The 136,659-nt window shown below is 41.4% G+C and overlaps 6 protein-coding genes and 1 non-coding gene across 16 annotated transcripts; 3 read left to right on the top strand and 4 right to left on the bottom strand.

Annotated features, from left to right (window-relative positions):
- Nucleotides 1–2,034: 2,034 nt before the first annotated feature.
- On the top strand, nt 2,035–37,402 carry fndc1 (fibronectin type III domain containing 1). 6 transcript variants are annotated; one of them, XM_035995403.1, is made up of 23 exons: nt 2,035–2,187; nt 9,634–9,828; nt 11,573–11,641; nt 15,277–15,522; nt 15,704–15,802; nt 16,045–16,162; nt 16,280–16,467; nt 17,067–17,174; nt 17,560–17,742; nt 17,835–19,199; nt 19,326–20,375; nt 20,463–20,578; nt 21,245–21,356; nt 21,527–21,850; nt 23,566–23,640; nt 24,667–24,813; nt 27,763–27,999; nt 30,015–30,123; nt 33,025–33,104; nt 33,417–33,446; nt 35,075–35,236; nt 35,342–35,464; nt 36,609–37,402. In XM_035995403.1, exons 1-23 carry the CDS (start codon nt 2,115–2,117, stop codon nt 36,722–36,724), a joined length of 5,325 nt encoding a protein of 1,774 aa, XP_035851296.1. In that variant the 5' UTR covers nt 2,035–2,114; the 3' UTR covers nt 36,725–37,402. The 6 variants fall into 6 exon arrangements, with proteins under 6 accessions (XP_035851296.1, XP_031178067.1, XP_031178066.1 ...); XM_031322207.2 differs by having other exon boundaries at nt 17,835–20,231; nt 20,283–20,375; XM_031322206.2 differs by having other exon boundaries at nt 17,835–20,375.
- Nucleotides 37,403–65,500: 28,098 nt separating this feature from the next.
- Nucleotides 65,501–68,605, bottom strand: sod2 (superoxide dismutase 2, mitochondrial). Its single transcript, XM_031322279.1, has 5 exons — nt 68,456–68,605; nt 67,616–67,821; nt 67,113–67,229; nt 66,201–66,380; nt 65,501–66,114 (listed from the first exon to the last, which is right to left on the bottom strand). Exons 1-5 carry the CDS (start codon nt 68,482–68,484, stop codon nt 65,969–65,971), a joined length of 678 nt encoding a protein of 225 aa, XP_031178139.1. The 5' UTR covers nt 68,485–68,605; the 3' UTR covers nt 65,501–65,968.
- A 1,106-nt stretch (nt 68,606–69,711) lies between these two features.
- On the top strand, nt 69,712–76,065 carry LOC116066126 (WT1 associated protein). 4 transcript variants are annotated; one of them, XM_031321970.2, is made up of 8 exons: nt 69,713–69,942; nt 70,515–70,552; nt 70,655–70,710; nt 70,809–70,867; nt 71,010–71,137; nt 71,993–72,171; nt 74,554–74,708; nt 74,860–76,065. In XM_031321970.2, exons 2-8 carry the CDS (start codon nt 70,523–70,525, stop codon nt 75,516–75,518), a joined length of 1,266 nt encoding a protein of 421 aa, XP_031177830.1. In that variant the 5' UTR covers nt 69,713–69,942; nt 70,515–70,522; the 3' UTR covers nt 75,519–76,065. The 4 variants fall into 4 exon arrangements, with proteins under 4 accessions (XP_035851436.1, XP_031177830.1, XP_031177831.1 ...); XM_031321971.2 differs by lacking the exon at nt 69,713–69,942 and adding an exon at nt 70,092–70,113; XM_035995542.1 differs by lacking the exon at nt 69,713–69,942 and adding an exon at nt 70,156–70,256.
- A 286-nt stretch (nt 76,066–76,351) lies between these two features.
- On the top strand, nt 76,352–80,989 carry acat2 (acetyl-CoA acetyltransferase 2). The gene is made up of 9 exons (XM_031321925.2): nt 76,352–76,573; nt 77,420–77,554; nt 77,747–77,928; nt 78,918–79,035; nt 79,123–79,266; nt 79,353–79,475; nt 79,625–79,779; nt 79,875–79,985; nt 80,142–80,989. The coding sequence occupies exons 1-9, from the start codon at nt 76,525–76,527 to the stop codon at nt 80,310–80,312; spliced, it is 1,188 nt and encodes a 395-aa protein (XP_031177785.1). The 5' UTR covers nt 76,352–76,524; the 3' UTR covers nt 80,313–80,989.
- Nucleotides 80,990–81,031: 42 nt separating this feature from the next.
- tcp1 (t-complex 1) lies at nt 81,032–86,756 on the bottom strand. The gene is made up of 12 exons (XM_031321924.2): nt 86,498–86,756; nt 85,632–85,717; nt 85,395–85,523; nt 84,876–84,973; nt 84,635–84,745; nt 84,328–84,509; nt 83,831–83,957; nt 83,402–83,577; nt 83,109–83,232; nt 82,266–82,458; nt 81,932–82,095; nt 81,032–81,452 (listed from the first exon to the last, which is right to left on the bottom strand). Exons 1-12 carry the CDS (start codon nt 86,568–86,570, stop codon nt 81,239–81,241), a joined length of 1,677 nt encoding a protein of 558 aa, XP_031177784.2. The 5' UTR covers nt 86,571–86,756; the 3' UTR covers nt 81,032–81,238.
- On the bottom strand, nt 86,117–86,254 carry LOC116066509. The gene has a single exon (XR_004108972.1). It is a non-coding gene; the product is annotated as a small nucleolar RNA SNORA29 (small nucleolar RNA).
- Nucleotides 86,757–87,584: 828 nt separating the features above from the next.
- Nucleotides 87,585–135,164, bottom strand: LOC116066100 (pleckstrin homology domain-containing family G member 1). 2 transcript variants are annotated; one of them, XM_031321923.2, is made up of 17 exons: nt 134,829–135,164; nt 109,989–110,560; nt 104,678–104,778; nt 103,455–103,524; nt 98,324–98,370; nt 96,424–96,574; nt 95,894–96,025; nt 94,914–95,096; nt 94,694–94,789; nt 94,228–94,314; nt 93,806–93,839; nt 93,568–93,660; nt 93,403–93,464; nt 93,101–93,286; nt 92,869–92,988; nt 90,922–92,770; nt 87,585–90,581 (listed from the first exon to the last, which is right to left on the bottom strand). In XM_031321923.2, exons 2-17 carry the CDS (start codon nt 110,409–110,411, stop codon nt 89,596–89,598), a joined length of 4,620 nt encoding a protein of 1,539 aa, XP_031177783.1. In that variant the 5' UTR covers nt 110,412–110,560; nt 134,829–135,164; the 3' UTR covers nt 87,585–89,595. The 2 variants fall into 2 exon arrangements, with proteins under 2 accessions (XP_031177783.1, XP_031177781.1); XM_031321921.2 differs by lacking the exon at nt 134,829–135,164 and adding an exon at nt 126,894–127,392.
- Between the last annotated feature and the right edge of the window lie 1,495 nt (nt 135,165–136,659).

Genomic DNA, 136,659 nt, shown 5'->3' with positions numbered 1-136,659 from the left:
TGTGCACATTTGCAGGGTGCGAGTAAGAAAGACAACTATCTGCTTCCATAAGATTTTTTTCAGTTTAAAAATATATTGTTTTGTGCTGACTCATGCATTATTGGAAGATACTGCAGTATATACATATATATATATATATATATATATATATATGTGTGTGTGTGTGTGTGTGTGTGAGAGAGAGAGAGAGAGAGAGAGAGAGACTCAATCAGCACCAGTAATTAGTTTATGATGTTAAGGTTTTGAGGGCAGAGACAACATAAAAAAGACAAACTACTAATCCTGTCTCCTGGGGGCCGTGAAGATGACCACTGACACATGTTGAATTGAGGCAATTCTGGCCCTTTTTTTCAGTAACAGATACAGAAAAACAGCCTGAGGAGATGTCACACAGTTACTGCGTGGTCAAAACCTGGTTACTCTTTACTGTAAGCCCTAATTTTTTGTCTGACCTCATCAGACTATGGCTTTAGAGCCAATCATCAATTAATTCATGAATACTGTAAGTGATGGTTGAAATTTTCTTTCCCCAGCGTGGATAAATAATAATAATAATAATTAGAATTTGTATAGCGCTTTTCAAGGACTCAAAGTCGCTTTACAGGGCAAGGTAGAAAACAATACCTTAACAATAAAGGCTCTGGCCAACAGAGGGAGATCTTGATCTACAGTAAAACCACCTTCAAACAAGTGAATAAAGCCATCTTTTGTCGATTGATCGATTAGATAGATAGATAGATCATTCATTATGAAAATCTAATTGACAGATCTGAGTTAAAGTTCCAATTATTTCAGTGTGAATGAGAAAACAATAGATTAACCTCTGGGCTGAAGACACTGTGAAAGGAGAATGGATTCAGTAATTGCCATTAGTTTTGTGGGACGTTTGCTGTTATATAAAAAATGTTAGGAAGTTTTACAGCAAATCCAGATAATCTGTATCTGGGAAACATGAAGAGCTCTAACATGCAAAAAGTGCTGCAAAGGTTTTCAGTGAGGCAGCACTCTTGCCGACTTTAGTGTGATAGTAACCAATTAAATGCTGTTGAATTTTTTATTAAAACATCTAGATGTTTTAATAAAATGTTCTACAGCATTTTTATGACCATGTACAATGACAAATGTTTATCCTTAACAGAAGCAGAACCTCATATTTATTATCTATGCAATGTGTGAATTGTTCTTAGCCTCAATCAACCAAAAACAAATCAGTAATAGACAAATTGACTATAGTAGGCACATACTAATATTCAGTCATTTTAACTTTAACATTTAACTACACACTGAGAGTATTTTAGATAAAACGCCAACTCTACTGCTGCAACTGGAAAACAGTTCTAAACAAAACCTTACCTGTATTGCATACAGGTTAAACTATATTTAATGACACGGCTTGCTGCTCCATCTAGTGGTTAAATTATTTCATTGGAAAATGGATGTAACTGTGCACACACAAATGATCATTTATTGAAATATTGGCCCATAGTCACACAGAAGTGACGGTGTCATGGAAATGATCCTTAGGTGGTTCAGGTCTGCTGTCATGTTCTAAACCTCTAATTATTCTGCCACTAATCAGTCGCTTACACCCTGCAGTCTTTTTTCTCTCCCTCCACCTGCTACCAGACCTTCAGTTTTGGAAGAAATCAGTGGTGTTTCCTGAAGAGGGAGACATTTTATCAATTTTATTATATTATGTTTAATATCCAAAATTAAAAGACACCCTGCAGAAGCCTGCAGGCACGTTTAAATATCTGATACATAGGATATATTGTTGAGGAATAAAAAATTGCATTTGAATAAATTAAAAGAGATGAGAACCTATGAGTCTTTATATATAGAGACAGCACTCCGTTTATAAATGCGTTTTTTTTTTTTTAAGTCAACTCCACAGTGTTTAATTACTTCTTTCAAATCAGAATCGACTGCAGAGGTTTATGGATGTGAGATTCATTATTGGTTTTTGAAAGTTTTTTGCTGACATAAAGAAGCCGAGAATTCATGGTGAAACGTAGCAGTCCCATCGGAAGAGGGGAGGGAGTGGTGCTGGTGTGTCCCAGCCCTCTGCATCCAGCTGGTGCGTCGCTCCGCAGCAGTAGCGCGCCACACTCACCATGGCTGTAGCCGCAAGTAGGACGCTCTTGGCGCTATTTGTTACGTTTTGCGCACCAGGATGCGGATGGACAGGTAACATATTTGTTTGCTTTATTCCTGAGCAGGTGCACGTTTTGCACTAATGTGTTATTCAGTTTGATCATTGCTGCTGCACTGTTGCTTTCTTCTCTTGTGGTCTATTGGATCCAATTTGATTGATGAGGCAGTGGTTGTTTGAGTTTGACCAGCTTATTGCGGCAATCTGTGCGCTTTAGTGCATTAAATGCAATGTCTTTGACTCAGAATATAGATGCTGTTATATAGAATGTCTAAGTATGTTATATAGAATGTCTAAGTGCGCGCGTGCATATCCATATCATGTTCGCATGAGCCCCAAACATTTTTGCTGCAGATGTCATTTTTCATGAAACCGAAAGAGATTAGTTGTAGCCATTTAGAATGCATTAGAATATTTAATTTAGAGTGTATGGCTTGATTTATCATTTGCAGATGTGACAGGTAGCCTAGTTTAAGTGAGCAATTATAGCAAAAACAGACTTTGACAGTATTTGTACTGTTGTTACTTTATGAGGGGAAAATATGATGCTGGCCTCTTAGCATCAGTCATGGAACAAGTCCTTACATCATATAGTAGGCACATGCTGCAGGAGCTGTGATCAACAATTAGAAGATGATGATAAATACCAGGCTGCATCATTGTGCTTTCTTCTGAGGGGTATTATGCCAAATGGGTGACTGATCTGGCTGATGGTGGTGATAAATGGCCTTCCTGTAAAACTCAGGAGAATAAAAGTGGTGGGTTTTCTTTCTGTCACACCTTCTCTGGGCAGAGCTGCATTGCTGCTTTGAATATCAATATCAGCTATTAAACAGAAATGGGGGAAATACTTCTTGTAGAAAAAATATTAAAAGTGTACTTTAATGTATTTTTTATTTGAACATTTATTAGATTGTTTTAATTCATGTCAGAATATTGATATATCAAATGGATGTAACATTTTTGACAGGCACAGGGACCGCAGCAGTTACGTTTCTTAAATACTGTTTGTAAAATAAATCTTGAGGGAAAGAAGCCTACATCTTCCAGATGGTCAAAATATCCCAAATATCAAAACTGCTATAGAGCCTGAGGAGTTTTGGAGGGCAGTAACCTAAACCTTTTGGCTGAGTTTAAAGGCCACGTTACAGTCAGCCTTTTTTTTCTCCCCTTTTCTCCAACACACTCAGTCCACTTATATTGTCAGTTGATCTGTAAGTTTCTATATGCCTCCTTCTTCACTGTTAGCACTTAGTGCATGAGGTCATTGCTTTCTCTGAATATAGGCAGCTGCTATTTGTTGTGGGCTTTTCCTCTGAGTCGTTCTTTTCCATCTTTTAGGAAGTATTTTCAGAGCACTTTTTCTGCAACACCCTGCTACACATTCATCCACTTATATACATTCACGCCTGGGAGCTACTTACTGTAATACAACCACAGTTCACTGCTCTGCTGGAGCAGCTTGGAGTTAAATGTCTTCCTCTCGGGCATTTTGACAGTAGTTGTTAAGGGAGAGGAGAGTGTTACTTATTAACTTTCTCCATCCACATGTCAACAGCTTGTCAATCTAAAATTCTACACAACAGTAGATAAAATTGGGCAATTGGGAATATCTGGGCACCTAGGCAGGAGCTGTGCAAATAGAGAGAACAGAAACAGTGTATTTGGATCATAAATAATGTCAACTTCTTCTATGCAGCCACAGTCCATCAACGTCTGGAAAGTGTTGAGTGTAGAGAGTAATTGGGACAGAGAGTGAGGGGAAAGAGGGAATCATGTCTTTGCAGGCCAGTGGAATTTAATTTCTCTGCTCCACTTACAGTAATATGCTGGGATTCTGCAAGAGCACCCCGTGAAAGATCTCACGGAAAACTTAACTTAAGAATTTTTTTTTTCAAAACTTTGCATTGGGAAAATATGACAGCCAAAGAGGCAGCGCAGATCAGAATATTTCTAATATTTTCCACAATACTAGGTATGTTTGATCACCTGTTTCACCCAGCCCCCCCCCCACCTGAAACTTGGCTGCCTGTCAAACCTGCCAGCGATGGCATGTCTGGTGTCATGTCATCTCGAGGCGCCGTTCCAGTTGTTTAAACAAGTACCACCTGGGTTGTGAGCACACCTGTCACAGCAGTATATGTCAGCATAGTAAGTGTGTTGCAGGAAGATATAGCATAAACTAACAGTGCAAGATGTCAGTCTTCATCAGTGGTGGTATATTGGAATAATTTTGGAAGTCTATTGGTTCAAGCTTGTGACCATCAATATTGAAATGCAAAGCACGTTTTTAAGACTGTAATTGTACTGGCAGCTACTGTTGGTAAATGTCACGTCATATGTATGCATGTAACCCTCCCAAGTTAAACACTTACTCACTTCAGGCTGTTGCTTTAAATAAAATATGTTCTCAAGTCACATTTCCCTTTTAAATAAGGCTTAATTTCCAATAATAAAATGACAGAATCTAATCTGACAGTCAGGTGATTGATTGTGACTATGGTCATGGTCTCAGTCTGGTGTGTTGGCTTTATGAAAAAGTTAATTACTGGGAAGAGTTTAATGAAGGACAGAGGTCAGAGGGGATAAAAGGGTGAGAGAGGTGAAACCAAGAATTCTGTAGCCCCTGGCAAGATTTCACACCAACCTCCCTATATGAATTAATGTTCTTTTTTTTTTTTCAAAGTTAGATGAGAAAATCAGAGACTGTCCTCTCTAGAAAAACGCCCCATCAGTCGTTTGTTCAAGCAGCAATTACGACCATATTTATGTTTATATTGGCAGTGCCCTCTAGTGGCTGTACTAATCATGTCGGGAGCAAAGCAGGAAGTAAGTGACTGAGTGCCAAAACTCTGCATAAGGAGGTAGGTTGGGATGGTGAATGGGTCGAACAAACAGGACTTTTACCCAGGAGACCGGGGTTCGTGTCCTGTTTAAAAAAATAAAAGTAAACAGCGTGTTTTGTTTTACTTTACAGAATAAACGGAACTACGTCAAGCTCTGTGTCACATGCATAACCGGAAGCTAAGTAACATAACAAATTTACTGGTCTTAACCCTAACCACAATTTTTTTCTAAAATTAACCAAACTGCTTAAAAACGCAACCGTTACGTTCTCTAGTTTAGATATGACGACGGAAACATTCCTGTGGGTTGTATTTCCTGCCACTGCTAGGGACGCTAATTTATGAGACACACCTATGGGTCGTATTAGAGCGTAGAAAAAAATGACCTAGATGGTCGTGTGGTTTGGAAGACTCGATAGCCCTCTCATAACTGTACACCAAACAGCTACAACCAGAAGATCCTTAGCTTAGCATAAACACTGAACACTGTGGAAATCCACTCTCCAGTTTTTTAGATATCTGTCTATGAAAAATTTGACTCCACCACAATACAATGAAGGTGAATGGGATTTTTTTTGTGGAGCTAAAACACAGACACAAAATACATTTAAAAAAAAGCAACAGCAACATCAATGTCCAGAATCAGTTACTCATGATAATCTACAGAGCATGCTGTCAACATGGCAGTTTCTTTAGTAGAAAGTATTTCCACTGAAAACCGTTGACAGTGAGGTCTGTGAATTGTCCAGAGTAACATTTAGTTACAGTAACAGTTTTTGGTAAAGATACATTGCTGTGGAATGTTTTCAATGCTGTGAGCACCACAAGAATGAATTCAATTTGACTTTGTCTGTGCGGCATCAGAAATCTCATAAACAGATATTTCAAAAACCAAAACTATTAATTATCTATTTCGTAAACCAGCCCTTTAAACCAATGTCATGGGTGGTTGATGGCTTTTATGGCTCAATCTAACCGATCAGACTTAAGTTCAAGTTAGTTTTTTACTCAGTCTAACAGCAAATTACAATATAATATTAGACATAAGACAAATAGTGTTACGGAACGGCACTGGAGGTTGGACCCAAAAGCAGACGTGACACAGGAAATACGTTTAAGTGATTTAACAAAGATAAATATATACAGTGAGTAGTGCGCTCTCCAGAGTGTGCCCAGTGAATCAGCATCTCTTGTTTGTGGCTTCGACCATGTGGCAATGGTGTCCTCCAGAGTCCAACAAACAATTCCAACATGTAAAGACATCAGGGTGGAGCAGACAATCACAAAAGGCGGGAAAACACAAGGCAGGAAGTAAAACAAGACCAGACAAGACAGAAAAACAGACTACCAAAATAAAACAGGAAACAGAACAAATACACAATCATAACAAATAGACTAATAAAATAAGACTTTGTTGATACCAGGGGGTAAATTCACATGGTGTGCGTATTTATCCCTAATACTAACAACAAAAATCAACAAGGCCCTGCCAAGAAACACTGTAAGACATCGTTGAGGTTTCATTCATGTCTGTCAAATGCTTGTTGTGCTGCAATGATATAAAAAAAATCTCAAAAATAGGAAAGTGTAAACTTTTACATCAATTGTCTCTAGTACCTACAGTAATTGAAGAGAAAAGACACCTCAGTCAGTTCAAAAGTCTTTGTTGTTGCCATAACAGCAAATTATTATTAGAATCTAAACATGTACTGTTGTATATGACTTCAGTCTAAAGAACTTACAGAACAGACAATCTTAGCTCGACACTGCAACACTAACTTGTTAACCCCTCCACACATACCTCCTTCCCCACACACACACCTTCACTGGGGATCCTGGTTATTGATGGGAGTTTGTGGAAGAGGACAGTTATTAGGGGTTAATGGCAAATTTATTAGGGGTGAGCGGGGGGTCAGCGTCTGTGATTTTGTGTGCGAGGTGAGAAGGTGCTCTTGTAAAAGTGGAGCACATTGCAGGTGCATGAGCGCAAGTATTTTCTAGAACAGTTTTACAAGAGTCCTTGACCTCAGGGCTTACCTGCATATGCTTCTTGTACCACATGCGTACCACACTACACATGCACATACACGTGTATGTTTTGTCTGTCTCACTCTCTCTTTCACACTATCACACACACACACACACACACACTTTTATTCTGAAGACAGTGACATAATGACCCTCAGGCCCAGCCCTCATTCTTAACATACTTAATACTTTCCACTGTCTAACTCAATCTCACTCTAACTGTCTGCCTGTCTTTAAATGTTATATTATTGCCCTGGTGTCCCATGGCAACGCCCTTACAGCCTCCGTCTGTAAGATTATGATGTTACAACCACTCAGTTGCTTAACTGCTTCTCAAACTGTTTATTCTTGAATGGCAATCATGCATCTACTCTGCTCGAAGGAGTCTTGATTTAATCAGAAATATCTGGTTTGCCCTTGGATCATACATTTCAAAAGAGGCCAAATCTCAGAATGATGTCTGGACAGAGGAGCAGATCCCTTCCTACGTAATACATGGCCTTATTAGAAACAGGGTTGGAGTGATTGAAATGATATGTCAATGGAGTCTGCCACGAACAGCTGATAAAATTGACTCCATTGTAACCCTACGTTAATGAGGATATAAAGAGGATATACTGTATTGTGTTTTGTTTTTTGGAAAACACTCACACTTTTTCATCCAACCAGGCACATAAAGTCTGTATCTGAGGGTCTGTGTTGTCTAGAGTCCCTAGAAACAACAAGGAGACGTTCTTTCAGCGCGTTATTAATAATTAAACACTGAGTTAAGCAGAGACAACGTTGTAGACCTCCAAAGAGTTGCGACCAGGAGGACTGAGCGGCAATTATTTCTAAATGTGAAAAATTATAGTGCAGATCCAGCTGGGCGCACACCTGCAGACAACAAGAATTCATGGTGATGGAGTTATTTTGTGACGATGCTAAACTGAAACGGCTGCTGTAAACCTTTGGCCAGTACAGACAGACATAAGGGCCAGCTGTTTATGATGTGAACAGACAATACTGACAATTATATGTGACAGCGATGAATGACCAGGTGCCAATAAAACATACAAATCCCCTCCATTTACAGCGTAGCCAATGCTTGAATACTTACTATTTGGATCTTGAGATTTAAAGTAAAGCTGCTATAATCAATACATTTGTAATAACAACAGAATAAATGGCACAGAAATGTATCACCAGACTCTGCTGTTCCCCTCAGCTCTTTGGAGCGTTTTAACATCTTTCAGTTCGGTTCACCCTCACCGCTCTGATCAGATAACCTTTTTTTTAGCAGCAGGCAGCTGTTTTTCAGCAATAACAAAAGCTCTTATAAATCAAATACATGTCCAGCACAAAAAAGCACACTGGCACACAAATGTAGTGTAACAGCATAGTTATGAGCGGAACAGAGCAATAAAATCAGGCTTGTATTGGCTGATTGGCATCATATATGCTTCAGTATCATTGTACAGTATCATATGTCACTTAATCAATTCAATTTTATTTATAGTATCAAATCATAACAAGAGTTATCTCGAGACACTTTACAGATAGAGTAGGTCTAGACCACACTCTGTAGTTTACGAAGCCCCAACTATTACAGTGGTTGCCTCAAGAGCAAGCATTAGCAGTAGCTATTGCGACAGTGGCAAGGAAAAACTCCCTTTTTTGTTAGGAAGAAACCTCGGACAGACCCAGACTCTTGGTAGGCGGTGTCTGACGGCACCAGTTGAGGGTGTGGTGAATGGTGGCAATAATAGTCATAATAAAGATAGTGCACCCAGGACCCCGGTGTAGGTGCCACCCAATTCCAAGGCGATGTTCTGGGTGAAGAAGAAGCATAGGGACTCCGGGGAGAAAACTCCCCAGAGCTAGATTAGTAACAAGCATTTCTGGGACTAAGATGCACACAAAAGGAGACAAGTGAAAAGAGAGAAGAGGGAGCAGCTCATTGTGTCCTTGGAAGGAGCTTCCGACAGCAGTCTAGAGTTATAATAGCATAACTAAGAGAGGCAGGCTAATATCACTGTTACTGTTATACCAACATTGTTTGCTGCCGCAGCTCCCTACACCACCCTAACCTCCTTGTGGTATTTTTTGGGTGTTGATGATTTAGCTAAGCTTTAATGTTCATTTGTGTTATTAATTAGTTATTAATTAGTTTTCCCAGCAGAATAATATTCACTGCTCAGATTCTTTGAGAGCTACGTCTCCAGCTGTATAAATATTTGCTAATAATTGTTTGACTTTGAAGAGAGAAAAACAATTCAATTCACGTATATGGATCAGGGGTATTGGGTCACGGTTGTAAACAAGTATTAAAGCACTTTTCTTACTTATGTTGAGTCAGCTGAGGTTTCAGCATCCATGCAAGCGCTCAGGCACGAGACCAGTATTTTGCGCATGATGAATAAGGTCAGTTATTTTACTACTGAAGATTGCTTATTTTCCTGAGCAAGAAGAGGTTTATTAACAGTTTACAGAGCTTGAACCGTAGACCCACATACTGCTACATTTTGTAGGGTCAACAAGCCTTCAACATAAGGGATAAATACAAAGAAGATTGTTAAAATAAGCTTTATATAGACCAAATTTATACTGACGTCATTTGTTTTGCAGCAGAAAAGCCCCTGCGGTCAGACAATGGGAAACAGACATCTGTGGATAAGGGCCTGAGGGAGAGCTGGGAGCCTTCTATTCATCTGGACGGAAGACCTGTGGACCGTTTCGTCATCAGCTCCAACAAACCCACGAGGTCTCACCGCTTCACAAAAGTGGGGAAGAACAGTCGCTCTCCTGTACTGGAGGATGTAGGTAAGGCAGAAACATAGAAAGAGTTAAAAAAGAGAGTGAGAGCAAGAAGAAGATGTGAGATAAGTCACTGACTGCTTGAGATAGAGTGACATGAATGAATCAAGTGGGAGCCAATGAATATGTTTCTGATGGACCTGAGGTCGCATTGCTAGACAAAAAGGTCATTGAGAGGAAAATAGATGGACGAAGAGCAAAAATAAGAGGTTTAGCTTAAACTATGGAGTAAGCTTTCAGATCCCAGAGTTCTGCACTTTCTCAAGACAAGTGCCAAGAATGAGGAGGGATGAGCAGTTTACAAGGCAGAGACGCCAGGAGGTGAGGTGTACGCACACTTGTGCGAGTGCATGTACGATGGATCTTTATCAGAGGATTAGTTTATCATTGGATGTGCTGTCGTCCATGTCTGCAAGACAGAAAGAGCACTGGGGGTGGTGTGCATGACTGACGATCATCATCTTGGCTCTGCAGACAGTGGCTATTTTAGGTTTTAGTAGGACATTATCTTTAGGTCTTAACGGCTTCTTAATTCCTAATCCTGCCTTGTTAAACATAAGACAGGTCTTTATGCTTCTATACACATACAGTTTGCCGTGTTGACATAGTCTAGCCTGCTTTTGTCATTATTCCATTTTGTCCTTGGCCTCTTAGAGCCATACTTCATCAGCGGCTCAGAGTCTGCAGCCAACCCTTCATTTCCACATCCAAACCCAGCTCAGCTCCTTTAACCCAACCCCCTTTGTTGTGGCCACTTTGTGTGTGTGTCTGCACATATACTGTATATGTGTGTTTAGTGGGGATAGTGGTGGAGGAAAGGGTGGGGCCAAGTGTTGAATCATGCATTGTCTTGTATAGGGTGTCAGTATGTTAAAGTGTGTGTGTGTGTGTGTGTGTGTGTGTGTGTGTGTGTGTGTGTGTGTGTGTGTGTGTGTGTGTGTGTGTATGTGTCCCATTGTGTGCTGTGGCGGCCTTGTGGTCTCTCCAGCTCCGGTGCAATTTGCCATAAGTCTCTGGCAACCGAGCAGCATCTCAGTGTTGCCTTTCCAGAAATTCCTTGCAGATTGTGTCTTGTTCCCTAAGCAGCATGAGAGCAGCATCAGTCATCATAAATAACACCATGCTGTTTGCCTCAACATCATTTTGTCTGGCCAGATGCTGTTAAAACAACAAAAATGGAGAGATGACTTATCAGGAACAGGGGGCGAGATGGAGAGTAAATAATAAGGGCATAAGGGGAAATAGCAAATCATGCACATTTAAAGGTGCCCTGCCACACGTATTTCATTACTTTGTGGTAATGTCTGAAGTTCTACCATGGATTCTGTAACATTTTTTTGTGGAAAAAACGCCTTGGTTACCTTGTTTCAAGACATTCTAGTGTGGAATAGAAAGTCTGCAGGAAGACTCAGCTCGATTTCTGCCAGTTCTCATTAATATTCAACGAGCTAAGCTGCTTGACTCTGATTGGTTAACAGCTAGACAATGAGAGCCTGGCTATCAGCATCCTTTACCCAGCGCAACTGGGTGAGCTCATGAATAGTAATGAGCTCAAGTAAAAACGGTACTGTGTGGCAGGGCACCTTTAAAAGTTGACTACAAATTTTCATTTCCACTTGAACATGTCTTCATCAGGTAGAAATTATTCGGTAAATTCGGTTTCTTTTTAAATCTATATAATTTAGGGCTTCCTTACCAATTTTCTATTGCCAACATCATTTAACCAATATTTTGTTTGTTTTAATTTTAGACCCTGAATGGGTTAACCTGGATGGCTTTGCTGTGTTGGGCGGTGTACCTGTCAGCAACACATCAGCAGGTAAACCTGATCTCAAGGCATCTTTACCAACACCACATAGGAGTGGTATGTCTCAGTGAACAGTGAAAAGCAGTTTGCTGAAATTACCTGCTGTCATCATGGATATAAAAGGAACCACCAAATCTAATGTCACAATGCAATGTCTTGGGGCTCACTTGTTCGGTCCCTATAGGATCAGTTGGGAAAAACACTTCCTGGTCTCTGACTCAGATTCCTGTTTATTCAGCTAGGTGTTTTTCTTGCAGGTGATCCAAATTTAACATTTAATTGAGTTGTGTTGCATTTAATGGTGAACAACACTTTAATTATCACATTTTCCAGTCACTGCTTTCAACAGACTGTAAAAATAACCTATAAACAAACTTGTGGAGAGGCAGACTACACTGAGGAGTGTTCAGGGGTGCCACCGCTACTCACCTTAGGTGCAACACAGCAAGTCACACAGCATTTCTCACAGAAAAATGATGCAGTCTATACCGTGTCCCCAGCAATAACTCACACACAAAACAGTGAAGGAACCTCACCACGGGTGCCTAGCCTCCAAACAAGATGGCACCCTGCTCTGAAAGAAATAAACTAAATACAAAAATAATCAGAAACAAATATACAGTAACCCAGTTAGTTAAACAAATAAGCAAAGAAAACTCACAAAAAGCCAACAATAAAGGGGCAGTACAATTAATGCAAATCAAACCTAAACTAGATGAACACAAGCTAAAGACAAACATAAGATCACCAAAGGGGCGAAACTAGACAAAAACAAATAGACACAATTAGGGCAAAACACTAAGAAAATGGCAAAAGGCAAAACAGCAATAGGAAGTCAGGAGGAACCTGGAAAGGAAGGAGCCATCCCGGTAGTGGAATGGGAAGGATATAGACTAATGTTGATTAGTCTATATCCTTCGAGTTCCACCTAACTAACTAACTGTTTAACTTGGAAATGTATACAAAATGTGACATAGAAATGTGCCTTTCACATACCTGCAGGCAACAAACACTAGCCACAGCCACAGCAGGGACAGACACAGGACAAGGGAGCACAGGTGCCTTATGTAGCCCAGCCCTGATTAGGGGGTTGGCCATGGAAGGGGTCAGGCCAAGGCTGCATTCACAGGGCAAACAAAAATGAACACTTCTGTTCATACTGTTCCACATGGACAATTGAATTGCTCTACTTCACTTGCCATGTCTTTGTGCCACAGTAGGAAACATGGAGAAAACCCATTCAAATTCCAGACTTAAAGAACAAGGACTAGCAATTGAAACCAGGACCTTCTTGCTGTGAGGCGACGGTGCTAACCACTAAACCACCATGCTGCACTGGAGTTTCAGTTGTATTTATTTGAGGCAAAGCCACTCTGGAGACACAGCTAATCATATTTGTTGAGTTTATAACCTCAGTGAATGGAGCCAAAGACCCATGTGTTTCTGGCAAAGTAATGCTTCAATAACTCCCAGTGAAAGGCAAGGGGCAAAAGAAGACATAGCATGTCATGAAGCCTTGCTAGCACACTTAGCGTTACATTAGCTAAAGTTATCTAGCTAGCTACCGGGCCGGGCGTTCCAAGTCATTATACTAAAAATGCCAAACATTAGCAACTGTTATAAAGCTAGCAACTTTACTGACAACAACTGACAAACATTGATAGGTTATCTTTTAGGTCAGCTAATTAGCCCAGTTAACAAATCAAGTTGTTTACTGAAGTAGGTGATAGCCTGTTAAGCTAATGAATGAATGAATGAATGAAGGCAAATGATGAACAAAGCCATTGAGCATAAGTGTTGTATATTGATATTTTGACTATTTTGAGTTTTTTTGTATTTGTATTTGTGTTATGTCTAAACTGATTATATCTGCTTCCAGGAAAGCTCTGCCACAGCAAGTTGTTTGTATAAATAAATAAACGATGGCTAAACTGAGCAATGTAACCAATTCTACCAAAGCAAAGTTGCAAAGTTTAGATTTACTTTTGAAGGTGGTGAAATGTCAGAGACAGCCTTGCTTTCTTCAGCTAATTTTTGAGGAAGGAGTAAACAGTGACATTCTTCAGCATCAGCCTGAACACTGAGGTGGGTCTCCGCTGTAGCAGTGGTCTGTCTGTCTGTCTGGTCTGGAGGCCAGGCTCACAGCATCTCGGACTATCGAGCTTCCAGGAGAGACAGAAAGGATTTGGCAAGTGAGAGCACTTGTGGAGTCAATGGTTTAGTGGTCCGCGGCGTGGTGACCCGCGCCAAACTATGCACTGTGACAGCTTTCCAGAGAGAGAAAAAGAGGAAGAAGGAAATAAGGAAAAGAAGATTTAGGCTGATTAAAACCAAATGTCTTTTTTTTCAAGTCGGTCAGTACGAAGAGAGCCACTCAAACAGGTACAGTGGGTATAAGACAGAGGATCGGCCGATATTATTGTTATTCCTGAAAGTGTTACCTCAGTAGCAGTCAAAAATGTGAATGAGAGATAACCACACTGGTGTGATCCTGTTAAGTTCAAGTTCACGTTTAATTGGCTCCTGTTCATTTTCCATTATGATGGTCAATTTGATTAATTAATAATAATTTTAATGTCTACTACACCTTTAATAGACATGCAACAGTTTGGTGTCATGTTTGCAGACAAACAAGAGGAACATACAGAACAGATTATCCATGAAACTTGTACAGGTGCAGGAGAATCTTGGAGAGAAGAGAAAGAGAGAGTTGTTGCATTACCGAACAACCAATTGTCTAGATCCAAAGGGGAGAAATCCATTCAGCTGTGCTGGCAGAACAGAGGAAAGGAGAGAGACAGAGAGACTTATGGAGAGCTCCAAACCTACAAACCTCCTCTTTTTTCCTGGGAACTTTTCTAGTGTGTTTTTATACTCCCCTTCACATCCTCTTTGTCTCATTTATGTTCCCCCCACATATAAAGTGTCATGGTGGAAGTCCACCAGCACTAAAACTCTCCCTCTCTCCGTTTTTAAGCCAAAGTAAAAAGCAAACTACTCTTAGCTGACCCACCCTACATCACAGCATTTTTTTCTCCTTATAACCACTTTTTTTTTTTTAAATCAAATCTAACCTGTCAGTATGTCCAGCTGTGCATGCAGCTATCCTGATGGGAAACAGGGCAGATCATTTTCATCTGACAGTGATTATGAGAAACGGATGAAGGAGGGATAAAGGGAGGAAAGAAAAAAGAAGAAGATTTTTTGGTTATATTGCCAATGCTATCGCTCAGCACTGCAGCCAAATGAGGGGGATTGTCTGGCTGTCTAAGTCAATGTCTGAGTTGTTGTCCAAGATGGAGTCACTCTAGGGTGGGATTGAAGCAGGAAGCAGGACACCAGAAGTTGGAGCAGATGACAGGGGACATGGTGTCTTTCAATGGCATGTCCCTTTTGTGACAACTGTGCATGTTAACTGACACGGTTGGATGAAAGTGACATGTAATTATGTGTTTATCACTGAGCTGATGTATCTTCAGTGGAGCAATTACTGTATGTTCAATGATTTCCCATGGCAGTTAGTTTCCCTAAGGCAAATCCAGCACAGAGCATAGATTATGAATGAACTATGGGGTCAAAAAGGTAACATGAACTCTGGTGCACTCTGACTTTTCCCCTCCATTATCTCCATTATCATCCACCAACAGGTCCAGCTAGGTCTCCACAAACTGCTGCCAGAAACCAGCCCTCTTTACAGCGGGCCACCAGGGTGGACAGAACAGCTCACCCATTAGGCGTGTCTAAGGCACGGACACACAGGAGGGCCCCTCAGTCCTCCTCAGGTCCCAGGCAGCCTGAGAGAGCTTTGGCAGGAGCTCCCCTGCTGGAAAGGAGACGCCAACACCACATCAAGCCTCAATCTGACCAGAGAAACCGAAACACACAAAAACTAAGTAAGAGGACTCACATTTTACACTCGTAACCAGATTAAAGGGGTAAAGCTACATTTTGCAGTTCTTATTTTGTGATTTTGTTTTAAATCAAAATGAGCTAAATGTATACATTTAGTTTGTACTATCTTTAGTGTTCATAGTGTAAACCCTGGCCGTGCCTGGTATCCCTTTCTGTTCATAGCATCTGAGTCCGTTCATGTGGTGTCACTGCAGGCACAGAAAGCCCAGGGCCAGAGCGCAGCCGCCAGCAGAGCAGTCGCAACCAAAACAACCACACCAGGTACCTTCAGGTTTATTGAGAATCACTGCATTCCTACAAACATTGATTGTCTTTTTTGCATTGTAAATATCTCAAAATAGCTCGTCAATATCTATGTAAGTTTGAATTTTGAATATATTTGGTTGTCATGCCAAAATGTGAGAAACCATTTATCCAAATTCAATAATCTCAGAGGTTATTTTAATATTGGTTTGGAGCTAGAAATGTTTGTCTCTATGTCTTGTGTGTGTCTGTGTGTCCAGTGCCACCGGAGTACGAGGCCCGGGACATCAGTGTCAGGGTCATGTCTCCTCAGTCAGTCCTCATCTCCTGGGTTGACCCTGCTGTTGAGTTGGGGAAGGTCGGCCCCGGGGTAATCAGGTGGGAACTGTTAAATTGTGTGTGAAAGAAAGTGACTTAAAGGCAAAGATTGACTGAGTAAGAGATAATTCTAACCCTTTCCACTGGAATAAAACATCCCTATTTTTCTTCATCCAGATCCTACACAGTAAGGTACAGGGAGAAGGGTGAGTCAGCACGCTGGGAGTACAAGGACAGCACCCAGAGGAGGATAATGATAGACTCCCTGTCTGCTGATGGCATGTATGAGTTCTCTGTCAGAATCTCTCAGGGAGAAAATCAGGGAAAGTGGAGCGTCTCCGTCTTTCAGAGGACCCCTGAGTCAGGTATGCACATGCAGCCACTGCCTGCTGCTTATAGCTTATCATTTAGTAGGTCACAATGCACCTTAGGAAAAATTATGAGAAGTGAGTCAATAGGAATAGCTATAGAGAGCCAAAGCCCTGCATTTTCCCAAGAATATGAAAAGAGAATTCATTTGTGTAGAAAATAATTCCGTCTTGCATAACTCTGTCAGTTAGCTCTTTTCTACTTATTTCCTCATACCACACTTCATCACATTCACTGCCTATTGCTCCCATGTGATATTTGATTCCAGCTTTGGCTGCAGCTCTGTCACAATTGCAGCTTTTGTACTATCATAGCAGCTCCTGAGCTGCGGTTCATTGGAACGTCAGCATTTACTGTCTGGCTCACAGCTCAGATATCCATCTGCAGTTCCATACATGATCTCAAGGGGAGGTTCCTGACAATGTATGGCAGCAAAACTTCCCCCAGTAAAAGCCTCCTGGCACAAACTCGTTTTTACATTCCTTAAGCAGCAATTTCCTCACCCTGTTACCGCTACGCTGCTTCTGGTTTCTGTCCTGCTGCTCCCTCTCTCACTGCTGTCTTTCCATTCACTTGTATTTTCCTCACTTGTTAGCACCATCTGGGCCACCAGAGAACTTTGAGGTCAAGCCATTACGAAGCAAAGGAACTGCCGTCGTAGCAACATGGGATCCACCTGAAGAACCCAATGGGAGGATAAGAGGTGAGGCCAGGAGGAATAAATAAATTAACTTTGCTAAGAAATCAGTATATATATCATTTGTGTTTTATTTATATGTCTGCAATGATAGTGCCCTCCATATTAGTGCTGTCCAGTGATCCTGAAATTTTTGTTCTGACTTACTGTGTCAGATAATTTGATTGGTTCATACAATAATGAAAATACTAAACACGGAAAATACGTCTGGGTAATGTGAGTGTTAAGGTCACATTAACTTGATGCATACCCATTGTCACATAGGTTTGTTAGAAAAAGGGAAAACATTTCCTGTATGGACTTTTTAATTCAGATTTTCAAAGGCCAGTTTCTCCTGAATGGTCACACAATCTCTTTTCACAACAGTTGTTCACGCTCTACCTCCACACAGAGTACATCCTGTCTTATGCTCCTGCTATGAAGCCATTTGGAATGAAAAGTGTGACGTACCGTGGCACCACAGCCACCATAGATGGCCTCACACCAGGAGACCGGTACATCTTCAAGATTAGAGCCACCAACAGGAGGGGTCAGGGACCACAGAGCAAGGTCCTCAGTGTTGTCATGCCAGGATGTAAGCACATTTGACTGTATACAGTATGTGTGTGCATGTATGATTCAAAATTGATTAATCCTAAATTCACAACAATTTTTGTCTACTGCCAGCCAGCAGCGCTGCCTCTTCGTTCTCAAAAACCAAGGACAGCAGCAGGACTAGATACACTCTTTCCAAACAGGATACTGACCATGATGAACCTGACCTGCAGTCAACAGATGCGACAGAAGAACCAACCACAACCCCTCAGCCACGCCCTGCTGCACCTGTCAACGGCCGTGTACGCCCACTTTCCCAGTCACGCTCCTATCACAGCATCTTCTCCTCTGTAAGGGGCTCAGTCAGAAACACAGTGAACAGAGGGTCATCCAGAGGAAAAGCTCAAGTTAGAGAAGATAAGGAAGTAGAAGAAGAGAAAAACCCCACTACGCCATCTCCGGTAGAAGAGACGACAACCATGGAGGTTGTACCGGAGAGAAAAGAACCAGACAACGATGTTTCCCCTGAATTTGAAGATGAAGTGGGATATGATGAAAAGGCTCTGACTACTGAGACCCCCAGCCTCAAAGTTTTGACGCCCTCCCCAACTAAACCTCGTCCCAATCCACCACCCAGAAGGCCCATTAAGATCAGGGTCCATCAAAAACCAGGATCCAAGGCTGCTTCTTCCTTTTCATCTTCTTCTACTTCATCCTCCTCATCCACTTCCTCCTCTTCTTCTGATTCCTCCTCATCTTCTACTTCACCTTCTACAACCTCATTATCCTCCTCCTCACGTATTCAAGAGTCCGCAGCCAGTAGACAGGACTATGTGGCTTCCACATACCCAGAGAGCAAAGACATCTACGATAAGTCCAGGTTAACAAATCCCTCCTCTACAGTTGTAAAAGAAACCAATTTACAGCAGACAGAAGCTACATCTGTTGGTAGAGGTTCGGCTTCAGCGGGGCGCACCAATGGGTCTGGATTGGGCTCTAGATATGGCTACATTCGAAGACGTCCTGGAATTTTGTTTAGAGGGAATTCAACTCGAATGCTGAATGGTTACAGACCTGCAGTCACCTCACAGTCGAATTTACCGAACAGGACTTCGAACACAGCAACTTCAAATACACGTAGTTCAGCAACATCACAGTCCACTTTACCAGACAGGACCCCAAACCATGTAACATCACATACTTTCAATTCAGCAACATCTAGGTCTCCTTCAGGAAATGGAACCCACAGCCAGGCAAAATTAGATGCATATAATGTTGACAAATCGCAGTCCATATCAGGGTCTAGGTCTAAAGGCTCTACAACTTTGCAGAGCTCAGGCACCAATCCATCCACTTCACAGAGCAGCTCAAACCACCCATCCAACACAGACACAGCAGGCTCTTCTCAGTCAACTTCACACAGAGGATCTCATAGCTCTGCAACTTCACACAACACACAGAGTTCGCACACATCACTTGAACGAGACACTAATTACAAAAGCACAGACGCAGAAGTAACCAAAGAGCCTACTTCAAGCTCTATACCACAACCCACAGAGGAGAGAGGGAGGGAAGAGAAAGACGACGAAGAGGGAAAGGAGATGAGAAGTAATGAAAAACCTGTGGTTCCTCGTACTGGAATTAGCCCCTTATTTGCTGAAAAGTTCCCTTGGCTAGTTAGCCGTAAGTTTGGTTCAGGGACAAGAGCTTCATCTTCCAGGCAGGATGGTAGGACCCCCTTGACCAGGACATCATCCTCCATGGGGACTGGCAGACCCGTCTTGAGGAGGACAGCCACAAGGGTTTCAGGGGCCACAGGTGCTGCAGGAGTATCCATGATACAGCAGACTAGTGAAGATCTGGGAACTGAAAACTTACTAAAGAATGGGGTGGGAGTGGGTTCAGTTAAGCCTTCTTTGACCAATCAAAATACAGCATCTAGTGACACTAGAAACCTTGCTACCTCATCATCTTCCTCTTCAGCAGCCACTTCTTCAAACTCTGATTCCCATCATTCCTCAGGTGGACACAGAGGCTTAAGTGAGCATGTCCATAGAGGAACCTCTAATGACAATGATAACAGTCATAATGAAGATTATCTCAATGAGAGGAGTAGAGACATCAGTGGGAAAAATGATAAAGTTGCAGACCCCACAGGGGCCCAAAAGAATCCTACTATAACTCCAGCTGACCCTAACAGAAACATAAAGGACAATGATAGTGTGGATACAAGGGAATCTTTTTCCAGGACAAGACCTGGCTCACCGTCTGAAGGCACTCAATCTTATCGTCGTCTTGGTATGGGGGTGAACGGTAAGGTGCGCTCTCCTCTGATTGCTAACAGGAATGGTGAATCTAGGCTTCCCATCAGACCACAGCCAGCACAGAACTCAAGGCTGGGTTCTTCAAAGTCTGATTCCTCCTCATCATCATCTGACTCCTCTTCTTCCTTAAATGTGCCCCAGCCAGTTTTGACCTCAGATCGTGACATTGGCAGTGGCACTACTGTGACAAAGACAGGCGGATTAATTGGAGGCAACTCCCAGTCTACATCATTGTCCTCAGCATCTTTATCTGGAGACAACTTTAGGGGCCAGGGGGGAAGGTCTCGCTATCCCATCGTTAGAGGGAAACCAACCAATGGAGGACAATCCAAGCCTGCCAATGGAAACGGTAAAGTCGATGTAATTAAAAGTTGCTGCCACAAAAAGCTAAATGATAGATAACGAAATGACTCTGCTTAAATCGTATAATTGTTAGGTAAAAATGGACGACCCAACCTGACAGCAACAAGTGATAAAGAGACCTCATCCTCTCATGGCACCAGCAAGGCCGTTCCTCAAAGGTTTATCACTGGACCTGATGGAACCAAATGGGTAACTATGTTTAATTAACTGATTGTAACCATAGTTGTAATAGTTGTCTTATTTTGTAAAGCAATTAAGTACTTTCTTGTGTTACTGGCTTGTTGTAGCATGTAATACTGTAGAAGGTACTGTACTGTATCACTTTTAAGATATAATTAAACATTTTGGGAAATACACTTATTCACTTTCTTGCCAAATTAGATGAAAAGATTGATGCCACTCTCATATCGGTGTGGTAAATATGAAGTTACAGCCATGAGGTGGTTAGCTTAGCTTAGCATAGAGACCGGAAACTGGGAAACAGCTAGCCTGGCTCTAGTCTCTGCAGGTAGACTGGCAACCTCACGGTGACGACAAGAATCCAAGAATTTGCTATGCCTGTCCAAGATATAGTCCGAAACATATTTACTGTACAGATACAGATTATTTATTTACTGTACAAACATGAGAGTGGTATCAATCTTCTTATCTAACCCTCAGCGAAACTAAAATGTTGAACTGATGTCTTTAATATGGCACAGATCGATTTTTTCTATTCTAATGTTGAATTAATCTGTTCATAAGAAATAAGAAAAGTATAACATTACCAGATCTCACAGTCAGGATGAGGCAATTGTTCACATTTTATCTATAAAGATTGCTGTATAGATTTAGCAAATCTTGTTGTCTCTCTAGGTGGTAGACTTGGAGAAGGGGGTTCTTATGAACCAGGATGGACAAATTCTCCAGGACTCCCAGGGCAAACCTAAGAGAGTGGTGGTTGGAGAGGATGGACGCACGATTTTTGGTGATATGCTTCAATCAATCTTACATGATATTTAAACATACAGTATACAGCTTCAACACATATATTAAAAAATAAATTCAATCATTCTTATTATTAGCTTACTGTTTAAGACAAAGCCATGAATATTCTGTTTCCACTCTTCCTTGCTCCTCCACTCCACCGACCATCAGACCACATGGGCAGTCCCCTGGTAAACCAGGACGGTATAGCTCTGTTTGGTCACGGCCGAGACAGCCGGCCTGTAGTCAACCCCAAAGACAAGATCCTCATGATTGGAGGGAAACCTGTACTTGGCTTGGACCTTCCTCACCTCAAGTCCACCACCACCACGGCTCCTACCACCACACCTGAACCCACCACCACTGAGTGGATCATAGAAGAGTCCACCACTGCACAACCATACCCAACCTGTCCACCTGGAACCTTCTCCAAAACAGATGAATATGGGTATCCAGTGCTGGACCCAGAAGGAATATTGGACTGTTATCCAGAAGGTGAGACTTTAAAAAAGACATAAGTACTCAAAATCCATCATAAATAACTGCAGATAGCATTTTAAAGATTGATCTAAAACAAAATACTGCATTGCCCCAACTTGCAATATTGCTAACTAAATAGCTTTTCCACAAAACTGAAGTCAAGTTCAGTGAAGCATTTTAGAGCCAGAATAGTGAACATATATACAAAGTAGATATGACTTCACTAAATCTCTCTGTTGTATTGTTTGTCATATCCATCTAGACCAAGGCCATAAGTGCTTCCTGTCTGTACCCACAAAGTTCTATAACTCTATGACTGTGTGTGTCTTAACTGTGTGATCTGCTTAGTGTGTGTGTGTGTGTGTGTGTGTGTGTGTGTGTGTGTGTGTGTGTGTGTGTGTGTGTGTGTAAGACCACATGAACCACATGTAAGTCTCCACATCTGGGGCCTGGCTGTGGTATCAGAGTACTGTGGCTTAAACACACTATGGGCTGTCAGTTGCATATTGCCATTAGAGCTTAGATCAGGCCCAAAAAATCAAGCCCAACCCTACCCGAGCCCATGCACGTGTCGTAGTGTGTTTAAGCCACAGTACTCTGATACCACAGCCAGGCCCCAGATGTGGAGACTTACATGTGGTTCATGCTCATAATTAACTGTAATTATGAGCCCGAGCCCGATTTAAACCCGACAATTTTTGAATACGTGGGCCGTTATAACTGATGTTCTCAACTACAATTCTGAGTTGTTTGAACTACAGAAATCTGTTTAGAATTATCTTAATGAACAATGCAACAAGGACGAAGCAGGCTAAACTGCGCTGTTTGTTTATTCAGAATGGAATGGATCGCAAATGGATCCGAATGAAAAAACGGAAGAAAAAAAAAACTCGACCCTAGCTCCCTCAGCCGAATAGTGTGGGTAACAGATCAAGCAACATAATCAAAGCCCTGGAACCATATAGGAGACTTTCTTGTCTCAATCACCTAATTAATACTGTCCTTCGCCACGGTCTGCATGCTGACGCACTGGCCGACAACAGTGATGCAGATGGGGGAGACACGATGTAGCACAGTTTACCTCACACTCAAGTCAGTGCAGGACATATACCCAGAGCTACGGGAGAAGCTGGAGAGACATAGCTTTCTCCTCACCGAATTAGGCTAATTAATTAATGATTATAAAAAAACACAAATGCTTGATCAAGGGCCCGGCCTGGACCGATACAATGCAATCTTAACAAGCAATAAATAGATTCTTAGTGTGTGGATCCTACGAATTTTTTTTTTTTTTTTCAGAAATAACCATACTGATGCTGATTTATATCTTTAGTGTAGTTTCTGGGATATCGTTTCCATTTTAATAATGGATAAAGTCCCATAAAAAGGTCATTATACCGCAAAAACTCATTATAATGTTATGATGACATTCGGTATAATAAATTTTCCCACTGTAACAAAATACTATGATAATTATTATTTTTCCCACTGTGGAAGCTCTGTCCCTTAGAGTGCCCATTATTAATGCTGCAGTAACACGCATAAACAGCAAACTGAGACAGCCAGGGTTACGTTGGTGTCAAAATATGTGCTTGTACCTACAGTATGTATTTAAGTAGATTTTTCTATATGGTTGCCTGGGTGTACATGTCTATGTGTGTATGCCAGCTCAGAAATGTGTACATGCTCATGTGAGATTGATGCTACAGCTTGTTCTACTTCTCTGACAGAGGAATCCTCAGGAATGGAAATGGACCACATGGTTTCAGTGACCATGGTGCCTGATGCTTTAGCTCTTAAGAAAGGTATTGGCTGAGTTTGGCTTCGGACCGGCCTGCCGCCACTGGGCTAGGATGGACTGAACTGCACTATATGTTCATTGTTTGTTGACTGTTTACTGCACTGTTTGTTTATTTCCTGTTAATCTGTCAGTGGATGTGTTTGCTAGCTCTTCCTGTCTCTTCCTCTTTGCCTTGCCTGTGGTCTTCACTTTGTTTCTCTTCTTGTACATTTGTTTGGCTTGGTCTTCGTTCATGGCTGGGGGTTTTGGATATTTTCCATTATGGGCTGTTTTTAATCACTTTTATTCCCAAAACTGGACCTTGTGGACTACATTACTAAGCTGAAGAGAATTCCCTGGCTTATGATTTAATGCAATGTATTTGCTGTTCTTAACGTTGCTTTGTAATGTAATAGATGAACCCCGGCTTCAGCCAAACACTAACTGAATGGAAAAGTGCAGCGTTTGGTTGATGTGAGCCTTTGTACTAATTTCACTATAGGTGTTTGGATCTCTCAAGGAATCGGTTGCATGTGAGCAGCATTTTATATTTTTCTTTCTTTTTGGGGATTTTGCTAGAAAAGACAAATTGGGCATTACAATATTTTCTTAGCATTTCCCTGCCATGGCTCAAAGCTGGTTGCATCTGTGTGGACCATGATGTAATGCCAAGGCCCACTGATGCGGCCCAGGAAAAAACTGTGATGAAAGCAGAAGCAACAAATTGGATATCACCCACTGAATCCCTTCCCATTTTTTTTAGCCTTGGAGACTTGTGAAATGGTCGTTGTCTTCAGGTCCCCCTCACATGGAGAATATGGGTAGCAAAACATTACATAAGAATACAGCTTTGGGTGTTTAGGGGAAAAGGGGTTATTTCAAAGTGAGATCACATCTGCCCACAATTAATTGAACCAATTTGACACTCTTATTCCATAGATCATGGTGCCAATTACAGGATAAATGAAACACAGCAACTTGTTATTGAGTTAGGATGTAAATAATATAAATCTATTTAAATCAAAAGCTCACTGACACGTGTTGTTGCTAGATGAGCTTTTTGTCCAGACCACCCTGCCACCCACAACCACCAGCACAACCACCACCACAGAAATCCCGACTCTGGAGCCAGACACCAAACCCTCCAACCACGGCCCGTCATCTGAGTTTGACCTCAGTGGGAAGAAGCGATTCACAGGTACTCTTGCATAAATGTCCTCTCCTCTTTCTCTGTTTGGTTCAAATTTTAACAGTATATTTAATATCACATTTCCGTTATGCATGATGGATCGATTTTCAAACTTTAATCTGCCAAGGAGCAAGATAGTACACTTTTCTGTTGGTATACTATACTATAGTATACATATATACTATATAGTACTATACTATATAATGATATAATTATATATAATAATTATATATATTATTTTTATTTGTTCCTGTAAGTGTAGTTGAGTGTAAAAACCAGGAGAAAACACATATTATCTTTACCTGACAGAAAAATAAATAGTATACGTCTCTTGCAAAGAAAGTCAAAGAGCATGATTAACCATGCATGCTTGGCGTCGGAAGATTACATGTTTTCTTTTGTGTTACCGTTCATGAGTGGGTGTGATGAATGTTTCGCTATGCTGTAAATAATGATACACTGATGGGAGTTCTGTTTTGTTTTGTGGGAGAGTAATAAATTTGAACCTCTATATTGGCTTTCTCAGCAATACCTCATAAATATATGACCCTCACAGATTTTACAGTAACCATCAGCCAAAAAACAAAACTTTATTGTAGTATAAGTTATTTTTTCCTTATCCATATCATAATTGCAGCACTCAACCAACGATTTGTGGGAATAAGTGTACCTCTAATAATCTAAAAATTGATTCCATGCATCCAAAATTGGAAAATAATAACAAAGTTCACTGAGGACGAATTGTTCAGGGTCTCCAGACTTGATCCCAGTTAACTTCAGCCCCCTGCTTTGTTTTTACTCTTCCTATGTGCTTACTTTGGCCTCGCATACCATATCACCTCATCTGGTTGCACAAACAGACCACAATATTCTCCTGACAGAAATAAAAACAGCATCTACTTGACTCCAACCTTCTAAAAAATACATAATTTCAGAGATCCTTTCAATAGTGCTTTGTTTAAGGACTGTAGTTTTTGTTATATTTTAGCCGTTGAAATAACAATTGTGAAAATATTGTAACCACAGACTTTAATAGTACAAACATTTACAGATGAATACTAGTAAGCAGAAGGCGATTTGTTAATTTTTAACAGTGGGGATGGACCCGGTTTGTTTCGTGTACACGCGACTGGCGAAGCGCCTCCAAGACAAAACTGACAAAAGGGCGGGACTCGCAATTGCAAATCCTTCTGCTACTTTAGCACCACGGACAGTGCCAGGCATTTATCAATACACAGTTAGGCTTCTGATATATCAGAGCCATGGTCGGGGCCATAGATTCTAACTTGCACAAACCTCAGTCAGATAAATGATCTATGAGTCAGGCAGACTAGACTAACATATTCAACACATGTTGCTAACAAGAGGGATAGCATCCCGCCTCATCCTCCCTCAAATTGCCATGCCAGTAAGTACTCACTGTATAGCTTTGGAAGTTTTAGTTCATAACTGTACAAGTCACAGTGGATTATTCCACTTATATCATTGCTAGTTACTTAAAAACCAAGATATAAAAACCTTACTTTATGACTATTTCATTAAGTTAGAGAAGCTGTAGCCTTGTAATAACTGGAATTGGAAGAGTTCTATCAACATGTAAGAATACTGCAGTGACTTGACTAAGAGCCACAGAAGCAAGTTGTGTAGCAATGTGAATAAAACCTTGAGTAATTGTTTCTTTACTTTTATTTAATGATTAAATGCAATGTGTCACTGTCACTGTTAAATTGATCTTTGTGGGGAAAAGCAACAGTGGGACAACTACATGGCTTACTCTGGGCACCATTTATCTTGGTAAACAATGACTGAATTGTGATCACCTCACATAGACCCATCTGAAAGCTATTACTCTCCCTGAGATAAAACCAGGCAAGAGAGAGATCAGTGGAAAACATAAAAGTTAAGGAGCTGCCATCAGCATAGAGAGAAAGCTGTGTTGGCTCAATGTGAAGACATCCTATTTCCTATTTATTAGTTTAATATATTTCAGGTTCACTTCAGCAGCCTGCCAGTCTACTGACATACTTAGCATGAACTGTCTGACAGAGACTGCCCCCCTTTATCTGGTTTGAATAATTTTTGCTCAAGACAAGACGTGGGACAGAAAGTACTAACTAATAATTATTAGCAGTTGCGTGAATCTGCTTTACAGTCAAATCCAGATGGATGGAGTTTGCCGCATTGGACTAGAAAATGAGTACGAGGATGTTTGGACTATTAGAATGCTTATTTATGCCTTACTAGACTGATAACAGAGTTGACATTATGTGAACTGTCCTGATGCTGTTTCCCAGTGATATTTGATCCACGCCTGGCTCACACACGGCAGTTTTCGTCAGTGTTTTTGGATTTGGTTTTCAACAAGCAGAAGAAGACAGACAGACAGACAGACAGAAGAACACAGGAACAAAGCAAAACATCTGGATCTTCTGTGAGCATGAGCCTGCATTTATCCTGGACATGTGGACACTGTACAGATCATGTATTTCAGTGTATGAATGCATAATGAGCCACATGTTTGCGTATACATATACAGTAGGAGCTTGTAACCTAAACCCATACAGCCTCACAGACGTGTAGATACTGACATGTGTTAGACTCTTGGCCTTCGCAGAGGGTCAATCATCTGGGGAAGTGGGAGAGACTCCAGGCTCCAGTGGTTCCCTCCAAATCAGCCAGACTAGGAATTGTGCGAAATCTGAAGCTTTCACAGCTGTAGGTCCAGCTGGCATTTCCAGAGTCTGAAAACAAACAAAAGAGACAAAAAGGGGAGGAAAGGAAAGATAGGGAGGTGACTTCTGACACCCCTGTTTATAAATGACTATGAACAAACCGCAAATTATTTCAAAATGACTGACAAAATTAAAAAAAGTATGACCATTAAGATCAATGATTGTTTTGTAAATAATGCAAAATAAATATTCTCAACTCTTTTCCATCACTTTTTCCTGGCTTCAGCTCCCTATGTGAACTACATCCGGAAAGACCCTGCTTCTCCTTGCTCCTTGACGGAGGCTCTGGAGTATCTTCAGGTCGACGTCCTAGAAGACCTGATAGAGAAGGACAGCATTTCAGCCAATCAGAAACAGCCTCCCAAGGACAAGCCTCATAACTTCACCGTGGTCGCCATGGAGGGCTGCCACTCATTTATCATCCTGGACTGGGGCCGCCCGCTGAAAGATGATATGGTGTCAGGTAAGATGTGTTTTTCCAGAAAGAAAATTCAACTAAAAAAAAAAAAAAAAAATCCTTGGTGTTTGTTTTGACTTGTGTATTTATTTAGTCAAAACTGTAATAAATAATTAAGTTTTATTTCTATGCTGTGATAGTTCCATCCATCCATCCGGCAAAAGAAAATGCAAATTAGTGCAGTATGTGAGACAAATTCTCCAGTCGGGTGTCATTAAACCTTGTTTCATGTATTACTTAGACTAACGTTACAGTCCACACATACTTGTCTGCCGTTATTTAACCTTTCACGTGTTGTGGTTTAGGATATACCTTTAACATGTTACCAGCATCCCTTCAGACTTCGATTTTAAGAACCCACTCCAGCAGTTCATTGTGAATAAATCATAAAAAAACAGATGGAATAATACTCTTTAGCTCCTGCAGAGCAAAATTCCTATGACCTAGAAAGTGACACATGGGGAAAAAAGGGACACATAAGAGAGTGAAGATAACAGCATACTGTATGAGACGTGGTGGATTATCAGAGGTAGCAGTCTGGCCAACTAGAGAGCCAGTACGTTTTCTTTGGCAGGAAAACACAAGCTCCTGGTCATGCTGTGGGCTAGTCTGTCCACTGATGTGTAAAACAGATAGTTGGTCCGTAGGCTACCGGTGTTTTTTTCCTCTTTTTCTTTCCATCTGTTCTCCTTGGTGTTTCCTCTCTGCTTACAGACTATCTTGACACTTCATATTACTTTAATGCATTTTTGCACTTCATTTGTCTGGACATTTTAGCACCTAATCACTATTTGATTCCATTTCAAATACTTTCTCTGTGAATTTGTTTTATCTTACATACCATGCTGCATTCCATACAGTCATTTCTCTAAAGTGTCGGGACACTGATGTACTGATGTTTCTCTGATGTTATGTGTGATATCAAAGATAAGTTGACCCAAACTCTGAGAACCTTTACCTTTTATATTTTATAAAAAAAACTTTTAATGTGAATTTCGTTAAAATGTAGTATTGTATTGCAAGACATATTATTGGGCATATTTGCACAGCTGTGTCTTACAAGTTACGAGTCACAGCTTTCAAAACAACTGGATGGAAACAGCTGTTAGTAAGTGGTCTGGAATAGATGAGGGACATTGGCATGAGTTTTTACCTGAACCCAACGTCTGGACCATTTACATTGCATTGATGACCTTTTGTTTAATGGTTTCGGGCAAAACATGCACATCAGTCACTGAGTATTATAAGTATTATAAGTGTTGCATTTGGCTCAAAGGACCAACTCCTTCTAGAACATTTAATACATTTATACCTAAAGCAGAAAAAGATCGAGTCTACACACTACTCTATCTATCCTCAGTTTAACATAGAATGCTAGGAATAAAAAACCAAAAGAAGAAAAACAAAGTAGCTAGTATTTCCCTTCACTCCTGTCAGCAGCCAGCTGTGTTGGTGAGGCTCCAATAAAAATAGAAACTCAGACTCAAAAGTCCAATAGAAACAGTTGGTAGTTTAATGTGCGGCAGAGCCAAAGTGAGTGATCTAGAGCTGCGTGACCTGAGGTTGCTTACCGGATTCTAAGGAATGGTCTGCGTGACTGAGAAGAAGAAGAAAACAGACGACCAGGTTGGAGGAGAGTCAGCATGAGCTACAGAAAATGCCAGGGCGGCAGTTTTTCTTCAGAGTTAAATGTATATGGGGGACCACCTACTCTCAGGAAATAATTGAAAGCATAAAATAAATGTTGATACTTTATAAATAATCATAGGTCATGCGAGTTCAAGGTTGATGAAACAAAAAGCTGCTGGTGTTAGCTTCATGTTTATCTTATTGACATGAGAGTGGTATCGACTGTCTCATCTAACTCTAAGTCTCAAAATGTCAAAGTATTCCTATAATGTTGACCCTTAGCATATTGTTGTGTTTCACTTACAACTTTATATGAACATGAGAGTGAATCCAATTTTATCTTTTTCGAACAACTTGAGCTTTGCCCTTTAATTCTATATTGTTTCCTGCAGGCTACATGGTCCACAGTGCTTCATATGATGATGTCCTCAACAATAGATGGTCCTCTCGACCCGCCAACGGGACACACCTACCTGTGGAGAATCTCAAACCCAACTCTAGGTAACACATTACCACCTGGTGCATGTTTATAACATTGTATATCATCAATACCCACACTTATACAGAAGTTGGTGTGAGCACATGTACACCGCTTTCAGGTTCAGTGATTCACACAGTATCGTCTCACACATAATGGGTGTGATAGAAAAAGAGAACCTGAACTTACAAACAAGGATTTGCTTGGTTAAAAGATCCCTTACTCTGACCTGCATGTAATGTTTATGATGAGGTTGCTGCTGAGTTCATGTATGCATGTATCTGTTGGCAGCCTATTTAGCATATGTATATGTTTCTAATTTTGATATCAAACCATGCAGACACTGATCAGAGCAGAGTGTGAGTTGGATACTGATACTGTAATGCTTGTATAACAGATCAGTCAACCCTCAGAGTGAAGTAAATCACCTTGGCTAAATGGAGGCAGGTCAAAAACCACATTTGAATCTGCACCAACATGTGACATGCTGTAAAACTCTAAAATGTAGTGGAACGTAAATTCAGCACACATTATCTGAGATACAGTCACCTGGGTCTGTTACAGTTATTAGAGCGTGTTTCCAAAACACTGTCTTACAAGACACGGGTTACGGTTTTCAAAATAAATGCATGGAAACAGCTCTTAGCACGTAGACCCAAGAGAGGAAGGGAGAGTACTGCCTAAAAACCTATTTCTTGCTCGATTGAACACTGTGCATGAAACTTGAAAGTCGGAAGTGTAAATGACGCAGGTAAAAGTTTTTTCTTTAGTTTCTCAGCGAATGTAGTTTTTGATCAATTTTATGTGGGACCATTGTGTATGTACCATAAAAACATCTTGATGAAGCACTGGGCATGCATCAGAAGACAGCTGAATGAATGGCAGACAGGTGAAACTGCTATCAAGCTGTATGTCAAATAACAATCCGGTGGAAAAACTGTTTCAGATGTGTGAGTTCATCCTCTTGCCCGGTGGAGGCACGAATCTGCTTGAGGTGTTATGATAGGTGTCTCACCTTAGGAAACACCTGCTGCTCAACACAAACAGAGCTGCGTGCATCGGGTAAAGTTTTCCATGAGATTTCCATGGGATTCCCTCCCTGGCGACCAGTTTGTATTCACGATAGTGCGTCTCCCGTGGTTACGGTTGATCCTGAAATGGTTTATGCGAGAGTGATGGTATTTCCCATGCTGCAGGCTCCTTATGGCTACTATAGTCCTTAACACACACATATGTATTCAAACTCATATGTGGACAAGACTTTGCTGCTTTTCTTTGTCTTGAATTATTATAAATTAATTATCTTTGTTGGTCGGACAAAACAAGACATATGATGACGTCACTTTGAGCTCCAGGAAATAGCGATGGCCGTTTTCACTGTTCTTTGATGTTTTATAGACCATAAAAAAATAACCGAATGAATCGATAAAAATAATCCTTAGTTGCAGCCGTAGTCTTCCTGTCTCTTCTGCTGTATCCAGGTCTCTTGCAAACGGAATCTTGATCTCTAAATAAATTAAGATTGTATATAAGATATATGCTACGATACGTTGTTAATTTAAAACCTTCATGCTTGTTTTTCCACTTCTTTTCAAACAATATGAATGTCATTAAATGCCTTTAGAATAGATATCAATTTGAGTGCCCAGATAGCTCAGTTGGTAGAGCGGGCACCCATACATAGAGGTTTACTTCTCGACACAGCGGGCCCGGGTTCAATTCCAACCTGCGGCCCTTTGCTGCATGTCATTCCCCCGTCTTTCATTTCTTCAGCTGTCCTGTCAATAAAGGCCTAAAAATGCCCAAAAAATTATATTGATATCAATTTATAATCCACTTACGATTTACAATAGTACAAGTTTGCAGGTTTTTGTGGCTGAACTATCATATATACTGAGGAGCATGTAATGTGGCCAGGCTGAATTTAGCTCATGGTGTGTGTGCAGTTGCCACATGAGCGATTCTCTAAATGAAGCTGAGAGCTCTCTGTGTTGAAAGTTTCAAATGGCTAGCTCGGCTCAATGTAGCATTTTGTGGTCTATTTTCTGTTTTTAAATTGACTCACATTTTCTTTTTTTTCTACCTTCTCCAATTTCTTCTTTCATTACATCATCTCTCTGCAGCTGCCTTGCCGTATTCTCCCTCTCTCTCTCTCTCTGGTGATATATATTTTGGTCACTGTTGTCACGTGGTTGGAATGATTGGATCCAGGCCTCGTGGCTGTACATGGTGAAAGTTTTTGGCTTGGATTTGACCGACCATGAACTTACTGTATGTGACCTTGCAGAGTGAAAGGGAGCACATATGCACACAATACTGCATTAATGAATACACATGCTGTAACACATCAGCCAGCTTCAGTGGAAAAAGTTAGCAAACTCTCAAAGTTGTCACTGGTGTTTTTAATCTGATAGGATTTAATAATTCCTCCACCACCCGGAGACAAAGTGAGCTCACTGCCATATTAAAGCTCTCTGTGAGAAATTTCTCTTTTGAAGACTCCTTCTGTCTTTCAACCTCTTCCCATGCATCCATTCCCTTTCAGCATACACCTACCCCTGTGTTTACTTTTTTCACACCCCTTATTTTTCTGTCTTTCATTCTTATCCTCTATCCTCTATCTGTTAATCTCCACTTGTCTAAATGTCTCTTTTTCCCCTCACCGCCGTTCCCTCCCATCTCCTTCCCTTCTTCTCCCTTCAACATGAGCCAAATACCAATTTTATTGTGCTGCGCTCACTTTGGATTCATATGAATATAAAACAGACTACTCTTAAATCAGCCTGAGTGAAGCATGCCCAGTCATCTGCTATGGTCATTAACATTTTCCTCACCTTCATCCAGTCACAACAACGCTGGCAGAATGACACTTTCACTACTAAATCTCTCATTAAATCCTTACATTGTGGTTTATTTTTGTTCAGGTACTACTTCAAAGTGCAGGCCAAGAATGTGTTTGGTTTGGGACCCTTCAGCGATACACTCACCTATGTCACCGAATCAGGTGTGTATCCTGTCAACGCCTGCAAAGATAAACTTAGAGACGCCCTATTGACTACATGTCAACCCTCAGTCAAACTGGCTTTAATTTTCTGTACTGCAGCATGCAAGAAAAATGTCATGGTGACGTTCGTTGTATTGCAATGCAAGACATTCAAATATAAAACCATCCTTGCAGTAAAAGCAGACTACCAGATGTACTCTGCACTACGTGCATTATGGGTCTTTCATTCTCAAAATCAGGTGAATGCATTAACCTGCAGTGCTGCCTGTGTGCTTTTCCTCCCTTGTGAAATGATTGCATTCTTTCTTTCAGACGATCCTCTTCTCATCGAAAGACCGCCTGGTAAGTCCATACACTGACTGCACGTCTTTAATTTAAGGTCAACAAGCCATATCTTACCGAAGCTGCTGGTTTTAAAGAGGGAGCCATAATTCTAAAAAGCCCTGATTGCTAGGCAAGCGTCACTCTGAATAAGCCAGGATGATACATCAGCCAATAACAGCTTATTGCAGAAACATCACACTTTGTATATGGAGCGACTTTTCAGGACTAACATAGGAGAGACTCTTGTGGTGTTCATTGGGGGGAAGATGTTGCCCCTAGTTCAGCTGATTGGTCAGGTTCAGAAAAGGGGAGGGATGAGAAGGGAAGTGAGAGTGGAAAGGAAAAAGGGGTCAGACAGAGATAAGTCTGAGAAAAGACCACCTGAGTGTTAACGTTACCAACATTTAAGCTTACTAGCTAGTTACGGCCACCAGCCTTTTTGTTGTTTGGGGCACTCTTCCAACCCTGTTATTAGCCTGTATTCTAGGGTAATAAAACTCGGTCCTCCGGGTAAAAACTTCGGCCACCGTGTCCTCGTCATTCAGCTAGCTAGCGCTACAATATGTTGGCCAATAAGTATTATGTAAGACACTGCAGTACATATATCCCAAATATATGTTTTAAGTATTTTAGAAACAGTGTACCCATTACATAGTTTGTTCACAAGAGAGCAGTCATAACTTTATTTCTACAACATGTCCCATTTAGCATGATTCTTTCATCACCAAATTTAGAGCGTCCTTGTCAAAGATGTTTGTGCGTTTGCATAATATGCATAAAGATACTATGCATCAGATAAAGTTATGCATGATAAAGTTCCCTTGGCCTTTGGAATTAAAATAGCCCCACATCATCACATGCCCTTCACCATACCTAGAGATTGGCATGGGGTACTTTCCATAAAATCATCTCTCAATGCAAATCAAACCAGCTATTAGGCTAACTGACATAAAACCATGCCAATCTCTAGGTATGGTGAAGGGTATGTGATGATGTGGGGCTATTTTAATTCCAAAGGCCAAGGGAACTTTATCAGGATGCATAGTATCCTGGATCCATGAAATAACTGGCCTTTAAAAATAAAAATCTGCCTACCTCTATGGGAATTTAACATAGGGGTGTACTCACTTTTGTTGCCAGCGGTTTAGACATTAATGGCTGTGTGTTGAGGGGGACAGCACATTTACACTGTTATACAAGCTGTACACTTAATACTTTACATTGTAGCAAAGTGTAATTTCTTCAGTGTTTCTCCCATTAAAAGATATAATGAAATATTTACTAAAATGGGAGGGGTGTACTCACTTTTGTGAGATACTGTAAGTCAGTGGGCAGCCTTTTGACAGACAGTCTGAGAGGTCTGGATGGTTCATAAAGGATCAGAAGATTAAACATGTATTTTGGCATTGATGTATAAATCATCATCTAGGTTCAAGATAAAAACTGGATTTGGCTGCCTTCTGGCTACCTTAGGAACTGACTGTTTCATATTTAACCGTAAGAATAACAGTTTTATTTTTTACTGTTCAGCTTTACATAGAAAATGGATTTTAGTCTCTCTATGCTCTCACCCTTCTCTGCATGATGTGGCTTTTCATAAGATGCATATTTTACCACCATGATGCATCTCCTCCTCTGCTCCTCAGGTGGAGAACCAATCTGGATCCCCTTTACCTTCAAGTATAACTCAGCCCACAGCAGCTGTAAGGGCAGCCAGTACGTCAAGCGGACATGGTACAGGAAGTTTGTGGGTGTGGTTTTGTGTAACTCTCTGCGATACAAGATCTTCATGGGAGATGGTCTTAGAGGTGATGACTTCACTTCTATGTAAAACCAGTTCAGTATTTTTCCCAGTGCTATCATAAAAAATAAAATCCTAATTATGATACCCACTTCCTCTTTTCCCTCCACAGAGCCCTTTTACAGTATAGGAGATACATTTGGCCAGGGAGACGACCATTGCCAGTTTGTGGACTCCTACAGGGACGGAAGGACAGGTCCGGCCTACCTCTCAAATAATCTGCCCTCAGCACAAGGTAAACAAATTGCACATTTGTTGATATTTAGCCCTAACCTATTCATTTGTTCCACACAGTCTCCTTAGGCTCCTAAGTGGTCCAGCTGCATTGATCTAATCAGAGTAATGTTTAAATAAATACTTTTTAAAGCACCTAGCAGGGTTTTGCATGTTTTAGCCCAAATCCCAAATGCTTTTCATTACTGGAGACCACTTAACTTCCTAGACTAATGCCATAACTTCCTAGCAAATATTGCTTTCAGATCATATCAGTACATCATGAGAATACTTTAATCTTGCTTGGGATAAATCCAACACAATTCACCACAACGCAAGAAAACAATAATCTTTCACAATTTACAATATTTGCTTACTCTTTGCCCTCTGGATTTGATTTTCCAGAAACCTTGTGAAAGCCTTGCTTTTTTGGAAACTGATTTACAATGTTGTAGATACTGTGTGCTGGCTTATATTTACTGTAAAAGTGAATGCTGTCCCAGTTCTATAATGTTCTTATTGTCAACAAAGCCAATGCAAAAACTACAACTAATGATGCATCAGCTCGTCTGTCAATACTTTGACTTTCCTACCTTGGGTACTGCAGTATTTAGCAAACATTACTCAACCAGTAGTGATAGTGCATGTGTACTATTTTCTGCTGCGGATTAATACAAATTTGGGACACGATGGGACAGGATAGGACAGGACAGGACAGTACGTTGTATGTGGGATTGATTCAAAATAAACTACAATGCCCATGTTCATCATAAGGAACAGGTTACCCAGTGCAACAGTGTGGCTCATTGATGTGTGTTTTTTTTTATTTATTTTTTTTTTTATAGTTTTTGATACAAAATGAAGCTCTACGGCAAAGAGGAATAAGAGCAGACTTTGGATTCACAGACCATACTTATTAGTAGGACCAAGTCAGTTTTTCATAGGATTTACTGAATAAGAGAATAATAGAGCTTCACAAATGTCATGATTTCAGATGTAAGAGTCTCTTGAAGAATTGTCATGAAGTCAAGCAGAGAAATAACTAAGTAATTGCTATCAAGTGCTAAATGATGATTATATCCAGACATGCTCACTCTTTATTGCAAGTCTCCTGATACTTTTCTGTAAATGGCTATGGACAACATTATCATTTCTTTCCTTTGCAGGATTTTATCGCGCCTACAGACAGGAGCCAGTTTCATTTGGAGTTATTGGCCGACGCACAGCCCATCCATTCGTGGGCTGGTATGAATGCGGGGTGCCCATCCCCGGGAAGTGGTAACACAGGAGGATTAGGAGACATTGTTACCAAAGGCAACCCTTCTGCATCCTGCTGCAGGCTCTTATCTTCACTGGTCTTGCCCTTAAAACAGACTTTTGCCTGCCACAGTGAAATGACACCACTACAAATTTATTACAGCTTCACAGAAAGAGAATATAGTACTTTTTAAACAACTTAATGTTTATCATTACAATGCACTTTTTTATATTAAGCAGTCTGTATATGAGGGGAAAAAAGAAGCATGTGTGCTCTTGCTTAGTGTAACTCTTGTCTTAAAGTGTTCTTGTACTATTCCCAGCTATCCCAGAGACAGGTCCTCACCCAGTGTTATTTATCTCATCAATAATGCACACACGGTCAAACCAGTGACATTGGACCAAAGCACAAGCTGCAAAGCAAACTGTAAGAATGGGTACTCAAGGTGTGTATAGGTCTGTTAATTTTCAATCATGAGATTTGTATTTCATAATGTAACAGCTTCTGACAGCTGCTTTTTGTTTGTTTATTTGTGTTCCTAAACCATCAAACTGTTTATTTGTGTTTAACACCTTTTTGGTATTCACCAGAATTCATTAAAAGTTACTGTGTAAGTTTTGTAAGTATACGGACAAAGAATAAAAGATCAAATATTTGCTCAGGAATTGTGAGAGATTGAATAAACGTGTTAAGGAAACCACAGCAATCCAAAAAATGAATCACATCATATTCTCCTGCTGCCACATTCTTTTCTAGCAAAAGCTTCCACACGTGATCCAGATCAACCTAATGGAAGATTTGACTAACAGAACAATATTGGTGGAGCCAGCTGGCACAGCAACTGTTAAAATCAGATGAAATGTTAAAAACAACATATTGTGGACAGAAGCAGGTGAGGTGGAAAGAGAGGAAATATCAATTCATTGGCAAGGGAGCAAACGTGGAGGAAACCATCAGCCATGTGTAGAGTATTAACACACTGCCCCATAAATATCAAGGGGGTAAGCCTCTCCTCACAACACATACCTCCTATGGCGCCATTTTGATGCTAACAAGCACTCACCCATCGTTAGTATTCCATTGTCTGCCATTCATTTTGACGTCACTTTGACAGCGAATAACTTTACATCTGAAGCATTTAAAGACTTTATTTGTCCATTGTTTATTTCTAAAGAAACACGACAATGTATAAAAGGCTCCATTACCTTGTATCTCATGTTATGGCTCCGTAGCAGGCATTTTTGTAAAAATAGGCTAACGGTTGTGTCATAACCACGCGACTTACTGTCGCATAGTAGAGGAATTACCGTATAGTACAGGAGAAGCTCGCAGGCAGTTTCAACTTACATTAGCTGTTTAAGTTTAATTACTAATGTTAACTAGCATTTTAGTTAGCAATAATTAGCCTGTGCCCATATTATCTCCTTACATATACCTACGCTCTCCGTCTCTGCAAGATTGGGAATGATTGAGATTTCTCTTGGCACAGCTACCAGAAGACTTACAACTTTCAGACAGGTTGCTCAAGTCAAATTTACATCGTCTCTCTCAGTTGGAGGCTGCGCAGTAACGCTCAGCGCTCACCAGAAAAGTGCTTCTAATAGCCTCCACTGGTCTCTGTCCAGAGCAATGGGATCTGTTGGTCCATTCTATATACTGTCTATGATAAATATCCAAATTGGATTTCTAATGCTTTTGTATTGTAATTAGATTTTGTTTGAAATCAGTGGTGGAAAGTAACAAAGTACATTTACTCAAGTAATTTTCTTAAGTAAAGAAGTTAATTTGTTTCAATACTTGAGTATTTCCATTCTATGATACTTTATACCTGTACTTTAATATTGTACTTTATACTCCATTACATTTACTTGGCAAATTAAGCTTAGCATTAGTTCATGCAGGACACAGAAGACATACGCCCGCTGATTGAATTATCACTCCTATCAGACACACACCAATCACAGCCACATCAAGGCCTTTTTAAAATGTGACTCCCTCCTCACTGATCCCTGCTACACTGATGCTGCTTCACTCACTGCTGCTGCTCCACCACCCCAGCAGTAGTAATACAACACTGTAGAAATACTCCATTACTGTAGAAGTCCTGTTATATTAGTTATTTAACCCAAGTAATGGTTCTAAATACTTCCTCCACCACTGCTGGAAATAGTACCCACGTCTGCTGTGTTAGGTTTGGAAAGGCCCACAGTACACATTTGTTGAACAAATCATCATTGGTATATCCCGGATCATTTGAAACTGAGTGTTGATTAATTACCTGACGGATGAGTTAGAATTTGCTTCTAATGCTGCTAACTTCAGATAATAAAAAAAAATCTATCTATCTATCTATCTATCTATCTATCTATAAAATCTTTCACAAGGCATAGACTTTCATTTTCATGCTCAAAGCCAATTATGGCACTCAGATTTTAATGTCTTGTTTGAACACAAATTATAGTCCATCTGTGTAAAATAACTGTGATAAAAAAGGAAAAGATATGATCATAAGTGGCTCCAAAATAAACCAGGTGGAAAATATTTCACAGATGAGGCTTAATGAATGGAGAGGTCTATTTTGTATGTTTTGCCAATTAATCACTACTCCAGTTATGAGATTTTAACATTGACAAGATTGATCGCTCTTTCCGTAAAGTCCAACAGCAGAACCAGTGCTACTCTTTTCAGTGCTTGCCTACAACTGCTTAAAACTGTTGGTTTTGACTCAGTGAGAAAAATTGATAATATTGAGTAACAGCCAGGCTACTTGTTTTCAACACGCACAACTCTGCCTCAAAGCAAAACCGTGAAAACTTATCACTCCTATTAATACCCATCATTCCTCCTGGAATGGAATAAGATATAACCCACAAAAGGCGAGAGACTTTATCATTATTCTATACATGACACCTACTGTAATACTATACTTACTCTGTTGGTATTTAAGCCAAGAATGGGGTTCAACATTCACTCAGGTTAGTGCAAGAAATATTGCAGTAGAAATGCATAATTTCTCCAAAACAATACTTTTAGTCCATTACATTAAGCAGAGTTGATGCAGCTCAGCTTACCTTTCTTACTTAAACTCTGCACAGTATCAAAGGTCCCTTATCTGAAGAGCACAGGCGGCAGTTTGTTGAGGTTGGCTCTGATGTGTTATGGCAGTCAGATTTGAAAGACATTAAATGCAGATAGAGTTCTGAGAGGCCATAAAATATTTCCCCTGGTCACTGATGAAGAGATAATGGTTGTTTTTGGAGTGAATACTGACCGATTTGTCAATGCTTTGGTGGATGATTGTCAGTTTTTAAGCATATTTTCCAGGTATGCTGAGTGTTGATGAACGCCTCTAGTACATGTGTTTTGAATGAGTGATGATTCTCCCTTTGCCCCAAAATATTTTCATTGGCTGCAGGTTGCAGTGCCATTTGACTTGAGCAGAGAATAATGATATTTAATACAACGCACTATGGGAAACCCCACCCTGAAAAGTAGTCTTCATCTATGCAAGTGTTTTTTGCTTGAGAAAAAGACTAAGAGGAAATGAAGAAAAAAGAAAGAGAAAAGGGGAAAAAACAGCAGGACAAACATGCTTCATAAACACGTGAACTTGAAGACTACCACATCTGCTACAGATGTTAGAGAGGATAAAGTCATACTTTGTGTGTGTGTGTGTGTGTGTGTGTGTGTGTGTGTTTGTGTGTGTGTCCCAGTCAGAAATGATGACTGCTGTCAGGGGGAAGAAGAAAAATAGATAAACCATAACCAATACAACGAACGACGCAGAGCTATAAGACAAGCAGGAAAACAGGAGTGTGGTCCAAGATTTAAATTCTGCACCACTGCTCCCCCGAGGCATTGATTCTTGGAAAGACCTGAAACACACCATTTAGATCATGTGATGTTGAAACTCCTAATTCAGGAGTTTTTTTCTGGGAAACATGATAGCAACACTCCAGGAATCATGTGGGGCATAAGTATATCTTCCTCATTTACTGTCAAATGTAAGCTTTTAATGTCCTCTTATCTCTAGTTTGGTGCATAGTTACTCCAAAGAAAACATGTCTCTTTGGCTAGCTATAGTTCTCCACAGCTAGGTACTTCTGTAAATATGCCTGTCAGTAATTTTCAACTTGCTGTGAAGAGTCTATGGATGCTACCAGTCAAAGTGGGGGAAACAATTAGGAGAGATATAAAAAAAAAAAAAAAAGAAGAGACCGAGACAAAAAGCTGAAACTAGAGTTTTGGGAGCATTTCAATTTGAAAGTAAGCGTGCTAGCTATGCTACTTACTGTGCTAGCCTTTACCCCTCAGTCACATTAGCTACAAGAGACAGCGAAAAAGCGGCCATTTATTTTCAACGACTGCCAATCGGAGTGAAGGCAGCGTGAGGGCAGCGTGAGCGTGATGTATGTATGTTGGTTGCTCAAGTCGAAGAAAATCATTCAAGATGGCGGAATTGCTTCAGGACATTGTATTTCTGTTATGTTTGGCATTTTGTCTCATATTTTGTTACCCCTATCGAGAAATAAATATTTTTAAATCCAAAAACATCGTTCTTGTGACTTGACAATTATACTCTGAAGTGACTTGTAAGACGTGCTTGAAGGCAAGCCCCCAGCAAGAGCGCCATGTCTTAAAGCCACCATGGACTTAGCGGATAAGGGTGGAACTGCACCCCATGGCCTAGAAAGACTTTTCACATAGACTTTGCATGGCGAAAGAAACTACTATATTTCAGCGGATATTTTTTTTTTGGGGTCAGCCCGAACACTTCAAAGGTCCTTGTTTAAAACGTCACGTTTTTAACATTTTTAACATTTACTAGTAGCCGAATCCAGAGTTATTAATGAGACTGCACTGCGAATGCTCATATGACTGTTCTCTCGAGGTCCTGTAGCTGTGATAATGGATAATGCTAACGCTAATGGTTGTAATTCACCATGTGTTCTATTAATACATCCATGGTATGTATGCTGTAAAGCCTGTAACGTGGATGAGAAATGAAGCCATAGATGTTATTAAGAGAAGCTCTGTTCACGAAATTCCAGGCAAACCGTAGTAGTTAGCACTAGCTAGTGGCTAGCTAGCTAGCTAGTAGCACAACATAATAATTACATCTCCTTGGTTGTCTAAATACATCCATCGTTTATTTAGCTAAGCATGTAAATGATCGGGAACAATGAAAACACATTTAACATTAGTGAATATTTTATACAATGAAACGGCGAGTTCATGAGTTCGCCACTTGTATGAGACACGAGAGAGAAACTCATGAACGAGCATGTTGCTACGACAACACAAACAAACTGTTGCTAGTGCGCATGTCCATCGTGACGTCATGGGCCAGTCAATGCGGAAGATCCGAGCTCCATGTTTGCTTTATGCAATTTTGAGCACTCTCATTGGAATGTACGGGGCTTCCCAACGAACGCTGTATCCAGTTCTCTTAATACATCTGTCGGTACACGATCCGTTCTGCCTGCACGATCCGATCTGCACATGCGCAAAATGTTCGCGCATGCGCGGTTGTACGAGGATTTACGACACTGCACGATCTGTTCCACGCTTCCGGTCGACAGCCAAGCTAACGTTAGTTTAGCTAACAGCTAATTTGGCTAACCGCTAGCTGATTGTAGCGGTCTGCCGTTAGCCTCCACAGGCAAGCTAACGTTAGTTTAGCTAACGGCTCATTCGGCTAACTGCTAGCTGATTGTAGTGGTCTGCCGTTAGCCTCCACAGGCAAGCTAACGTTAGTTTAGCTAACAGCTAATTCGGCTAACTGCTAGCTGAGACAGCATGTAATAACTTTAAAAGACCCTCAAAATAAAACTTGAAAATAAACGTTGACATATATAACAAACACCTAACATATATAACAGCTGTTACGTCAGTTCTACTTTACTTTATTGTTATTACTGTGAAGTCTTAATTTAGCTGTAGCCTGCTTTTCCCATTACGTTTGAGTTAACGTTATTTTAGACTGAATCTAGCTGTCAGCTAGCGGTTAGCCGAATTAGCCGTTAGCTAAACTAACGTTAGCTTCCCGGTGGAGGCTAGCCATAGGCTAGCGTGGAACAGATCGTGCAGGTCGTATCCTCAGTAAAACAGAATTATCTTGCGCATGTGCAGAACGGATCGTGCAGGCAGAACGGATCGTGTACCGACAACATCCATGCTTGAAGGTAGCACCAGATAATTTCTGTTTACTGTTGCCATGCAACCAGTAGTAAGCTAGGCACGCCCAGGAACCAAGCCCCCAGGAAGAGCGCCGAGTCTAAAAGCCACCATGGGCTTAGCGGATAACGGTGGTACTGCACCCCATGGCCCAGAAAGACTTTTCACATAGACTTTGCATGGCGAAAGAAACGTCTATATTTCAGCGGATAATTTGTTTCTGGGTATATCAACTTACCACCCGAACACTGAAAGGGTCCTTGTTTAAAACGTTACGTTTTTAACATTTTTAACATTCACTAGAAGCGAATCCAGAATTATTAAATTTGGCATGATGAACGCGCATAGTGGACGCGAGCAGAGCCGCGGGACTGCGCCCGCCCGCTCACATGACTGTTCTCCCGAGCTCATGTAGCTAGCTGTAATAATGGATATAGCTAATGGTTGTAGTTCACCATGTGTTCTATTAATATGTCCATGGTGTTATCTTACGAAGTCATGATACATCCCAGGGATGTATGTAGCTGCTGTAAAGCCTGTTAGCTACGTGGATGTAACGTCATTAGCGTTTCCCAAACTGGCGGGCTATCGGCTAGCTAGCTAGTTGCTAACATCAGGGGTAGCTAGCATGGCTGTATTAAGATCTATAGCTACATAGCTAACTATATGCCTACATAACGTTACTACAGACATAGTGATTACATCGCCTTGGTTCTCTCTTATGATACATCCGAGGGCTGTATGCTGTAAAGCTTGTAACGTGGATGAGAGCTGAAGCCATGGATGAGCTTTGTTCACGAAACTGCAGGCTAACTGCTAGCTAGTAGCACAACATAATTATTAAATCTCCTTGGTTGTCTAGCTAAATACATCTATCGTTTATTTAGCTAAGCATGTAAACGATAGGGAACAACGAAAACAGTGTTTAACGTTAGTGAATATTTTAGACAATGAAACGGCGAGTTCATAAGTTCGCCACTTGTAAGAGACACGACAGAGAAGCACGAATGCGCATGTTGCTACCGGTTGCTACGACAACGCAAACAAATTGTTGCTAGTGCGCATGCACATCGTGAGCCAACCAGCGTTATGGGCCAACAATGCGGAAGAGCCGAGCTCCATGTTTGCTTTATGCGCTTTTGAGCACTCTCATTAGAACGTACGGGGCTTCCCGCCGAACACTGTATCCAGTTCTCTTAATACATCCATGCCAGGAACGCACATCAAGCGACTGCGTGTCGCTATCTTTTGTAGCTAATGTGACTGTAGGGTTATAGGGCAAGTATTTAGCTAACAGCTACGGCTAGCTGCTCTAGCTTTGCCCCCTTTTTCACAGCAGACATTTTGACATGTCAAGGGAAAAGCACAGGTGTGATTAATAAGATTAGGGATGTCCCGATCAGGTTTTTTTGCCCTCAAGTCCGAGTCTGAGTCATTTGATTTTGAGTATCTACCGATACCGAGTCCCGATCCGATACTTCTATAATAATTCAACTTTATAATACCTCCAGACCGCAGACATACTCACGCTTTCCGCTTCAAGCTGCTTCCGTGTTCTACTTTGCCGGCATTTAACCAATAGCGTCTCTGCAACAAAGTAATGTCATGCCGCACGCGTTGCTGTTTCTGTGTGGAGTCAAAAGGGTCTAACTCTGTGCCACCGCATAACTATAGATGTGTTAAAAAATAATGAGAATATATATACATATATAGTCCTGATCGGGAGGTAATGTCCGATTCCGATCGAGTCTGAAACCACGTGATCGGGCCCGATTTCCGATCACGTGATCGGATCTGGATATCCCTAAATAAGATTAATGATGTTAATATTTAGGTGAGTTACTTGCCATTAAAAGTTGTTCAAAACTTGCTTGAGCTTATATTGTAGCTGGAGGAAATAATTCAACGTAGCATGCTAATAAAACCCTCATATAATTAAAAACATTGCTAGCCAAATACACCAAACCCCACACAAAAAAGAAGTGCTCCATTTCATTGCTAGCCTGACGTCGTCATACTCAGATTCTAGTCAGAATATGAGTCTGATACTGCTCCATTGGGCTGTGATTATGGGTGTGTTTCAACTGAACCAGGAAAGAAAATGCCTCTGCACTCAATTGGATAGACCTACAACCAATCAGAGCAACGGAACTCAACACCAATGAGACAAGACGGTGTATCGTCTCCATAGCAACCTCTTTGCACTTCCGTCCTAACTTCCGACTTTTAGACTTTTTTGTAGCTGGATATATCATTTGTTTCGTGTAAATATGAATGTGGATAACGTTAGTGATAGTGAGATGCTTGCTACAGTTGCATTTCTAGTGATGAATCGGGCAAAAACACATTTTATTTCTCTGATTCTGGGCTGGCCGCTCTTTCTCTTCAGTCACGTTACCGTGCTTTCGAGCAGACTTGAACAGCTGAGTCGCAGCGACACCATCATCTGGTTTGAGTCGAGCTGAGACAGGCAGGTTGAGGATTTTAAAATGAATGCGCTGTCGATATCTTCTATAACAGACGCAATGGCGAAATCTACACATCTCAATTCTCAGAATTCAACCCAAACGCTCTTTGGTGACGTGGTTGATTACGTTACTGTTGATCATCTGTCCGTCATCGTATAAAGCCCGCCCTGACAATTTGATTGGTCCGAACAGCTCTGGTTGGAGCATAGTTGCTCCACAATGGATCAAGTCCAGACCGAACTTCCCGACCTCAAATGTTGTGGGCGGGGCTAAGTTCGGCTGGCATCCAGGCTATTTCATTGCATCTGCACAAGATAAGCAATGCCAGTGAGAAAGCATGCAGAAAAGCCCTAAAACTTGAGCACCTAAATTAAATGCAGTCCTCATCCGTTAATGTTATTAATTACACCTGTGCTTTTCCTGCGACACCAAAAGATGTCTGTGAACCTTTGCCTACAAGAAGCTCTGAGAAATATGTAAGGCTTGAGCTACATTCTTGTAGGTTATTTTTTCTTTTTTTTACTTTTTGCTGCAAATAATAATAATATTAACTGAATTGTTCTCATATTAACAAAACTCTCTTGAAATAGTGTATCAAGACTTGATTATAAATGGTTGCAGCAGCTCTCCCCAGTGAAGCTAATACTGATAAAAGCCTATTTAAGACTTACATCACATTTGCAATCTTTTAGGTGGAGTCTGTGTTCATCTAAGCAGGGTGGTCCTCAGGAAAACAAAATGTGCTCCACAAACACCAATGTTATAGACAGAGTTTGGCTAATCAAATGTAGGATCACTGGTGTTGTTGTATTTTCTCCTCTTATGAAAAATTTACTTTGGATTAAGAATTGGATTGTGATTTGTTGCATCTGCTTTGATCAAGAAGCCAAAAGCTGACATCAGAAGACAAAAGGATGAAATGGTGAGCGCCATCAGCATCCACAAACACACACACACACACACACATACACACACACACACCCTTTTACATTTGTCCAAAGACATTGAAAGTTTGCATCTTTTCAGCCAAGCTAACACCATGACATCCATCCATAATGAAACACCACTAAAGCATCATATGTCGGCTATTTTCCAATGTGTGTCAAATCCTTTGAGTTTTCAGTTAAGGGCTGTGCACAAAGCAAAACTGCAGATCCTTTATAAAAAAAAGGGCAAAAGGCCACGCCAACTTGATTGAGTCCAGGCCCAGTTGACTTTCCACACATGGATCTTACATTATAAATTCAGCTACTTTTCAAACCGGCTGCTCAATGCCAGTAAGCTACTCCTGGCATTATTGTATTGATAAAGATAAAGCTCATTTCCATACATTTGAATATGCCACAGAATTGCTTAATTCTGTGTGGTTTTGAAAGAATGCAGGTCTTCTAACTGTTTTCCACATGTTGCTTTTTTTGGTTTCTTTTTGATAGAAGTGGGTCACACGCTGTTTGGGCTGGAAAAAGTTAGACTTCATTCTAGAGAGCTGAAATCATTGCAAGAAGAATCAGTTGAAGGTTGAAAAGAGAAAAGCAAAAAAAGAGAGGAAAAAGAGTGAGAAACAGATACAAGCAATGTCATGTTTTGTTTCTGTTATTTGTGTGCAGAATTTAAATAAGCAATACTTAATAGATTGTGAAAGTGTTTTTTGTTGTATCCATTTCAAATATAGGCCTACTGTAAGTAAAACCATGAGACATATATGCAACAGGCTTCATTTTTCCTGTATGCTTTATTTTTTGTGGAATTTTGAAAAGCATAGCAATATTTCTTTTGTTAAAAGAGTTCAATTTCTAGACTAAACTTGAGCTGTTTTGTTTATTAGTATATGAACCTTAATCTGTCACTTTCTGTTGCTGTTTTGGTTTAAGCAAATACTACTCATGATGAACAGGAAGGTTGTAAGGCCCTTAGAATTTACAGTTCTAGGTTTCAGCTCTGTAAGGATAAATACAAAAAAGTGTTACATGTATTGGAAGAGAAAGCATACTGGCAGGAGAGAGGCATGCAGAGAATCCGGGGGAATATTGAATATCCTCTGCAGTATCAGTTGGAATGGAGGGAGCCATAAACAACAGAGACGGAGAAAATGACCTGTCACTCTGAACAAGTTTTTTATGACAAAAAAGGTCTAATGAAAATTAAAGATCTGGGAATTCTCAATTGCTCAGAGACATAATATTTACCAAACTCCAAGATGACATAACAGGCAGGCTGCAGTGACACAGACCCGGTTGTTTTGTTCTCAGCTCACTGTTCTGTTATTGGGGTTTGGATGAAAGTTGGGGCTCTTTTTTTGTTAACTATTCTGAGCTCATTGTAAAAGTCTGTTATGAACTCAGCCTGCTGAGCCTTGCAATTATATAATTTTTTGGCATGCGGATAGGTCACGTCACGCAATAACCTAAGAAACTCTGTGGGGGGAATTGAGAGGAGAGTGTAGAGGAGTCAAAAAACATAATTATCTTTTCAGATTATCAGTGGTTAGACTTTTGTTATCCCTTAAAGGATAGCCCTTTCCAACTAGGAACTGAAGATGTTATGCTCTCTTCAAAGCCACCAGACTCTTTTGACAAAAATAATTACAGTACCTCACAGAACACGGGAGTTGCTGGTCTACAGCTGCTGGGGGTGTGCCAAGCACCATCTATTGTAGGTAATACACTGATTGTAGATAAGTACCTCATACAACCCCACTTTAATTCTGAACTATTCCTTTTAGGTTTAGTGTCTCATTTCCTATTTTGCAGGAGGAAAAGAAAGGCAGACACAATATGGTGACAGGGAGCTCAGAAATTTGAGACATACTATTAATGTCGTGAAATACTGTGGAAGTCTACTCAGCTCCTATTGCCCAGAAAATGTTTCCAACATTTATTCAGTTTAAAAAGTAAACACATCTATTATGAAAGACCTGTTGTTTTATGTTTCGGGCACACACAAAGCATACCAGGCAGTCAAATAAGGATATATTATTTTAAGGTAAATCCAGGTAATCATGTCAGGATAAGAGAAAGTGCTGCAGCATATTCCAATTCTGTCAACAGCTAAACTCATTTAATGACGTGGATGTAAATTACTTCACGTGATGGAAACACAGAGAAGATCTTAGACATCGTTAACTCAGGAAAAGAACAGGGTGTTTACTTACACTTAAGCATTGACGTTGATTGCTACTGACCTTCCTCTGTGACTGTGTGTGAGGTCTGGGGTGCATTTAACATGTCCCACGAGTCATTATATGCAACGACACATGTGCATGCTGCACATAAACAACTGCACTTGTGTCAATACATAGCACACATGACCTTTGTGACACGTACTCAGTTATATGAGCAAATCCTTCCTGATCCAGCAGCTTCTAGATAATATTCTCTTTATATTGGCCCATAAACCACAAAGACAGGTTTTAGGATTATGGGTAATTGTTCCCATGGCTTTTCTTGGCTAACAAAAACACTATGTCATCCTATCTTACATGATCAGCTTATATAGATCTGATAAAGAGGCTGTGAAAGAGCTTGACTGAGTTGTGGTTTCTTTACAGATCCTGTTAAACCCCTAATGAACTCAATGTTAGACACTAAGATCGATTAATGAAGCTCCAAACCTCCTGATGGCCAGGACAGAGAGAGAGAGAGAGCAGCTAAAAGAAGGGAAACAGAACTGAAGCTGTAAGTAAGTTGCTAATACCCAGACTCTTTGAGAAAGGGAACATCAAGTGTAATTTATGCTTGATTGTTTGACACTCGCAACAAAATTTGTCACATGTAATTGAAGACAGAACAGCAAGCAAATTTCACTTTCATTAAATTTACATTATCTTGTTTTTCGGAATTGTGTCCATCCTTCCGTCATAAGAAGTCTGACATGGCAAGAAACATGAGCAGTCAGCATATCGTTAAACCATATGCAGAGTTTGGGGGGGGAGCTAAGGTAATTGCATTGTTTCAATATTTTAAATAACACAAAACAACTAAATGGTGGTAGGTAATACATCTGATTTCATATAAGCCTACTGCTTTAGTAAAAAATAGGGATGTCCCGATCAGGTTTTTTTGTCCTCGAGTCAGAGTCCGAGTCATTTGATTCATTTGAGTCCCGATCCGATACTTCTATAATAATTAAACTTTATAATACCTCCAGACCGCAGACATACTCGCGCTTTCCGCTTCAAGCTGCTTCCGTGTTCTACTTTGCCGGCATTTAACCAATAGCATCTCTGCAACAAAGTGATGTCATGCCGCACGCGTTGCTTTTTCTGTGTGGAGTCAAAAGGGTCTAACTCTGTGCCACCGCATAACTATAGATGTGTTAAAAAATAATGAGAATATATATACATATATATCCGAGTCCTGATCGGGAGGCAACGTCCGATTCCGATCGAGTCTGAAACCACGTGATCGGGCCCGATTTCCGATCACGTGATCAGATCTGGACATTCCTAGTAAAAAAAAAAAAGGGCTCTGGCTCTCACCTGAGACCATTGTCGACGCATATGCAGGACGCAAAAAACGAAAATTACTGTTGCACTAGTCTGGACATCTTACCGTGCCAACGTTGCAATAAAGGTTTCCTAAATGCCATGTATATAAATTTGCTGTCAGCTTACTAATTGATTGCGCATTTTGTGTAGATTTGGACTGTTATACGTTTAATTCCACATTGTTTAAACGGTGAAGTGGATCTACTGATCGCTGTGGATTACTTTTTTTTCGTGTCTTGGATTTAGGCAAAATACGGATCTTTTTTCTCAACGTGTCTTAACGTTTTATGGTGTGATTGCGCTTCGTTTCTGCATTTGGAGAGGCATCTCAACAGACTGTAGGTCGAACACTGATCGTTCACTGTTACATTTTAATTGAATTTAAGTGTCGGGGCATTCCGCCACCGTCTATTGCGTTCCAAGACAGCCGTGCCGCGATTGGATTTCATAAGGGCGGATTGTTAAATTGTTACAATGTAATTTAAAATCTGCTTTAAAAATAAACATATATGTTTATTTAGCATGTTTGTTTTGTCCGTATGTGCTCGTGCTGTGTTCCCCAAGTGGTAGGCCAGATCTCAGCTTCTTTTTTTTTTGCCCCCCCTGGCTCTAATGTCAAACTCTGCTTATGAAACAAACCCCCAAGTTAGCCAAACTTATGTAGAAGTGAAAAAGTTCAAATGATGAAATTCTTACCCAAGCTGTCAACTGTCAAACATTCATCACAGTTTACAGCCCCGCTTCCTGGTACAACCTTGACCTCACATACTTTCCGTAGATGTGTGCACAAGTTTTATTGTGCAATAAGCGATTATTACTCCCCTTTTTTGTTTACTTTCAGTTTTACCTAAATAAAGTGGTTTAGATAATCTAGCTAAACTAGCTTGTTTACAATGTATTGCCTGACTCTCTGTTTTTTTTGCCCTGTTGGACTTTGTTATAGCAATGTTGCCGTTTTCCCAGATCTTAGCAATTACTTTACAATGTTATCATTACCGAAAATAATTATGGCAGAACTACAAAAATAACATTGTAATAAAACAGATTTTTATTTTAAGCAGAATGATAACTGACTGCATCAAGAGTTCTGTTGTTTTATGTTCAATCATTGATATAAAAGGAAAATATCATTTTGTCGATTTTATATTAGGAATGTGACAATATACTATTTTACTTCCTCTGCCAGGCTTGATTTTAGGAATACTGAGCTGGAAAAGCCTTCTTGAGTTGTCATTTGCTTAGATTTTTAAAGAATAGTGTGACATTTGGGGAAATACGCTTATTTTCTTTTTTGCCAAGATTGATATCACTCTCATATCCGTCAGTAAAATATGAAGCTACAACCAGGAGACAGTTCGCTTAGCATTAAGGGAAAACAGCTAGACTGGCTCTGTCAAAACATAAAAAAATCTACACACCAGCACCTCTTAAGATCACTAATTAACATTTTTTGTTTTATTTGTTTAATTGATACAAAAAGCGAAGTGTAAAAGTGTGTTGACAGAGGCTTTGTGTGGACAGTAAGTCCGTGGCAGAGATAGATGTTTTTTTCTCTGCTTTCAGACTTTATGTAAAGCTAAGCTAACCATCTCCTGGCTTTAGCTTCATATTAACAGATACTGTATATATGAGAGCGACATCTTCTAAATTCACTGTTGGCAAGAAAGGTAATGAGCATATTTGCCAAAGGTTTTTGGAAACGTATTCCTGACTAATAAAATTAATCAAAACACTACACCAGCATTAGATACCTATAAGTCTTAAATCAAGTTAGTCTCGCTTTGCCAGACCTTCCTCCACAGCGCTGCAAAGGAGGGTCTGGCTAGTCCACACAGCATTCCAGGAAGGGAGAAAAACGTGCTCTGATTTATTGGCATTTCTTTAAACCAATCACAATCGTCTTGGGCGGTGCTAAGCACCGGAGAAAAGCCGCGGTGCCGCTGCAAAATAGCCTCGGGAAGGAACTTGTTTTTGGTGGAACGTGTACGTTTAAAAGTTGTTTTAGTCGTGCAACAGAAAACTCAGATTGGACAGATAGTCTAGCTAGCTGTCTGGATTTACTCTGCAGAGATCTGAGGAGCAGTTAACCATAGTCCTCATAAATCAACCAGAGTTTAAAATTACATCACAAAGACAGCGCAAGGTAACGGACATCTGGCCGAAAAGAATGAAATCCGGCAGATATTCTGGTGGCAACGGAGCAATCCTGGAAGTGGAACGTCATGGATATAGACTAAATCAAGTAGATGAGGGCCCAAAAGGGTAACGCTTTAGTAAGTCCCCATATTTAGCATTTATAAACAGTAGGCCTATATACAAATACTTAATAATGCACTATGGTGTAGTTGTTATTAGATTAAGTGTTTATGTATTTGTCAACAACTTGAACTCCTCCTGTGGGCACCCATAAGTACAGACTGGTGTTTAAACAGATAATGAAAAACATTATAGTAAAACACAGAAGTAATTTTTTATTTGTTAACGAATACTGCACCTTAATAAACCTGTCCTTATAGATGCTTACAATTATATTATAGTCGGTTATAAACCATTTATTAAATATTTGTATAGTGCTTATAAATGCTAACTAGGTGGACTTAAAGTAAAGTGTTACCCCAAATGGGGTAAACACGTATTTAGTTTATATCTTTTTGTGAGTGACAGCTGAGATAACGTCAGAATATACCCACCTATCTAATAGTGAGCTCATCTGACACTGTGTTCCAGACCTTAGGCATTAAGGCTCATTAAATCACCTCCACTGCTCTTGTCAAATGCCAAGTTGCTCAAATGTTCTATTACTTCATTATTATCCTCCACCTCTGCAGCAGATACAAATACGTCATCGGAAAAGGCCGTTCCAGTGGAGGCCAAGGCCAGGAGCGGCTTTTCTTGATAATCAAAACACAACGTTGGCAGGGGTATCTACCTTTGACAAGTTTATTGTTTTGGACCTCATTTTCCTCCATGTTAACTTTCCAACACGGTGGCCCCTATTGTTCAAAGAAATGATTTCATCATAATCAGTAAGGCTAGTTTAATATTTACACTTCTCTAATATGACTCCAGAACACTCACAAACATCTCATTATGATTGTGTGCAAAAACTACCATAGATGCAAGTGCAAATATGGCAGTGAAATCTGTTACTGTAACTGAATTGAATTTGTTACTCTCAATGCGTTTCTCAACTTATCAGCAGTGGTTCACATTTACACATTCACACTGCGGAGATGTTCAGCATTTTGGGAAATATGTTAATTCACTTTCTTCCCAAGAGTTAGCTAAGCTGAGCTAAGCTAATTGCCTCCAAGCTCCCGCTCCATACCTGACGCACAGACATGAGAGTGGTATTGATCTTGTCATCTAACTCTCAGCAAGAAAGCGAATAAGCACATTTCCCAAAATGTGAAACTATTCGCTTCATAAGATATTACATTTTTGGTCCCAAGCATCAAAAGCATTTAACAGATATTTATTTAACTACGACCAGTCTGAGGAACATACTAGTCAGCACCGGGCTGAACCAAATGCTCATCTATCTAATAAATCGGGAAGCCTCTGTATGTGTGTGTGGTCTGTCTTTGAAATATCTCATGAACCGTTTATCCAATCTACTTCACACTTGGTTTCCTGGGTATCCAATGAACTTGGGGTTTGGATTTTGAAGCATTTGGAGCGGTTTAGACAGCATTGGATATTAAAAAACTGAGAATAAAACTAAATGGCAGAACAATAACGAAAAAGACAACACTAAAATGTAGATGAACAAAAACTCTATTTATTTGCATTGCCTTCCACCTTTTCTTTCCGCCCCCTCTGTCTCTCTCTCTGCGCACACAGACACACTCATACGTCTGGTATACTCGCCGCAGCTGTCGTGCGCAAATGTGACATCATGGGAGTAACTGTTTATACTCGCGTGTGGTGGTCGAGACATTAGTTGCAGTCATCTCCTGAACAGATGTGGCGCTAATGAGGAAAGGCTACCGACTTTGCTATTTCTACGGACTAGAAGAAGAAGAAAAATATAACAACGGCAGAACTGGCAGCAGCATTAACGTCAATGTTTCGATGTGATTCAATGACCTACTACGTCGGATCAAGCCTTTCATTCACCATAAAAGAATTCATCTTAACTGAGTAAGTTCCAGTAAGTTTACAAGAGAGACTTGCAGTCACTCTGAGAGTCCTGGCATCCGGTTACCCTCGAACTCGTCCATGCTTCCCGTTTCCGCTTTGTCGTGCGCAGCTGAAAAAAATAGAGTGAAAATCCTGGTACGCCAGCGAGATCGTCGTCATTTTGACGTCACATTGGCACTCGACAGGTTGGCTGCGGCGACTGTAAAAAGGCCTTCACAGTCCGGAGCCCGGATGAATGTGAGTCCTTCTCTGTACTCTGGCCGGTTCGCCTATTTTTTTTTTTTTGCAGGATGGTAGGGGAAGACTCATGAATATTCATTAGGGAACTCATCCCTGAATGGCTAGTACTCGTTGCCTGCTCTGGTTGGGTTGGTTAGGTTTAGGCAAGAGGAGTGGGATTGGTTATGGTTAGGGTAAGAATGTCAGGGCGAACCAATCAGGGATGAGTTCCCTAATAATTATTCATGAGTCTTCCCCTACCACCCTGCAAAAAATTAAAACATATTCTGTAACGGCTGTGTTCCAGTGTCTACTGTTGTTCCCCCTGTTTATGTGTCTTTTATGTGTTTTATACCTGCTGCACACCCAATCGCCCTGCAGGGACACAAATAAAGTTGAAGTTGAAGGGAACTATGTGGTTTCCTTGTTTCTCCTCCGATGAAGGAGATATCACAAGAGAAGATAAAATACGAACCAGGGAATTCAGTTTGAAGGCTTATCAGACACCAAGACACTGCACAGTGGTCTAAAGGATTTTGCATCTCTGGAAAGTATTCAAGGCAGTATCGTTCTCTCCTCCCTCTGGAGACCAACACAGTGGTCTCATTATAATAAATGAGGAGGTTGCCTTTTTTGATGCAGCAGCAATGACTCATGTCTAAGCCAAATAATGTAATACACTGTTAAATTGGTGCTAAAACTTTAATTACATAAGGTAATTTGAAGGGATGTTACATCAAATATCGTGCATACAGTAAAACAGCGTGAAGTCAACAGAAAAGGTTAAATTGTAAACGCACAATAAAAGAAGGCATGACGAGCAGTTGCATAACGTAAAGCAGACATGTCTGCATGTGAGCGTGGTATGGAAACTCATTTATTGACCTGAGAAAATCTGACAAGTTGACTTATTTCTTTTTGCCATGTGTTAGATGAAGGTGGAATATGTGCGTTACTCTGCTGGAATTTATTCCCGTATGTCTCTGGCTATTGAACAGTGCTTCTCAGCTGCTGTGATCCCTCAAAGTCAATCAGCCTTGGCCCAACATCAGCAGGGGGGGAGGGGCAGTTGTTGCAAAAAATTATTAGAATTAGAATTTTTTTAAACCTGTTAAAGCGTCACAGAGGTAAACCCGTCAGAAGGTGTTGGGAGGGTCAACTGCTAAAAAGACGTGCTAAACTTTACTCGTGGCTCATTGTATTGATATGTCAAAACTCATCTGGTGCTTCACGTAAGTTAAAACAAATGAGAAGAACCGTTTGCAAATGTTGTTTCACCACCTCTTGCCTTGAGCTTGGTGACTCAATTTCTTTTCTGAGACTTGCGTCCATTTCCATGAGTCTTTTATACTCACTCCCACCCTGTCTGACTTTCTGGGGTTGTAAATGTTACACCCTTCTGCCAGTGGCCGAGGAAACAGACAGACATTCAGAGAGCACAACACAGAAACAATCCTGATTTACAGGCAGGAGCTTTTGAGCAAAGACGTAACCAGTCTGGTCCTTGTGCTCATGTCAGACGTTGTTACTTATCATTTAACTGCCATTGGAAAGCACTTCAGGGACACGATTTATTTATACACAGTGGGACACTAACAGATGTGGAATAAACAGAAACACAAGTACTTCCGTGTGTGCAGGCAAATGCGGCAAACAGATGATACACAGAACAGTGACACAAAAACAATGCAAAAGCACAACATGATTACACTCAACTCAACGAACAGAAGTGATGCTTGATCCAAACAGCATAGTCGTCCAATGTCTTAATACATTTTGAAACTAGAAGTTGAAGATATGCTTTGTTCTGCTCCCTTCTTGCCCTATGCATTACACCACTAAATCTGGATTTAAAAAAAGAAAAGCATCACATCTTGAAAAGCCATCTCATATGAAAGGGAAGTCATACATGGAACATTTAGAGTGCAGTTTCCAAAAGAGGCTTCCAAGGCAATATTTTATTTAAAGAGAACCTATTATGCTTTTCCATATTTTCTGTCATATCTATAATGTTAAAATGTCGGATTTTCACGTTAAAGATGGCCAAAGCTTCAAATAATGAGGTAAATGTAAATCCTGATGAGCAAAAACCTCAGATTCCTCAGTGTTTTGAACGCTCTGCTTTCAACGGGTTTTTTTCTACTCTTGGCTCTGTGTCACGTAACTCGAAACTGGGTTGCTATGATTGGTCATCTGCGCCAGGCAGGCTACTGAAGTATTCGTATAAGGCGCTGACACACCGACCCGATTATTGGCCGTCGGACAGTCTGGCGAGGTCGGTGACTCGAGTCTGTTCGGTGTGTTCTGTGCCGTCGTCAGTCGGAGGAGCCGTCGGCGTTCATTTTGGCCGATTTGACTTGTTGAATTGGCCAGTGGGCAGTCAGACTCAATGACCAATCTGATTGGTGGAGTGCTAGCCCTTGACTAGCGAATCAGTGCACGAGAAAACCGGAGCTGACAACGCCAGTATCTTCTTATTACTAGCCATCGAATTTTCTTCCATTCAGTGAGTAATGACAACAACGATCCTTCTTGACTACTATCAACACTCTCTGATGAAAACAATGACTGATGACAGCGTGCTCTGTGTTTACTAGGTCTAGAGAGATGTTCTGTCATTTCTGGTTTTCATTTTTTGGGCGACAGATTAGCGCTGCCTGCTGTTATGGAGACGTATTACGTCTCGCGCACGCACAGAACGTGCGCTCAAGTCCGCGTCGCTTCGGTGTGTTCCGAGGCACTTTTTTTGACCTTGAGGAGCCGACTGATCAGTCCGACTGCCTTTTCTGCCGACCTGACCAACCTGCTGTAAATATGAAAAGTAATTACTAATTATGTATTTTCAAATGTGCTGTTTTTGTGTCTGAATGGATAAATTATGTACACCGTGTTAATTCATTCATCAAGAGTATGTGTTTGCATGTGTTGATCATAACCCCTGCAGAGTGTTGAAGCCCTTCATGGTGCCCTGGTTGGTAAAACACTGCGGCAGATGTGTGAGGATAAGGTCACTCACATGCTGCTTTAAAGACTTACAGTGACGCTGAATCACCTCACATGGACAGAGAGCAAAGGGAATAGTGAGTGAAACAGACAGAACATAGAAAAGGCGTGAGAATGAATAACTTGTTTGTTAAATCTGTCCTGCATTAATGAAAGATTGGCATCAAAGCGGAGGATGTCAGCTTGCAGGAAATGAACGATGGGCAAGAAATTTGTCTCTTATAGTGACATTAATCAGCATGTTTGTTTTGAAACGCACGACTGCTGAGGAGAGGAAGCTCAATCCAGAAAAGAAAAAAGTGGAAGAATGAGAAGAGAAACAGGCCGAGAGTGGGAGTAAAATGAACAAGAGGGATCAGTGTAGTCAAGGAGGCTGTATTAAAAGAAGGAATGGCAGTGAGAAAGTGGGTGAGTGTGAAATTAACTGGGACAGCGGGAAGAATGCTTTAAGGGCTTATTTTACTAAGACTTTCTACCCGACTACTGGTCTGACTGCCAATATTGCATCTGTTTCTGAATACAGCAGTGACTATGGAAAATCCCCTGGCAGGGAGAATCTCTCACACACACACACTCACACAAACACTTGGACACACAAACATACACACACACACACACACACACACACAGACAGTTCTACCTTCACCATATCTACAGTTTGATATAACTGACTCTAATTTTGACCTTTGCCCCCAGGCTTGCCCCTTCATGTCACTTCATTTTATCCAGACCTCATCTCCTGCCATCCTCTCTGGCCTCAGCAACCAACCAACGCTTCATGCCACATTGGAGGGTTTTAAATTGATCGACCATCAAAGGCTGGTTCTTGCTACAGAACTGCAGTCTAGACTTTCTTCCCGGTTCTGGACAGTTTTCTTTGATTTTTAGTCACCATTTCAAACAGGAATCAGACCACTGAAGGCCTATGGCAGGTGAAACAAGACAAGAAGAGGAAATGAGACGTATCAGACTGAAAACTCCATTAGATGTCTTCGTGGGATCTTTTCTATTATTTTTTTTTCAAACTCTGTGGACAGGAGGTGAAAAATCTACCATTGCGAAATTTGAAATAGCTTTTGACCTGAAGTCTTTTCTTATTTTTTCAAAAAAAACTTCTGTCACTTTTTCCATCCTGGTTTCTGCTCCTAGTTTTCCATGTGGAGATGTGTTTAGACAGACAATGAAATATAACAGACCAGAATAATAAATGGATTCTGATGGATTCTTGCAAAAATACAGACAACCGTCTCTTCTGTCCAGCATGGTTTCATTATGTATGACATATGATGTCAGCCATTTTCAGATTTGAATAGCTTGCTATGATTAGAGTCCCATTATACATCAATGAGATGATAGTTAACTGTTTTTTCATGAAGACTTTCAGTCATCCAGGACATTGGATCTTAAAGGCAACGGGACCTCCTATTTGATCTTGATGTTTCACTAATCATCACTTATCTGATGGTGACGTTTTAGCAAATTACAATGCTATTTTAACATCGCTTTCCACCTTTAAGGGTTATGCTTAAAACAAATAAGTTATGCTTAAAATGAATGTTTTTATGACGTGCCTGTCCATTTGCTTTTGAAAGCAAAAACCACTTCAAAATATTGAATAATATAATAATAAATCACACATGTATCATAAGGACAAAGGCCTGTGTGATTCCATTTTCAGTTAAGACACATAATTATTTACATTAAGAATTAACTCATTTTATATTCTTATTTCTCCAGCATGCACATCTGTCAAAGGGCCTGTTTTCCAGCCAATGTGTTTTAATAATAATAATAATAATAATAATAATAATAACTTTTATTTATATAACGCCTTTCCTGAAACCCAAGGACACTTTACAGAATTACAGTGGCTATACTAAGGGAGATTGTAGGCTGTGGTGAACAAGTGGTGTTTCAGGAGGTTTTTTTTTAAATGTCCAGGGATGTGGCATTTCGAATATCTGCAGGGAGGGTGTTCCAGAGGGATGGGGCTGCAACACTAAAGGCTCTGTCTCCAAAGCTACAGAGTCTGGTGTGGGGAAAGGAGAGCAGGCCAGCATCTGAGGACCGCAGGTTTTGGGGTGGCGTGTATGGATGGAGGAAGTCGGAGAGGTACAGTGGGGCCTGAGCATGGAGGGATTTGTAGGTGAGAAGGAGGATTTTATATTTGATGCGGGACTTAATTGGGAGCCTGTGAAGGTGTAGATTCTCCTTCATTCCACCTCCCCAGGAAAAAAAAAAAGTCTGCTGCTGCTAACACAGCCAGCTTTCCACAGTGTATTGGTAAAGGTTGAGAGGGAAAAACTGCAGACACAATGCGTTGGCATAGAAGGAACTGCTAATAGAATTTATGTCTACGTTCTACCTCATATGCCTGCATGAACATGTAATTTTGATCTCGATGCCATTGGTCGGGTTTAAAGCTGAAACATTACATCATTTGATCTCAACAGTTACCATTGGAAATGTTAAAATATTTTTGTCTGTTTGTTAATAGCCACAGGATGTAAACATGTTCTTACATTTGAATGGGATCAAAACAGCATGTGCATATTTTCACCTACAAATGTTACAAAATTGAGGATAAATGTCACAAGTAAGCTTACATTTAATATTTTTTTTAGATTTATATATGAATATATAATATTATATGAATATATAACAATACTTTAATGTTATTAATATAATTTACCACCACTACCAGCCTGAACGGTTGATATAAGGCAGGATGGGTCCATGCTTTTATGTTTTTTATGCCAAATTCTGACCTCTGATCTGATTGTTGCAGCAGAAATCTTGACTCAACAGACCAGGCAATGTTTTTCCAATCTTCTATTGTCCGATTTTGGAGAGCCCGTGCCAATTGTAACCTCAGTTTCCTGTTCTTAGCTGACAGGATGAGTGGTACCCGGTGTGGTCTTCTGCTTTAGCCCATCTGCTTCAAGGTTCAAAGTCACTTAAATAACCTTTCTTCCCCCCTTGATTTAAGCTTCAGGAGCTTGACCAACGTCTACATGCCTAAATGCATTGAGTTGCTTCTAGTTGATTGGCTGATTATATATTTGCGCTAACTAGCAGTTGAACAGGTGTACCTAATAAAGTGGCTGGTGAGTGTATATCATCATCATCTTATTGCAAAGACTGTTACATATACATTGCAGCTGGCAGAGGATGTTGTGAGTGTCAGTGCAAATCAAGTCCTTTCACCGAACTAGTCTTCGGTCCATTTAAATTAGGCCTGCTTGCTTTTATAGCTACTCTTTGTGTTAATTAGGAGACATGTCACACACGTACAGGATCCTTCTCACATGCTCGGGGGTCCTTTGTGATCTATGATCCGAAAATGTTAGCACTGATGCCTGTTGAGTTCTTCAGTGTGTGAATTTAAAGCAGTGTTTTCAATTTTATAGTGATATTTCACCTCTCCCACCACCCATTTAGGCTCATGTTCAATCCATAGGTTCAATCCAGTCAGTCTTTGGATCCAGAATGCTGCCTTGTTCACACATCATCAAATCTGTTAGTCAATCATTAGATAAGGTCATTTGTTCTTTGATCTTTCTTTCTTTTATACATACTTTATACATACTCTTTGCTGAACTGGTACCAAGATTTCATAAACATCAGATCATTTCTTAGGGGTCATGTGTATCTAAGTGATGTCTATAGTATTGAAGCCAAACCTACTTCAGGATTGCACACAGTACATGAAAAAAAATAACTACATTCTGCCTTGGAATATAATCTATGCTATAGCTAACCAGGTCTGTTAATATAGATGGACACTAGATTTTATCTTTCCAAACACATGCCTCTCTTTCTGCACAATAATCTCTAATTTAATGTGTTTAATATCTCAGTAAATCCTTCAGGCACATGGTAATTAATGGTAATTTTGGCTATTTCCTGGCTTTCCTAAAGAGAAACCAAAGTTGCCTCTCTTGCTACTGTCTGTCACCTCAGCCACTTTTGTGGATACCTGGAAGAGAAGGAGGAAGGATGTGTTTGTGTTTAAGGAAGTACAGGCCACCTGGAGAGACTGATATGATTTGAAATATGGATGTCCCCTCCATTCCAGACAGGGAGTCAAGTCTGATGCATATAATACTCTCTAGTCATTGGCTATCCTCTTAATACTCATTTCTTTTCAGTCTCTTCCCCCTCTGACATCCTGAGCCAAAGAGGATCTGCTGAGTGCTGACTCTCAGCAAAAGGATGAGAGAAGACGGCCAAATTTTGTCAGAAAAACGTATCCGCTCTCTTGATTGAATCCAGTGGAATAACTGAATCAAAATCCAACAGGCTTAATTGCCAAGATGAATAATACAGAAATGGAGACGGCAGCTTCAGAAATTATGGATATGGAAAGTGAAAATACAGGTAAAGGAAATATTACAAACAACAAACAAGGTGTCAGGGTTAGTTTCAAAGCTGTTGCTTCAGTTTCACTGATTTGTAAGCCTGTAAAATGATCTATAAACCAATGCAAAAGGTGAGGCTTTATTAGTATAAATATGTGCAATTACTGTTCATGGATGTTTGGTCTACAGTTTCTGTCGTTGTATGAGCTACATTTGGCAGCGAGGAGAGCATTTCACTTTTTTTTTTAAAGGAAAGTCCGTGATCTCCGTGTGGATTTGTCAAGCTTGGATCAATCCCACATAAACCTAAATGACCCCAGGCCTGCAAGTGATTTATCACACTCTGCTGCCTAAACGATGTCCACAAGCCTTTAGACCCAGTGACTGTTACATAACTGAAAAGAATTACCCAGACACAGTCACACCCTCTTGCTAAAACAATCTTTTCCTCTCTTTTCTTCACAGCAAAGACTTTCTCAGAGAGAGATTTTCAGGTGTAGAAATGTGAACTCTCAGATGAGACACGAACAGAGGCAGAAGAGTCCAAGTCATAGAGAGCTGATGAAATATACTGTATACACCTATACTTTATTCAAGCTCTTGAGGATGCTTTTTTGTCTGCCTGATATTTTCAGCAGCCATGATGAATCAATCAGTCTGTCAGAATGAGGTATCAAAAGCTTCCCACAAAAAACCCTGCTACCTCAGACCCACAGAAATGTCTGGTTGCTGGCTCTCCGCGCCTGGAGGAGAGGTCCCTCTCCAAAGCACTCAGACTCGGGCTCAGACCCAAACGGGTGCCCCGAATAAAGCTCCGTCACCCTCTCTGCCAGGAACAACGAATGGCGAATGCTGGAAAGTTTTACCTCCTTAATGTTGACACTTCACTTTTTCTTATGGCTTTCCAGTCTAAATGGGACAATGACAGCTTGTGTAGAGCAAACAGCACAAGCAGTTCACATCAAGTAACAATGTGGGACAGCTTTGCAATGCGGAGGATGGTCCGGAGCCTAGAAATGAGATGACAAAGCTGCAAGTGATGGGGAGACAGAGGAGGGATTGAAGACCTCCATTCAAGAAAGAGTCATATGACAAGTATGCAGAGCTTGGATATTTGCTTGGAGGCTAAGAACAAGTATTAATCTTTTTCTGCAGGTGTGATCGCTGTAGAGCATGCAATTCCCAACCTTTCTTTTTTTATCTGATTTGCCATACAGCCCTGTTAGATTAACTCAAGTATGAACTCATCGCCCTCACCCATCATGTTCCAAATGTGTTAATTACAATTTATTTTTAAACTGGATGTTATTTAACAGCATTGATAATACAAAAGTAGATTTGTTACAATAACTTTTCATTCAACTGAACTGTCAGTGTTTAGGTGAGTTTGGTCAAGTTTGCAATCGTACCAGTTGATCCATTACTTACCTTTTTCACCATTTATCCATCACATTTACCTAATTATTTTAACTGTTTATCATTGCTTTAAGCTAACCATTTAGCCTCCTCCACTCGCTAGTTTTCAAGCAATCTCAATCGCAACATGTAGTGTTCAGGTATTAGAGGTGACTTAGTATATGGTTACATATTTTTGAATAAAATAGTTTAGTTTTTTTCAAATTAGTTGAACTATTCTATAATCTATGTTCCCCCTGGGGACTGCAGAGGTCCATCCCGGGGTACAAGTACCCCTGGCTGGTAATCTGCTGTAGATTTAATCCATCCAACCATTCATGAATCCGTCCGTCAGTGCTTTTACACGGTTGTGGTCAAAAACCCAACAAAATTCTAGAGAGGAATAGAAAATGTCTGAATAAGTGATTTTATTTTTGAAGGTTTGTTATGTTTTTCTCTCTCTTGGCCACCCAACATTTATCTTTGAATTGTGGTACAACATTAACAGAGTTATGCAAAAAGCAAAATAAAAGTCTGTGTGCACCCACTGAGAAAACCACGCCAATAGCAGAGCTCTTGTTTCCCAAAGTGTGTATCTGAGTGTGTTTGAAGATAGCTTAACAAAACAGTCTTCTTTGTTGCATTTGAAAGTTCTTTCTAACACACTGACCAAATGTGTTAAAACAAGGTACTATTGGATGGACATTCCTTAAGTCCCTGATGGAGACTAAAAATGGGATAAATGTGTATGTTTCCACTTTCACATTTTTGCATGAAAAGAGCACTACAGAGAGAATCGGGGAAAAGAAAGAAAAGAGATTTTCAGAGAGGGGTTTAACTCAGACACTAAGACATTTTCCCAATGGGTTTCTTTTTTCCCTTTCAGAGGTTAAAGAAACTTTATCCTGAGTGAGTTCCATCTCTTATTTTATGAAGTGTGGAAGAGGGAAAACATTTTTGGCACACCCAAACTTTTACAGAGCAAAAGTGGGCCACATTAAGACAAACCATCGTCTTATAAATGGGGAGACTTCTGTTTTTAAAGGCTGGCAAAGTCTCCAAAATTAAACTACTCAAGTTTGTCTACTTGTATTTATGGCTCTGATACATTTGAAGCAATTCTTTGCCGTTCATTCCAAAAGCAGTCTGAAGTCAGTTACTAGTTTGTCTGCATTTCCACAGGCTTTCTGCTGCAGCTGGTTTTTGCAACATGAGTTGTGTTTTGATATTTAAGTCCCAAAAGGCCTGAAGGGCAAATTTAACAATCACTATCCACGCAACAATAGAGTCAAACTGTATGTCATAATTCACTGATTCATTTCAAAAAGTGTAAATCAACTGTAATATAACTTAATACAAGCAAAAGGGTGCCAATTCCAGTCTCGCAATTGGAGTCTTGTCACCATGGGTGAACTCAGTGTCCACTGAAAACCAGTTCACCTCTACATCATGACACCACCTCCAGGAAAAGGGAGAGATCTCTGGAATGTGAAATTCCCACAGGCAAACTGGTCAGTCCTAATCACTGACGGGAAGAGCGGAGTCACTCAGATGACGGGACATGAACCAGCTGGAAAGCATTGTAAAGTTAAAGTAAACCCGTAATATTTGGTTTGTTTGTGGAAACCTACTTATTTTTTTTAACATAAAACTCATGAGTCACACACAGTGTACTGCTAAAGCCCTTTGAAATCTACTGTGGGTTGTATGGATGAAGAGGTGATCTTTTGAAAGTCTGTCAGAACCATTGCTATGAATATATATAACTCCCATACAGTCATCATTGAAATGCACTTGATAATAGTTTCTGTGCCAAAAAAAGAAGGGTGCATTCAACTCAATGTGTTGTACAGAGACTCTACAGCAGGAACCCTTAGAAAACACTGCCCTCTTCTGGTAACACTCTAAAGAAGCAGAGCAGATCATACAGTATACAATCTGATATTTCAGCTCAGCCAGATTAATGAGGTTTTACAGTACTGGTCACACAGTATATGCCTTAGATAGTGTTACATTTCCTCAAGTTTGCACATCTTGTTAAGTAGAGTTGACTTTATCAGTAGGGCTGTGGTTTCTCAGCAAGCACTGTTTTTCTAACTAAAATTGAAATCTTTTGATTGGACTAAAGCCAACTTGACCAGGCAGTAGAAAAAAAGAAATCTTAAAAAGGTAGTGGGAAAACAAATGTTGATAGCAATCATGTCGCGCCATACAAGATGAAAGCTGAGAATTACAGCCAGGGAGGGCTCTTTGAAATGAGCTGGTTTCTCAATATCTGCCTCACCAAATGTGGTAAAAAAAATGCTTACGCTTGCCTCTAAAGACTATGTTGTTTTGTTAATTGAAATTCCATGACTTGTTTAAAACCCATCAAGAGTGATCTTCATTGTTATACTGTAGCCTCTGTGCTGGCCACCACTGTGACTACAATCACCATGCTTTTATTGTCTCGGTCGCCCTTCTACGACATACCAGCTTTAAAAAGCATCTTAAAAGATTATCTATCACAGCACATAGAAAGAAAAGAATGAAGCATCAACCATTCAGCTTGTATAATTTAAATCCTATCATTTTATTATATTACATCAAAAACATGGACTGCAATAACATTTTGTGATTACATTGTGAGTTATTCTGACAAAGACAAAGCTCACTGAATATACACTGGTTATCTGACACTGAGTTTACATGTGTGGCAGCCAATATTTGGGTGTAATTAAAAATAGCCAGCCTTGATGTGAAAGGTGGTCAATTTGTGCGCTTGAAAAAAGTATGGAGGTCGGGTACAGACCTGAGATAATAAAGCACTTGCAAACAAGTTTTTAAGTTTGCTTCAACCTTTGTATGTGTGTGTAAATATTGTAAAGTTAACTTAATCAACTTTGATGCAGCTGAACATCTGAAAGTCCAAACTGTTGTAAATCTGAATATGCCACCACTCAGATACTCCATGCAACGTAAAATGACTACTATTTGACCCAGGTCTAGGTGAAAGGGGATATTTGAGGATTATGTTCTACTTTTTGGCTGTCTGGAGACGCTCGCTCACATTCTCCCAGTTGATGACATTCCAGATAGCCTTAACATAGTCCGGCCGCACATTTTTGTACTGAAGGTAGTAGGCATGCTCCCATACATCGATACCGAGGAGGGGGATGAGACCTTAGGGTCGGAGACAGGAAACGATTACTCTGATGGCTCTGTTTCATACCCGTCTTATATCTAGTTTAAAAGAGTTTTTTACTGACCTGTAGTTCCATGCAGTGGATCCTGGTTAGCACAAGCAGCGATACGCAGTCTTCCACTCTCCTTGTCGTAGCCCAGCCAGCCCCAGCCCGAGCCCTGCACTGCCACTGTAGCAGCAGACATCTTCTCCTTCATCTTCTGGAAGGAGCCAAAGTCCAGCTTAATGGCCTCCATCAGCTCCCCTACAAGAGGTGACAGAGGTGCTACTTCAGGGCCATACTAGACATTAACAGCAAAAAATACTAATCAGAGAAAATAATTGCTCCTAATTCTTTTGCAATAAATTAAATATAGCACAATTAATTTTAGGCAAGCCACCCAATACTGTGTATTCTAAATTATGAGTCCCCATATAACCCGTCTAGACAGACGCTTGGGGGCAGAATGACTTAAAGAAAACAACCTTAGTGTAACGCAATGCTGAGCTCAGCTTTACAGGTTGCTATGACACACTGGAGTCTTGTTTCTGCCCACCTGATGAATGTAAGACCAATATTAATTCTACTTTTAACTCTGGTTTGGTATGAAAAATCTTCATTAAAACATATTGGACTTTAGCTTCACAAGCCAGATATTTACTGTACTCTCTGCTGTTTATGCTGGGATAGTAGTATATTTTCAGCTTGTCTGAGCTTGTTCACTGCGAGTAGATGGCTAGGTTTTATTTTGGTGGATGGAGTGGGTGGCAAGACTCAAAACTACAGTCCTTGTGAGGCATTATAAACCAAAAATAAATGAGCTAAAGGCTGCACAGAGCTGGCTGTTCACTTACAGTAGGTCCAGCACTACTAGCAACCCTTTCACATTACAGATTCATGTGTTGCTTAATGCAGGTTTAAGTTAACTACAAAACAAAGCTGCGTAGGAAAATAAGAGAAGAAAAGCTGTTTATACTGGATGGATTTCTGCCTTACCCTGTGGCTCGCCACCACCATTTGGAGAGAGGTTTGTCCAGAAGATAGTGTGGTTAATGTGGCCTCCTCCATTAAACTTTAGAGCAGGCTGGAGGGCAACCTGTGCTGTCACATCTCCTAAAATCCAGTGAAGAATTGTTTTTAGAATATATGGATAGATGTTAAACAAAAAACAATGTTCCTGACATGTTAAAAATGGTACCTTGATAGTCAACATTTAAATTACAACTTGATGTAGTTAATTATTTTATATTACATGTCATTTAGCTGACGCTTTTATCCAAAGCGATATACAATTGCTATGTATGTCAGAGGTCGTACGCCTTGAGCAACTAGGTGTCTTGCTCAGGGACACATTGGTTGATGTATCGCAGTTGGAATCGAACCCAGATCTCCCACACCAAAGTAATGTGTCATATCCACTGCCCCATCACCACCCACACACACCCACAATTATTTATTATACAGATGCAATTTGCCGATTAGTTTTTGTGAGTTTATACCCTTTGCTAGTGCCTCCTGATATTTCTCCTCTGTAACATTGAGGTTGTTGACATATGTTGCATGGTGCTTGCTGTGGTGCAGCTGCATTATCTCTGCATTGATGTGGGGCTCCAGGGCACCATAGTCATAGGTCAGGTCAGGGAGCGTGTGCTTCTGTCTTGATGCAGCTACCTGGTTTATAGTTTGGCTGAGGGTGGCTGCACACCTGGAACAAACCAAAAGGTAAAACTTACTAACCATTACCATATGAAAATAAAATTTAGCTTTTAGTCAGGTTTAGAGAAGCCAACATGAAAGGGAAATTGGCATAGGACTGAAATATAAAGAGAGACAAAAATAACTTGGCTAACAGTGGTGCATGTTTGATTAAACTGCACAGTAACGTTAAGTTATTAGCCAAGATAGCCTGGCACAGGTGGGTTCAACAGTTTTATAACCCTTGCGCAACTAGCTTGTAGTGACCAGTAAATATCTGGTGTTGATTGTAGATTAACATGCAGTAACGTTAGTTAACTTAGCGTTAGTTAGATATTAACTGAATAAAATGGTGGCACCGAGTTTGTTAGGAATGAACAAGTATGTCCGAAAATAACATTAATTTCAACAATTCACACGGAAGCCCATTAGTGCAGGACTATGCGACAGTTAACGAAATACTTTATTTGGTGTGCGCCACAAGCTAACCTTGCCGAGCTGCTAAATTAAGTTAGCATCCTGGCTAGCTCTGAATAAACAACTGTCTCAAGTCCATGAGCTATCGCTACTAGCAGGAGTAAGCTGTCCCAATTCCTTGTGCCTTTTGAACAGGGTAATGTATGGTAAATTGATATACGTTTTACCTGCGCATTTGGCCAACTCTGCACAGCATGCTGAAAGTAGTTATTGCAGGTTAGACGGGACAGAGACACACATGCAACTGCCCTTGAAATTTGACAGAGCAGCCGACCGTACCATTATCGTCCTGTGGGGGTGTTAACGAGAGTGTACAGGCAAACCGCAAAAGCAACAATTGAAGCAAAGTTACTCCTGTTATTATTTCGGAAATGTCGATAGCGTCATGTGTCATAATTTATTTAAACCATAGACTGTATAGTCTATGATTTAAACATAATATATTGTGTGTTTTATCCCTCCCTCTTCTATAACATTTGTCACTGTATATATTGTTATAGAAATAATCTGCCCATGTGTATAAATTATATTGTATTTAATTTCCGTTTTGAAACATACGATGTAAGTGTTAATAAATTACACATAACAACATCAAATAAAACCATAATAATTAAATAATAGTAAATAATTTGTATTAGCAGGCTGCGAAGGATCACGTGAACGTCACTTCTACCCATAGAGTCTATGCTTCTACCACATCGGAGGCAATGCCAGAGATCGTCTATGTTGAGGAAAATGAATCACTCAGAAATTATAAACCAACTTGCCAATCTTTAGTATTTGTGATTGGTATGTTCACATTTTTCCCAACCATAACTCAATAACTAACCTAGCAAATCATCTGGACTACAGACTTTAATATTATCGGACACATTTGACACAAGTGAATGTTGCTGAAATTTCCTAGCAGGCCTGTTTAAAGGCCAACAAACTTACAAAATAAATCAGGATGCCCAGACATCTCCACATCTCATTTTAAGAAATGTCTCATGCTAACAAAATAACCACACATATCCATCATTCAGAAATAAACTAATTTGGTTTATATAATGTCATAAAAAAATTGGGGAAAATCCCCTTTTCCCAGAGCCCACGGATGTCTTCAAATTGTTTTTCTTCCAACCAACAGTTTCTTCCAACCAAAAGTGTAACTGTTTCAAACTACAACGCTTTTAAATATCCTCATACATCAAGATCATCAAACTGTGTCCCATACAAATTGTTGTATTACAAACCTAACCTTTAATACAATACAAATAAAAAAATATAGGCATGAGGAAATCCCATGTCCCATACCTTTTCCGAAATAAACAACTATTAACTGTTTATTGTTGTTGAGCTGAAATAATGATGGACGAAGAGCCCCCGACAGTATGTATTGTGCGTCCCAGCCACGTTTTAGATTCCGGAAATCGCGGCGGAGTGAGAGGTCAATTTTGTTATATCCCCGTCTCTGGTTGTATTCTGCAGCAACGCAAGTGCAGCAGGCAGCTCGGTCAGATCCATTCTGTTCTGCCGTCAACGATGAAGATGATGGTGAAGCGAGTCAACTACGCATAAATTCACAGCTAATTTTAACGTAGTTGTAATTTTGCGTGTTGTTAAGAATCCGTGAAGTCGAGAGGTTCCAGAAACGTCGAAAGATACGGGCCTGGTAAGTGTTTTGATAGCCGAAGGCCCGAAATCTGCAGCCAAGAGCCCGCTAGTTTCAGGAAAAGGAGCGCAAGGGAGGGAGTCATTTCCTTCACCGCCATTTTGTGATAACAAGGAGCCGAAAACAGAGCCAAGAATTGCATGATGCCAGGCGGAACATAAAGAACATATGGTAGCTTCACACTGTAGTAAAATAGCCTTTATTTATTTTGCTAGCGGATGCCAAATGTTATTGGCCCCCGAGAGTTAACCTCGGTTCGCTTATTTCTATTCCTTGCCATCGTTGCTGCCTCCTGCCACACCAGCTAACATTAGGTTCGACTGCTCTTATTGACTGGTAACGTTAATGTTAACTGTTATTTTGTAGGCCATGTAGTTTACTTGGCCGCCGCACACCTTTAGTTTCATTTGTTAGTCGGAAACGACATTTGTATCACTTTAATAAACTAGTCATACATGTCATATTTTACTGAGTGTTGACAGCCAACGTGTTACAGCTTAAGATGATGCAGCCGTTTCAACATATGACACCAAGCTGTGATTAATGTTTTTTTCTTTCATATTTACTTCTAGAGTTCACAATGACCAACGAAGAACCTCTACCCAAGAAGGTGAGGGTCTTTTCATGTGTCACGAGCCCCTTCATGTGTAATTATGAGCGTAATGTATTGATGGGCTTCTTTAGCTAACCAGTTTGTTTTTCTTCTCTGCAGGTTCGCCTCAGTGAATCTGACATGAAGACCCTGACCAGAGAGGAGTTGTGTACAAGGTAGATAACAGCTCTACAATTGGAGGCTAATTATGTTGTGGAGAAACTTGATCTATAGGTTGAGCTGTTAATGTTTACACATGCTCTGCTCCTCTCAGGTGGAAACAGCATGAAGCATATGTCCAGGTCCTGGAGGCAAAATATACAGAGCTATGTTGTAAGTACATCTGCTGTTACTTAAATGTAATCCAATACAACATGATTTCTCCTGCCAGTATCTTGGACATACTATTGTATTTGGCTGCTTGTGAAATGGATGTTTCTCCTGATGCATTTTCTTCTTCTCTTCACCGTCTTAGCCAATGATGTGCCGGGGCTGAAGGAGTCGGAGGAAAAGCTCAAGCAGCAGCAGCAGGAGTCTGCACGCAGGGAGAACATTTTGGTCATGCGACTTGCCACCAAGGAGCAGGAAATGCAAGAGTGCACAGTATGTATCTATTCCTCCACCTTCTTAATGATTGTTGATATTATTAATTGGAACTTGGTTTTTATTGATGCACTCCTTTAATTAATGTTGACTGCTTCTGACAGAACTGTTGATGGACCCAGCACCTCCATAGAGTGTAACTGAATTCTTATGTTCTCTATACTTACTGATGCTCTGTTATCTTTAGTGCTCATTAGTAGTGCGCTGTCTCACTACTCTATGACTGCAGCTAACCATTAATGTCATGACCTCATTGCTCATGGGTTAAACTTCAAATGCTCATCACAAGTTGCCTTGTCTTAAACTTGCTTACTTAGTCCAATCAGTGGCAAAAAAAACACAAAGTACACTTTATTTAATGTTATGAGATGCAAAAAATACATGTTGTATTCATTGATTTCATTCATTATCATGGTGTGTAGGCTAAAGTTAAAGTGTATCAACGAGGGCATCCTTAGCTCTTATTAGATTGACAGCTCAGTGGATCACCCAGTGGCTTCATGGCAGCACATGCCATTCTTGCAGCTGCACACAACACACACTGGTAGAGTTTAGACAGGTATTAAACTTGGAACACTGTTGTCACCTTCCTTTTGAACACTGAGCTGTAATGGGTAGTAGAATATTTTTTGACTGAAATGGCTAAATTCTTAGTTTTGAGGCATACTAGTTACATCTTTCTCTCATGCAAATATATTCAAATAAGCTCTGTGGGAAGTTGTGTGGCAATGTGGCTCCATCGCCTGAAGATGGGTTGAGGTAAAGGACTGGTACTCATACCAATCAAAAGTTCTTTATTGGAAGTTATATACTACACTTTACTGGTAAGTAACAACTATTTGTTTTATCCTGCAGACCCAGATCCAGTACCTCAAGCAAGTCCAGCAGCCGAGTGCGGCCCAACTGCGGTCATCCATGGTGGACCCAGCCATCAACTTGTTTTTCCTCAAAATGAAGGCTGAACTAGAACAGACTAAAGACAAACTGGAGCAGGCCCAAAATGAACTGAGTGCCTGGAAATTTACACCTGATAGGTAAAGACAATCAAAATAACCCCCCTCCCCCAAAAAAGTCAAGACTTCCTCATGCCCCCCACCCTCACTCTCACTGCAGGCATGCAGGAACAATGGTGGGGTGGAAGGCTGACAAATGCTGTACTCACCACGAGACTCAGACTTTACAGAAAGCCAGTCACTGCTGTTTTTGTACTCTTGCACTGTGCCAGCTACATATCACATAACCTAAAGCGAAAAGACAGAATGGTCAGGTGACACTTGTGTTTCAGCTCTCTCCCCTCGTATCCCCTCACCGTCCAAGGGCCTGAAGGAGTCCGGACTGTTCCTGAAGAGGTGGTCACTCACTTCCCGACACGGATATGCCCTCCCCGCCCCCTCAGCTCAAACCAGACAGTTCACACATTAAATAGGGGGGTTATGGTGGAGGTTGAGTCAGGCAGGGAGCATCCCTAGCCTAAAACAGCAATTGAACATTTTACAGACAATTCCCAATACTTGGTTTATAAAGACATTTAACTGTGGAATACACCACACATACCCGCTAGTCTGCCTGAGAAACGTAAAGACTTTTTGGACAGTCTAGATACATTGCAGTAACATGAGGAAAGTTTCTAGGATTAAAAGTAAGACTGTGGGGGGGGGGAGAGCCACTAGAAATGATGTTAAGACTGTGAGCGGAGCCAGATCCTCGGTCCACAGAGGAGTATGGTTCAGGGATGAGGGTCCAGTCGCCTGTGTCTTTGAACATGGGCCCACTCACGGTAGAGTGTATTTACATGTTATATTTTGTGACTTGTTTCTTTTTATTGGCATTTAATTTGATCTTTCTCTTGTTTCTCTGAAACAAACACGTACTGCAGTGTGTGTGAACCAAGACCCATGATTGGCTTTGATTGTTTACACTTGTATAAATATTTGCATTAAGCTTGGCTTAATTCTTTAGATACATACTGAAACACACTGCTGTAGGTGCACTGAGTCCTGTTTTCAAGTTGTGATTGCAAATGTCTTTAACAAGTCATGTTATGAGTTGATGAGAATGTATTTATTGTATTTCTGTGTATTTTTGTGATTGACCTCCCAATCTCTCCCTCAGCCATTTACGCCAATAGCTCATTAGATTTAGATCATTCTTGTCTCACCTGTGTGGCACAGATCTTAAGCCACTGTTTTCAGAATGAAACACTGTTTTCCTGTCTTTTAAGAACTAATTTATACTCTGGTCTCTCACTTATGCGAGACAGTGAGATTTGAGCTGGCAGTGTATACACAGCCTTTTGAGAGCTAAAAACACCCGCATGCAAGCGTCTGCCCAGTCCTCTAGAGAAATGAATGGTTATAACTGTCAATTGAGAAGAAATGCAGTAAATGCAATTAACCAAATGCTCAGTGTATAATAGCATTTTTATGACAAAAAAGTAAGAATAACATACATGGTTTTCTGAGCTTTCACCACTTTTGATGACTGCTTCTATAGGGGACAGTTATTTGCCTTTACTGTTAATATTTCCTTTTCCATTGGCCCAATGACTTCCATAGGCATTTATAGACTAAATAGATGGCAGTTAGTTATGGTTTTAAATAACGTGTATGCCTGTCATTTGTTTGCAAATTTGGCTTGTTATTAGGTCTTTTGTAAAGCATAGCCACAAAAACAGCTAATGTTAAAATAACAGGTGTGCTGGACTGTTGGAGAATTCATCAACCTGTTGTGAAGTTGAGAAAGCAGCGCCTAAGGCAGTCTGATTTTACTGTTGAAACACTTGCTCCTGTGTGTTTTAAAGGGATGACTACACTAAACCAGTACCAGGTTCTACAGTGAATATTTCCTTTTTTGCTACTCATAGTCAAGGGTTGATATTGAAATTGGAGGGTTTCTTGTAGCGTGTCATTCTAATATTACCCTGTTAAATTTTGTATTCTGCTTTTTCCTCCCACTCAGTGATGTAGCAAGTGCATTTAAATTTCAGAATTTGGTAGCGACAGAATTGCTACTGTTTTAAGGTGCTCACTTTTCTTCAATGTGCACATAGTGAATTAAGTTGCGGTGTAAGAATGGACAGAAATGTGGGTCTAGGTAACTTGTTTTGGGTTTCAACCACAGTGAGGATCCTACATTTTTAAAACCTCATAATTTAGCGTTTAGTTATAGAAAAGAATGAGTTTGTACTTTGGGTCTTTTACAAGAAAATCATTTCTATTATTTGTACAAAACAGATTTTTGCCAACCTGATGAAAATCCTGTTGTGACTAGAGCCATTAAGGGACGGCCAGGTTGGAGAGTTTATGTTGACCCCTAACTTGTGGATCAGGCAGTTAGAACAGGATCAATGGCATCTCTTTGCCTGTTGTGTTTGTCTCCTGGTTCACTGCGTGATGTGAGACTTGTTTCCCTTACAGCCAAACAGGGAAGAAACTGATGGCCAAGTGTCGAATGCTGATTCAGGAAAACCAGGAGTTGGGTAGGCAGATGTCCCAGGGACGCATCGCCCAGCTGGAGGCTGAGTTGGCCCTGCAGAAGAAATACAGCGAGGAGCTCAAGAGCAGTCAAGATGGTGAGAACACGAGCAGTATCCACATCTCGCAGCCTGACCATATTTACTTTACCAAGTGTGACTGCTTGTCATTTGTACATCTTTCTTCTACTGTCGATAAGATTTTTTTTGACTTTGTTCTTTCTCGGTTCCTGATCTCTGTCTCTCCCAGAGTTGAATGACTTTATCATCCAGCTAGACGAAGAGGTGGAGGGGATGCAGAGCACCATCCTCGTCCTGCAGCAGCAGTTGAAAGAGTCTCGTCAGCAGCTGTCTCAAACTCAGGGGGCATTGGCCGGAGCAGGAACCAGCAGGACTTCACCCACTGCTTCCTGCTCGTCCGCTGAACCGTCCACCCAGCCTGAGCAGGCCAGCGCACCCTCTGAACCAATGGGTAAAGATTACGGGAGGGTCTCCAATGGACCAAGCAATGGCAACTCATCCCAGAGGAGCGAGACCACCACACCCAGCCTGTACCGGGAAGTCAGCAGCACTGAGGAAGACTTCCCCATGTCCCCCATGGTTTCCAGCCCCGGTGAAACTGAGACCAAACTGTCCAACCACTCTGAGGAGGCTTCAGGGAGTCAGACTGCTGCTGGGAGAGTTGGAGGACCTGTGGGTTTCGGGAGCCAGCTGAGTGCAGGGTACGAGAGCGTGGACTCTCCGACAGGCAGCGAGACGTCATTGACTCAGCACTCGAATGACACAGACTCCACCACCGACCCCCATGAGGACAAGGCTGCCCTGGTGACCAAGGGCACCAGGACTGCAGGGTCACGGCACTCTCAGAACGGCCTGGACTCCAGCACGAGCGACAGTGCGGTTTTGTAATGTATTTTGACATGTACCGTCTTTTCTTTTTTTTTATACAATATACAAACAAGGCAACAAATGCATAGTCTGTAACGCAGCTCTGCTGTCCAAGATATTTGGTTTTCACTCTCCTCCCCTTGCCTATCGTGATGCCTCTGTCACATTTGTGTTGCTAAACAGGGATATAACAGGTATGGGTTAATGTTAGATTTGAATTGAGTGGATGTATGGTTTAAAACTAGTATGTTTCATTCTGCTGTTTCTTTGAGCATGTCTATGCTGTTCTCGTTTGAGCTCTTGACACTGAAATCAGGCATCTGGTGTTGTAACTCATCGTCAAAAGTCAGTAAAATCACTGAATTACAGTAGCTTCGCAATATTCAAGGTCATTTTTAGATGTTGGCCTGTGTTTTTTTTTTTTAATGCAATTTTAATTTTTCATTGACAAAAAATTCTGTTCAAAAGACTCTGTTGAATTGTGAGTAGTTTATATGCGATGTTCATATTATTCTGACTTCAGTCCTTTTCATGTACTGACCAAATACCAATAAAGATTTTAATACTACAGAGTGAAACCCATTATTACTACCCATCAATACATTAATATGGAAACCCATTACTTTACTCAAGTGAAGAACAAATCTTCAAAAGGCCTCATAATCTACCCCACTGGGTCTAAAAGGCTGCTCCTTGGGTAAGTTTTAACAAAATAAAAGTATTACCCTAACCATAGATACTTATTATTTGGAAAGCATAATATAAAATGAATATATAGTAGTAGGAGTTTAGAAAAAAAAACAATTGAAATTAATCCAGCCCATTATAATGAACACCCCTCCAAAACACCTGGTGGCACTGTGGCGCATCTCCCCACCAGTTACACTTGCACATATCCTGCTGTGTAGCTCTGACAGGACAGGACAGGCAGGCGGCAGTGTCAACAGAGCTCACGGTGCGGTGTGGACAGACAGCAGCAACACTTTGAAGCAAGCTTCTCTCCAACTTACACCAGCCGTTTATCAAAATGAACTACGAGCCTGTTGTCATCGTCTCTGCTGCACGGACACCAATTGGTAAGCTTTAATATCCCTCTTAGTGCCATACGCGTTCATTTAAAACAGTTTGCTAACATTGCTTTTTTACTGTTGCTAACGTTACACTGGCTCGTTGTCTCGGTGGTCAAATTAACGGTTGTTTGCAATTAATTTTGAATGTAGCCATCGTGTTTCTTTGTATGTAACGTTACTTATAGTCGCATGAGCTGATTTATCAATTGTGTTGTTTAATTTGGCAAAGTGGTTGATGTCATTCAATAAAATACGCCGAGTCTTGTAGAGCTCTGATTGGCTCGCTCATGTGTGGAGTGTTCTGTGGCCATCGATTGGCTGGCTGGTCATAGTGCCACGGAGCACGAGCGTCCTACCATTGGTTATCTACAACATGTCCAATGTGTCAGAGCTAGTTGGGCGTGTTTCCTCTCCAAAATGTGATACATTTAAGTTGACAAGACAAACCACTGCGTATCCACTAAAGTCAATAATGTATTAGAACGACAAAGGCAAGTTTAAACAGGTGTGTTTGAACTGCTTTTTAAATGGTGTCCACATCTACGTATATGATATTGGTGACACCTTTTAAGTTCCTTATTTTGTCCAAACAATGCTCCCAAGATAAAATAATATTTTTTTTTATCAGCTAATCGACTAATTGACTAATAATTTTAGCACTAAAACGGACACCAACAAAACAACCACAGTTTGTCCCTAAAGATCTTCCATTGGATACTGCCTTTGATTAGTTATTTGGGCGGTGTCAGCCTAAAAAGATCATCTCCATGTAAAATGAATGGTGTTCCAGTGCGTCGACCCTCCTGTATGTCCCGGATTATGTGCTCATCGTTCAATATTTTTTTCACTCAGGGTCCTTAAACGGTGCTCTGTCCACGGTGCCTCTGCCTGACCTGTGTTCAGTTGTGATCAAGGATGTTCTGAAGCGGGCTGGGGTGAAACCAGAAGAGGTCTCTGAGGTTATCATGGGACACGTCCTAACAGCAGGTGAAAGCTCAGGAAATCAGTGAGATAAAAGTGTGGCAGAGGTCTTATATTCTGTTTCCCATATCATATGTGTTGTGTTAACAGTTGTTTGGCAAGATACGGCTTCTCTTTCACAATATTTGCACTCACTCAACCATCAAACTCACCTTGTCTCATTGGTCTCCATTTTGTTTTTCCCTTTCTGTCCTTAAGGTCATGGGCAGAACCCAGCACGTCAGGCCAGTGTTGGGGCAGGTATCCCCTACCCTGTCCCGGCCTGGAGCTGCCAGATGGTGTGTGGCTCTGGGCTGAAGGCTGTGTGTCTGGGAGCTCAGTCCATCCAGACTGGAGAGTCCGCTGTGGTGGTGGCAGGGGGCATGGAGAGTATGAGCAGGGTAGGTTGTGACACAAGGAGTGTCAGAGAGGAATATGAAATTGCAATTATATCAGATTGATAATAGATTGTGTGGGTATCTTCTTTAAAAGCCTATTATAAATATACTAATGCATTGATCAGATAGTATATGATTATATAAAAAGTATTACTTGCTTTGCTTGTGTGTATACAATGTTTAATATTTGAGAAATATGGTCTTGTAGTAAACTGAAAAATAGATTTGTAGAAAACATGTATATTACTCAAATTAATGTATAAAGTATTTTCAGTATCACACTTTGGATATCCAAATGGCTCTAGTATTAAACATTTTAAAAAGATAGCCAACCCTAGAAGTAAATGATGTAGTTTGGTTAGTGCATATGAACCCAACTAAATTAAGTCAACAGGCCTCATACAAGAACCACTTGTGCGAACTAATCTGTTTTTAAGTGGCATGTATGAGTGATTTAAGAGAATTTATAGCACTCACCAATTTTGTCATACTTGTAAGGGATAAACAAAGTTCTCAAGAGGTGTAGATGTGTTGTGCATCTGTTATTCTTAGCATCTCATTTTATATCAGAACACTCACTCTAAATACGACTACTGACTCTGCTAAACTTACCTTTTTGTCTGCTTCCAACAGCAGGACTTGAAGCTCCGCGGTGTGAAATTCTTCATTTTTACTCTACTTCTTTATATTCAGGTGGCCTTATATGGCACTATTAGGGGAGTTGATTATGCTAACGAGCCAATCTCATGAACCGGTGGATTTCATTAAGTTGAAACAAGATTTTGTGCAGTTAAGTGTTTAGTGAATCCGACTTGGAATACTTGTTCATGAAAAAGCCTCACAGAAGTAGTTAATATAATATATACATAATAAGTTAATAAACATTTTCTTGCATAAGGCCCAATGTGTTCCAGCGGTCAAGGGGTGAAAAGAGTGATATTTCCTCGATGGTAAGACTGTATAAAACAGTTTGTTTCCTGGTCCCACCTAAGGCTCCTCACACGCTGCAAATGAGAGCAGGTGTGAAGATGGGCGATGCCTCCCTGCAGGACTCCATGGTGGCTGATGGCCTGACAGACGCCTTCCATGGTTACCACATGGGCATCACAGGTGTGCATGGCTGAGAATATACATTGGCAAAAGCCTGATTGTCACACATCTTGATGAGCATTAAATCTTGTTAATATATTTTATCAGCTGAGAATGTGGCAAAGCAGTGGGAAGTTAGTCGAGAGGAACAGGACCTGTTTGCTGTCCAGTCCCAGAACAAAACAGAGGCTGCACAGAAATCTGGACATTTTGATCAAGAGATTGTCCCAGTCATGGTGCCATCCAGAAAAGGCGAGGAGTTACTCACTGTTGAACTGTCGAGAAATTGTCTCATGTATCCTTAGTGTGCATGCACTGTAACAATCTGTTATCTTCAGGTCCAGTGGAGGTGAAGATGGATGAGTTTCCTCGCCACGGCAGCAACATGGAAAACATGTCCAAACTCAGACCCTGCTTCGTTAAGAACAGCAGTGGCACAGTCACCCCTGGGAACTCCTCAGGTTCGAAAGTTGGTCCAACATTTGACACAGACAATGTCACTGAGGTTTGCTAACCAAACCGATGTCTGCCACTGCTGACATTTTTAGTGCCAGCTTTTTTTTCTAAATGCATGTTATTTTTCATGTTAATTCATTTTTTTTAACTGTAGGTATTAATGATGGAGCAGCAGCAACTGTCCTAATGAGCGAATCAGAGGCTGTGAGACGTGGCCTAAAACCCATGGCCAAAATCGTATCGTGGGCTCAAGCTGGCCTTGACCCGTCTATCATGGGAACTGGACCAATCCCAGCCATCAGGAAAGCGGTGAGAAATCCGTAGCACCAAAATGAACAAACACTTGCAAAATGCTTCTTTTGTCTTTATTATTCTGTCATTCTTGTCTTGTTCTCCTTGGATAGGTTGAAAAAGCAGGCTGGCAGTTGGACCAAGTCGACTTATTTGAGATCAACGAAGCTTTTTCTGCCCAGTCTGTTGTTGTCGTTAAAGAGCTTGGCCTTAATGTAGACAAGGTAACTTTTGCGACCCCGGCAACACTAACAGTACATCTGGTCATTTTGAGATTTCAAATTTGAAGTTTCTCCAGTGTGTTCAATAACAGCATGACGTGTGTAAACTCCACATTTCTAAGTCGGAACAGCATGGCAACACCTTTGTGTCCTCCTCAGGTGAATGTGAATGGTGGTGCCATCTCTCTGGGTCATCCCATTGGTATGTCTGGCTGCAGAGTGCTGGTCACCTTGTTGCACACACTTCAGAGGACTGGAGGCCATAAGGGCGTGGCCTCTCTCTGCATTGGAGGAGGGATGGGCATCGCCATGTGCGTGGAGAGGGTTTGAGGGGAAAACCTAATTCTGCTTCAGATTGAACTCTTATCTTTTTAATGTATAAGGGATACTTAAAATTGTTTACACTGCAGGACATGATATAAAATGATTTACCTCTGTTCTTCCAGTTCTTATCTTGGATCCCATCCAACAATAGCTTGCCATTCTCACTGTGAACTTTAAATTAACCCTTCCTCAGGTAATAGCTGTGTAGCATGTGACTTAATGTTAAAGGATTTAAGATGTCTAGATAATGTAAATCTAGTGTATACTTACAGCTTAAACATGCTGGTATTAGATGTGCCAAGTAAGCGCCATGCTGCAGTTTGTAGTTGCTGTTAAGCAATCAATGAGGGGGACCTGTTTTCAGTTACCTGTACAGAAACAAACTGCAAATGCAAGGCTTTTAGTGCCTAGTATGGAAGACATGCTACCGACTCTATAGATCATTTTTAAATTGTGGTGTAATTTGATAGTTTCAAGCACTATGTAGATTCAGATTGCTGTAAAAACAGGATTCTATCAACATTCCACTTTAGAGCAAACGGCAGTCCTGAAACCGTGCCATAACGTTAAGTACGCTAGCCTTCTCTAACTTCGTGCTTCCTGTATATGCACGGTCTGTGAAAATGTTTCCTGTAATCCATCTGTTCTACATATCAATAAAGAATGATAAGCCCTAGAGTCAACTTATTTATCAAAGCCTGCACAATAACCACAGCTAGCCAATCTGAATTAACAAATCAACAGTCATTTACAACCATTGGAGCTTTATTAAGTGTCCAAAAACAAAAACAAATCACTTACAGTTCCTCTGGAAGCAAGGGAGTGGGAGAACAGTAAACAGGCAAAGTGCATGACCTACACTAGAGCAACAGCCATGAAGAGCTCCTTACGCATAAATACAGATGAACATATCAGGACCAATCAGAGCTTTTTTAACCCTCCAGAGAGCCTGACTGCACTGCATCTTGGTACGACTGCCCGCCCTCCTTCGGCTCTGGGAACAGTTTAATGAGGTCGTCGATACGAAGGATGGTGATCGCAGCCTCAGTGGCAAACTTGAGGCTCTTTGTCTTAACCATGGTGGGCTCGTACACGCCAGCCTGACGGTTGTCTCTTGGCTTGCCATTGACTAGGTCCAGACCAATCCTACAAGACAAAAACAGTGGTCAAATACTGAATGTCCCACATTACACAAGTTCACATAGCAGCTGAGAAAGTCAAACTTCAACAAAAGAAAAGACTTGTTTTTAAATGAAGTAGGATCATCAAACTGTACAATCTCCTAAAATCCTGCATCTTTATTTTGTAGTGTTTTGCCTCCATTTTATAGTTTTAAATTGGTAACAGCAGGTTGATGTTAGGGCTGCAATTAACAATTATTTTTATTAACGATTCATCTGCCGATTTACTTCATTTATCGATTAGTTGTTTGTCTATAAAATGCGTAAAAATTGTTAAAATGTCAAACCCAAAGAGTTTCATTTTAATATGATACGACTTAAAAAAGCGGTTAAGAACAGGAATAAAAAAAGTGAGCATCAACACAGACTAAATCCATGGTGCCACTTCACTAAATGGAAATAGACATTACAGTTTCATGACTGGTGCAGTAAGGAAAGACTCACCACTTGAGATTCTTGCGTTCAGGATTAACCTGAGCCTCATTGTGGAAGGCCCGAAGCTTGGCCACCAGATCCGTGGAGTCCTGCGCTGCATTTACAGCCAGCGTCTTGGGGATGACTAGGAGAGACCGGGCAAACTCAGCAATAGCTAGCTGCTCTCTGGAACCCTGAAGAAACGGATGATGAGCAACATCTTAGTATTGGGGAAACACGCTTACAAACAAAACTACATACACCAACATCTAATCATCTCTTAAAAAACAAACAAAAACAACCCCAGATACCCACTCGCTGCATGCTTGACGAAAAAAAAGGTTTTTCATAGGATATGGCTCACCATGCTGGTAGCATAATTCTCAAGGTAGATTGACAGAGCTGCCTCCACAGCGCCACCTCCTGGCACTATAGACTTTGACTCCAGCACCCTCTTGACTACACAGAGAGCGTCATGCACTGAACGCTCCATCTCGTCACACATAAAGTCGTTGGCCCCGCGCAAAATGATGGATGCTGATGTGCGTGCTTTGGTACTGAGGGGATTCAAAGGAGAAAACAGAATCAGTACTGTTAACATGTGTCAGACTGTAGAAAATGTATCTGTAGACACCATAAGGGAATACAGATCATGCAAACCCTTTCCATTGTCCCAAGTTTATCCCAACTAGGGCTGGCATCGTTCAAAAATTAGTACCGGTACCACTTCGATACCGGTTCCTAAATATTACTTTTTCCGATACCAATTACGACCCAAATCTTTTTATTTATTTTTTAGCTCCTACTACGTGAGCCCTGTCTCTGTGCGTAACTTAGAATTTTTAATGCCTGCCTCTTAACGTGTAATGTTAGACAGCCAATCAGCAGCATTATTAGATCTTGGTAGAAGCATGCTGCATGCTTAAGGACTCACTGGCGCTGATAAGATTTACTCCTTAGGTATTGAAAGCTGAGGCATTTTTCAATACTTTTGAGGCAATTTGGTCGGTGCCTAAAAAGTATTAAATTCGGTGCCCAGCCCTAATCACAACTCCTGCCTACTACTATAGAAAAGGTACAGCTGAATGCACTGAAAGGTTGTGATCCTACAGTTGTACTGACATGACTATGAATCTGCATTGTGTTAGAAGTACTTTATAGTTAGTATGAAATATAAAACATTGCTATATAGTGTTGCAGTTCTTACTTCTTGACAAGGATGAGCTCGTCGTCACAGATGCGCTCTTGCACAACTTCCTCCGCCTGGCCGAGCATAGTGGCCTCAAACGTCTCCTCTCCCTCCAGATTGGTCAGAGAAGGGCAGACGGTGGCTGAAGATGGACAAACACAACCCACGTCACCATGATATTTATTATTAGTTTAAAGCACTGAATATAAGGGCTTGACCAAGAAATTAAAACATGAACACAGATGTTTGGACCAGTAACACAAAAGCCAATCAGGTGAATCAGCACAAACGTCGGCATACTTCCACCCTACCTCCGGTTGACTTGGCAATGCGTTTGAGGTCCTTCTTAAGAACCCTTCTCACTGCCATGGCTCCGACATCCACAAAGTACTTAAGACACATGTCGTCAATGCCACCGGTGGTCAGGATAACGTTGGCACCTGATGCCAAAATCTTTTGGATCCTCTCCTTGGTAATATCAGATTCCCTGAAGCAACCAAATCCAATATTGATTCAGTTTCAGCACTTATATTTAGATACAATATAATATAAATACAAAATTGTCCAGCCCACAATACTGGTACAACAGCTTAGAGAAACTGCTGCCATATATCAAGGCTGCTTATATTTTCTCCCACGCGTATCACTGTGTAAACTATTGTTTCAGCATCACAGCAAATTTAAATGGGAAAATTCTTAAGGATGCATTTTGACAGTGCAAGGAGAAAAATAGTATGTACCTCTGTCTGATCTGGTCAAGCTTCTCTGGGTCATTGATGATGACTTGGACTCCCATCTTCATCTTGGTCTTCTGCAGACTGAAGTCCAGGCAAGCAATCTTGGCATTGACGACACGCTTAACCATTTCTTTAGGAAAAAAAAAACAACACAAAACAGCAAGTTCAGAGGAAACACCTTGGAACTCAACAGTATGAAGACAAAATAACTAAAACATATTTTACTTTAGGCTATTACTCTGTCTGGCTAGAAAGGTTGTGATGCAGTTTACAAACTACTGCATCTATATTCCTTTCAAAGCCATTGTACTGTCTCCCACGCGTATCACTGCTTACGCCATAAGGTGAGACATAGCAGCAAATTTAAATGGGAGTTTAATCTGCTGCAGTGGTAATGCATTAAGCATTACACAATGCTTTGAAGTAAATCGTTGCATTTTACATTTTAAATGTGTGTGTGCGAGTTGCTTTAAAATTCCCACACTAATAAGTAAACCTACCGTGTGATCCAACTGTGCAGTTCAGTGCATAGCCATTAACCAAGAAGCTCTCTTTCTGGCTGCGGCCATGGGCTTTCAGCACATTCACCGAGTTGATGGGATATTTGGCCACCCCCTTGCTGTCCACAAACTTCACAGCAATGACAGCATCAACCACCATGTTAGCAAAGAAATCACTATCACTGAGGGCTTGGGGGTTAAGGCAGATAGGTATTTATTCACTTAAACAATTACTCCCTGCCTGCAAACACCAGGAATAGAAAACCAGTGACAAAACATGTTATGCATAGTGCAGTAAAAAGGATACACTCCAATGATTTTGGAGGACATGGAGGTCTTGGCTGCATTAATTAGGCACTCTCTCCCCAGTTCATCTGTTGCGATAGTGAGATTCTCATTAATGTAGCGAACTGCTTCCCTGGAAAACAAAAAGGCAAGTATGCATGTCAAAACATCTGGACAGATCTGAAGCACCCAGCGATAATCTCTGTCCATTCAGAAACCCTTCTGAACAGAGTAAAGAGTAGCTCTCAATGTTGACATCTTACTTGCATGCCAGACGATATCCACTGATGACTGACGTGGGGTGAATCTTCTGCTTTACCAGCTCATCTGCACTCTTTAGCAATTCTGCAGCAAGAATTACCTAAAATAATGTCACATTATATACATAAGTAAAAACTGACATTGGCTTCATATACCAACTGAGAATAATTTGTTAGAAAAAAAAAAAAAGTATAGGTAAAGGTAAGGGAGTTTCACATTGTACCATCGTTTCATTAGGGGTGGCAGAAATGAGGCTGCTCAACCCCTTCAGACACTGAAGGACAGTTTCTCTCTCCTGTTAGCATAGCCACACATCCGTATTAAAAGGCAGATGCATGGTACTAAAACAGGACATAGTTATTATTATTATTATTTTTTTTTACAAACAAACTAAACTCAGTATTATGTGTACAGCAAGAATTTTGTTTACCAAGCAGAGTGCATTCTCCCTGTGAGAGTATAAGTAGCAATCTACTCCTAAGCTCGGACACCATATTGGAGCAGCTGTTGACCCTACTCACCACAGAAGTGGTCCCATCTCCGACCTCCTTGTCCTGCAGGTCAGCCAGTTCACACAAGACCTTGGCCGCTGGGTGCTCCACCTCCAGCAGCTTCAGGATGGTTGCTCCATCGTTGGTGATGGTCACGTCCTGTCACACAATAATATGAGAGACAGGTGAGCAACTCAGACCACAATGTTTCAAATCGGGTTAAAAGGACTAATAAAATGAATAGATATTGTTGAATGTGACACAGACCCCAATGTCGTCCACCAACATCTTGTCGAGGCCAACGGGTCCCAGGGAACTCTTGACGATGTTGGCGATGGATGATGCGGCCATGACTGCAAAGACAAGAATAAAGCTGCTACTAGCTAAAAGCACTAAATAATAGAATAAGATATCCTCTATTCACCAAGTACAGTTTTACACCTACACGGAATGCATCCTCTGCATTTAACCCATCCTGACTATTTAGGAGCAGTGCGCAGCCCGGGTACCTACGTCAATGGCAGGAGATCCTAGCATGTAGCTATGTCTTTATGGTGGGAGTAAACTCAGCACCCTGAGAACATGTCCAAGTCCCTGGACTGGGGATCGAACCTAGTACACAGCAGTGCAGTGCTAACAACTGATCAACCGTGCCAAATAATATAGCTAAATAACGACATTTTATTTACATTTAAAAGACAGCTGGCACATTATGTAACACGTCTGACTTAACTTGTAATAATACATCGGTCATTGACATATTCTGTCATTTTATTGAGTGGGGCTCACAGTAAGCTAGCCACACCTTCAGACCATGACAGTGTTTTTCTATCCCATTAGCATAGCCGTCCATTCATGGTGATGCGAGTGGAAGGTACTGAAAAGGGATTACAACTTCACAACTAATGCTGTTGGCGTAAATTGCACATTGTGTACAAATAGCAGACTTTGCAGAATGTTAGTAGAGAAGGAGCAGAGGCTTAAAGTTAACATAAAAGTTAGCTAGCATTAGCATTAGCCACACGTGTGGCGCTTGCAGTAAATGAAATCCCTTCTCCCGTCGATCATTCGTGGCGCACAGAAAATACATGAAGCGTATAGGAAACACCAAGTAAAAGAGCACTACAACTCACCATTTTGAGTACGAACAGATTCACCAGTTGTTCTCTGGCCGAGCACATTTAACGGACCATCTAATAGAGACATTTTGGACCACCACACAACCAAGAAGAAAGGAAGCTCCGCAGTGCACTATGGGTAAACCGGCAATAAGCAGAATGGAGAAGGTTCGAGAAGAAAATCTTTCCCAAAACCCCCCGGAAATTACAGTATAAGGGCTTCTAATTATGTAAAGGATCTCAACTTTGAATTTGTAATTACATTTTAAATCAACCAGTTCCCTTATCAAATTAGAAAATAATGCTTTGTCACGTTATTTCCTATAAACTACATTTCCCAGCATGCCTATTTTCTTCTTGGTTCTTGTTTATGTGTATATATTTTATGGTGGACTGCAAGTGCGCCCTCTGCTGTTGATTGTGGTTATTATTGAAATGTATGGTGACAACATTCATGTTTTAATAGTGCACCTGTTGCGGAAGTATGAATTGTATTGTATTAAATTGTATGTGTTTTATTCATGTCCGGATATATTAGCTGAGCTATTTATTATCACATAGAAGTGTAAGGAACAAGAAATTGTAGTACAGAATGTCAGATATGTTTGAGATAAGAGAAGATACAAATGTAGCTACATATACGAATATGAATGAATAATTTAGAAACTGTCATTGTTTGCCCAGAGTATTGACGAGATTAGTTTTCAGCCATGAAGTGTCCTCAGAAATATCTCTAAAAAAAACCAAATCCTTTAATTAATTAATAAAATTATGCAAAATGTGTTTTACATAACATAATAAAATTAAATAAAAATTGTTAAACTCTCAAATTTAGTTATTGGCATTGGCCTCAAAAATCTATTATTGGTTGGGCTATACTCCTTATAATTGAGGACATATCTGAGTTTGTCTTTTTTGGACAATAATTGCGATGTGGGCATAACTTCTTAATTTCTTTAGATAGCTACCAAAATGTAATAACCAATTGGTCACCAAGCATCATGTTGAAAATTATGGGAGTGTGATAATATCCATATATGCTGCATTCTATAATAAACTGATATATTTATATTTATTCAACGATATAACAAAAACACAGAGATGAGTTTAATCTGAATTTAATACCTCCAATACATTGTTTTGCAATGACAACTAGGCAGTTAAAAAAATACATTACACTTAACTTAAACATTAAAGCATTATAAAGCATACCTATGGCATACAAGAATAACTTTCCTAAAATGTACATCTTTACAAAGTGTTTACAAATAAAATGTAAAAAAAGACAGAAAAGTGCAAAAAAAAGTCAACGAAGACAGACAATCCCCACCAGTGAAACATAGGACAAAATGTACAATGAAAAAACACATACTTCATATTCCTAACTTGTTTTTTAAGCCGTTTCCTGATATGAACATTAGGTCATGATATTGTGCTTTTAAACTTTTCACGTGTTGTTTTGATTTGGAACTTGTGTTTAAGCAGTGCGTGAGAGAAAACCTACAATTGAAAATATTCACAGTATTTAATTCAAATTTTGTCTGTGTCCCTTAATCTGAATAAAACCATCTTTTAATAAATACTTTATTTTACAACTTGTCTGTGGCTAATGGCGATAAGGACCAAAATAACGGAGGTTTTCAAATAAATAGTACAACTTTAGTGATTTTTTTAAAGACAGTGTGTGGTAAATACCAGATTTGCTTCTAGGGGAGAGAAAATAATTGTGTTGTATGAATCTTATTAAAGTGATTACCAACTTTGTTGTGACTTTCTTTCTGTGACTGTGGATGCAATCAGTAGTGTGACAGTTGGGAGTGTCCCATAACGTAAACAAAGTAAACAGACTATCATTTGAAATAAAATAATAAAAAGAAATACACCAAATACAGTACTGTAGTCTTTTAACTATCTCTCCTTAATGTTCTCCTTCGTGGTCCCTCTTAAAAACAAAGGTTAAAATTAGTATGATAAAAAAAAAAAAAAAAAAATCATCCACTTGTTGAGATGCACATTACACTTTACGTGATAGATGCCCATAGACCATAACATGTAAAAACAACTCTGATTTACTCACAGATTCAAAATAAATACGAAGCCCTCCGATTTCTTACAGATTATCTAAAATATCAGCATCTTCTCTTAATTTTAAAGCGTGATACCTTTTGTTTGATGACAAAGGTGGCAGGTAGAGTGAAATACAATAACTTCAAATAGACTTACAGGTCTAAGTCTAGTTATACTTAAACTATTGGATCTTAGCCAACATGTTTTCTTTACAGCTGCAACCTTTTTGTTACAATTATTGCTAAAAAAAAAAAAGCAGTTAAAAGTGACAATCTAGCATGTGTAGCAAATCTGAAGATCACAAATTTGAACTGCAAATTTGAAAAAGCTGCTTGTTCAAAGCAGTTTGAGAGTGTAAGCACAATTAAAAACACTAGCCATCACTGTGGTTCACCGCTCCTACACAGGTTAAGATTAATTAGTGCTAAGAATGCAGTTAAAATAACCTTAACAGCAAATTTAAAAAAAGAACTTGGAGAGTCAAGATCCACCAAAGATCATCAGAATTTTGATGCTTGTACCTCAGTACTGCACAGACAAGATTTTATTTCTTTCAATCGGTAACAGATATTCTGAACTACGGTAACTGTACAACAGTTTATTGGCACTAAGTCCTCCAGCAGAACCAATTCATATGACTCAAATTATGTCTACAAGGCTTACAAGTAAAGCAATAAAAGAGTTTTAATTCCTTTGAATATTAATTAAATCAGCGACTCAGAACGTTTTTGCTTTGACACTTGCTGATGTTTCACAACCAGATCTGCTTGAAACACACAAGAAGACTGTTTGACATGCAGGCTTTGCTATTAATATTAACCTATCATGTATTTTACATTAAAGCACTGTAACAGAGAGTTTCACATAAGTTGTTACAAATATGGCTGCAATCAAAGAAATTACTTCTGATCTATGTTGAGAGATGTGTTATGTTTGTGGACTATGATGTTGAATGATGGAGGGCATTCAAGGCAAAGCAGCAGTGTCCCTTTTGTTGCTATAAGCTGTATGTTTACATATATTTGGCTTTTATTTGTCAGATAGACTCAGGCGAAGCTACTGGAGCTCAGACACTGAAACTTCTCCCTCAGAGACTGGACGATTTTGGGTTGGCTCTGCTGCGGCTTGCTCCACAGGTACTTCTCCAGATGCTCGCGGTCCAGAGACATCAGCGGGTTGCAGGAGTGTGCCGGTGTGCATGGCAGACTCTGGGAGTGGACAAGACCCAGGTTCTGATTGGAAAGGACTGCCGTGCTGCCGTTCCGCCGTGCCAACCTGTCCTGCTCCTGTTCACTCTCGTCCTCTGAGCGGATCTCTACATAGTCATCATCATCTTCCCCATCGTCCTTAAAATTAGCCAGGTAGTTCTGGGTGGCGTTGAGTATGCTCAGTGCAGAAGCCCGGTTCAGGACCACCACCTGTTGACCGTCGTGTAAAGTGAGGTCTGAGTGTCCCTGGGTAGAGCGCTCTGGGAGGCTACTCTGCCGCCCAGCGCGACCTAGACTGGGGCCGTGAAATCTGTCTGTGGGTCTGTTACATTTGAGTCCAGACTGGTTCTTCTGCTGCTGCTGCTGGCTGCCCAGAGAGCTGAGTGACTGACAGTGACTGGATGGGGAAGACTTTGAGGAGGAGGGCGAAGATGGAGCATTGAAGGAAGGATGTCTCTTAATGGAACTGTACACATGCTCCTCTATTTCGCTTGGCGCCGACATGCACGAGCTCCATCTCTGGGACGGTGGGGTGGTTGGAGAGGGAGGGGAGGTCTTGAGAGAAGGGATGGAGCAGGCGGAGGTAAGTCTGCGCTGCGGGGTAGAAGAAGCCCGGGCATCACCCAGCTCGCTGGATGCGGAGACGAAGCTGGCCAGCTCTCCGTTGCTGTAAGTGGAGTGAAGCCAGTCCTCCTCCAGGGAGGTCTCAGGCATGGACGGAGAAGACGGCAGGCCTGGATGGGTGTGATGTGGGCCAGCAGGACCGGGAGGATCCTTAAACATTACCTGGTCATAGAGCTGAGAGTACTCTGCTATCCTTGCACCTGAAGAGAGAGCACAGAGCATGTAAAGGTGTGAGTAGGTTATGTTTGTATTTTTATGATATACAATTTGCACAAGCCTAAAATCAACAAATGATGGTATATGATTGTCTCAATTTATAGTTAAGACGTGATGTAAAACTTTATATGACCTTACAAAAGGAAAGGAGGAAATAGAGAGCACTCTAATCAGATTGGTGCTGAGTATTGGCAGACGCCCAGAGTTTCGGTATGGGGAAGAGGGTCAGGTTTTAGGGTTCAGATTAGTGCATTCTTAGTCGCAACAATCGACAATACTATAGGTAAAAATGATCGTTCTAAGAGCTAAATGTTTTTTGGTTACCTATGGCAGTGCCCCCTTGTTTCTTTTCTTCCAAGATGGCTGCCAGGTCTTTCTGCTTCTTCTCAGCTCTGGTCCGAGTACAAGCGTCTCCAGGGTCCATGCTCCTCATGCGCAACAATTGGTTGGCTTTCTTGATCTTCTGGCTGTACTGCCGTGCCATCAGGAACACCCGGTTCTTTGATTTTTCCAGTTCAAAGTCCACAGACTCACCCAGCAGGAGAGATGAGGAGGCCAGGGGGGAGTCCAAACCTGCCAACTCCCCTGGAAACAAGCTATGAAGGTCCTTGAGGGGAATATCCTTTTGAGGGGTGTTTCGTTGAGGAAGCTCCACCAGGTCGTCATCCTCTAGGCGGAAGCTGCCGCTGCTGAGGCGAGCCAGTCTGTTACGAATGCTCTTTACTGTGCCTGGAAGGGGCTCTGGGGTGACAGGAAGGGGGCGTGACGTAGGAGCAGGGCTGTGGTTTTCTTCTGCAGTGGTGCCTTCACTTAGAAGGTCAGGGAGGTTGATGACTGGGATGGTGAATGACGGTGTGGAGGTGACAGTTGGGGGTTTAGACTGATGTGCTTGGGTACTCTTGGTTGGAGGGCTGGCAGCTTGAGGACTAATTACAACAGAGCTCTTTGTAGGGCTGTTTTTGACTGAGGATGCCTTCTTAGGCGACTCACTGGCACTAACAGGGAAGGCAGCAGGGAGTCGATCAGCTTTCTTCTCATTGATCTTGATGTAGTTTTCCAGATCGTTCCAGATCTCATCGACTTGCTCTGACATCTTATCCCCTTTCTGTGAGCGCTGAGAGAAAGTCTCAGAGGCAGACGAGGAGGAATAATCTGGCTCAAAGGAACATGGGACAGAATGGGAGGTGTCTGGTGGTCCCTCATCCTCTCCAAAGTGGAGGCTCTCCTCGGACACAAAGACTCCAAGGCTTTCAGTCAGGTCTTGTTCAGAGGCCGGCAGACTGTCCCTCTTTTGTTGTAGTTGTTTGCATTCATTCATTCCTTTAAGTTCTGTTGATGGGGGCTCCCGGAAACAGATGGTGTCATAGATGCTCTCCTCCACTATCTTGAGCTCACATGTCCCAGATGGCCGCTCCTCCTGTGTGGAGGGCCGATTGCTATCCAAGGAACTGTCTGTTTCAATCATAGGCTCTGTGACCACAGCAGCCTCTGGAGCATTTAGTACCCTTGCTGCCTGGCCCTGGGAACCCTGTGCATCTGTAGAAGTTTCTCTATGCGACTCCTCTGGGTCTCTTCTGACCAGGCCCATGCTCTTAAGGTCCTCATAGCTGATGTTGTCATACACATTTTCAATATCGTCTATCGTCAGCTGCTCGGCTGAGGATGATCCAGATAGGTCATTGCTGGAGGATTCAGTGTGGATCACTTCCAAGTTGCTGTGACCGGCCGAGTCATCATCAGGACTCTGTCGAGCCTCTGTAGCCTTCTCCCCTGCGCTGCTCGCCCTCCGCAGCACTCTACTCCCATTGGGTGGAGGGTCAATCTGCACAGTGGGCACTTGTTCAACGTGCCAGCTGCAGGGTCGAGCTGTCTTGGGCGACGAGGTGGCCTCTGACCTCTCCGAGGGTACCTCTGGTTCTGCTGCGCTCTGCTCTGTTGGGACAAACATCTGGTAGATGTCCTCATCCTCGTCATCAGGCTGCATGGTTCGCTGGCGGGTGGGGAACATGGCTCTGCGAGCACGGTGGTCTGCCCAGATGTTCCTCACAGAATGGTCACTTTCTGTGACTATTACAGAGGGGATGGGGGTGTCTGGAGGCTCCTCCGTCACTCTAGGTGTCCTGAGAAGCGGTGGGTGGCGACTTCCTTCCCTTACTAGGGTTTCTCTTGCTCTCTGCAGAAAAGGAAAGCAGAAGATGTTGTTTTACACGTAGTTGAGGCAGTCTAAAAACATAGTAGACTAAATTACCATGGTGTATTTTTGATTAATACCTGTAGGTCCGAAGTGCTCATGTTGAAGGACTTCCATTGTTCTATACTGTCGACAGATGCCTGAGGGTTCAGCCTCTTTCTACTGCTTTTGCCAGGGACTCGCAGCCGCTTTCCGCCTCCCTGAATGCAGAGTTTTCAGCATTAACAACATGTTTGAAGGACTAGAGATGAAAGTGGAATCATACAAGTGTATATGTAATGAACATCACTCGTTGGGCAGCTTTAAACTCACCAGGCCACTGTCATCTTCATCATCAGCATCTTGCTGATGTGGCTCCTCTTCTCGATCACTGTGGTCATAGTGATCGCCGGGGTCCAGGGACTCCTGTGATTGGTTGATGAGGCTGCGGCTGCGACCGATGGTGCCCAAAGCCAGCTGGGACATTGGCGAGAGCAGGGTGGCACCCAGACTTATTCGCTAGAGAGAAGAATTTAACGTTTTTTCAATTTTTTTGGATTAACCAACCTCAGTGGGACTGTGTGAACTCATGCTTTTCAACCGAAAACTGTTTATCATCTCTGGCTACCACTTACCTTTTCGCCGTCTGTGTTGGCAGCATTCTGCTTGGCATTCTTCAACAATTTGGATAGAGGTTCTGGAAAGTTAAACATTATAAGTCAAAAATGATTGATTAATTCTTAAAGTTTAGCCTTGCAATGTGTAATTGTTAAATACAGTAAATTTCTTTAATTTGGTACCTTTCCTGCGTCCTCTACGAGGGGTTGGACCCTCCTTGGTCTGAGAGGAATCCTTCTTGTCTCCATCGGGGCTGTAATGAAACCCGGGATGATCTGGAGAAGTGACAGAAAAGATGTAAAAAACATGATGATTAAATGCAATAAATATGGCTAAAGCTGTGGCAGAAGAAACATAAAATTAAAAAAATATTGTAAAATATGGCTTTGTTAAATTATAAATATATAAATTGGCACTTACGCATTGCATCCATCTCCAAAATTGCTTGCTTAGCCTAGAATTCAGATAAAAAAATGAGGGTGAGTTCAGGGTTGGATGATGGATGAACATCAACTTTGACACTAGGTGGCGCCACATTACAAACAATTGTGCTCAAGTTTGACACTTAACAAGTAACGCCTTTGTGTAATCACAGTGAACTTTCTCAATGACCTTCACCCCTGCAGAGGAATCGTCAGTTTCCACTTGCACATGGCCAAAGGCAGTGAAGACACAGAAAAGTGATTGTGATTGAATGAAAATAAATGAGAGGAAGATCATCAGCGCACATAAAAAGGAAGTGAGGAGAAAAAGCGGGGGGAAAGAAAGATGGAGATGAAGGAGTCTGTGTTTACGCCATAAGTGAACAGAGAGGGAGCTGTAAGGAGACAAGCTGGCCTTACCTTGGCAGGGATTTTGGCTGGATGGTTTTCAAGTATGAGTCTCTTGAGGTGTAAGATCCACATGCGCTTGTCAGGCTGTGATTTGGCCTGAGGGCAGAGGGCAAAACATCAGAGAGAAGATAATATCAGACATGCCCTTTAAAAGGCAGCTGAGAGGGTTGAGATAAACCCTCAAACATTTGCAACATGGCTTTCTTACATCACACAGATTATCTTTCATTTTTTAGTGCTTGTCCAAAACACAGTGGTTGGGTAACAACAATGGCTGCCATTAGCCTCTAAACACTCAACATGTCTGAGCAACTCAGTGAGGTGAGCTTTGACACCTGCACAATAACCTTAACATTTCTGATTGAACTCTTGCTCAATGCTGCTGGTAACTGTGCAGTTCAAACGAAACATGTAATTACGTTCACACTTTTGACTTTTGTGATGATGTGCTCTCTCTTATGCAATGTTGCTATACCTGGACCGTGTGCTGAAGTTTGGGATTCTTGTAGTGAAACACACTAAAACTCAGTGGTTCTTTAGGAATAACTTCCACCAGCATCAGGTTACAGCACTGCAGAAAAGACATACAAAAGGTATGGAAGGAAGACGTGTTAAAAATATAGTTACTGAGCAGAAACGTTTGTATATTTTTGTGTCTCTTTGGGAAATGTCATACTTCTAGTAGCATAACTGACCAGTATGTGAGCCTTGTATGTGAAGGTTTCTTCTCGTTTCTTGGTAATTAGCAGAAGCTTGTCAAACAGGAAGAGAGTTCTTTCGTTTTTGGCCCGCTGCAGACGAAACGTTCCTTCGAGAACCAACTCTCCGTAGCCAATCAGATCAGGGCCCTTCCAGTTGGTCAGCAGGCTCTGGATTTCCTGCAGAAAGCACAGAAATACAAAGAGTGAGGAGAGTCATATGATTTTATTTAAAAACCTGTTGCAAAAAAAATAAACATTTGACCTGGTACCGCACAAAAAATAAAGCTGAGCTGATGTGGTTTAGCAAAAACTAAAATGAAGGATGGAAAAAAAATGCAGAAAATAGTGAGTTCATGTGCATGAGTGCAAGTGTTCAAAGATTGATAATAATAACACTTAAAAAAACAAAAAAACAGAAATGCATACAGGTTAGCAAAAAAATAAGATAATATAGAGAACAAAACAACAAAAACTGAACATTTCTATCAAGGCAATCCTTTCTCCAGACTAGTGAACGCTTCCACACACATTCCTGCATTCTGCATTCATCTGACCCTTCTGGCTCCCGGCTGATAAAAGAAACAAGCTTCCCTTTTATGTGCCCTCCTTATGCAAGGCCATCATTAGCCCAGTGGAAAACGAAGCGACTTGTGTAAGACGTGGGGAAGATCAGAGCTTTGGCTGATTCAAAGCTAGACTTCACATAACTGTTCTGCAGAACAATAAAAGAATTGGCTCCTTGAAAAGGCTCGAAGCTACCACGTCCGTTTTAGTTATAGGAATAATGAGAGACGTGAAAAGTGTGCAGGATCAGTCATTGAGGAGATCACACGCTCAACATTTATTTTTTTTATATAACATGGATTCAGGAGAGGTTCTAAGCAAGTGGGACCTGTTTGTAGACTGACAGTCCCAAAATGTAAATCTTTTGCATCAAGCATCTTTCTCAATTTGTGCTTTTGTGCTTGTCGTACCTGCAACCTAACGGCGTGCTCGTGTTTCCTCTTCATGTCGTTGATGTGCCAGGCCACTCTCTGCATGGTGTCTATGGCTTCCTGCACAACCTCGTAGGTCTCTGTGTCCTTCTCCATGTGGTTGGCTATCTCCTGCATGGACGACACACAAAACGCTGGGAGTCAGCACATGCACATTCTGTATATGCACATGCACAGAGGTGCACTCATACAGGCCTCCGTGTGTGTTCCTGCACATAAACACACACATATACATGCGCTCTAACGCAAGCACATACAGGGCGTACAAACACAGGAACATGCATACTGAGCACCATATGTCTAAACATTTGGCTTCTCCTATGGAGATAATCACTGGGAGCTGAGTCAGTGATGCTGTTATTCAACCGTACACATCCATTTGTATTGGTATAGCAAAAAAACATTAGTGTGTCCTATACACCAAGGGTGTGCCTGTACTTGCATTTCTGTGGGAAAGAGTAATTGTTTGCGTTTAAGTGTGTTTTTGAACGAGACAGATACAGACGTACGTGCAGCAGTAGGTGGTACTTGAGGATCCTCTGCACTGGCTTGAGCAGGTAGGAGCCCAGGGGCAAGGAGTGCCTCAGAGATTCCTGGCGCTCGCGTATAAACTTGGCCAACGCCTTGTTCCTCATGCACTCTGTTAACACAGCCACCGACCTGTGGAGACAAAACACAGCGCATAAGATATCAGGGATGAGTAGTAAACCATAATTTGACAGTGATGATGAGTTGTAATGTATGTCCTGACAGATAATACTAAAGAAAAGGAAAAAACAGAAAGAGATTTCAGCACAGTGTGTGAAGATTGAAGATTGAAGATCTCCGTCCGTATATCTGTCTTTTGCCGAAAATAACACATTTTGTGTTTATGATACATATATGACAGGTTAATGCAAAATAATACATTATCACAGTGCATGTCTATACAGCCTGTATTTTAAAGGTAAAATCACATGAGGAATTTTAATTAAAAGATAGGTTCACATTTTTTCAAGTCTGCCTTAAAACAATACTCACATGCCCATATGTGCATTGAAACAGTTGAAACAGTGATGTAATCATTCATCCTGTTCATACTGACCATTAAAATATCTCTTCCTAAACATGCTTCCCTGACTAATGTTGGGTGTATTACATCAGACACAAACATGCAAAAAAATAAACATTCTATTAATTTTGAATTACAGTTGGCGTGCAATTTTATTTTCATGCCACTGAAGGTCGATAAATGGTGATAGTAAAATATTGGTCAGTCCTATTTCAGCCTCAAATCACAATCTCAATTGACATTTTATGCTTTTATTTTTTTCGAGGCAGCATGAATTGACCTGCATTTATTGGTTACTGAAGCTAGTTTGCTGTGTGACCTACTGGGGAAGAAAGAGCCTTTTTAACAAACGAAAGAAGGCTGTGTGTGTGTGTGTGTGTGTGTGTGCGTGCACATGCACATGTATGTCTGCATGTCTAAATTCCAGTGAAGCTCCACACAGGCCTCACATTGTTCTGGAGGAAACCCGACCTTAGAGCGCACCATGACCATGATACATCTGCAGCCTCTGTGTGTGTGTGTTTGTGTTGTGTCTCCCGTGCGTGTGTGTGTGTGTGTGTGTGTGTTGTGTCTCCCGTGCGTGTGTGTGTGTGTGTGTGTGTGTGTGTGTGTGTGTGACCTTGGTTGGGGTCACCAGCTGTGGTGTGGATGTGGGAGAAGGTCTATCTCAAACAGCTGACAATAGCCCCTTCACACACACACACACACACACTGTCACACACACACACACACACACACACACAAATCAGCATTCAATTAGTCATCATTAGCTTGTAAATATTTTTTTCCCCACGTGCCTTTCTTATCATGCAACGTGAAAGAAAAATGGTAGCCAGAGGAGTAGGTGTGTCGGTAGGTGCAGTGTAACTTGGCATGAAGAATAGCCTCATGTTTCACACACAATATACACACTGACACAAAAATCTCCACATTATTCCTCCCATAGGACCCCACTCACACAAAGCTTACTAAAACATTAACAGCGTTAGATATGATAAGGTGACAGCTATAATGCCCCATCTGTCAGTAGGAGCTGTAACTCTGTCAATAGGCAGCTAATAAAAGAATGGAAGAAAAAGAATGGGGCACAAAGGAGGGAGGGAGGGAGGTAGAGAGACCCTGAGGCATAACTGAAGGTAGACACTTTGACTCCTGCTGAGGTGACTTCTATGGAGCGTGTCAGTTTGTCAGGAAGGGGAAAAGGGTAATGCATTGATCGACATTCACAATGGAGCTACATGAGACGCTGGGAAGACGGTATGCAGAGGCGAGATCAAGATGACAACAAGAAGATGGGTTTTGTACAGTAGGCGATTGATAAGCGGACATAAACACACACACTTTGGATGCTGTCTTACCGTGGGTAGTTGGTGCAGTACTGAGTATAAATGTGGAATTCTTCACTCTGTAAAAAACACCAAGGAGAAATTAGTTGATGCATTTAAGTGACAGGACACAAGACTAACTCAAGAGAAAATGGTGTTATGTAATGTTAAGCTCACAGTCACAATGCTAGCAGGTACAATGTTTACCATGTTCACCATCATAAGAAAGCATTTCTGACAGCATTTTGATGTGATTTTTGGCTCAACATAATTAAAGCATAACACTAATCAAAGGACTATGAAGCATGTTTGCAAGTTTTTGCTCTTGCACCTCAAGTCGAACAACCTGCCTCAGATTTGTAAAGCTTTTTTAAATTGTTACGAAAAAAAGTATTTTTTATCATAAGGCTTTAAAAAAAAAAAAGAATACTTAACTTTATTGGGGTCATTTGTTTGCATGTGTGTATTCATGAGTGTGCACAGGTTGGTATATTAAGATATGTAGTACATGAATGTATGAATTGATCAAATGTGTTTATGGTTTATATTGTCATGTGTGTGTTGACTGTATGTGTATTTTTGTTCTTTAAAAAGAACTTTCTAACTTTGGTTTTGATAAGTGCTATATGAATACATTTTATTATAATTATTATCGCTGACCATGCAACAGGTTTTTTCTTACCATTCTAGACTGGTTTCCATTCATTTCTTACCGTATGGTAAGAAATTCTATCAGCAGACTCACGACTGATTACATCCCAGTGAACATCAGGTCTACATTTAGTTTTTGTCAGTGTTACACTATTGTTCCCCCGTAACACAGTTTAATTAATTGGAAAAGTCTTCTCTGTTTCCTCATTTATGCAGACTTGCTGTTCACAAAGCTGTAATACACAACCAAAGCAATAGTCTGCTAATAAATCTCCACAACATGTGAAAATGATTTGAACACAATGGATGCCTGGAACAAGAAAATTTGATTTAAATATCTGAAACACAGCAGCACAGTTTGGAAAATGATGGAGTTGCAATCTAAAGTGCCTTTTAATAAATGGACTCAAACATAGAAAACCACTGGTACTGAACGATGCTTTAAAGGTTAAGATTTAACGTCCTTTCTGCCTCACTGGTTCTACTGTATCTGCAGTGGACCGGTGCAGTTTTCATGACTGGCCCAGTTATTTCATGTTTACAGCTCCACACACTCGAAGCTCACAGACAAGGCATCCTCTCTCCTCCATAAATTGCTACTAATTGAAAGTCAACCATGTAGCTTATGATTAGCCTGCGTCCTGGCCTTTGAGTCTCTGTTTATCCCAATGGCCATGAGTGCTCAGATTATATATCCCCTCATACATCATCACCACCCCTTTAATTGAGGCTATTCCCACCTTGCATGCCTCTCTGAACATCAAAGACATCAGAGACAGCATGACTTATCAGAGCTTGAATAAACCTCTTTCTCTCTGCTCCCAGAAATCTTCTCGTTCACCCTTTCTACTGATCTCCATTTCATTTTCCACGTCATCTATTTATCAATCTTCTATGGATATTTCCCTCTCTTTCATAATCTTACATTCCTCCTCCTTTCTGTTCATCTCTCCCTCTCGTCGTGCTCTCCTGGAGGCCTGAAAATGAACCTCTTTCTGTTTCATAACGTGAGAGTCTAATTGAACTCTATTTGTGTCCATAAACATTTGGGGGTCGCAGGATGTTCACGACCATCAGGAAGCGACATAAACACACAGGGCAGATGACAGAAGTCTGTCCTGGTTCATCACACACACACACACACACACACACACACACACACACACACACTTCATAATAAACTTACAGTATGTTATGGTTCTTGCTGTAGGTACATATACATTCCTATGTAAGCTACAGCGAACAATTCAAGCTTACTACACAAACACAAACATCCCACCAAATATACTGAACAGAAGAACACACACACACACACACACACACACACACACACACACACACAAAAATGCACGCAGACAAGACTCTCAGAATTTGTTAGCCTGAGGTGCTCCGTGGGAACCGTCCTAAATTGAAGAGCAGAGCTCTCCTCCTCGTCTCCAGGCCTAAACACAACCAGATGTGCCACCATCAGTTTCTGAAGACACGAACCAATACACACTCCTAATACACACTTTTAATACGCCTCTTGACCGTGGACTCAAGACCACAAGATACATAAATGCTTCTATGGAGTACAAATTTGTGCAGAGCATGTACGCCTGCACACATGGACTTTGTTATTAAAGTTGACATGTCTGCACACACTCTTTGAAGCCAACCAGGAAACCAGCAGACCCTGAAATAGCTCAGATTTATAATATACTTCCATTTAAGAAATATATACAAGCTATGCTCAATCATATAATCATCATATCCAAATGCTGCATGTGAGAGTTTTGGCATCTATACATGATGAAAATGATCCCTTTTTAGAGTATCACGATACAAATTATATAGAAAGATTTGTACTTTCTTCAGCGGTGGCTGCTAATCATTACTCTACGGACCTATAAAAAAGGTCGATTTGTATCAGCACCCACTGATCATTTTTAATGAGCAAGTCATGAATCTGCAGTTTTTTTATTGATTTGTTGAGACTGGACAGGTCACAGTGAGTCATCAGCTCAGCACTAAACACAACACATTACTAGGGACGAAGAAAAAAGAAGCTTAGGATCTTGTTTATGTGCTCTTTGTGCTTCAGTCAGCATGTAGCAACCCATAAAATGTGTTAAAGGCTTACTCATCACATAGCACAGTTAGGATTTAGTCCAACGGAGAGGAACATGAGGATAGATAGCCAATTATCTGAGAGAGAGGCGGAGATTTACATCTAGATCTGTCTCTTCTTCAAACAGTGCTGGGTTGTGATTCTTGGCTGCTAAGACTTAGAAAAGCATTAGCTGTGTGTGTGTGTGTGTGTGTGTGTGTGTGTGTGTGTGTGTGTGTGTGTGTGTGTGTGTGTGTGTGTGTGTGTGTGTGTGTGTGTGTGTGTGCGTGTGCATTTCACAGCTGATAGTGAAAGAAATGTTTTTGGGGGTTTTCTGGTTCTTAGCAACTATGACTAACACTCAGCAATTCAAAATAACTCTATTTTGTAGTAATAACTATTCTGGTTACAACCCTTTTACCAGAAGTCAGCCTGTGAAATGATGAAGCCATACACACACACATGTCTCAATGTAAAGGGGGCGTAATGGTCAGTGGTGACTAAATATTTCCAGGCGTTGGTCTGGAAGTAGACCGAGCACTCATACTTTTTATGTAACTCTATTAAACCTACTCACTGACAAATCTCTAGAAGCCTAAAGACAGCTCTCACCATCAACAACTACTGTTTGTTCATCTCAACTATTTCTTATATGAATTGGATATGAATATATAAGGAAATCTAATAAATTATTTTGGAAATTAAAGCATGGAGACATTAGCAGCTGCTCTTGAGCTTTAGTTCGTATCAGACGATCTTCCTCAGCAGATGAAGTTGTAGTACGATTGTAGTTGTCTAGATATCCCTTTTTTCTTACCGTTTAAAGAACTTCTTGTGCTATGTCCAAGGTCAAAAATGCACTTTAAATCCCAGCTTTTAAGCCAACATGGACGAGAAGCCTTTAAAGTGCTCAGACATCTAAAATCCCACAAGAAACTGGCAAAACGTCATCTGCAGAGGCTCCCGAAAGCTCCAAAGCTACTAGACCTTGTGGTGAGATTATTTTGCAAACTATTTCAAAGGTCAAGAATTAATTTTTAATCTCAGTGGAAATATATTTTTGTAAGGTAAACTTCAGGTTGTGTAATAGTGGTTTGGTCAAATATGTATGGGCTATAATACATGTCTGTTTTCAGTTAAATTTGACAAAATCAAATTCACTATTTTTGGGTTTAATCCTGGCCAGCATGTATTAAACCTGTGTACTGTAGCTAAACTGTATTTATGCATAACACTAACAGGTAGAAACACAACAGAGGTGTGTGTATGTATTGGATAGGACCTGGAGCAGCAAATCAGAAGCTCTTACGGTAGAAAATTATACTTTAAGAGTTTTAATGGACATCTGCAGTATGAGTACCATACTCATGAGACAGAGGTTAGCAGAGACAGGAGGCTCCAGGCAGGATGTGATTTGGACTTTAAGAGGTGGAGCCCTGCTTTCAGCTTGTTTTGACCCAATTTAACCCCTGGCTTTAAGGATGTTAAACTGTTTTTATAATAAATGCTGTACTAGCTACAGAATAGAAATCAACTGTAGGTTGTCCGTATTTCAGATTAGGGGATTATCTGAAATAAATTCATCATGCTGTAACATTAATCAGTCGGTAACAAGATGTCATCACGCTGTTTTGTTTATGGATCTCAGTTAATTATGAAGAGTGGTGCTGTGGGCCGCTATAAAACTGGTTTGTCTAAACAACAGCTGCTGTATTTACTGTAGGGAGTCTCTGACACTGACTGGGATTTTTATATATATATATATATATATATATATATATATATACACATATATATATGGTCAGACAGTTGCTCTGTGGTATTGGGTGTAATTGCAGTCGGGTAGGGAGGGAATGTAAAGCATTTAAGAGGAAGTGTTGGAATGCAGCACATTATCATGGGACATAATCATGCAATCTTTTCTTTTTTAGGGCATGGATGGGTCGAGGAGCAGGAGTAAAATAAAAGCTGACACACACAGACAGAGGGACCAGTGATACTTTGACAAGAGTTGCTGAGTCTACTTTTTCTTTTTGAAGCACTGCTATTATCACCCTCCAGTAAAAAAGGTGATTATGTATTTGGATGGTCTTTAAAATTCCTCGGGAGTTGTCCTTCCTCCATGCCCTCCTGTTGCACTTACAACTCACATTCCAACAACCAAAATAATGCTACTGGCCTCAATAAACCTAAATGACTTCATGCAGCGTCCTCACCTGAATTTTGTCAACTTATTTCTTGTAAAGCGCATTGCCTGTTTTTCATTTTCTATCCTGTGTGTGTGAGTGTGTGCGTGCGTGCGTGTGTACGTGCATGCTTGTGTGCATGTGTCTGAACCAGCTGTTTGGACACATTTTAACGAGCAATAGGGGAGCGTGTATAAGGTGTAGAACAAAATGGGGCAGAGGAGGTGACTATCTTTACCTTGGATACAAAGCACTCTGCGATGGCCACAGGGTCAGCGTTGCACTTCTCAAGATGATGTAGAAGATCCCTGAAACAAGCACAGAGCTCAAAGAAATCAGTATTTGATGTGAAAATGTGCACCCATAATTTCCTAACGTTTTTATTACACAAGAATATAAACTACTCTCCCATGATTCATTGTTCCAAACAGTGTTTCAGGAGCAAAAATCACCCTGGGTACAGAAATTAGGTCTTAGGGCACCTGGCTCCGAACAAATGACAAAACTTCCATGAATTCAAAACAGGCAGCTCCCGTTTGTAGCTGTGTTATGTGTGTGTAAGTGCACACACTGATGGAGTTATTGTTTCATGGCTGAAGCATGAGGTCATTGTGACCGCTTCAAACTGCTTTTACGCTTCCGTTTACTAGCCAGCTTGTCTGCGCGTGACAGCTGAGAAATGAATAGGTGCGGAGAAAGAGTGTGCATTTTTGTGTCTCCAGACCACCATGGCTGATGCTAAACTAGCCATCTCGTCTGAATACACAACACACACAGAAACACACTGTTAAGAACGGTGCCAGAGGAGACAAATATGCAGACAGGGACTTATTTAAAACACACACACACACTCACAGACTCACAGACGCGCGCGCACACACACACACACACACACACACACACACACACACACACACACACACACACACACACACACACAAACAACAACAACGCCCTTTCCAGAAATTAACAGATGGCTCAGCCCAGTTTCACTATTTGCAGGACATTGTTTGTTGAGCCTGAGAGAGACTAAAGTCTGTCTGTATATTTATGTGCAACCAGAGCTGCTTTGAGACTCCAGTCTTTATTAGCAGAGTCAAGATCAAGGTTTTTTACTAAACATGTCTGAGTTTTGAACATTTACTGACTGACTAGCTGAGAATACATTCAAGTCTTTGAGTCAAATGTCGAATGCATGTTGTATCAGAGTTATCGTAAGTGCGATATTCAAACTTGTAAATAACGTTCACATCAACTTCCAAGATGTAATTGTCAAAGCACAGAACTTTGAACCCTCACTCGACCAGCGCTGTAATCGTCCTGTGATGTGAACGCTCGCAAGTCGTAAAAATGTGAATCTTTACCATCTCTTTGATCCATCTGGTATGAAATGAACGCTGCATTAAGTCTGTCTGACACAAGCCCAAGTCTCAAGTCTCCAGCTCTGTGAGTGTGTTGTACCTGTTAAAGTGGTAGATGTCCTGGATGTTGCCAAACAGAGAGCCTTTATCCTCAGAGCTCAAGGCCAGCCGAGACTGATTGCTGATACACTCCAAGTAGTCCTGCAGAGAGAAACAGACAGAACGTATTCGTGTTAGAGCTTTATGGCTGACATTTTGATTGGCACCACCCTTGGTACACACACACACACACACACGATTTTGACAGACCACTCACACTGTGACTCCTACAGACTTCACCTCAGTAGCTTTCAAAGCCCATGAATCTCTTGTGCTACTTGACTCTGCACCACTTTGGCATGGTGTGACAAAGACTCTTCCATAATTATGCTCTGTGAGTTGTCTGTATGTTAATGTACAAATACCTACATTGTTTTAGCTGCTTAAGTACCATTTAATAGCAATATGATTAAGACATACTTTAGTGATCCTGCAAGGGGAAATTACATTTTCCTTTTATAAAGCATTAGTAGTATTTGACGATTTCTGTCTAGCAAGGGAATTATTTTCTAATGCTGGTCTAAAGAGAGGCTGAATTGTTAATATCATTCTTCTATGTGACTCTTGCCTGGGAACTAGACAAATCTGCAAGCTCATGTTTTATTTGTTCTGGCAGATAATTTGCATTTGTGATTTGGTCTGACGATGTCAGGCTAATGTGTCTCAGTCCCAGCTACAAAATGTGGAAATTAAATTAATAAATTAGTCTTGAAGCTTAATCCTCTAGCTGTACGATACGATAGCTTCCAGATACACAGCTGAAGGAAGCATTATGCTGTGGTTGCATAGAAGATTTTTTACTTTCACTTCATTTGTCAGAGCCTTTATAAATGAATACATTAATCAATTAAAACCTTATTTGTAGGGCACTTTAAAACAACCAGTGTATCAAAATGCTGTACAATGAATAAATGAAAGACATAAAATATGCAACTCACACAACGCATAAAACACAATACAATTTATGCCGACTCTCTTTTGATAATGACTGTGTTGTTGTTTAGTGTAAACAGCTTGATAAGGAAACAACAAAGGTTATCTGGTTTAGTGTAAATGAATTCCTGGGTCAGGTGAAAGCTAAGAGACAGCAGGTTTAACATGTTGGAAAACCGTTAAAAGTCTTTTCAAGAGGAATTTACTGTCTGGCTCTTATCATTGACTCCATCACTGCTGTCAGTGAGCAGTGCTGATTAAACACCAGCCTCATGTCTCAGAAAGAAAGTGAGAGGTGGGGAGAGAGAGACAGATGGACCAGTGGCCAGTAGGCACTGATTATAACTCCATGTTTCTCATTTGCAAGTTTCTTCTTATGCACTGATAGTCTTTGTAAGAAATTCACATCTCCTGCTGCAGGCTGGAAGTCATTTTTGTTGCACTTCATTCCTTCCAGGTGCAAGTATTTTGTCATTATTGTGTCACATACGTCCTTTGCACTCCATACTATGTCGTCACAGTCTCCAGTCAATACATCAGACAACACAGTTACATAGGAAAGAACACTTGAAACACCAGTGCACACACATCCACAAAATGATCTCAAGCATCAATGCGGCTGTATTTAAACTTGACACCAGGAGCAGGTGTGGATATTGGGTTAAGGAGGAGGAAGCATCATGGTGGCAGCAGCACAGTAACAGTTTTCAAACCAGACCACAGTCTGCAACTGGGCAGGACAGACATTACAACACTGAGAAAAGTACCAGGCTGCCCTGAACGCACACCCACACTGATCATTTCAGCACACACACACAACACTTGTGTTTTAAGAGACCAAAGAGGAGAGAGCAACTCTCCCTGCTTACTCCCTTTAGACTGTTTGCCTAATTTCCAGTCTGCCCTGGTGGTTTCAGTTCCTGGTAATGTTTTATGTATTTAGCCATCATTATCATTATCATTATCATTATAATAGCTGAGCCTGAGCCATTAAATTGTGTTTGGTTAGGCAAACGGAGGGATGCAAAGACAAAATTATCTCAGCTAAAGTCTGGAGAGCTAACTCCAACTGTGGAGTGAATGACAGCCATCTTGGATGTTTGGGGTTTAAAGGTTATACAAGCGCTTTAGGCCAAGATTTTGGATTTGAGTTACAGAATAAGACTAACTGGCATGTTGGTGGTTGTGTTGGGGGTCACTGCAAAGGGTCATGTTTAGATTTTGTCGACTATCGGAGTTGATGTGTAATGTGATGCTTTATTAGCCACGGGGTCACGGATCTGACCTGGCCTGACCCCTTTCACTCATCACACTCAGCCAAAGCCTGACTGAGCTCAACAATGGGCAACACACACACACACACACACACACACACACACACACACACACACACACACACACACACCTTCAGGTTCACTACCTATTAAGCATCAAACATAACATGTACAAACTTGATATTTTTTCATGTTAACAATTAACCTTCTCAAGTACACACTCTTTTCCTACAAACCAAACATATCCCTCACTCCGCACCCCAGAAGGAAGTCATTCCTCCAGAGAAAGACGACTGCAAACATCCATATCTGATTACTTTCAATGTTTCTGCAAGTGATGTTCCCAGTTTATTTCCAAATTCCTGGTCAACTTCAAATGGTAAATGCATTCCAGGTCTCAGAGCAGGATAAGGGAAAAAGAGATGAAGAGGAGGAGGAGGGAAGAAAGATCAGAGCTTTGTCTTTGAGGTTGTTTGTGGATGACAGATTTGGCCTCATTACACACACTGTTGGAGCCGAGGAGGAGTGATCAAGCAGAACTAACAAACACCCAAACAGAGAGCTCAGCACAGTGCAACTCAAGGAAAGACATGCAAATAGGTAGACAAAAAAAATATAGAAAAAATCTTCACCAAAACACACAAACGCTGCAAATTGCACTGAACACGACAGACAGTTACAAAACAACAGATGTTTCCATGGGACACTCAACATGGCAGGCGTAATATTTTTAGTTCCCCTGGAAACTTCTGTTGTTTTCTAACTAATGTCCATTGTGTTCTCTGCGACTTGCAGCATTTCTGTATTTGGTTGGGTTTCCTGTTTTTGCAATCATTTTTGTTTTTGGTTGTGTCTTCTGTCTTTCGATGTGTTTTCTGTATTTAGTTGTGTTTTCTGTTTTGGCAACACAAGTTGCAGTACGCTGAGCTTTCAGGGCCCCAGTAAAAACACATTAATTCTTGCACCAACCGACAAACCATGCGATACTTAAACATGTACTGTGAGTAGTCTAAATCCCCACATACAGTTCACACACAGGCAGGCAGAGTATGAGTGTGTGTGGACCATAACACCGCCGCTGACAGATGAATCACAGGTGAGCCCAGGGGAGTCTGGGTAAATATTTGTGTTAAGGCTGTCACACCCTCTTCCATTGCAGGAAGCAGCATGGGCAAAGGGATTATTGAAACGGGAGTTGCAGGACCAGCTCATAAAGGATGAAGGACGGTGCTGATAATAGATGGGTCAATGCTGTCCAGCAGCTTGAGTCTTTTCCTCAGTATAGGTAAACTGTCATGTTAAAAGCTCTATTCAAACAAGATACAATCAGTGCAATCCATCCCCTGTGCACTCACTGGAACTGTCATTAAAGGGGTGAAGAAAGGCTAAATGCACATACTTTTTCCAAAGTACTGGTGAAGAATTAGCTGTTTTGCCATGTAAGTGTGGTCTTCCAGGGCTGGGTGGTCTGCTTCTCTAATGGCAATATGTGGTCTGCAGAGTAGAGGCAGTAGAGGGTTATTAAGTTCAGCTCCTAAGCTCTGTTCAGTGTTGTCCTAACCTACTTTGGGTATTGTTATCTCAGAGCTAAATCCCTCTCCCTATCTTCCTCTTCTCTCTCCCCCTTTCCCTCACCTCTGAGTCCTGAAGAGGGGAGGAAAGGAGGAGCAGGAGAGGGGAGGACATTGATCAGGGGTGACAGGCCAAAATCACAAAAACTAAACCTCACACCTACTTCTTATCCCATCTCTTGGGAATATGAGTTTCCTGCTCTCTTTTGACAACAGCCAGACACCTTTCCAAAACCCCAAACAGACACATGCACACACAAATACACATAATGGCCCTTGACCGGCAGCCTAGAGTGGGGGAGGAAGCACTGTTAAAAGGGAGAACATGAGAAAAGGTGGGAAAAACTCCAACACATGCAACAATTGCCATACACACGTTTTCATCAATTTACACCACAATCAAAAATCAAACTGCAGAATGCAAATGAAAAACACACATCACATGTGCGCACCACATTTGAGCACAGAGGATATGAATTTTAACGTTCACAGAGAACCAAAAAGAGCTGAACAGAGAAACAAAGAGGGGAAGAGAAAGGAGAGCAACCTTTGATACAAACCACTACACCCATTCCTTAACAAAGCTACTAAAGCACTGACAAGAGGCAATGTGTATCCTTGCAGTTCAAAGCCAACTTTACAAAAGAGTGTATTTATCTGAGTGTGTGCATACAGTATTTTGTGCGTGTGTGTGTGTGTGTGTGTTTAAAAACGTCTATAGTTTTGAATGTGTGCCTGTGCCTGCAGCACAAAGGCACCGGTGTCGTGTAACTCGGCCAAACCCCACCTGCAAGTGCAGGTGACCTTATTGTATTGGGAGTTCCCAGCAGGACAGAAGCTGTGTGTTATGTGTGAGGAAAACCACAAAGACATAAAGGATGTGTGTTATCTGTTGATTTAAAGCCCTGTATTGCTCCTGGCGTTCCTCTGCTGCTTGGGTCTGAACTGGGTCATCAGGAAATCATTTTAGTTCAAAGATAGGACCTTCAAAAGACTTAAAACTGTATGCCCCCCCCATTTCAGTTTCTGCCTCTATTTATTGAATTAGAACAGTGGTTCCCAAACTGGGGGTCACCAGATAAGCCTCATCAGGGGTCGAGAGATGATTAACAGAAAAGCATAAATGAACACAAAAAGAGATATATATATATATATATATATATATATATATATATATATATATATATATATATATATATATATATATATTTGTGCGACACAAAATCAACACTTTTTTTCTGACTTTACTCTCATGTTTGCTTTTTCCTCTTTGAATTATGTTGAAAAATGTTGTCTCTTTAGGTCTCATCATTTAAATCATGCCGATAAAACAAGAAAAACAAAGAAGGAATCTGGATTATTTCTCATTAAATTTTAAATCATTTTAAATTCACATACACGTCACAATGAACACAAATGTGTTCAAGGCCTCACTCTACATTTGATGTCCTGCCAAATGTAGGATCCTTCTGCTTTGGATTTCTTACACAGCTTGTTTTTATTTAACATATTATTGTGGTTGAGTGTTCCTTACCTCTACAATGCTGTGCAGGTCCTGGACGTAGGTTCTCTCTGTGTCTAGTATCTCCTGCACCACCCGGTCCACATACGACCTGGGTCCCTGCACCGGACCTGTCCGCTCTCCTTCATTTGGGCCCAACTCAGGCTCTGAATGTTCTGTCACAGTCTGTCCACTGCCCTGTCTCCCTTGTCCCCTCCCTGTGTCCACCCCGCCATCATTTTTGTCATCTTCCTCCCGGCATCCCAGCTGCCGGGCCGGAACCAGTTCCAACCGAATCGCCCCGGAGTCCCGGTCTGAGGTCACCGGGTTACAGTGAGGGGCAGGGACGAGGGTGGAGCGGCTGCCCAGCGAGCAATGACTGTCACGGGAGGAAGCGGAGGAAGACGTGGAGCTGTAGCTGATCGGCCTTTCGGCACTGTCGGGAGAGGAGTCCATGCTGAGGGCAGAGCAGTAGCGCGAGGAGGTGTGGCGGAAAGCCGGGTTGCGGAGGCAGCGGGCCGGTACGTCAACGGAGCTCAGGGCTGCGCCGGAGTCCGGGACTTCAGGAAGAGGAGGTAACGCATCAGGCAGGTAGTTATAATCGTCTAGAGAGGGAAATGACAGAAGGGAAGAGATTCTCGTTATTCAATTGTATTCTAATTTCTCTTTCAGACCAACAATGGCACACACTTTCATTTATTTAAATGAAACCACTGGCTTGTGAGAGCTGCAGCGAGGCAAGGTTCTTCATGGCTCAAGTTGTACTGCAGAGCACTGTCAAGTGCATAAGCCAAAATGATGTGCAAATAGCTGAATGCCTTGATCTAATTTACTGGTTACTGTGCAAGCACTGAGATGAGGGAGAAAATGATTGCTTGTTGCCATTGACCATTCAAAAGTGCTCATTTTGGGCTCTACATGCATTAACGGCTGGATTCTGTCTTGGTTTTTAATTTAGCTTCAAATTGGACTTCCTGGTTTGCATTTCCTCTTCTGTCTGTGCTAACCTGTAGCAACACGCCCACACCAATGCAGTCCTTTTAGTTGTTGTGCTGTTGTTGGTCTGAATGTTCCCTAAACAATGGCTCTGCCTATTGTATTTTTATATGGTTGTCACATTAACCATGATGGCTGTGTATAATTACTGCAAACAAATAAGACCACGGTCTAGACAATTGGTATCTAATAGCTAATACATGCCAACAGAATTGTCCTAGTGTTTCCAAAGAAATTGTTGCATATACAATACATGATGTTGCCGTTTGTCACAATGGCGTTGGGCCTTTCATATCTACCTTTGGAAAAACCTAAGCTAAAAACTAAACTCAAAGTTTTAGATTTGTAAAAACTAGAAGAACCACCACCACCCTCGTTCCTATTTTTATTTTCCTTTCTGTTATAAAGCACAGCGCACAACATCGGTCATACATGTTAAGTGTAATAAGTTAAAGTATTTCTGGAAAAGTGCAAAATGTAATTTGTTTACAGTAATGATATCACTCCCAAAATGAATGTTCCAATGATTCACTGATGCTGGAAAGTCACACGCAGAGCCCTTAAAATTCAAATTAAATTGGGTAATTGGGTCTAGCTCACCCAGTAAGAGTGTTCGCCCCATGTTGGCTGAGCCCTGCAGCGGCGCAGGATTCGAATCCAACCTGCTGCCCTTTGCTGCGTGTCATCCCCCATCTCTCGCCCCCTTTCATATCTATCCACTTTCAAATAAAGGGAAACGCCCCAAAAAAAAAATCTAATCTAATTAAATTCACATATTCGACAGCCACCGACTTGTATTACCCTCTCTCCAACTAAGTGCTAAAAAGACTCACTGTAAGTAACTTTTCTAACAGTTACAATACCACTTTCATATTCTTACAGTCTCTTTCTGTTTAGCATCCCAATTCCTGACATACCAGCTGGCCACAGTCTGACTGACCACCCGCCATATGCAGACCACTAGCCCTCCCAGTTTTGTCCTGAGTTCCACCCAAAGAAACATTTCATAAACACGCAAACACAAGAAACAGAAACGTTTGATTTCTAACGTATTTGGTAAATGTGCCTGTGTGAGTGTTTTTGCAGCAAGACAGAAAAAACGATTTTAGTGTGAGTTTAATGACATGATTAGGAGTGTAATGCTGAGAACCCTCCACTCTGAGGCAATGACTGAAAGCCCTATTTCTATTGAAGAGAGACAAGCTTGTGTGTTTGTGTAGTGTGTACATCTACAGGGGTCTATTTGGCGTCAGGCTGATGCCAAACTGCCCCACAACCTTGTGTGGTAGAGATCTGTTAAGACATGATTACCGGCTCCCAAGGCCCCACAGCCAGGCCAGCTGAAGTGAAACCACATATGCAGCATATCAAATAGAAGCCTTCCAAGTTTCCCCTCAACGTTTTCCAAGGACTTGCTTCATAGAAAGGCCAGCTTTGACGGTAAGAACAAGGGGCAAATAAAGAGAGCGGACAAGCAAGGGAAGGACGGCATGAGACGGCCTCATACCAGCTCAGTGGGAGTTTGACACCAGTCTTTATCACCAAAGCTCGATACACCAGTGACCCGGCAGCACCGGTGTTGTGGCAACATTGAGATCCAATGCCCAATAGGACAGTGTCGCTCTCTTTCTGCCAGCAGCACAGGCTCAGCCTAAACACGTCTCACTTCAAAGCATCGTAGATCACAGACTGGCATTCAAAAACATGGAATGTGAAACTGAGAACAAGCTCAAAGAATCCTGCGCTCTCACCTTTCAAATAGGTACCTTGGAGGTCTTTTTGCTATGGTGACACCTCTTTTGAAAGCACTTTAGCAGCAGGCATGCTTGTTAGACTGGTCTGTGATGGAGAGATCACAGGTTTGATTCTGGCAACCACGACTGTACTGATACCAAGTTAAGAAATAGAACCTGCATGTTCCTGCTCTAGATATTTATCTAACTTTTAATCTGTTTAACATTTTGGGAAAAAAAACTTAAGAAGAGAAGTTGATAACACTGTCACGTCAGAGCTAGTCCCAGGTAGGGTTGGGTATCGTTTGGGTTTTTTCCGATACCGGTGCTAAAACGATACTTTTAAAACGGTGCCTGAACCGATACTTTTGACAAGATTTAAAAAAAAAAAAATGTATATATTTAAAAAAGAAAAAAGGAGCACAAAATGACAGTCGGTGACATTTAAGAACGGCTTGTTTATTGCTAAGGCCATATGTTCAAAATTAAATGATTTATTAAAAATGTAATAACAATAACTTATTTCACCAGTAAATTGCTGGTAAACGACAAAAACAACCACTAGATGATAAAAGGGTATTTTACAATAACTTTGAATGCACCACGAGGCTGGCGAGGCAAGTTTCAAGTGAATGCACCATCTGTGTTGTTTTTCCAACAACGGCAGATGCAGACTACGTCTATGTGTTGGAATCCTCTACAGTGAAATACAGTCACACCGCGTTAGCTGTCAGCATTTTAACCGTTCTCTTAATACCTCCATGGTTTAAACGGTAGGCTAACGTTACCTGCTGCCAAGTGTATTATGCTAACTAGCGTCACATGCAGCAATGTTTCGGTTGCCTCTAACGTCCGTTTTGGAGCATCAGAGGGCAGCGCTGGCATTTCAGTGTCACCGAAATGAGGCACCGAAATCTGCGTTATTATTCGGTCCGGTAGATACCGGTTGTTAAGGCACCGGTGCCGTATTAGCACCGGATGTCGGTACCCAACCCTAGATGTTGTATTAAATGTCCTCTTGTCCCTGTGAGACCAGCTTTGCACCTTTTACTACCTAATTGTGCTTTAGAGAGTGCAAATCTGTCACAAAAGTACATTCTACCTGCTTTACACACACTTGGGATAAAGATATTTTAACACTAAACCATTTCTTGGCAACATTTCTTATTCTGCCTGTTTCAGTTTGACATTTCCTGGCTTTGCTTTCCTTTTGTCTTAAATGTGTTTATTCTTCAGTGGATCTTCTATTTTGATTCAACTTTCTATTTCAGAACAAGTCTGAGGAGCTGGCTTTCCTGAATCTACATTTAGAATTTAATTAAAATATGTCCACACATGAACACTTAAGGCAATTTAAAGGTCTGGAACTCTCCCTGTAACTCCAAAAGTAATGAGACACAACGGCCTTAGTGACATCCTCTTACATGGTCCCTTTAGATGAGACTCAGTAATTTTAGTATGAATAGGGAGTGTTATGAACACATATGCTCCAAATGCAAATATGAGCCCTGGTGGTCTGTAGCCATATACACAGGCTGGTCAATGTGTATTTTTACATAGTAAAGTATATGCTTGGAGAGGCTTGGTCTGAGCCCATAGGAATGTCCTGTGGAGCTCATATGACACAGTGAACTTGATGTTACTTTATGACCTGCAAAAACATATTCTGAGTTTGAATGTATAATAGGAAGAAGGAAGAAAAGAATGTCAGGAATCAAGACAGACAGGCTGTCATCAGCGATGTAACTGACATTAATGAAAAATAAAGAGGGTGAGAAGGGGCACATTCTTTCAGCTGGCTGACATGCAGGCCTGTTGTCCTGGTCTCTTCTTGCTGATATCAGGTTGTAAATGATGATGTCGATGTCTCTTTTAACCTCCTCTTTCTTAATGTCTGCTCACACCAGAAAGTGTTAATTTAATTTGTGTGACATAAATTTTGTCCCAATGCAGCCCAAAATTCATGACTGAATGGACTTTGCATGCTGACACCCAAACGCAGACACCCAACCTAGCATTAGTAGAACTGCATGCAAGTCTGCGGTCTGCGTGGCCTGATCCACAGCGTATCTGTCCCTTCATTGTCACTGTAATCATTCCTCCTTTCAAAACTCACCACCTGTTCCCTCTCTCGCACGACACAGTCTTTACACTTTGCATAAATGCCTTTCAAACTTCAGCCAAATCTAATGTGAGCCTTTAGAGGTAGCCAAACCAAGTAGGTATTTTCTAAAGTTAGTCTTTTCAGTACGAAATCCCCTTTGATTTTTTTTTTTTTTTTTTTAGTGCTGTGTTTTATTGCTAAGGGATACTCCCTGGAAGTCGCGTGTACTGAAGGTTGCATACTACACATTGTCACTTGGTTTTTAAACCCAATGATTAGGGATACCAAGCAACTTAAAATAAACAGGCTTTTTTGTATCTGTTCTGTATCCATCTGCTTACGACATAATACTTTGAAATATTTTGAACTTGTTTATGGCTTAAACATCCACATTTTCACATGCCTATTACAAAACACTCACAGAGCTGTTAGTGCTGTTTGAGCTACTTGTGAAGATCATCAGGGCCGTAAAGAGGGCTGACAGCTGTTTGCTGACCACTCTAGAATAAAGAGCACTTCAGGTGACCATAAAGAGTGTAACCGAAGTGTAGCAGGAGTCATTAAACCTGGCTGGACTTGCATGTCGGACTGACTGCACAAATGGAGGGAAGTTATCCGTTTAAGCACATTGTCATATACATGCGCAGGTACGAATGAACATGAACAGTGTTCTGATGGTCAAGTCGATCCAGTTTGACATATAAGTGTTTGTTAAATCATTGTTAGCTATATTTGCATCTTCATTACCATTAATAAGGATAGTTAGTCAATAGTCAATCTCAACCTTTTTTATGTTACTGTTTACTTGTAACCTAAAGAGTGTTTTGTACCCTCTGTGTACATTGTCTGCTCAGTCTTCAGTCTGGTTTGCCTTCCAGATGTTCAATTTATTAAACTTTGGCTAAAATGAAAAAGTGCCCCAGCTCTTTGTCTTTTTCAAGTTAAATGAAAGCCAGAGATAGAAGCCAGGTTGTTGAGACACTCTGATTTACACTCTCTCTAGTCTGGCAGGAAACAGTCCCAACCTGCATGTTTAGGAGCATAATTAGAGATAATTTACAAGGATAAGGTTGAACATAATCTGGACAGGAGGTAACTAAAGCTCAGCCATCTTGTGTGTGTGTGTGTGTGCGCGTTTGTTTGTGTGTGTGTGTGTGTGTGTGTGTGTGTGTGTGTGTGTGTGTGTGTGTGTGTGTATGTGCGTAGGAGAGGGGTGGGGGTGCTGGTTGTCTGTGTGTGTACAAGAGCCAGTTCACCCAGGAAACGGCCAGGGTGTGCCGCAAACATGAAGCTGGAAGGTAGGAAGGAGGGGCTGGACAAACACAAGATCGAGCAATCTCTCTCTGTGGTGTTTGGGTTTCACGGCAAACGGAAACATGGTTTCTCTGTATTAGCTCTCCTTGTATGTTTGTGTGTGTGTGTGTGTGTGTGTGTGTGTGTGTGTGTGTGTGTGCGTGTGCGTGTGCGTGTGCGTGTGCGTGTGCAGGACAGGTTGCATGTGTGCACACTCTGCCTGCCCATATCTAGCCGCAATAGCTGGTGTGAGGACCATTAAGTTATTAGCTCAGTTAGTGTTATCTTTGGAGTGATAAACCTAATACACTTTGTGTGGAACATACACACACAATATAGATTTACATATATCACTTACTGTGATAAGGAAAGATATATTATAGATTTGTCAAAGGGCAAAGAAAATGGTCAGTTACCTATTAGTGTCATGGTATGTAATATAATATAACCCTTTGTGCATTGTGTACGGTAACTTGAAAGCAGTATGTTGCTTATCCAAAAGCCAAGGGTGTGTGTGTGTGTGTGTGTGTGTGTGTGTGTGTGTGTGTGTGTGTGTGTGTGTGTGTGTGTGTGTGTGTTGTTTTCACCCACCAGATTCCTTCTCCTTTCTGATCTGTAATTGTTAAAAATTGGGTCAGGCTTTATAGTGCAAACATTTGGATGGACACACGCACGGTGAATCAGTTCCAAACTTGTCTGAGAAAAATACAGTTTCATGCCACTTCAGTTTTTGGACGCTCTAATTCCTTCCTGCTTTTCTTGGCACGGCAGTGGAGCAAAATTAAAATAAGAGAAAGATGTGATTCAGAACATAAGACTCTTCTCTCATTCTTGTTTTTCAGCTGGGATTTCAAAACATTTTTTGTTTTGTTTCCTTTTTAGCAACTAGGTAACCAGGAATTAACTTAATTTGATATTCCTGTAAAAATAAAAACATGTACATAATGTTGCAGTGAAGAGGGACTTGAGGGCTCTGTAGGATTTTTGGACTTAGACTTAGCAGTTGCTGCACCAATCAATCTTCTAATCAATACTTAACAATGGATCAAATGACTATCTGTAATGTGAAAGGTGCCACCAGTGGCACAAAAAGTGGGTATGCGCTATATGTGGCGCATAGGGGCGCAGCACCATGGGGGGCGCCAAAGCCTAAAAAAGCCTCTAAAAAAATAATAATCTTTTTTTGGTATTTTCAATATGTAACTGCTGTTGTGCGTTTCTAAATAATTTCTACATTTTCTCAATGTTATTATATAACATTTTAGAGGACTAACAGGCTAGAGTAGGCGCCCTGTCTCATAAGATTCCATCATAGAACGTTGACATAGAAGAGGGAGGGGGGGGGAGGGAGCGGGGAGCAGGTAGGCGCCATGAGCGCTGAGTGAGCAGGTACGAGCGTACGAGTAGTAAGTTGCCGTCTATGGAAAAAGAGCAAAGCAAAACAGCTGTTGGGGCTAAACATAGAAAAAGAAAGAGGGAAAAGGAGATAACATGTCCAGCAGTTAAATAAGTGGATGGTGAGAGGCAACAGGTAGGATTTAAAGTGTGACGTCTGTGCTTGGAGGCTTGCAAATATTCATGTTAACAGACTAGCTAGCGTTTGCTAACACTGGGAATGTAGCAGCCAAATGGGGGTTTACCATGGAATCATGCATAGATTTGCTACCAAACTTGGAGGCTTGCAAATATTCATGTTAACAGACTGTTGATTAGCTAGTGTTTGCTAACACTAGCAGCTAAAGTGTTTACGGCTAGCTTACAATATGCAAAACCAAGGTTGCTGATCTAAAAACTGATAAATATAAGGTAGCATGTACAATAAATGACAAGAATCTGGAAAACATAACTAATGCCATAACTCTGGTTTATCATTGAATCATGCATAGATTTGCCAAATGTGGAGGCTTGCAAATTTTCATGTTAACAGACTGTTCTCAGACTAGCTAGTGTTTGCTAACACTAGCAGCTAAAGTGGGGTTTACGGCTAGCTTAATGCAAACCAATGTTGCTGATAGCTACATTTAGATTTTGGTTAAACCCTATGGTACCAATCCCATGCATGACATATCTCAATTTTATTAAGGTAAAATAACAACTGGTAAATATAAGGTATCATGCACAATAAATGACAAGAAGAAAAACAAATAAATATGAAAAAAATATATAAATATTTAAAATACAAAATGTGAATGTAATTTCAACAGCAGCACAACCTTACTGCATAATAGTTGTCTTATCTGATGCCATCACAAGGCTGATTTAAGAATTGAATTTAGGCTGCTATCCTCTCCTGGAACCATCACCTTATCGTGGTGGAGAGGTTTGTGTGTCCCTATGAACCTAAGGGCTGTGTTGTCTGGAGCTTTGTGCTCCTGGTAGGGTCTCCCAAGGCAAAGTGGTCTCAGGGGAGGGGCCAGACAAAGAATGGTTCAAATACCCTATGAAAAAACGAGGTAGAGATGGAGTGACCCTGCCCGGAGGAAGCCCGGGGTCCCCGTCTGGAGCCAGGCCCATCTCTCCAACCCATGGGCCCACCACCTGTGGGAGGAACCGCTGGGGTCGGGTGTGCTGCCACATGGGTGGCAGTGAAGGTCAGGGGCCTCGACGGACCAGACCCGGGCGGCAGACGCTGGCTCTGGGGACGTGGAACGTCACCTCTCTGTGGGGGAAGGAGCCGGAACTTGTGCGGGAGGTGGAGCGCTACCAGTTGGATCTGGTGGGGCTTACCTCTACGCACAGTCTCGGTTCTGGAACCATACTCCTGGATAGGGGTTGGACTCTTTTCTTCTCCGGAGTTGCCCAGGGTGTGAGGCGCCGGGCGGGTGTGGGGATACTCACAAGCCCCCGGCTGAGCGCCGCTACGTTGGAGTTTACCCCGGTGGACGAGAGGGTCGCCTCCCTACGCCTGCGGGTTGTGGGGGGGAAAACTCTGACTGATGTTTGTGCGTATGCACCAAACAAGAGCTCGGAGTATTCGGCCTTCTTGGAGACCTTGAATGGAGTCCTGTATGGGGCTCCAGTAGGGGACTCCATAGTTCTGCTGGGGGACTTCAACGCGCACGTGGGAAATGATGGAGACACATGGAGAGGCGTGATTGGGAGGAACGGCCTCCCTGATCTAAACCAGAGTGGTTGTTTGTTGTTGGACTTCTGTGCTAGTCATGGATTGTCTATAACGAACACCATGTTCGAACATAGGGATGCTCATAAGTGTACTTGGTACCAGAGCACCCTAGGCCAAAGGTCAATGATCGATTTTATAATCGTTTCATCTGATCTGAGGCCGTATGTTTTGGACACTCGGGTGAAGAGAGGGGCAGAGCTGTCAACTGATCACCATCTGGTGGTGAGTTGGGTCAGAGGGTGGGGGAAGACTCTGGACAGACCTGGTAAGCCCAAACGGGTAGTGCGGGTAAATTGGGAACGTCTGGAGGAGGCCCCTGTCCGACAGACTTTCAACTCATACCTCCGGCGGAGCTTTTCGTGCATCCCTGTGGAGGCTGGGGGCATTGAACCCGAGTGGACAATGTTCAAAGTTTCCATTGCTGAAGCTGCGGCGGGGAGCTGTGGTCTTAGGGTCTTAGGTGCCTCAAGGGGCGGTAACCCACGAACACCGTGGTGGACACCGGTGGTCAGGGAAGCCGTCCGACTGAAGAAGGAGTCTTTCCGGGATATGTTATCCCAGAGGACTCCGGAGGCAGTTGCAAGGTACCGAAGGGCCCGAAGGGCTGCAGCCTCTGCCGTGAAAGAGGCAAAGCAGCGGGTGTGGGAGAAGTTCGGAGAAGACATGGAGAAGGACTTTCGGTCGGCACCAAGGTGCTTCTGGAAAACCGTTCGCCACCTCAGGAGGGGGAAGCGGGGAACCATCCAAGCTGTGTACAGTAAGGATGGGACGCTGTTGACCTCAACTGAGGAGGTAATAGGGCGGTGGAAGGAGCACTTTGAGGAACTCCTAAATCCGACTAATACGCCCTCTATGGTAGAGGCAGAGCTGGAGGATGATGGAGGATTGTCGTCAATTTCCCTGGTGGAAGTTGCTGAGGTAGTTAAACAACTCCACAGTGGCAAAGCCCCAGGGATTGATGAGATCCGTCCAGAAATGCTTAAAGCTCTGGGTGTGGAGGGGTTGTCTTGGTTGACACGCCTCTTCAACATTGCGTGGAAGTCGGGGACGGTGCCTAAGGAGTGGCAGACCGGGGTGGTGGTTCCGCTTTTCAAAAAGGGGGACCAGAGGGTGTGTGCCAATTACAGGGGTATCACACTTCTCAGCCTCCCCGGTAAAGTCTACTCCAAGGTGCTGGAAAGGAGGGTTCGGTCGATAGTCGAACCTCAGGTTGAAGAGGAACAATGCGGATTCCGTCCTGGTCGTGGAACAACGGACCAGATCTTTACTCTCGCAAGGATCCTGGAGGGACCCAACCGGTCTACATGTGCTTTGTGGATCTGGAGAAGGCGTATGACCGGTTCCCCCGGGAGATACTGTGGGAGGTGCTGCGGGAGTATGGGGTGAGGGGGTCCCTTCTCAGGGCCATCCAATCTCTGTACGACCAAAGCGAGAGCTGTGTCCGGGTTCTCGGCAGTAAGTCGGACTCGTTTCAGTTGAGAGTTGGCCTCCACCAGGGCTGCGCTTTGTCACCAATCCTGTTTGTAGTATTTATGGACAGGATATCGAGGCGTAGTCGGGGTGGAGAGGGGTTGCAGTTTGGTGAGCTGGGGATCTCATCGCTGCTTTTTGCGGATGATGTGGTCCTGATGGCATCGTCGGCCTGTGACCTTCAGCACTCACTGGATCGGTTCGCAGCCGAGTGTGAAGCGGCTGGGATGAGGATCAGCACCTCTAAATCTGAGGCCATGGTTCTCAGCAGGAAACCGATGGAGTGCCTTCTCCAGGTAGGGAATGAGTCTTTACCCCAAGTGAAGGAGTTCAAGTACCTTGGGGTATTGTTCGCGAGTGAGGGGACAATGGAGCGGGAGATTGGTCGGAGAATCGGCGCAGCGGGTGCGGTATTACACTCAATGTATCGCACCGTTGTGACGAAAAGAGAGCTGAGCCAGAAGGCAAAGCTCTCAATCTACTGGTCAGTTTTCGTTCCTACCCTCACCTATGGTCATGAAGGCTGGGTCATGACCGAAAGAACGAGATCCAGGGTACAAGCGGCCGAAATGGGGTTCCTCAGGAGGGTGGCTGGCGTCTCCCTTAGAGATAGGGTGAGAAGCTCAGTCATCCGTGAGGAGCTCGGAGTAGAGCCGCTGCTCCTTCGCGTCGAAAGGAGCCAGTTGAGGTGGTTCGGGCATCTGGTAAGGATGCCCCCTGGGCGCCTCCCTAGGGAGGTGTTTCAGGCACGTCCAGCTGGGAGGAGGCCTCGGGGAAGACCCAGGACTAGGTGGAGGGATTATATCTCCAACCTGGCCTGGGAACGCCTCGGGATCCCCCAGTCGGAGCTGGTTAATGTGGCTCGGGAAAGGGAAGTTTGGGGTCCCCTGCTGGAGCTGCTACCCCCGCGACCCGTTACCGGATAAGCGGAAGAAGATGGATGGATGGATGGAATTTAGGCTGCTATATTTAACAGAGAGTTAATTTCATTCAGGTGTGAGGATGGTGGATCAGGAAAGACATGGGAAGGCAGCAGGTAGGTCTAACATTAGGTGGAAGTGTAAGGGGAGCAACTTGATACCAACAGATTTATTTCTTAATATTATTGATATGGAAAAACTAATGAAAAATCTATTACATAATGTTTGTTTGACATTATGTCTTAGTGGAGAAGAACATAGGCAAGGAGTGAATGAGACAGACATGAGGTCGGCGATAGCATCAGGTAGATATGAGACAATGATGACATCAGGTAGGAGTTCTGTTAGACCACACACAACTAAATGTCCAGTATGGTTTGAAGTTCTGTTGACCAACCTATTCACTGTGTCCTTTTTGGGGGAAGAAATAGTGCAGACAGAGATGGAAAGCCACTCACCACTCAAATCACATCAACCAGGGGCGCCAAAATTGTTGCTGCATACCCCTCTGACACTGGGTAGTTGTGCCACTGGGTGCCACTCGTAGTGACAAACCACAAGGAATTGTGGAAACTTTGCAGTTGCTATCCAGTCTTTTAAGCCTATTTTAGCTCATTTGGCTAATTGTTTTGGTTGGTCTGCATACTACTACTACAAACAATATTACAAAATTAGCAACTAGCTAGTAAAGAAAGTAGAGCATTTAGCAGCTAAAAAGCCAAATATTTTCCTAAGGAATTAGTGGGGACCAATACAGCACTAAAAGGAGAGTGTATATTATACTTTAAAGTCTAATCAGCATTTTGGGAAATATGCTTATTCAAACATCTGTGATTAGGTCAGTGGCCGGGGGATACGCTTAGCTTAGTCTAGATGCAGGAAACAGCTAGCCTGGCTCTGACTAAAGCCCAAAAGTACGCCTACCATCACCTCTAAAGTTCAGTTAATACCTTGGAAATAGTTCCCTGTACAACCACAGCTTGTCGTTACTACACTTCCATTTGTGTACCGGTTAAAAAAACGAGATGCAACATGTTCATTAGTGAGCTTTAGAGGTGTTAGTAGGCATACTTTTGAACAGAACCAGGCTAGCTTTCGCCCTCTGCTTTAGTCTTCATGCTAAGCTAAGCCAAACACCACCTGGGACTAGGGTTGGGTACCGACATCCAGTGCTAATATGGCACCAGTGCCTTAACAACCGGTATCTACCGGACCGAATAGTAACGCGGATTTTGGTGCCACTGAAATGCCAGCGCTGCCCTCTGATGCTCCGAAACTGACGTTAGAGGCAACTGAAACATCGCTGCATGTGACATTAGTTAGCATAATACACTTGGCAGCAGGTAATGTTAGCCTACTGTTAGCTAGCAGCTGGAGTAAACCCATAGACTGTATATAGAATGGACCAACAGATCCCGTTGGTCTGGACGGAGACCAGTGAAGGCTATTAGAAGCACTTTTCCGGTGAGCGCCGAGCGTTACTGTGCAGCTTCCAACTGAGAGAGACGACGTAAATGTGACGTGAGCAACCTGTCTGAAAGTTGTAAGCCTTCTGGTAGCTGTGCCAAGAGAAATCTCAATCATTCCCAATCTTGCAGAGATGGAGAGAGTAGGTATATGTAAGGAGATAACATGGACACAGGCTAGTTATTGCTAACTAAAATGCTAGTTAACATTAGTAATTAAACTTAAACAGCTAATGTAAGTCGAAACTGCCTGCGAGCTTCTCCTGTACTATACGGTAATTCCTCTACTATGCGACAGTAAGTCCCGTGGTTATGACACAATCTATTTTTACAAAAAACGTCTGCTACGGAGCCCCCTTGAGTAAACCATGGAGGTATTAAGAGAACGGTTAAAATGCTGACAGCTAACGCGGTGTGACTGTATTTCACTGTAGAGGATTCCAACACATAGATGTAGTCTGCAGCTGCCGTTTTCGGAAAAACAACACAAATGGTGCGTTCACTTGAAACTCGCCTCACCAGCCTCGTGGTGCATTCAAAGTTATTGTAAAATACCCTTTTATCATCTAGTGGTTGTTTTTGTCATTAACAGCAATTTACTGGTGAAATAAGTTATTGTTATAAGTTATTGTTATTACATTTTTAATAAATCATTTAATTTTGACCATATGGCCTTAGCAATAAACAAGCTGTTCTTAAATGTCGCCGACTGTCGTTTTGTGCTCCTTTTTTCTTTTTTAAATATATACACATTTTTTTAAAATCTTTTCAAAAGTATCGGTTCAGGCACCGGCACCGTTTTAAAAGTAGCGTTTTAGCACCGGTATCGGAAAAAACCCAAACGATACCCAACCCTAACAACATCCACAGGTGCCCAGTTTAATTTATCTGGAAATGACCAGAATTTGAGGACAAAGACTGAAGCTTTTGTCCCAGAGAGGAGTAAGTTGACCACACACTTTGTACAGCTCATGGGTCCTTTAATCAACCTTGTTTGTCCGTGTGTGTTTTTGTTTATGCTGCAACAGGCCTACCAGATGGCAGCTGAGTTCAATGCTTATGCAGTCTTATGGCACAACAAGCATAAGGATAGATCATTTTCATGCAAGTACAAGTTGAAAGTGAAAGCATCTCATGGAGTTATAGCCCATTAGCTTTTGTCTTTACTTTGGCAACATCTTAACACAATTTAAAAAGACAATGTAATCGGAAAACATGGTGGGAAGAGGACATATATGACTGTGAGAGAGTGAGAAATGAAGAGGAGAGGACCCAAAGGAATGAAAGTAGGAAGATGAGAAGAAAGGTCAGAGGTCAAACACCACCCACTCCCTTGTTTTTTCTCTTTTCTATATCCCACTCGCTCTGTCTCATTTTAAATTCTGCCTTTTGTAGTAAATTCATTCTTAGGTTTTTTGTCTATTTCAAACCAATCTACCAAATTCTCTTACCATCTTCAACTTTTAAAATATCTTCAAATGCAAACTACTTAGAATTTTTGTTCCCTGCAGTCTGAGCGGTGACACAACAGCACAATGAAGCACCTAAGTCCCTACTGTCTGTTTAGTTACGGCCTCACATCTTCCGCCGCGTCCACTTAAAGGTCCGTCTCTGTTTGTGATAGAGACGCAGGCCTGATCTCGACTGACGCTAAGGACCTTAAAGTGTCACTCAGGATTTCACACAAAAGCCAAACGACTGGAGCCGAGGGAAGAAGAAGAAGAGAGAGGGCAGAGGTGGGAGAATCGGAGAGAGGCAAAGGATAGGATTGGAGACGGGAGGCGTTTTCCACTGAACGACTTATCACTGGACCAACAAAGAGCTGCGCAGGCCAGGACATATATTATAATGCAGATGTTTCGGGAGATGGGTGGAAAAAGAGAAGAAGAGAGAATAAGCATTCCTTCTTTACTGCGTTGGCGCAGAACAAGCTGCACAAGCTCCAACGATCTCAAAACAGTATTTCAAACATCTCAACACACGTCATGGCTGGTAAAGACAGGAGTTTAAACTTGAAGTGCGACCTAATAGACTCCTATGGCTTTCATTGCCACACAAAACATGGTTTAAGCCAACACGCACACAGCTGGGAGGCTAATTAGCAACAAATGGCTTTTTCTAACGATAAAGTAAAACAAATAAACATCGCCAAGCACGGTTGCATTCACACATTTTACTGTATACACGCAGATTAACACCCCCTTATCTTCAGGTTGTGTTTATGAGATGAGAGTTAAATCCGAGAGTCTAGTAGAGATTCTTTGTTTGTTATTGACACTGTGGACATCAGCGAAGAATGTGAAGCGTAGTTTGAGCTGACAGCACCGGTGTTTAAACTCTGTGGGAAAAAAATGTCCACCTGCAAACTTACACCCCCTATTTTCAGACACACACTCTCACACCCACCCTCGGGATACCCTGGCTGCACACACCCTTGGCCTCCCTCGGAGTGTGACACACTAGCCTCATTCTCTGACCCGATTGGATTGCAGCCCAATGGGAAAAAACCTTGCCACTGGACTTTCTGCATTCATTTCAGTTACACTCTGTGAAGTCCTGCAGCTCCTATAGCGATACACACACACTTGGGTGGACACTGAACCATGAGATTGGAAAACTATTGATTTATTTTCTATATTAGATGGATTACTCCGAAGGGATCTACCCCCCCCACCAACTCTGCACCCTGCTTTCCCCTCCACCCATCCAGCCTTCACAGGGCTGTGGTTCCTAGCACGTGAGTGCTCAAGATGGGGGGCAGATGTCCTCCCAGAGGACTGGGCTAGCAGGGTGGGAGGAGAAGAACGGAGGGGTCCATTGTCTCCAGCACCTCTAAACCAAAGAGTTTGCTCTAAACAGTAATTATACCCCCCCCCCCCCCTCCCCCCCTCCTCTTTTCTGTTCTGCTCTCCTCTATACCCATTTGTAGCCACCCCCAACCGCTGCCCTTAAGGCTCTAATTTGGGTCACAGGTTGCAGAATGGCATCTCAACACTCGGTCAAACCTACACCCAGCAAGAGGAAACTGACATGTGCTGTCCTTAAGTGCAAAAGAGTTATTTTCTTAAATGTATTCAGGGACCATGTACGAAGTAAATGGGATGCTTTGTGTCACATGTAGCTGAAACACAAGTTTTTTTTAGTTTCCTGCAGTGACTGCATTAAAAATTATATCTGTAACTAACATCAAAGTATATTGTATAACCACTCGGATTGTGAAAGGACAACAGAAAGCTGTGTGCACCATCAATTCCGCATCATTAGGATTTTAACCCGCGATGTCTGCAAGAAAGCAAACACGCTCCATTCAACACCAGGGGTGAGAAAACAACCAGAAGACGTTCATACAACAGTACTGCAGAGAAACGGACGCTGCAGAGGCACTTCACATAGCGCTGTCAGCTGAGGAAAAAAAATCACACACACACCACACACAAAAGAGCCACTAAGACAAACAGCCAAACCATCAATGGCTAGTAAATGGACCTTGTATTTATAAGTTGCTATCTGAAGTTTGACTACTTGAAAAGATCCACTTTCTATATTTTTTTTGTGTTGCCACACATGATATCTTATTCTGATCATCAATAGCTTCCTCATTTCACCAAAGAGACATGTATTGTGTATCGTGTAACAGTATTCTACATGAAGATGGTTTAATACCATTTGATGAGGCATGCAGACATGCAACACCTTTGACAGCAAAATCTATTCCCACCACATCAGAGAACCACTTCACCTCTGGAAAAAAAACTTGTGAGTGTCTATAATTTAAACATGCTGGGAAACACCATTGAGCATATTTGAAGAACTAAAACAAGCTGCTGCTTACCGGTAGGCATTGTGGCTTGGCTCCAATTCATCAGAAATTAGAGTGAATGAGTTTATGAAAAGAAAAAAGTGAGGCCCAGGTTTAAAGGAAAACAGACTTCCCCGAGCAGGTCACATATCCAGAGTATTCCAAACAGTATTCCCAGCAAAAGCCTGGAAAAATTCCCTTAGATTTCCAAAATCATTGTGGATCCTTTCTCCTGGGAACAAATGTGCAGTCCGCTCATTCAAAATATACACAGGAGCATGCACTCTCAGGTTTTCTTCTCAAAACAGACACTCAAATACACTCCTCTGGCTGATGTCTTTTCTTTCTCTCACTTCAGTTTGCTAAGGATCTCCTCTGTCTGAATATCTCTCTCCCTCCCTCTCTCCTGTGGCAACACATCCACCGCCTGCATGTGTGTGTCTAAAAGTGTTCATATGTGTGTTTGCATGCGAGTGTGAGTGTGTGTGTGTGTGTGTGTCAGAGTGAATGGCCTCTGCTCTCTACTGCTCCCTCCCTGCTGGGTATTCCCCTCCCATAGACTCCTCCTCCCTCTCTCCCACAGCAAATTACAAGGAGCTGGGAGTTCCTCCTCTCCATTTTCCTCTCTTTCTTTCCCTTCTTTTACCCCTCCCCCCATTTCATTTCAGCCTCTTCTTCTCTCGTTCCAAAATCAAAACTTTTAAGCTCGGTCCGTAACGCTTGTAGGTCTGGCGACACCTTTTGTGTGTGTGCGTCTGCTGCATGCTCAGCAGGCAGCTGAACTGCACAGCTCCAGAGATCACACACGGTTACACACTTTACAAGGAGGAGAGAGAGAGGGGCGGAGGGTGTTGCGGCTGATCAATAGGGCCGGGAGCCAGCTCAAACAAAAGCTCCTCGTCCACTGCGAGACACTGCACCGCTCATTGTGTCCCACATCAGAGAAAGGCTCGACATAGAGCACACAAAATGTCAAAAGTGGGATTCAAGACATACCTACATGAACATCAGTTGAAATGGATTAATTATACTAACACAGTAGTTCCCTTTGAGGAATAAACAGTTTTTCTACAAATCCACCTTTTTCACTTAACAAAACAAACTTTTCAGTGTGTCTGTGTTTAAAGGCACACTACACAGCTTTTACAAATTCATCACAGTCAACAGTCGTATAATGCTTTCTCTGGCTTTGGGGGAGCTTTCCAACATTTGAAAAAATAACTGAGCAGTACAAAATGGACGTGTGAGGCATTTTAATAAAAGACACTACTGAGTTGTAATTATAGGTTATTTTTTGGAGTTGTACTAATACTACGGAGTTAAAGTCAGGATATGTCTATCTCTGCTGCTTCGATTGTGACCATTCCTTAAATTTCAATGTGTCTCTTTTAAGCCTCCGACTTTTATGGAAGTGCAATACTAAATCCCTTTAACACAAGGAGCTGAACAATAACTTTACCTTAATAAAAGACAGCACTTTACTTATGATTTATAACAGGAAATATTTGAGCAAAGACTCAAAATAAGAATCTGACCATATTTCAATGCCAACTTTCGACACTTGACAGTTTGCTAAATTCTACGGAGTATACATTTTTGGTTGGTACTCAATAACAATAAAGGTTTAATACCAAGCCCTATGTATTTTGTTTTCCTTGTTTTAATTGAATTATTTTTAAAGGCCTGAGGAACTAAAATTATCCAATAATATATAAGAAGAAAAAAGATTAAAGGAAAATTTGTCTAGCAGAAATAAGTCCTTTTTGTTCTTATCTTAGGATCCCTCAGATTCATCTTGTGACCCTGCATAGGTGTCACAATTCCCCAGGTTGGGAACTTCTGCTCTAAAAATGTGTATAATTTGAGAAAGCAGTTATAGTTCAGGACCGCTCATGGGTCCCATAAGGAAGACACACATGAGACAATAGGCCCTCAGTCTCAAGCACTAAAGCAAATGTGTCGACTATTTGTCGTCCCTCTTTTAAAAGACAGGGACTGGTCCCAGCAGCATGGGGTCCTGCTAACACCACCCCCTTCTCCTAACCAATACAATAATAGAGACCCTCTGGACTATCCTCACACATACACACACATAAGGACCAGAGCCCAAGAAGCACGACCCCTCTCTCTAATGGTCTAAGGCTCCGTTGACCCACGAAGCCCCTAAACCTCCATTCCCAATCTAAATACTGACACACACACACACACACACACAAAACTCCTCGGTTCAGCCATGCACGACCTGTTGATGACAGAAACATACAGCAGCAGTCCGGCTTATCTGATGCCCCCTGTTTGCTCGGACCGCTTCCCTGCAGGAGATCGACCAGAGAAACAATATTGTTCCTCTTTTACTGGATATGACAATCAGTATATGAGCTGTAACACGTGTAGACACAGTAAAAAGAGGATGAAAGGGGAGACGGTGACTCTGAGGATATTGATACAATCAAAGATTAGCTCTACTTTATGTTCTGGCTGCAGATTTGATCCAGCAAAAGAAGTCTTAAGCATCTTTCCCTTGAAGAAACAAAGATTGCAGCAGCGTGTGGTTCACTACTGATAATTTTCATTATTTATATCATCTGAGGATTATCATTTATCAACAGTCCAGTCTGTAAAATGCCTGTCACACCAGAAAGGAATAGTGCGACATTTTGTGAAATAAGCCTATTCACTTTTTTGCAAAGACTTAGATGAGAAGATTGATAATATGGCTCTTCCAGTGGTAAAACATCTGCACACCAGCACCTCTAAAGCTCACTAGATAACACAAGAAATGTAAAATTAACAATTAGCGAAAGACACTACAAAGTGGCATTATGGGAAATGTAGGATCCAATGTTTTTAGGATATCTCTGCCTCCGCTGCATCAATTTTGCCGACTCTGTTTTTTAAAAAATCTGTCCCTGGCAAGTACCCAGACTATGTAGGTGCGTTGCTAAATTGCTGGGGTAGTCCATTAAATTATTATTTTTTTAATTTTTTTTATTTAAATCAACTAATAGTTTCTGCACTACTTGCAGTCAAGTAAATTATTGTCGGCTTGGCTCCGATGTCTCTTTAGCATGTCATCCCTATCCACTCAGAGAGCAGATTTCCCAACAGATTTCCCTTCTTTTCAAGGCTGACAACAAGCTACATGCATACAAACACTCTCTCAAACTTCCTCCGTGCACCCAGAGTCAGAATTGATGGTTTTCGAGTTGCGTTGTTGCCAAGATGATTGGGAGCCATAGCGCCGTGGTGGTCACTATGACGACAACAATTTATCTCCAAGACAGAGTGGCATGTGGAAAGACAGTGTGAGAGAGAGAGAGAGAGAGAGAGGGCGGGAGAGAGGGAAGAAAATACTTATTGTCAATAAACCACTCCATTCCTCAAAACACTCACTGAAAACAGTGAAACAAGTCACAGGGTTCATACTCACTCTATTCAACTTTTACTGGTACACACACACACACACAATCAACAGCATTGTAAACTCAAACTTAAAAGACCACAGCCTTTTGAAAATGTTTTAGAGTGTGTGTGTAATCAAAAATAAAAACTGTCTCCATTCAGTTAAGCATGTCCTGGAGGGACGAGGGCAGGCGGAGAACTTTTTTGATGATTGTTATTGCAGTGGGCAGTGTGTGTGTGTGTGTGTGTGTGTGTGTGTGTGTGTGTGTGTGTGTGTGTATTTAAGGTTGACTCTCTTGCTCAGACAGCCTGACAGCTTCTTCATTTTCTCAGCTGTCCACAATTTAAAGTGTAGTCTGTGTCTGTGGTAACGCATACAGTGCATAGGTGGACTAAACTGGGGAAATAGATTCAGACTGAGAGAGACTGTGACTAATGACAGGCGTTTGTGGGTGGAGGGGTCATTCATATACAGTTCCCCCCCCCCCCGTGACCCTGTCTGTCTTTGTCACTGGTGAGATGGATCATCTACAGACTCTTTGTTCTTGCCGCCTGAGCTCTTCATTTACCCCTTAACACACAGGTTTTTTTTCCATTTTCCCCATTAATTAACTTTAAGGTTTGAAAATTCATTCATCACTGTCTGAAAGTCTGACATATTCTGCAAGTCCTCCACATTAAACGGCAAAATCACACAGTGTGTTGTGATCTGACGCCCCTATCGGCAGCACAACATCATTTGTCATCACTTGTTTCCTCCCAAATCATTAATAATCACTGTTGAAAAATAAATCAGTTTATGATGTGACAACACTATGGTTAAGGTTTAGTTTAGGCACAACGACTTTTTCAGGTTTAGGGAGAGATTGTGTCTTGGGTTGAAATAAGCACTTCTTAAAGGTTTGGGTTGAAGTGATTACTTCATTAAGGTTAGGGGACCTTCTATGTCATGGTTACAGTAAAAATCACATGGTTAATGTTATGGAAGTATATTTTGCTTTGTTTCACCCCAACTAATCAGTAGCAAATGACGCAACATTCCCAAACATTTTGGGAAATATGCTTATGTGTTGCATAAGAAGATTGATACCACCCTCATGTCTGCCATGGGGACTCACTGTCATGGCTCACTGGAACACTTAAATAGACTAAGGTGTATTTAAGAATATTTGTAACATCTGTGCTACAAGTCAAAATGGCTGCTGTAAAAAAGAGCATCCAGGCTATTATTTAATACACATTTGCCCAATATTCACCCTAACAATTGACATCTTGGTAAATGTTGAGATCTCTCAAGTATTTAAAATTAGTTCTGTGAATTTGAACAAATTTTGGGCACACAGCGTGAGTTTGTATTCACGACAGGTCAGGGAGGTTCAAGAGGTTCATTTCCCTCTTTTTAGTGACATATCGACATCAGATTTCACTTCCGGCTGATGTTAGAAAGTGGCCTTTTGTTGTCCAGTTAGTAATGAGGTACAGCACATTTGTCTTATTAGGTTATTAGAGTACATAAATCATGAGCAGATTTCTGGCCAACAACAACAACAACCAGTGAGACACTTTTAACATTCTCTGTGCCATGGCTAATTACTTCTACAGTATTTAAATTCAACACATTCTCAGTGGACGAAGATGGATGGACATTCTCACTCCCATTGCGTCAAAAAGCAACGCTTGGTCAGGTGCCTTTGGCGTTTGTTGTTGATGCAAAAAGTCTAATTTAGCGTCATATTTAGACGTGCATGGTCGGGACTATTGGCATCACTTTTTGGCGCTCTGGGTCGGGACTATTGGCATCACTTTTTGGCACTCTGGGTCAGGACACATGTTTAACTGACATGCGGCAAGAGAACGGGACAGTTAGGTTTAGGAAAAGATTGTGGGTGGGGTTGCAAAATGTACGTTTCAGTGACACGCGGGACAAGAACAGGACACGAACCCCGGTCTCTTGGGTGAAAGCCTGTGTTGTTTGACCCATCCACCACCCCAACCAACCTCCTTATGCAAACCTTAGGTCTTTTATACTACACGCTACCGTTGTTGCTCTTAATACTAGGTCATCTTACAGCGCTGCGGTCAAGCTGCTGCTAAAGGGTGATTTTTGCGTCAGTATCCGACGCTGAGAGCCACTGACCAAGCGTCAGTATTTGACGAGTTGGGAGTGAGAACGGGTTGGTAAAATCTACAATCCTGATTAACTCAGAAATATCCTGTATTGATTTTCCCTTTCCCAGATTTATGAGGTTTTCAGATTCACGGCCGTTATTCCCTCGGGCCACAGCAGTCTGCTGCCAGTGCCAGGACAAGTCCAGGAATTTCTGACTATTGCCAGCCAGAAATTCAACTGAGGCACCAGATTGAGCTTATATAAGAGTAGGAATCCCTCAAAATTTTACCATAGCACCGTCCAGGAAAACAAGGAGCGTCTTCGCCACTCCAGCAGACTAAACAACAGCGACACAGAAATAACTACAGCTGCTACGTCAACAACAACAAGGTCAACAACCGCAGCTAATGATAGAGCAGGGTGGCACCACGACCATAGCAGAACCCAGGAAAAGAATTTACGATGGGAGATAATGTCAGTATTCAACTATGCAGCGAGTTGGTATTCATATTAACAGATGCAGATAAACGACAAAAAGTAAATCACCGGGAGGAGGAGAGGAGAAAAACAGGTGGTTTACAGGAACTATAACTTTCATTTCCTAGAAGTGAATATTATTTGGCTGGGGGGATTGCAGATAGATATTTCTTTACACATCAACACAAGCAATACATTGTTAATGTTTACTGTTCCTTTTCTTTCTTTTTATTGAGTTTGTGCAGCATATAGTAGATTTGAGTTGAGTGAAATGAAAAGAAATTATTGTGCTTCATTTCTTTAGTCATGTATGTGTGTGTGTGTGTGTGTGTGTGTGTGTGTGTGTGTGTGTGTGTGTGTGTGCGCGCAGAGTTATTGTGTGTTGAGTGAGTATGTGAGCATGTGTGGCGGATGTACGGAGGAAGCTGTGTTTGGCCTCAGATTAAAATGCAGGACGAGGGTCCCGCTCCAGGAAAGGAGACCAGCAGAGCGCAGACATAGGGACTTTTGTCCCATTAGGGAAACACGTGACATACACTAAGCTAATACCGTGTATATATATATATATATATATATATATATATATATATATATATATATATATATATATATATATATATATATATATATATATATATATATATCCAACAATGTTTCTTGAGGGGTAGGGAGGGAGTAAGAATGTGTTTAATATACACACTTATGGTCTTTTTAAGAGCAAACGAATAGAAAAACATAAACTTGATTTAGGGGTGTATTTGAAATAAACTGTATATCCACACATATTTCTGATCTGCTGCATATGGCTCTTATATATGTTTTATTTTTTTATGTTTTTTAAGGTACTAAAGACAACAACAGTCATGTATAACAACAGTTAATATATAGAGGACGTTTATCCCTGAATTTATGAAGACTATATCATCAGGTTATCAACAAGAATATCTGAACCAGTTTTATGCTTATAAATACTGGAACATTATCCAAATGCAACCATCTGATTCATGGTGCGCAAGTAATACCTTAGACTAAAAATATGTAAAGTCTCATCTAACATCCAGTACAAACAGCATACAGTACCAGAAACCAGGGCCACAGTAAAAAAGATGACCAACCATCATCTAAAAACCATAAATCTTAATCATTAAGATTTATTGCATGAGTCATACACGACAATAAATGAGTTCATCCCATTTGGTCTGTAGAATCTGTGTCCCTCAGAAGCTGGGTGCTCCAGTTAGAGCTCCCAGAATGAGGACACACCACAAAGGAGAACACAAGTGCATGCGCACGCATGCATGCACGCGCACACACACACACACACACACACACACACACACACACTTGGGTAAGAGTGCGACAAATATTGTATTGCAATTACACTATAAAATAACTGTGTCAGGTAAAAACTGACTAATTTGATTTCTGTTGTATCCAGTGTTCATTATCAAACTTTCCCTGTGAAGATAGGGCACATCTGTTAAAGCTATGATACTTCTGAGACTTAAGCTACTCTATTTTTTAAACTTTCTTTTTCTAATCCAAAAGTATGTTAAAACTGCACAGCAAACATTGTTTAATTAGGTTACCAGTGTACCAGGCACGACATAACAAACACATCTACAAAAGCCATATTGACCATCCTCTCAGATACACAAAGGTAAAAAGCATCATCATTGTTATGCCCACCACTGACTCCCAAGCTTAAACCCAGACAGGTAGTGTAAGTGCTGTAGTCTGACACGGCTCCTAATCAGACAAGTGGGCAAAGGTGCCAATAGAGTCATGCCAAATTGAGACTTTGGAGTCTACCTCTACAATTATGATTAAATATAGATCTGGGCTGTTGAGAAAAGAAAAAACTCTGCAACTCTGAGCACATTGTGAGAGAACCATTTACAGTAAATTAAACAAAAACACTGAGGCCACACTCATGTCATGGCAGTTTGCAGCGCCACACAAAGACAATGACAACTCACCTCAGAGAGACCATTCCCACGATTAGCCTTTCCTCAGCTGCTGATATCCCAGTATCCTGTCACAGGTTCGATCCATGTTCAAAAAGTTTCACACCACACATACAGTCTTAGAAACGCAGACTGGCTTTAGAAAGGTAGGTAGGGCTCGTGTCAAGGCGGCCCGGTCCGTGGTCCACCCCTCTATGAGGTCAGTTTGGAGAGAGAGAGACACTGAGAGGAAAGAGGCAGAGAGAGAGGGGAACAGATGGAAGGAAAACGCAACTGAACTAACTGCCCACTGGGAGGGGAGGGGGAGAGAGAGAGGGAGAGAAGAGCTTGCACATCCAAGCAGCCCACTTCCTGAGCAATTACTGCTGCGAGACTAGTCTCTTTCCCTCTTTCCAACTGGACCCTCGCTCTCTCTCCTCTCTCACTTTGCGGTGTGGGATCGCCACAAGAACTGGAGAGTAGCCAGCATTGCAGGCGACACAAGTGACAGAAATCGAAGCGAGAGCGAGCGGTCCCTAAAATTGTGAAAAGGGGGAGGAGAGAAAATGATCAAGAATTAATGTGAGATAATAGTGATAAAGAGGAGAGGGGGTGTGGATGGGTGAGACAGAAAGCTGATGCAGAATAGGAAAGAAAAAGGGGGCAGCGCAAGGACGAGCCGTCTCGTCTAACCCCAAAAACACTACATGTGGGTCACATTACATGCAGCATTAGTTTAGAGCTACTTTTTCAGCCACTTTCTTGTACTTGACTCCCCAGTGTCACTTTCAATATCAGAGCTTCTTGAATAAAAGAGGTCTGGTAAGGGTAAAGGGTTAGACTACCAATAAAGACAGCCAGCGAGCAGAGATCACAGGGCTCAGAGCTCAAAGTGCAACCTGCTGTGACCTGGTATGTATGAGCACACACAGAAAATATCCAAGTCAGTAGTCATTGTGTATGTGAGTAATTTTGGCATTGTTCTGCATCCTAACAGAGCAGGACGGAGGAAAGTCCCCTTTCTCTGAGCCAGTGGCTGTTGTTCCTGCCTCCTGGTAGCAAGGCTTCCTGGGATTGATAAAGTAGCTCCTGGCACCATCAGCACACAAACTTTCTCACTTCCATGTTTTCACCGGCCTTACGTTTTTCCAGGGAAAACAAAACTGCACGTGGTGGCTTTGCAATCACAGGCGGTGGCAAACATTGACCTTTGATAAGAAACCAACTAAGATACACTTAACTCTAAAAATAAATGACCTAAATCTTCTTAAAAACATACATAAATAGTGACTTTTAGCATACATCATTTAACTTGAAGAACTTTTTTAACCCCACTGTCTCAGACTTACTGTAGCAGTGACCAGTGACCATACAAACAGGGCTGATGTGGGTCAGCGACATGCTGCTATTATCCTAACCTGGATAAACCCACAAACACAGTGCCGAGCCTTTGTAACCATACACCACACCTTGCACTCAATGACAATGACGGACGATAGTGTCTAAGGAAAAACAAGCTGATAGCCTGCTACCAACTGGTCCTTATTGATGCTTTAATTATGCTCCAAGGACAAGACCAGTGGGGTTTACGCCAAGTGTCAGGTAGCATGTCAAACACAGAAAATTAGACTTTAACGTTTTCCTGTGATTGTTTGAAATATCTAAAACTGATGCAATACGGTAATGACAACATGTTATGGCTGAGGTATTCCTTAATGTCTTGTTTATTCTGTGACTGAGTAATCTACGTATACACAGTAAGGCTATAAACAATAGATGAACCGCATTTTGCAGTGCTCTGGACATATGAACGCTATTTGAGGCAAATTTAAGGCCAGTTTGACACTTCAGTTAGTTTCCCATT

The sequence above is a fragment of the Sander lucioperca genome, chromosome 19 (genome assembly GCF_008315115.2).
Source record: "Sander lucioperca isolate FBNREF2018 chromosome 19, SLUC_FBN_1.2, whole genome shotgun sequence".
In the NCBI taxonomy this organism is placed as follows: Eukaryota; Metazoa; Chordata; class Actinopteri; order Perciformes; family Percidae; genus Sander; species Sander lucioperca.
The sequence above is the reverse complement of the archived record's forward strand: the minus strand, read 5'-3'. Positions and strand labels throughout refer to the sequence as shown.

Bases quoted from the DNA above. Each gene is read 5' to 3' on its own strand.
- fndc1 (XM_031322206.2), top strand. From the start codon at position 2,115: ATGGCTGTAGCCGCAAGTAGGACGCTCTTGGCGCTATTTGTTACGTTT. The intron at 9,829-11,572 runs GTAAGGCAGAAA...TTTTAATTTTAG, and splicing joins TCCTGTACTGGAGGATGTAG to ACCCTGAATGGGTTAACCTG. The intron at 30,124-33,024 runs GTAACACATTAC...ATTTTTGTTCAG, and splicing joins AATCTCAAACCCAACTCTAG to GTACTACTTCAAAGTGCAGG.
- tcp1 (XM_031321924.2), bottom strand. From the start codon at position 86,570: ATGTCTCTATTAGATGGTCCGTTAAATGTGCTCGGCCAGAGAACAACT. The intron at 84,510-84,634 runs GTATCCTTTTTA...CCAAGCCCTCAG, and splicing joins TCCTCCAAAATCATTGGAGT to TGATAGTGATTTCTTTGCTA. The intron at 81,453-81,931 runs GTGAGTCTTTCC...TTTGTCTTGTAG, and splicing joins GAACGCAAGAATCTCAAGTG to GATTGGTCTGGACCTAGTCA.
- acat2 (XM_031321925.2), top strand. From the start codon at position 76,525: ATGAACTACGAGCCTGTTGTCATCGTCTCTGCTGCACGGACACCAATT. The intron at 79,036-79,122 runs GTGTGCATGGCT...ATATTTTATCAG, and splicing joins TTACCACATGGGCATCACAG to CTGAGAATGTGGCAAAGCAG. The intron at 79,986-80,141 runs GTAACTTTTGCG...TGTCCTCCTCAG, and splicing joins TTGGCCTTAATGTAGACAAG to GTGAATGTGAATGGTGGTGC.
- LOC116066126 (XM_031321970.2), top strand. From the start codon at position 70,523: ATGACCAACGAAGAACCTCTACCCAAGAAG. The intron at 70,711-70,808 runs GTAGATAACAGC...TGCTCCTCTCAG, and splicing joins AGAGAGGAGTTGTGTACAAG to GTGGAAACAGCATGAAGCAT. The intron at 70,868-71,009 runs GTAAGTACATCT...TCACCGTCTTAG, and splicing joins AAAATATACAGAGCTATGTT to CCAATGATGTGCCGGGGCTG.
- sod2 (XM_031322279.1), bottom strand. From the start codon at position 68,484: ATGCTGTGCAGAGTTGGCCAAATGCGCAG. The intron at 66,381-67,112 runs GTAAGGCAGAAA...CACCTCTTGTAG, and splicing joins TGGTGGTGGCGAGCCACAGG to GGGAGCTGATGGAGGCCATT. The intron at 66,115-66,200 runs GTCAGTAAAAAA...TCCGACCCTAAG, and splicing joins TCCACTGCATGGAACTACAG to GTCTCATCCCCCTCCTCGGT.
- LOC116066100 (XM_031321921.2), bottom strand. From the start codon at position 126,924: ATGAATTGGAGCCAAGCCACAATGCCTACCG. The intron at 94,315-94,693 runs GTATAGCAACAT...CTCTGCCCTCAG, and splicing joins AACTTCAGCACACGGTCCAG to GCCAAATCACAGCCTGACAA. The intron at 93,840-94,227 runs GTAAGGCCAGCT...TCTGAATTCTAG, and splicing joins CAGCCAAAATCCCTGCCAAG to GCTAAGCAAGCAATTTTGGA.